The 113,169-nt window shown below is 45.4% G+C and overlaps 16 protein-coding genes and 1 long non-coding RNA gene across 28 annotated transcripts; 5 read left to right on the plus strand and 12 right to left on the minus strand.

The window, feature by feature from the left end:
• The first annotated feature begins 36,897 nt into the window (after nt 1-36,897).
• Nucleotides 36,898-38,949, plus strand: LOC9643454 (ribulose-1,5 bisphosphate carboxylase/oxygenase large subunit N-methyltransferase, chloroplastic). 2 transcript variants are annotated; one of them, XM_024668630.1, is made up of 12 exons: nt 36,898-37,199; nt 37,248-37,411; nt 37,463-37,546; nt 37,599-37,656; nt 37,705-37,758; nt 37,808-37,879; nt 37,931-38,011; nt 38,062-38,231; nt 38,292-38,394; nt 38,462-38,596; nt 38,652-38,741; nt 38,792-38,949. In XM_024668630.1, the coding sequence occupies exons 1-12, from the start codon at nt 36,924-36,926 to the stop codon at nt 38,876-38,878; spliced, it is 1,374 nt and encodes a 457-aa protein (XP_024524398.1). In that variant the 5' UTR covers nt 36,898-36,923; the 3' UTR covers nt 38,879-38,949. The 2 variants fall into 2 exon arrangements, with proteins under 2 accessions (XP_024524398.1, XP_024524397.1); XM_024668629.1 differs by having other exon boundaries at nt 37,599-37,758.
• Nucleotides 38,950-44,934: 5,985 nt separating this feature from the next.
• Nucleotides 44,935-46,898, plus strand: LOC9643455 (uncharacterized protein At2g02148). Its single transcript, XM_024668094.1, has 9 exons — nt 44,935-44,962; nt 45,048-45,379; nt 45,429-45,567; nt 45,624-45,968; nt 46,041-46,203; nt 46,262-46,376; nt 46,434-46,484; nt 46,538-46,687; nt 46,744-46,898. The coding sequence occupies exons 1-9, from the start codon at nt 44,935-44,937 to the stop codon at nt 46,846-46,848; spliced, it is 1,428 nt and encodes a 475-aa protein (XP_024523862.1). The 3' UTR covers nt 46,849-46,898.
• Nucleotides 46,899-46,906: 8 nt separating this feature from the next.
• Nucleotides 46,907-49,729, minus strand: LOC9643456 (putative E3 ubiquitin-protein ligase XBAT34). Of its 5 annotated transcripts, none has more exons than XM_024668364.1 (9): nt 49,356-49,729; nt 49,144-49,304; nt 48,959-49,073; nt 48,753-48,833; nt 48,416-48,683; nt 48,292-48,367; nt 48,133-48,235; nt 47,988-48,079; nt 46,907-47,925 (listed from the first exon to the last, which is right to left on the minus strand). In XM_024668364.1, exons 2-9 carry the CDS (start codon nt 49,243-49,245, stop codon nt 46,951-46,953), a joined length of 1,812 nt encoding a protein of 603 aa, XP_024524132.1. In that variant the 5' UTR covers nt 49,246-49,304; nt 49,356-49,729; the 3' UTR covers nt 46,907-46,950. The 5 variants fall into 5 exon arrangements, with proteins under 5 accessions (XP_024524132.1, XP_024524136.1, XP_024524135.1 ...); XM_024668368.1 differs by having other exon boundaries at nt 46,907-47,922; nt 48,416-48,507; nt 48,595-48,683; nt 49,144-49,727; XM_024668367.1 differs by having other exon boundaries at nt 48,416-48,507; nt 48,595-48,683; nt 49,144-49,727.
• Nucleotides 49,730-49,905: 176 nt separating this feature from the next.
• Nucleotides 49,906-52,927, minus strand: LOC9655174. The gene is made up of 10 exons (XM_002963599.2): nt 52,475-52,927; nt 52,386-52,423; nt 52,284-52,329; nt 51,699-52,202; nt 51,173-51,519; nt 50,900-51,111; nt 50,593-50,849; nt 50,354-50,532; nt 50,091-50,282; nt 49,906-50,009 (listed from the first exon to the last, which is right to left on the minus strand). The coding sequence occupies exons 1-9, from the start codon at nt 52,722-52,724 to the stop codon at nt 50,214-50,216; spliced, it is 1,902 nt and encodes a 633-aa protein (XP_002963645.2). The 5' UTR covers nt 52,725-52,927; the 3' UTR covers nt 49,906-50,009; nt 50,091-50,213.
• Nucleotides 52,928-53,209: 282 nt separating this feature from the next.
• LOC112344221 (keratin, type I cytoskeletal 9-like) lies at nt 53,210-55,092 on the minus strand. The gene is made up of 6 exons (XM_024668562.1): nt 54,943-55,092; nt 54,770-54,880; nt 54,544-54,711; nt 54,236-54,484; nt 53,448-54,067; nt 53,210-53,394 (listed from the first exon to the last, which is right to left on the minus strand). Exons 1-5 carry the CDS (start codon nt 54,985-54,987, stop codon nt 53,768-53,770), a joined length of 873 nt encoding a protein of 290 aa, XP_024524330.1. The 5' UTR covers nt 54,988-55,092; the 3' UTR covers nt 53,210-53,394; nt 53,448-53,767.
• Nucleotides 55,060-57,481, minus strand: LOC9655175 (carnosine N-methyltransferase). The gene is made up of 17 exons (XM_024668561.1): nt 57,360-57,481; nt 57,211-57,283; nt 57,110-57,153; nt 57,013-57,055; nt 56,730-56,957; nt 56,558-56,668; nt 56,458-56,502; nt 56,321-56,400; nt 56,204-56,268; nt 56,084-56,150; nt 55,920-56,033; nt 55,790-55,863; nt 55,616-55,713; nt 55,483-55,548; nt 55,358-55,426; nt 55,244-55,297; nt 55,060-55,159 (listed from the first exon to the last, which is right to left on the minus strand). The coding sequence occupies exons 1-17, from the start codon at nt 57,443-57,445 to the stop codon at nt 55,118-55,120; spliced, it is 1,359 nt and encodes a 452-aa protein (XP_024524329.1). The 5' UTR covers nt 57,446-57,481; the 3' UTR covers nt 55,060-55,117.
• Nucleotides 57,482-57,490: 9 nt separating this feature from the next.
• LOC9655176 (cleavage stimulation factor subunit 50) lies at nt 57,491-59,984 on the minus strand. The gene is made up of 15 exons (XM_002963601.2): nt 59,866-59,984; nt 59,725-59,808; nt 59,533-59,648; nt 59,414-59,486; nt 59,262-59,345; nt 59,104-59,184; nt 58,983-59,053; nt 58,882-58,933; nt 58,761-58,818; nt 58,612-58,712; nt 58,405-58,559; nt 58,241-58,349; nt 58,133-58,189; nt 57,928-58,079; nt 57,491-57,857 (listed from the first exon to the last, which is right to left on the minus strand). The coding sequence occupies exons 1-15, from the start codon at nt 59,965-59,967 to the stop codon at nt 57,854-57,856; spliced, it is 1,299 nt and encodes a 432-aa protein (XP_002963647.1). The 5' UTR covers nt 59,968-59,984; the 3' UTR covers nt 57,491-57,853.
• Nucleotides 59,985-60,000: 16 nt separating this feature from the next.
• Nucleotides 60,001-61,545, plus strand: LOC9655177. Of its 2 annotated transcripts, XR_002991627.1 has the most exons (4): nt 60,001-60,294; nt 60,651-60,729; nt 60,781-61,319; nt 61,371-61,545. XR_002991627.1 is itself a non-coding variant. In XM_002963200.2 (3 exons), the coding sequence occupies exons 1-3, from the start codon at nt 60,016-60,018 to the stop codon at nt 61,257-61,259; spliced, it is 837 nt and encodes a 278-aa protein (XP_002963246.2). In that variant the 5' UTR covers nt 60,001-60,015; the 3' UTR covers nt 61,260-61,545. The 2 variants fall into 2 exon arrangements, 1 of the variants encoding a protein (XP_002963246.2); XM_002963200.2 differs by having other exon boundaries at nt 60,781-61,545.
• LOC9643457 (nuclear speckle RNA-binding protein A) lies at nt 61,389-63,309 on the minus strand. 3 transcript variants are annotated; one of them, XM_002963602.2, is made up of 7 exons: nt 63,107-63,309; nt 62,861-63,033; nt 62,724-62,806; nt 62,386-62,665; nt 62,254-62,315; nt 62,101-62,182; nt 61,389-61,770 (listed from the first exon to the last, which is right to left on the minus strand). In XM_002963602.2, exons 2-7 carry the CDS (start codon nt 62,946-62,948, stop codon nt 61,607-61,609), a joined length of 759 nt encoding a protein of 252 aa, XP_002963648.2. In that variant the 5' UTR covers nt 62,949-63,033; nt 63,107-63,309; the 3' UTR covers nt 61,389-61,606. The 3 variants fall into 3 exon arrangements, with proteins under 3 accessions (XP_002963648.2, XP_024524332.1, XP_024524331.1); XM_024668564.1 differs by having other exon boundaries at nt 61,653-61,770; nt 62,101-62,204; XM_024668563.1 differs by lacking the exon at nt 61,389-61,770 and having other exon boundaries at nt 61,824-62,182; nt 63,107-63,265.
• A 138-nt stretch (nt 63,310-63,447) lies between these two features.
• LOC9655178 (ATP-dependent Clp protease proteolytic subunit 5, chloroplastic) lies at nt 63,448-65,162 on the minus strand. The gene is made up of 10 exons (XM_002963603.2): nt 65,085-65,162; nt 64,915-65,028; nt 64,739-64,862; nt 64,593-64,685; nt 64,494-64,539; nt 64,357-64,429; nt 64,222-64,256; nt 64,077-64,165; nt 63,807-64,016; nt 63,448-63,742 (listed from the first exon to the last, which is right to left on the minus strand). The coding sequence occupies exons 2-9, from the start codon at nt 64,989-64,991 to the stop codon at nt 63,813-63,815; spliced, it is 741 nt and encodes a 246-aa protein (XP_002963649.2). The 5' UTR covers nt 64,992-65,028; nt 65,085-65,162; the 3' UTR covers nt 63,448-63,742; nt 63,807-63,812.
• Nucleotides 65,163-65,191: 29 nt separating this feature from the next.
• Nucleotides 65,192-66,979, minus strand: LOC9655179 (scarecrow-like protein 31). The gene is made up of 2 exons (XM_002963604.2): nt 66,862-66,979; nt 65,192-66,793 (listed from the first exon to the last, which is right to left on the minus strand). Exon 2 carries the CDS (start codon nt 66,600-66,602, stop codon nt 65,274-65,276), a length of 1,329 nt encoding a protein of 442 aa, XP_002963650.1. The 5' UTR covers nt 66,603-66,793; nt 66,862-66,979; the 3' UTR covers nt 65,192-65,273.
• A 148-nt stretch (nt 66,980-67,127) lies between these two features.
• Nucleotides 67,128-68,576, minus strand: LOC9655180 (scarecrow-like protein 14). The gene has a single exon (XM_002963605.2). It carries the CDS (start codon nt 68,556-68,558, stop codon nt 67,272-67,274), a length of 1,287 nt encoding a protein of 428 aa, XP_002963651.1. The 5' UTR covers nt 68,559-68,576; the 3' UTR covers nt 67,128-67,271.
• Nucleotides 68,577-68,732: 156 nt separating this feature from the next.
• Nucleotides 68,733-71,237, minus strand: LOC9655181 (glycerol-3-phosphate 2-O-acyltransferase 6). Of its 4 annotated transcripts, none has more exons than XM_024668396.1 (4): nt 71,169-71,237; nt 71,058-71,101; nt 70,101-71,010; nt 68,733-70,030 (listed from the first exon to the last, which is right to left on the minus strand). In XM_024668396.1, the coding sequence occupies exons 3-4, from the start codon at nt 70,773-70,775 to the stop codon at nt 69,107-69,109; spliced, it is 1,599 nt and encodes a 532-aa protein (XP_024524164.1). In that variant the 5' UTR covers nt 70,776-71,010; nt 71,058-71,101; nt 71,169-71,237; the 3' UTR covers nt 68,733-69,106. The 4 variants fall into 4 exon arrangements, with proteins under 4 accessions (XP_024524164.1, XP_024524165.1, XP_024524163.1 ...); XM_024668397.1 differs by having other exon boundaries at nt 70,101-71,007; nt 71,058-71,118; nt 71,169-71,215; XM_024668395.1 differs by lacking the exons at nt 71,058-71,101; nt 71,169-71,237 and having other exon boundaries at nt 70,101-70,899; nt 70,959-71,001.
• On the minus strand, nt 71,117-72,267 carry LOC9655182 (DNA replication complex GINS protein PSF2). Its single transcript, XM_024668398.1, has 8 exons — nt 72,193-72,267; nt 72,066-72,140; nt 71,898-72,012; nt 71,727-71,826; nt 71,639-71,669; nt 71,494-71,586; nt 71,302-71,439; nt 71,117-71,237 (listed from the first exon to the last, which is right to left on the minus strand). The coding sequence occupies exons 1-8, from the start codon at nt 72,241-72,243 to the stop codon at nt 71,229-71,231; spliced, it is 612 nt and encodes a 203-aa protein (XP_024524166.1). The 5' UTR covers nt 72,244-72,267; the 3' UTR covers nt 71,117-71,228.
• A 73-nt stretch (nt 72,268-72,340) lies between these two features.
• LOC9655183 (pentatricopeptide repeat-containing protein At4g02750) lies at nt 72,341-74,404 on the minus strand. Its single transcript, XM_024668102.1, has one exon. The coding sequence runs from the start codon at nt 74,402-74,404 to the stop codon at nt 72,341-72,343; it is 2,064 nt and encodes a 687-aa protein (XP_024523870.1).
• A 2,049-nt stretch (nt 74,405-76,453) lies between these two features.
• LOC112344161 lies at nt 76,454-77,397 on the plus strand. Its single transcript, XM_024668435.1, has 2 exons — nt 76,454-76,626; nt 76,705-77,397. The coding sequence occupies exons 1-2, from the start codon at nt 76,576-76,578 to the stop codon at nt 77,377-77,379; spliced, it is 726 nt and encodes a 241-aa protein (XP_024524203.1). The 5' UTR covers nt 76,454-76,575; the 3' UTR covers nt 77,380-77,397.
• Nucleotides 77,398-94,909: 17,512 nt separating this feature from the next.
• On the plus strand, nt 94,910-95,380 carry LOC9655184. The gene is made up of 3 exons (XR_002991623.1): nt 94,910-94,982; nt 95,037-95,097; nt 95,164-95,380. It is a non-coding gene; the product is annotated as an uncharacterized LOC9655184 (long non-coding RNA).
• Nucleotides 95,381-113,169: the final 17,789 nt, after the last annotated feature.

Genomic DNA, 113,169 nt, shown 5'->3' on the forward strand with positions numbered 1-113,169 from the left:
AGTCCCTCAATATCGCTACATGATAGCTTACCGTGTCTGCCAAACACCCTCGCTATCATGCCCTTTGTGTTAGTCTCATTTCGGTCCCAAATGCTATTTATGGAAAGTGTCTAGATTTGCTCATTTGGCATATCTACGGAATGTAGAGATCGGCCTGAACACAATGGTGTTCGTCCCGTGTCCAAATTCACAATCTAGGGACATTCCATATTTAGTAAGTTTCGAGCTTGTCCCAGAGACTAACTCCTGATACTAAGGGAGGCTTGGGGTGAAAGCCCAAAGCGTGTGTTCCTCAAGGGGGGGGGGCTATGGGGGGTTCCAAATGTATAGTAGGGATAGTGGGTAGGTCGGGCATGGCCGACCAACCTGAGGCATAGTCTAGCTCCCGCTTGCGTGCCTGTCCTTGTTCTGCGTCCGGCTTGGGTCTAAGCCCAAGTTCCATTCCATGCTAGCTGGTGGAGTACCCATATCCTCACGTTAGGCCACCGGTATGCCGAAATAGCGCCAGACTCCGTTTGGCTCCGTTTTGCGTGCTGGTCTTGGCATTGGGATGCTAGTTGCTTCAGGACTGTTCCAAGTTGCTCCGGGCCCCTGTCCCTTCGCTCCTTGGGCTGTATGCTCGGGAGTTGCACCGTGGTTCGGTTCCATCACTCCTTGGCTCCATGCCTGGGAGTTTGGCACCGTTAGTTCGTTCAGTGGCCCAAGGCCCTGAACCTCGGGTTCCTATGGACACGTGGCATGGACACGTGGCATGTGACACGTGGCATCTGTCACGTGGCACAAAGAGGGTTTAGGTTCCGCTTCGTGGTGTTATCCTATGGTAAATCACCATAGGATAAAGGGTCAAAACCACGTGCGCTACATTTGGTATCAGAGAATGAGTCTCAGTGAGTACTATTCAATGAGATTGGGCAACTAGTCTTGTTGCATACGTAGAGATGAAAACGATGATCCGAGTGGGTACACGTTTTGGTGCAAAGACTTCACATTGGTTCTTTGGGATAGGTTTTGGTTACCTTTTTGTTCCATATTATGTGAGCTTGCTCTTGGGCTCATAGGGTGGACTGAGTTGTTCCATTACACGAGTTTGCGCTTGGGCTCGTGAGTGAGGCGCATTAGCAACTCGAGGTTACACTTTGAGTTGGCAGGATTAATGTTAGCCTATCGGTGGTTCCATGAGTTGTTCCATGTACCATGGGTGAAAATAAACTTTCCTTGGGTTTGCTATGAGTGGCAAATAGGCTGGTCCGTAGCTGTTTAGCACGGCACTAGTGGATCCTTCCTAGGCATGATTATAAGTGGATCAATCAAGACTATAAGGGATTAGTCTATTGGTTCAAATAGTCATGGCCGTGCTCTCTTATAAACTTTTCTTCGATTGAACTGAAGGCAGTGCGAAAGCAAGTTTGAGGTTTGGTCAAAGATGAGACCGAAAAGAGAGTCATCGGGGACGAAGGATCAAACACGTAAATCATTTTCTCTTCTTGGAGAGATGATTTGCAACGAGGTGTTAACTCATTGCTTGTGTTCACATCATGCAATCAAGAGTCCCTATCTTGACGCATGTTGGAGATGGTGGTCTTACAATGGTGAGTTGTGGGATGGATAGTGGTGAAATGCTAACCATTTTGTCTAAGCTTGCTATTGGAAGACTTGGGTTGCAATGCTCAATTCTTTTCCGGGGAACTTTGCTATTGCTCCTTGAGTAGTTTGGTGTTGGATTAGTGTTGAGTTTGGTCGGAAAGAGAGTGGCATGAGCTTGTCCGTGTTGTGAACAAAAGTTAGTGGTGTTGGGTGTCGTAAACCTCTATTGGTGGAGTGTGGCATTTATGTTGCATTTTGTCGAATCGAGTTGGCATTTGATACTCACATAAACGTTTGAAGTAATGACATAGGCATTGCTCATTGTGTTACTCAATTGATGATCAAGTCATTGTAATGCTTATATCATATCCATGTGATAAAGAGTAATGCGTTTACGAAGTTGCTTGGGTAAATGATGATCAACCCCAAAGTGGTTGATGGACAAGCTAGTCTACTTACACGAAGTAGCATTGTAGTAGCTTTGATTGGATTCTCTATAGTGGTCCATTATGCTAAGCTTAAGTTGGTACCTTGTTTCCTTAAGTTTGCCCACTAAGGTGTTGGAAAAGGGTTGTAGCATTCATTTGTTATAGCTTGTCGGTTGATCCGTTAGCACTTGGAGTAGATTGTTGGATGGAGAAGATGTGGAGTTGGGGCATTGACGTCACTAGCACTTGTGTTAGTGGAAGTGGCATTGTTATTTCAAGTGATGAGGAATTTTCCTTGGATCTTGATTTTTCCATGTCATTTTTCTTGTTAGTGTTTTGGCTTCACATTGGATCTTGAAGGTGATTGAAGAAGAGTGTTAGTGCAATATGGATATCCGAAGATGTGGTCTTCGTGATCAAGCCTTGGATGTTCATTTTGCACTTTGCGGATGTCAGTATTGGATGTCGATTATATGGGCAAAGATGTTCGATGCTTAAGCATGTTGTTGGATCATGAGAATTTGTGTTGAGGTGAGCCTATGTGAAGTTGTTGGTAGGAGGAAGTTGGTTGAGTTTTGAAAGTTTGCAATCCTGGACTGAGAGTCATTCTTTCTCTAGGATGGGAAATTTTCCACAAATTTTCTTAGACTTTTCCAATGGCTGATCTATTGATCATTTTGTCCGAAAACCATTCCGTTTTCGAAGGCCAATACAAACTAGTGAAGGGGTTAGAGTTGACTTCGGTTAACTTAGACCTTGATAGGTAGTTTGTATAATGCGGCCCGAAAGGGATGCTGACTTTTGGGGCTAAAACAATTGAGTTGGATAGAGTCTAGAGTTGATATAGAAAAGTGGCCGTTGCACTTTTCTCAGAAAGGTGACCCTTGTACCTTTCTTTTGTAGCGTGGTGCTTGGTGGCAGATTGCACCTTGCATTACGTTAGACTCTATGAGAGTAGTGAGCTCTCAGTGATCTTGACTTAGTCTTGGTGGCCCTGCACCTTGGCTGAGGATGGTGATGTCCAACCTAGTTGTTTAAGGTTGAGATGTTGGTACCTATACTATGGCTTTGTCTATAAGGAGGTTGTGTACCGATATGAGTCCATCTCATGGTCTTCACTTGAGTTTCGACTTAGTGTTGATCATGTGTAGCTAGCCTCTTCAAGGCATGCTCAGAGCTATTGACTAGACGTGTTGGTGAGCTTATTACGGTTGAGTTGGATTTGAATAGTCATTTAGTTTGTGCTTGTCTATAAACTTTTGTCTCGTACCTGGGGTATCACGTTCATATTGGGCAAGTATATAACTTAATGACAAGAGTTGGTGTTTGGGTCTTGTGAAGGCAAGTTGAGGAGTGGTTGTTAGTTGCTTTGCAACTAGTGATTACTTGTAGACTTCGTCAAGGACTTTTGACACTTGCTTTGCTCGATAATGATTTAGCGGTGATGGGCTTGCTTTACCAGATGGTGTTGCGGAGGATCGTGTCATTAGGCTGGCATGGGTTTTTCCATGTTGGCATATCAATTCCTTTGTCGATATCATTTGTTTACGTTTGGTCTATAGTGTTGGATTTCATTAAGTCTTGGATGTGGTGATTCACTCCTTGATGATGTGTTATCTGTCACTGAATTTTGCTGAAGGATTGGTCTCGGATACTAAGTATAGTATCTTCGACTTTGGTTAGCTTGGTTGCTGGAAAGCTCCGAGTGGTGATTCACTCTTGCTTTCTTCTAGCTTTGTCCTGATGTTGATGGCATTGAAGTGATGCCTTGTCATTGATATTGTTGATATTGAGACTTGAGTGAAATGAAATGTCTTTCCTTAGGATTGATATTGAGTTTCATTAGTCTTGATGAAAAGTGTTGATGATTTGGCTTTAGCTTTGTGTTGTTGGCATTCATGCATTTGCTAGTTAGCAACTGTGTTGACGTTCAAATGAACTGAGTGGCAAGTTTGAGTTAGTTGTGTTCTAAATGAGATTATTTAGTAGGGGTTGAGGTTTGAGCTTTTCCTTGAAAAGTGATTTAGTCATGGACTATGCTAACTCTACAAGTGGAAGAGTTAGTGATTGATGTTGGAATATTTTGAATCCTTATGGGATTTTAGTTGAAATATATCAATCATTGATGATTCTTCTTGTGCTTGTTACGATGTGAGCTACGTCTTGCTATAGATGGATTCATGGAGGATCGATTAGATGATCACTTGTTGAGCATAACTTCGTTATGCTTGGCTTTTGGATTGATGCAGACATGCTCTTCATTAGCTTTCGCATTATGAAGTTTAGCTTATGGATGTATTGAAGGGGATATTGTGGTTCTACCATGATTTCTTCTTTAGCATTGAAGTTAGTTCGTGCGAGACTTGTGATCATTGTTAGGCAAGACTTGGCTATAAGCTTCTTCAAACTTTTGGTCCTTTGAGTTTATTATGCTCATTGTTCCATTTGTTAGAAGTTGTTGGGGGGAAGGCATTTTTGGCTCTTTAGCTTCAATGTACAAGTTAGTATTTGCATTTAGCAATCATTGGTGATGATTGACTATCATCTAGGAAAGTTGATTATCCTTGTCGAAGGTTTTGCTTAATTATCGTTGATCTAAAAAGATTTGCCATTGTTCCGGATGGTGGATTCTTTCTTCAATGACGATTATGCATCTCTTTATTGATGGGATAATTGATGATCTTTCATGATGGTTAGTTGTTCTCTTTGATGGCTTATGGCTTTTTGCAATACCACATGTTCTTTGTGGTTTGCTCTGGATTGGTCTCTTGGGTTTGAGACATCAGTAGGATGTTGCTAACACTTGCTTGAGCAACTCTAGTTCCTTGGTATTGTTGATTGAGATCTATTCAGATTTGCTAGTGCAATAGTTGATATGAACAAGTGTTTGTTTGCTTTGCAACATTCATTTTGATCTGTTGATTATTGCTCGAGTTAGTTCTCATAGATTCGGATGTTATGGCCTTCGGGTGTAACATTCACGAGCATTGTGCTTGTTACTCAATAATACTTTGTGTTCTTTGAGTTGTGTTTTGTGAGTTGTTTGGCATACTATCTGCCATTTTCGATAGTTAAGTTTCATCATTGAGTTTCCTTGATGATCTACTTGCTATTGAATTTTGTTGGATGGTGATTCCTATGTTTACCAATTATGATGATCTTGGTGGTTCCTATCTACAATACTACTAGTTTATCGGATGATAACTTGCTTAGAATACTTTTGTGTTCTACTCTAAGATATAATCACTAGTAATTAAGCTTCTCAGATATCATTGTCTCTGACTTTGATATTGTCCATCCATTAATCTTTGAGTTTGGGCCAGTATAGGCAGACTGGCTTCGGCACTTCGTGTGCATTGTGAAATCTCTAGTCATGGGGTAGCTACTGTCGACTGGTCACATCACCCGCCTCTCTGTCGATGTTCCTTATTTTGTTGAAAGGGCGTGACCGTGTAAACAACTCTAACTGCCTGTTTACAGTAGTAGTCTATCTAAACCTTACCGACGGGTTTGGTTTCTTTGCTCAGGAGGGTTGGGGCCTCTGGCTTCTCTCTCTATGTCCCTGCGGGCAGGGCATATCACACTTTTGTAAGCTGGGTGACTTCCAGAGCAGCAGGGGTGGCTGACTCCGTTGGTCATTTCCTTGTCGGTGACGGCCAGAAGGTGTCTGAGCTAGTAGCGCATCCGCGTTAGACAAAGAGGTTGCCCCCTTAACTCATTTAAGTTGGTGCATTTCTCACATAGTGTGAGTACTGTGAACTTTTTCTGGAGTTGTTTCCTTAGACTCGAGTGTGCATCGACGAGGACGTCGATTTTCCCAAGGGGGGGAGAGTGTCGCGAATGTGACTTCGGGTATCGAAAGTTACCTGTCGGCCAGTCCTTACGGACACTCTTACCTTACTGCCACGACGGCAGGAGGTCGGTATTGCTGGACCCGTTATTAGTCTCCGCCTAAGCTAGTTGAGAAACTGGTCCTCGCGTGTGCACTTGACCAGATGGGCATAAGGATGGAATTCCTAAGTGCTATTAGTCAAGCATACTTGACTTGGTTAGAGAAACTCATTCGTTGACTTGCACTTGCTAGTGTTGGGAACCCCCGCGATATTGAGCTTGGTCCCTCAATATCGCTAAATGATAGCTTACCGTGTCTGCCAAACACCCTCGCTATCATGCCCTTTGTGTTAGTCTCATTTTGGTCCCAAATGCTATTTATGGAAAGTGTCAAGATTTGCTCATTTGGCATATCTATGGAATGTAGAGATCGGCCTGAACACAATGGTGTTCGTCCCATGTCCAAATTCGCAATCTAGGGACATTCCATATTTAGTAAGTTTCGAGCTTGTCCCAGAGACTAACTCCTGATACTAAGGGAGGCTTGGGGTGAAAGCCCAAAGCGTGTGTTCCTCAAGGGGGGGGGGGGATATGGGGGGTTCCAAATGTATAGTAGGGATAGTGGGTAGGTCGGGCATGGCCAACCAACCTGAGGCATAGTCTAGCTCCCGCTTGCGTGCCTGTCCTTGTTCTGCATCCGGCTTGGGTCTAAGCCCAAGTTCCATTCCATGCTAGCTGGTGGAGTACCCATATCCTCACGTTAGGCCACCGGTATGCCGAAATAGCGCCAGACTCCGTTTGGCTCCGTTTTGCGTGCTGGTCCTGGCATTGGGATGCTAGTTGCTTCAGGACTGTTCCAGGTTGCTCCGGGCCCCTGTCCCTTCGCTCCTTGGGCTGTATGCTCGGGAGTTGCACCGTGGTTCGGTTCCATCACTCCTTGGCTCCATGCCTGGGAGTTTGGCACCGTTCGTTCGTTCAGTGGCCCAAGGCCCTGAACCTCGGGTTCCTATGGACACGTGGCATCTGTCACGTGGCACAAAGAGGGTTTAGGTTCCGCTTCGTGGTGTTATCCTATGGTAAATCACCATAGGATAAAGGGTCAAAACCACGTGCGCTACAGCACTCTTGTTCATAAGCCCTTTCCCTTTATATTTGAACCCCCTATAGATCGTCTCTTGAGTTATTCTCTTTGGTTGTTTACAATAGTGTGGAAACATCGAATGTGCCAAGGTGTGATGCCTTGAGGTCAAGTTGGCAGGTTCATGAGAACCTCTTGTCAAAAGAATCTCAATGGAAATGAGAATGGCATAGCATAAATTGGAAGGCACATAAATAGGAACATTAATCCCAATGTGTAGGACGACAAGGTGAGCATACCCAAACTAAGGAACCACTCCCTAAGCTATTGGGTAATTTCATCCCTAAGAATACTTGTTAAGGGATGGTAGAAAGTGCAAAGCTATCTTTTTAGTCTAGAGAAGAATAATTAAAAGGAACGTGTGAGGCCAAAAGCAAGTAGTAAAGGAATAGAACTAAACTATAGGAATTGAAGGGCATAATCAAGGGTGGTATGTAAGTTGGGAGTGGAGAATTAAGTCGGTGCTCGAATGTTGTTATTAACAATTGTTATACTATAGAGAGTCTAAAATGTGGAATTATCCATATTAGACCATATGGCAATTAAAAAGCTTGCAAAAGGAAAGGCCTTAGCAAGTTAAGGGACAAAGTTCCTTCAAAATTTCTAAAGATAATTCTAAGTAACTTAGTACCTAGAAAGCCAAGTGTAAATGATTCATAGAACACACGAAATCAGAGTGGCACAATAGAAGCATGGTCTTGAAGTTTGCTATGAGGCAAAGGTATCAAGGTTGGGGAAGTAATTCCCGAGTGTTCAAAAGGATGGCTTTGAACGAAAGTCGATAGTCAAGGACTTTTATGCTTATATATGAAACCATATTATGTTAGTTGAATAACTTGCTAAACAAGATTAGCAAATCAATGGGAAAAAATACCCTATTTGAAGGGGCCAAGTGTGGAAGAGTCCATGTATAATCACAGACTTGTCAAGTGAAAGGACTTGGCAATACAAAGGAACTAAGTTCCTAAGTTATGATATATAGTGCGCTTTAAATATAAGTTGGTGCACTAGCGTGGGGAGTCACATCAGGCATTCTGGGTGATGTCGTTCATAAATGCATACATAGAATTTTGGTTTGAGTTCCAACCCTTTAGTGCTTGGGTTCGAGTCCCAACTCACTAGGGCGTGGTGATGGGTTGGAATATGAGGACACTTATTTTTTGGTGATCATGGATTCTCAGTAAAAAGACTGGTTTAGGCACGCACACTACTAAGTGAAGGATGCCCCAAAGTCATGTTACACAATTAGATTGCTTAGTGTGAAAGTTCAACATATCTAACTTGAACACTTTAGTGCAAGTGGCACTAAGGACATGGTGAATGAGATGGGGACACCTAATCTCAGTTATTATGGACCCTTGGTTGAAGGGGCTGGTTTAGGCGCACTGCCAAGTGTGGGGGATGCCCCTAGGGTCATAGTTAACAAGTTAAAGGTCTGGAAGACCTAGTACCTATTGGCAAATCTGTTTGTAAACAATTAAAGAGAACAACTTGAGAAATGATCCATAGGGTTCAAATATAGAGGGAAAGGGCCCATGAACAAGAGTGCACCCTCTTTTTTATTTGGTTAAGGGTCTTGGGATATTTAGGGTTAAGCGTCATTAGGTTTGAATAGTACTGAGCTGGGTAATCTCCCAGGAAGTCCAAACTCAGGAGCTTACATTTGGTATTAGAGTGGTTTCGAGTCCGACTTTATTGGTTGGCTAGGGGAATCACACCATATATTGATTGACATCTGGCTGGTCCAGTTTACTCCCACTGGGCTCTACCTAAGGGGTAGGGTGTCAAGAGATCTGCAGCTCTTACCTTCCGTTTACAAGGGTGTGAACTTGCAGGGAAGCGTGGTGGATTATAAGCAACCAAAGAGAACGACTTGAGAAATGATCCATGGAGTTCAAATATAAAGGGAAAGGGCCCATGAATAAGAGTGCACCCTCTTTTCCAATTGATTAAGGGTCTTGGGATATTTAGGGTTAAACGTCATAGGGTTTGAATAGTATTGGGTTGGGTGACCTCCCAGAAAGTCTAAACTCAAGAGCTTACACTATTAAGGTGTCAAAGTTAGATCACTAGGCGATCTTATGGCTAAACAAGGGTGAGGTTTTTGTAAAGTTAAGGAATAAGGTTCCTAATTCAAAGTGTTGATTTGAACTATTGATAACGGTGTGGCTTGGTCAAGATGACCAAATAGAAAGGACTCCTAAGGGAAATGAATTGTGACAATACAATGGTATTGTGAGTTCAAGAAAATAGTCTCCAAGGAAGGACCTATGGATGAGTCACAAGGTTGGTGGTGAAATTTACTAGGGGTGAACACTTTATAGACTTGGCAAAGTAGAGCATTTGCTATAGAATGGAAAAGATAAGTCGAGGAATGGAGGTAGTGATCCTATATTACTTGGTGCAATAATCAAAGGATAGGAGTAAAAGACTAGTGGCCAAAAAAGGGCAATAGGAGTCCAAATGACAAAGTTAGGCAAGGAACACTAATGTGTTGGATGCTAACGGATTGTGAGAAAGGTAATATATTTATAAAGATGGTATAAGTGACTAAATTTTCCATTTTATTTTAGTCACTTAACCACACCTCCAATCACTTGGAGGAGTCTCACTCACAACCTCCATAAGTCCTATTCCGGACTTGGGGACTTGCTAGCCCCAAGAATGGCATTTTTACTACTCAACCTTTACACTTTGTCCAAATGTTCCATGTGTCTGGTCCCATGACCGACACCTTAAGGTACCACTGACATATTAGCCCGTTATGCTCAGGCCATGCCCTTTCACCTTGGTCACACCGGTGGTCTAACCCCACTTGTATCACAATGCCGTCTCTTAAAGACTGAGCCATCTGACCATGAGTGATCATCCCAGATCCACTCCCCAACATCCTTAGGATGCCTGCAGACATGGGGAATAGCCTTCCCCAATATCCCCTTTCCAGTCCCTATCAAGTCCCTTTCTGTCCATGGCCATGTTCGCCAACATTACCTTTGGATCAAGGCTCACAAGCCTGACCACTAAGTCCCATGGTCCTTTGGGACTTCCTCACCACATGACTGTATCCTTGGTCACCACACCAGAGGACTGCTCCTCTTTCTTACCATAGTCTGGGACTTTGGGACAACATTTCAGAACACCATGGCCTTACGCAAGCCTCGTGGGTACTCTCCCCGCCTTCCATCTTTGGGTGCTCTAGCCATGGGCTTAGAGCGAGGTTCCGTTGAGCCATGCTAGGTATCCAAGTAGGTAGTGCCACCCATGCTTTGATTGGGAGTATCGACCATTCGATCTCCTGAGAGAACTAAAGCCGGCTCTTGAACACTTCACTAAGCTACCCTACTTGTCAGTCCATATTCACTCTAACCTTGGACTTCCTAGTGGTCATCCCATCACCCAACAGCTAAGTATAGCCTTCTTGGGCCAAACTGACCATTCCTAGCCAAATTGGCTCCATTAACCCCCACACTCTCCCTTTTGGAACCCCCTACAGTCCCCCCCTCGGGGGACGATTGCTTTAGGCTTTCACCCAACAGCTTGTATTAGTGTTTGGACTCGGACTCAGACTCGGACTCGGTCTCGGTCTTGGTCTCTGACTTGGACTCAGTCTTGGTCTTGGTCTCGGTCTCGGTTCCATCTGGGGTCCATCTTGGATTCCATCTCGGGTCCATCTTGGACTCCATCTTAGGTCCATTTCAAACTCCATCTCGAGTCCATCTCGGACTCCATCTTAGGTCCATCTCGGACACTTCCACATGTCATATGTTGGTCCCCTTGTGTCCCTTTTCTAGAGACTCACTTATTGCTCATTTTGTGCTTGTTCCTCGAGCACTTCGTTGGGAGTTTCACTCCCATTCTCGACTTTTCAAGTCAGAGCTTTTAGTCCAAATGTGTTATGCTCCTTTGGCTTTTGTTTTGGCCACTACCACATGGCACCCTTTCGGCTCCACTTTGGGGCTTAGGGATTTGTGTCTCACAACTCCACCATCCATAGATAAAGTTCGATGTCCTCATCGAATAATAAACTATTTTATGAAGTAATACCAATATGTATTACCCTTTCCATCCTTGGCACCTAGCCAATATTCATCAATGGTTTGACATTAAAGGCTCACCATGCCTTGTCCATCACTTAGGAGCATGGGCTCTCCAACTTAAAAAAACTCATTCGACCATTTGTGGTGGTTCTCTTCTTTTATTGGTTTAGTTCTCGCTAAATTTGTTAGAGACACCTTCTCTATCTCAATTCCACTACTCATTCTCGAGTAGTCTCAGTTCCCATTGATATAACCTTTGCATTTTGGAACTTTTAGTTTTGACTTCTCGGAATCAATTTCCTGGGTGTCTCCAACACCTTGCATTGCACATTTTGTGCAACTCCACTTCCCCATCCTAGGAAGTTCTCTACTCGAGAGCACCATCATCCTCTTTTTTATTTTGTGTCACCTTTAACACTAAGTTCTAGTTATCATAAGTGGTGCTAGGGTTGTCCACGGCTCTATCATTTGGCTACCTTACTGTTCCCTACTTTGGAGCTCTTACTTCGCCAAATTGGAGCACTTGGGAATCCATCATTGGACGCACACTTCCTTTCCCACAATCTGTTAGCATCTAACACATTAGTATTCCTTGGCTAACTTTGCCATTTGGATTCTTTCCAATGAATCCCATGGCCCAGACCTGGCCACTAGTCTTTTGCTCCTATCTGTTAATTGTTGCACCAAGCAATATAGGATCACTACCTCCATTCTCGAGGTATCATTTTGGTTCCATGGCAAAGGCTTTACTGGCTAAGTCCAGAGGGTCCTCACCCCTAGTACATCCTTTTAGCATTTTCTACTACGGGTTCCGTCCATGGCCCAACTTTGTAACCCTACTATGGGTCTTTCCTAGAGACTATTTTCTTGGACTCATTATACCATTGTTTCAGCACAATTAATTTCCCTTTAGGTGTCCTTCTCACTTGGTCATCTTGACCAAGCCACACTATTATCAATAGTTCAAATCAACACTTTGAATTAAAAATTATGTTCTTTAACGCAAACAAAAACCTTGTCTTTGTTTAGCCACAAGATCACCTAGTGATCTCATCTTGACCCTTAATAGGTCTACTAATAAAAACTAAGTCTTCCAGACCTTTTAAATTGTTGACTATGACCCTGGGGGCATCCCCCACACTTGGCAGTGCGCCCAAGTCAGCTCTTCCAGCCAAGGATCCATATCAACTGCGACTGGGTGTCCCCATCTTATTCACCACAACCTTGGTACTACTTTGCACCAAAGTGTTCAAGTTAGATATGCCGAGCTTTCATACTAGGCAATTTAACCGTGCATCACGACTTTGAAGCAACCCTGCTTGGTGGTGTGCCCAAACCAGTCTCCTCACTGAGAGTCCATGACTATCGAAAAATGAGTGTCTTTATATTCCAAACCATCACCACGCCCTAGTGATTTGGGACTCAAACCCAAGCACTAGAGGGTCGGGACTTGAACCCAACCTTTGTATATGCATTTATGGACGGCATCACATAGGATGTCTAGCGTGACTCCCCATGCCGGTGCACCAACTTATATTTAAAGCGTGCTACAAATCACAACTTAAGAACCTAGTTCCTTTGCACCGCCAAGTCCTCTCACTTGACAAGTTTGTGATCATGCATAGACTCCTCCATGCTTGGCCCTATGAGCCACCCCTTTTGAAGTTAGCACCTTCTATTAGGGGATTTATTCCCTTGACTTGCCAATCTCGCTTAGCAAGTCATTCGACCAATATAACATGGTTTCATGCATAAGCATGAAAGTCCTTGACCATCAACTTTTGTTCAAAGCCATCCCTTTGAACACTCGGGAACTACTTCCAGAACTTTGATAGCATTGCCTTATAGTAAGCTTCAAGACCATGCTTTTGCTGTGCCACTTTAATTTCATGCATTTTATGAATCATTTACACTTGGCTTTCTAGGTATTAAACTACCTAGAATTGTTTTTGGGAACTTTAAAGGAACTTTGTCCCTTAGCTTGCTAAGGCTTTCCCTTTCGCAAGCATTTTAATTGCCATATAGTCTAACATGGATAAATCCATGCTTTAGACTCTCCATGGCACCATGGTTGTTAGTAACAACATGCTCGAGCACCCACTTGATTCTCCACTCCCAACTGACATAACCATCCTTGGTTATGCTCTTCGATTCATATGGTTTAGTTCTATCCCTTTATTATTTGCTTTTGGCCTCATACATTTCCTTCGGTTATTCGCTTCCAGACTAAGAGGATAGCTTTGCACTTTTTACCATTCTTTAGCAAGTATTTTTAGAGATGAACCTACCTAATAGCCTAGAGAGTGGTTTCTCAATCCGGGTATGCTCACTTTATAATCCCACACACTGGGATTAACGTTGCTACTTATGGGCTTTTATATGCCCATCACTAACCTTGCCAAAATTCTATTTTTGGCTTTGTCTTATTTAGATAGATGATCTTCTCCCGTTTTTGCAACCTTGGACATTTGGATAGCACCTTCTATTCATCATTCGCTAGGGACTTAGTCCCTTGGGCCATATCTATTGCCCTTGCGACACTAAACACCACCTTTTAGTGTTCTAGAATGTTTGGGTGTCCCAATGATGGCTTCTTTGACAATAAGCATTCCCTTTTACGACATTAACTTATTATATCACAACATAAGGAATTTATCCCCCATAAGGGTATATTTAATTTCCATTAAGAAGTCTTGGGTAGCTACTTTCTACTAGTTTAACCAATTATTTTGCACTTTTTGCTTAGTTGCCTCATAATTGTCAAGTCCTACAACTCATTGCTAGTGCCTCCACACCTCCATCACTATCAAGGTCACCATACTCCAACCGCATGCCTTATAGCTTAATGCTTTATTTCGTTAAAGTGGGACTTTTCATTATCCCACTTATGGTGTGTGGCCACATGCCATTTTTATAACAACAATAAAAAATTGAAGTTTTAACTTTATAATTTATAAATTAAAAACTTTTCATATGATTTTGTGTTATAATATTGTGAAATATAAAAAAATAAATTAAAAAACTGATAGAAATATTAATAAATATTAATTAAGTACTAGGAAATGGCATGTGGACACATGCTAATTAATGTCCCACTTTACTGAATAAGTCCCACTTTAACGAAATAAAGCATCTTAGGTTATACCATTCCTATTTTCATTATGATTCTTTTGGGAAGGGGTTCTTGTGAACCTACTAACTTAACCTCAAGGTATCACACCTTGGCACATTCGGCCATTAATGAGATACCCACTGTTCTCATACTTGGATCTTATGATCCTCTTCATCCTTTATGGGGCACAACACACATTAGTCCAAATGCTTTTACCAATCCCTTAGGACCATTCCTTGACTCTACTTGAGTCATCTAACAGTTTTGGACTTTACTAATTCAATGACCCATAAGGTCCTATTTTTGAGGTGCTAGCTCACTAGAATACAACTTCGTGTATTCATGTCCTACTCATAAGGACCATCTTTGTAAGTGTTACTCCAACACTTGAGGGTCCAACAGAATCTCTAACAGAATAAAGGGAGAGAACCACCACAAGTGGTGTAATAAGCCTTTAAGTTAGGGAGATTATACTTCTTAAAGGATGGGTAAGGCATAGTAAGCTTTTGGTGTTGAACCATTGATAAATATTGGTTGGGTGCCAAGGATGAAAAATGGTAATCCAAGATAGGATTACTTTATCAAATGGTTTATCATTCCATAAGGACATTGAACTTTTTCTATGGGTGGTGGAGTTGTGAGACACAAAATCCCTAGGCCCCAAAGTGGAGTCCATGAAGGAGTTCAAGATGGATTCGAGATGGAGTTCGAGAAAAAGTCCAAGATAGACCCGAGATGGAGTTTGAGAAGGAGTCTAGGATGGAGTCTGAAATGGAGTCCAAGATGAACCTGATATGGAGTCTGAGATGGACCCAAGATGGAGTCCGAGATGGAGTTCGAGACAGAGTCTAAGATGAGTCTGAGACCGAGACTGAGACTGAGACAAAGTCTAAGTCTGAGTTCGAGTCCAAATACTAATACAGACTGTTGGGTGAAAACCCAAAGCAATCGTCCCCTCGAGGGGGTGGGGCTACAGGGGGTTCCAAAAGTATAACAGGGAGAGTGTAGGGGTTGGCCCCAGTGGAGCCAGTTTAGCCAGGAAAGGCTAGTGTGACATAGAAAGGCTATGCCCACGTGTTGGGTGATGATATATCCACTGAGGAGTCTAAGACTAAAGTGAATACAGACTGACAAATGGGGTAGTTTGGTGAAGTGTTCAAGAGCTAGCTCTAATCCCCTTGGGAGATCGAATGGTTGATGCTCCCAATCCAAGCGTGGGTGGCATTACCTAGTAAGTCCCAAGTCCGGAATAGAACTCATGGAGGTTGTGAGTGAGACTCCTTTAAGTGGTCGAAGATGTAGTTAAGTGACTAAAGTAAAATGGAAAATTTAGTTGTTTACATCTAAATACTAATCTACCTAGAATTGTTTTTGGGAATCTTGAAAGGACTCTATCCTTAAGCTTGCTAAGGCCTCTCCTTTTGCAAGCTTTATAATTGCCATATGGTCTAATATAGACAATTCCATACTTTAAACTTTCCATAGTATCACGGTTGCTAATAGCAATATGTTCGAGCACCTACTTGATTCTCCACTCCCAACTTGCATAACCACCATTGGTTATGCCTTGCAATTCCTATGGTTCATTTCTATCTCTTTACTACATGCTTTTCGGCATTATGCCTTCCCTTTAGTTATTCTTCTTTGGTTTAGGAGGGTAATTTTGCACTTTCTACCATGCCTTAACATGTATTCTTAAGGATGAACTTACTCAATAACTTAGGGAGTGGTTCTTCAATTTAGATATGCTCATCATGTAATCCCACACACCAGGATTAACATTGTTACACATAGGCCTCTTTATGCCCATTGCTAGCCATGCCAAAATCCCTTTTTGGTCTGTCCAATTCGGATAAATAGACTTCTCGTCTTCGCAACCTTAAACATTAGATAGCATCTCCTATCCATTATTCCCTTGGGCCTTACGTAATGCTAATTTGAAACACCACTCTCTAGTGTTTTAAAGTGTTTTGGTGTTTTAATGATGACTTTATTTGATAATGAGCATTTCCCTTTATGACATTGATTTAAGATATCTCAATATAAAAAATTTATCCCCCGGAAGGGTATACCTAACCTCTTTATACCAATAAAAAGTTTTGGGTAGTTAACTTCTACCAATCCAATAATTTATTTTGCACCTTTTATTTAGTTACCTCATAATTGTCAAGTGCTATAAGTCATTGTTAGTGCTTCCACACCTCTATCATTATTTAGGTCACTACACTCTAACCTCATGCCTTTCAACTTAGGCTATGCCATTCCCATTTTCATTAAGATTCTTTTGGCAAAGGGTTCTTATGAACCTACCAACTTGACCTCAATGCATTATACCTTGGCACATTTGGTGTCTCCACACCATCGGTTCCACGAGTTTACCTTTATAACACTTCCCATTTATGTTTAGGTCTTTGCTAAGACCAACATAATCGTTTCTCATGCCAACTATCAATTTGCACTACACTATAGTGTTTGCCTACAACTTTGAGCCAAAGTTGCTTTCTTCTGGGAACACCTTTCCTACAACTTTAATATGGCACCTTCTACCATTAATAAGACACATATTGTTCTCATACTTTGATCTTATAATCTTCCCTATCCCTCGTAGGGTACAACACACCTTTGTCTAAATGCTTCCGCCAATCTTCTAGGACCATTCCTTGGCTCTACTCGAGTCATCTAGCTTTTTTGGAAATTCGACGACTTGTAAAGTTCTAGCCTTTTAGATATTTTTTATATGTCAGTTCACTAGAATATATCTTCTTGTATTCATGTCCTACTTCCAAGGACCATCTTTGCAAGTGTTATTCCAACACATGGTTATTTTCTGTTCCTTGTGGGCTACCTTTGCCCCTTAGGACTATCCATCCATATAATAAAAATATTGACTCATCCTCTAAGTACATCCCCAACTCCTTGGGTTTGTTCTAGTATTTATAAAAGCTAACCCCAGCTACCATTTCAAAAACTCGTGTCCTCATCCGTATTTGATCTCCCACAATCACTAATTTTGGTCTCAAATTCATGAGCACTAACCTCAACTATATAAGGATAATCTTGTGACTCTTTTATTGTTTTGGAGTCTCTATCTTTCCTGTAATCCCAATTATAATTGTTTACCACAATTATATTAGTTAGTTCGCTAAGTCAAACACTCATCTGAATCACATCCTCAACTTTTTGAGGAAAACCTTATATTGTTTCTAAGATCCTGAAGTCGTTCCCAAATTGGCCCTTTGTTATCCACCACTTTGCCAGCATATTCACTTATAAACTAAGATGGAGAGTCATGCCCTTTTGACATGCTATTCCTCGAGGATAGGCCTACTTTTGGGACTTTCAATGCCAAGACAAGTGGTGATATATTTGACCACCAATAAAAGTCAAACTAAGGAATAGCTTCAATATTAAATTGTAAGTGACTAAATTTTCTATTTTAGTTTAGTCACTTAACCACACCTCCAACCACTTGGAAGAGTCTTACTCATAACCTCCATAAGTTTTATTCCAGACTTGGGGACTTGCTACCCTTGAGAATAGCATCCATACCACTCAACCATTACATTTGGTTCAAGTGCTCCACGTGTCCAAGCCCATGACCGACACCCAAAAGTACCATTGACATATCAGCCCGTTACACTAAAGTCATGCCCATTCACCTTTGTCATATTGGTGATCTAATACCACCTGCATCACAATCTTGTCTCTCAAAGACTGAGCCATCCGTCCATAAGTGATCATCGTTAGCATCCTCAAGATGCTTGTAGACATGGGGAACAGCCTTCCCCAATATCCCTTTTTTGGTCCCCACCAAGTCCTTTTCTGTCAATTGCCATGTTCGCACTGGGTCAAGACCCATAGGCCTGACTATTATGCCCCACTCACCTTTGGGAATTCTTGGAAGCCATAAATTTTTCCTTTCCAATTTGCTAGCTTACCTAGTTTATCCAACCCGGTCTTAGCCTTAATTAAGTTCCTTCACCAAGGTTCCCACCTATTGTACCAACTTCTACTTGGTTTTACTTGGTTTCAACTACTCACTGCATGAGCAATAGAGCATTAGCCATCCATCCACAGATTCCCAAATCTCTTGTAATCCCCCTCCCTGGGTTAGACTGGACTTAAGGTTCAACTACACTCCTTGTAGGCGCAAGTAGCCAAGCGCACCAAGCTACCAAATTTTTAACATCCCTTGGTAAAACAAGACTTGATCATGGAACCCTTTAAATCCTAAGCCTTGGGTGTAACACTCGCTTTAAGGCACCGAGGGGAAACACCATAGCATAACAGCTTGGTATAGGTACCTTTACTCCCCCACTTCCATCCCAAAGAGAAGGAGCCTATAAGCTCCTGAGTTTGGACTTCCTAAGAGGTCACCCAGCCCAGTACTATTCAAACCCAAGGACGCTTAACCCCAAATATCCCAAGACCCTTAACCGATTGGAAAAGGGGGTGCACTCTTGTTCATGGCCCTTTCCCTCTATATTTGAATCCCATGGATCGTCTCTCAAGTCGCTCCCTTTGGTTGCTTACAGAGCCCTTAGGAAAGGGCAAGGACTAGTGAGCCGCAAGGTACTCAAGTGGGGTACCATTCCATATGAGCCAGGAGCACCGCAATTGGTTTCTCTTTTAGGAGTGGGAGTTGCTCTTGAGCACTTCCTTGGGTGGCCCCTCCGGCACCACCCGAGTCCATGCTCACTCTCATCCAAGGCCCCTAAGACTAAGTACCTCAAGTTAATTTGGAAGCACCACTAGAGAGTTCCTTCGAGACTGGTTCCTCAACCTCACTCAACCTCACTATCCCTACTATACTTTTGGAACCCCCTGCAACCCCCCCCCCCCCCCCGGAGACACACGCTTTGGGCTTTCACCCCACGACCTGTATTAGTATTCGGACTCGGTCTCAAACTCGATCTCGGACTTGACCTCGGACTCTGTCTCGAACTCAATCCTGAACTCAATTTCGGACCCAATCTCATATCTCAGACTTGGTCTCGGACTCAATCTCGAACTCGGTCTCAGAATCAGTCTCAGACTCGATTTTGAACTCAGTTTTAGAGTCGCTCTCAGACTCAATCTTGGACTCAGTCTCATCTATTGAACTCTTTATCATTTTGGTCGTGCATTCGGGGATCCTTTAGCCTTCAACACCTCAGGGAGTTGTTCCTTACGCTTCCTTACCACATGACCGCATCCTTGATCACCACACAAAAGGATTGGTCCTCTTTCTTTCCTTAATCAAGGATTTCAGGGCAACATTTTGAAACATTGTAGCCCTGCAAAGCCTCATGGGTACTCTCCCCACCATCTACCTTTGGGTGCCCTAGCCAAGTGGCTAGAGCGACGTTTTGATGAGCCACACTAGGTATCCAAGTAGGTAGTGCCACCCACACTTGGACTGGGAGCATCAACCATTTGATCTTCTGGGGGAGCTAGAGTCAGCTCTTGAACACTTCACCAAGCTACCTCACTTGTCTGTCCGTATTCACTTTAGTGTTAGACTTCCCAATGGTTATATCATCACCCAACACATGGGTATAACCTTCCTGGGCCACATTGGCCTTTCCTGGCCAAATTAGTTCCACTAGAGTCCAACCCCTATACTCTCCCTACAACCCCCTGCCCCCTCCCCCCTCCCCCTGAGGATGATCACTTTGGGATTTCACCCAACAGCTTGTATTAGTATTCAGACTTGGACTCAGACTTGGTCTTGGTCTCAGACTCAAACTCAGTCTCAGTTCCATCTCAAACTCCATTTCGAACTCCATCTCGAGTCCATCTCAGACTTCATCTCAGACTCTATCTCATGTCCATCTTGGACTCCATCTCAAGTCCATCTTAGACTCCATCTCATATCCATCTCAGGCTCCATCTTGGACTCTGTCTTGGGTCCATCTCGGATTCCATCTTGTACTCCATTTCAAACTCCATCTTGGGTCCATCTCAGACTCCATCTCGACACTTCCATATGTCATGTGTTGGTCCTCTTGTGTCTTTATCTAGAGACTCATTTATTGCATGCTTCATGCCCATTCCTTGAGCACTTCATTGAGAGTTCCACTCCCGCTCTTGACTTTTCAAGTCAAAGCTTTTAGTCCAAACGTGTTACTCTCATTTGGCTTCCGCTTCAACCACTACCATACAAGTTCATGCATGAACTAGAGTGGAAAACCACATCCTCTTGACATGCTACTCCTTGAGGATAGGTCCAATCCTTGGACCTTCTGATGCCAATACAAATGGTGATTGTGATACATAAATCGCGAAGCCCCAAAAGTGGAGCCGAAAGGGTGCTTGTAAGCGACTAATTTTTCCATTCTACTTTAGTCACTTAACCACACCTCTGACCACTTGGAGGAGTCTCATTCACAACCTCCATAAGTCCAATTCAGGACTTGGGACTTGCTAGCCCCAAGAATGGCATCCATGCCACTCAACCCTTGCACCTGGTCCAAGTGCTCCACGTGTCCGATCCCATGACCGACACTCAAAGGTACCACCGACATAGCAGCCTGTTACGCTAAGGCCATGCCCAATCACCTTTGCCGCATTGGTAGTCCAATACCACTTGCAACACAGTCTTGTCTCTCCAAGACTGGGCCAACCATCCATGAGTGGTCATCCCAGATCCACTCCTTAGCATCCTTAGAATGCCCACCGACAAGGGGAATAGCCTTCCCCAATATCCCTTTTCTAGTCCCCACCAAGTCCCTTTCTGCCCACGGCCATGTTCACCAACACTACCACTGAATCGAGGCCCACCGGCCCGACCACTAAGTCCCACGGTCCTCTGGGACTTCCTCACCACACGACTGTGTCCTTGGTCACTACCCCAGAGGGCTACTCCTCTTCCTTTCCACAGTCTGGGCCTTTGGGACAACATTTCGGAACACCGTGGCCTTACGCGAGCCACCTGGGTACTCACCCCGCCTTTCGCCTTTAGGTGCTCTAGCCATGGGCTTAGAGCGAGGTTCCGTTAAGCCACGCCTGGTATCCAAGTAGGTAGTGCCACCCACACTTGGACTGAGAGCATCGGCTAGTCAATCTCCCGGGGGAACTAGAGCCGGCTCTTGAACACTTCACCAAGCTACCCCGCTTGTCGGTCTGTATTCACTCTAGTCTTGGACTTCCTAGTGGTCAGTTCATCACCCAACACTGGGTCTGGCCTTCCTGGGCCAAACGGCCTTTCCTGGCCAAACTAGCTCCACTGCAGTCCTCCCCCTTACTATACTTTTGGAGCTCACCAAACCCCCAGGGTTTGGGAGACGAACGCTTTGGGCTTTCACCCTCTCAGACTCGAACTCAGACTCGGACTCGGACTCGGACTCGGACTCGGACTCGAACTCGGACTCGGACTCGAACTCGAACTCGGACTCGGACTCGAACTCGGACTCGGACTCGGACTCGGACTCGGACTCGGACTCGGGCTCGGGCTCGGTCTCAGCCTTGGCCTCAGTCTCGGTCTCGGTCCCGGTCTCGGTCCCGGTCTCGGTCTCGACCTCGGACTCCATCTCGGGTCCTTCTCAGACTCCATCTCGGACTCCATCTCGGGCTCCGTCTCGGTCCATCTCGGACTCCATCTCGGACTCCATCTTGGTCCATCTCGGACTCCATCTCAGGTCCATCTCGGACTCCGTCTCGGTCCACCTCAGACTCCATCTCGGACTCCATCTCGGGTCCATCTCAGACTCCATCTCGGACTCCATCTCGGACTCCATCTCGGGTCCATCTCGGACTCCATCTCGGACTCCATCTCAGGTCCATCTCGGACTCCGTCTCGGTCCACCTCGGACTCCATATCAGACTCCATCTCAGACTCCACTTCGGACTCCATATCGGACTCCACTTCGGGTCCATCTCGGACTCCAACTAGGGTCCATCTCAGACTCCATCTCGGACACTTCCATGTGTCATGTGTTGGTCCTTTTTGGGTCTCTTTTTGGAGCCTTGCTTATTGCTCGCTTTGTGCTTGCTTCTTGAGCACTTTGTTGGGAGTTCCACTCCCGCTCTCAACCTTCCAAGTCAGAGCTTTTAGTCCAAACGTGTTACACTCGTTTGGGCTTTCGCTTCGGCCACTACCACGTGGCACCCTTTCCGGCTCCACTTTGGGGCCTAGGGATTTTGTGTCTCACAACTTCACCACCCATAGACGAAGTTCGATGTCCTCATCGAACGGTAAACCATTTTATAAAGTAACACCCGCATGTGTTACCATTTCCATCCTTGGCACCTAGCCAATATTTGTCAATGGTTTGACGTTGAAGGCTCACCATGCCTTCTCCATATTCGTCAATGGTTTGACACCAAAGGCTCACCATGCCTTGCCCATCCTCTAAGGAGGATAGTCTCTCCAACTTAGAGACTCACTTGACCACCTAGGGTGGGTTGCTCCTTTTTATTGGTTTAGTTCTCGCTAAATCTGTTAGAGACACCTTCTCTAACTCAATTCCACTATTCATTCTTGAGTAGTCACAGATTCCATTGATCTACCTTTGCACTTTGGAACGTTTACTTTTGACTTCTTGAAGTCAATTTCCTAGGTGTCTCCGACACCTTGCCTTGCACATTTTGTGCAACTCCACTTCCCCTCTTAGGAAGTTCTCTACTCGAGGGCACCCTCATCCTCTTTTCTATTTTTGTGCCACCATTGGCATTACGTTCCATTTATCATTATTTGTGCTAAGGCTGTCCACGGCCCTATCTTTTGGCTCCTTAGTTGCTCCCTCACTTGGAGCCTTTCCTTTGCCAAATTGGAGCACTTGGGAATCTGTCCTTGGAAGTCCACTTTTTTTTCCGCAATCCGTTAGTATCAAACACATTAGTGTTCCTTGGCTAACTTTGCCACTTCGATTCTTTCCAATGGATTCCACGGCCCTATCTTGGGCACTTGTTTTTTGCTCCTATCCTCGGATTATTGCACCAAGCAACATAGGATCATTACCTCCCTCCTGGAGGTATTCTTTTGGTTCCATAACAAAGGATCTGCTTTGCCCAGACTAGGGTGTTCACCCCTAGTAAGTCTCCCCAACTGTTCTAGGCTCTCTTCCTAGCTTAACCTTGTGACCCACCCATGGGCCTGTTTCTGGAGACTATTTTCTTGAACTCATAATACCATTGTATTGTAGTAGTTCATTTCCCTTAGGTGTCCTTCCCACTTAGTCACCTTGACCAAGCCACACCTTTATCAATAGTTCAAATCAACACTTTGAACTAGGAATCATATTCCTTAACCCAAACAAATACCTTGTCCTTGTTTAGCCATAAGATCATCTAGTGATCTCATCTTGACCCCTTAATAGGTCTACCAATAGGAATTAGGTCTTCCAGACCTTACTAAGTTGTTGACTATGACCCCGAGGGCATCCCCCACACTTGGCGGTGCTCCCAAGCTAGCCCTTTCGGCCAAGGATCCATAGCAACTGAGACTGGGTGTCCCCATCTCATTCACCACGTCCTTGGTGCCTTTTGCACCAAAGTGTTCAAGTTAGATATGCCGAGCTTTCACTCTAAACAATCTAACCGTGCATCACGACTCCGGGGCATCCCCCGCTTGGCGGTGTGCCCAAGCCAATCTCCTCATTGAGAGTCCATGACCACCGAAACATGACTGTCCTCATATTCCAATCCATCACCACGCCCTAGCGATTTGGGACTCAAACCCAAGCACTAGAGGGTCGGGACTCGAACCCAACCTCCGTATATACATTTACGGACGGCATCACCCTAGATGCCTGGCGTGACTCCCCACCCCGGTGCACCAACTTATACTTAAAGCGCGCTATAGATCACAGCTTAGGAACCTAGTTCCTCCACACTGCCAAGTCCTCTCACTTGACAAGTCTGTGATCATGCATGGACTCTTCCATGCTTGGCCCCGTGGCCCACCCCTTTTGAAGTTATCACCTTCAACTAGGGTATTTGTTCCCCTGACTTGCCAATCTCACTTGGCAAGTCTTCCGACCACTGTAACATGGTTCCTGCACAAGCGTGAAAGCCCTTGATCATCGACTTTCGTTCAAAGCCATCCCTTTGAACACTCGGGAACTATTTCCCTAACCTTGATAGCCTTGCCTCATGGCAAGCTTCAAGACCACGTTTCTGCTGCGCCACTCTGATTTCACGCTTTCCTTGAACCATTTACGCTTGGCCTTTCTAGGTACTAAGCTACCTAGAATCATCTTTGGGAATCTTGAAGGAACTCTGTCCCTTAGCTTGCTAAGGCTTCCCTTTTCGCAAGCTTTCTAGTTGCCATATAGTCTAATATGGACTATTCCATATTTTAGACTCTCCATGGCATCACGGTTGCTAGCAACAACACCCTCGAGCCCCCACTTGATTCTCCATTCCCAATTGGCATAACCACCCTTGGTTATGCCCTTCAATTCCTTTGGTTTGGTTCTATCCCTTTACTACTTGTTTTTGGCTTCACACCTTTCCTTCGGTCATTCTCCTCCAGACTAGGAGGATAGCTTTGCACTTTCTATCATGCCTTAGCAAGTATTCTTAGGGATGAACCTACCCAATATCTTAGGGAGTGGTTTCTCAATCCAGGTATGCTCACCTTATAATCCCCACACATCGGGATTAATGTTGTTGTTTATGGGCATTTACATGCCCATCACTAGCCTTGCCAAAATTCAATCTTTGGCTTTGTCCAATTTGGGTAGACAGTCTTCTCCCGTCTCCGCAACCTTGAACATTTGGATAGCACCTTCTATCCATCATTCGCTAAGGACTTAGTCCCTTGGGCCTTATCTATTGCCCTCACGACATCAAACACCACCTCCCGGTGTTCTAGAGTGTTTTGGTGTCCTAAATGATGGCCTATTTGACAATGAGCATTCCCTTTTATGACATTGACTTACTATATCGCAACATAAGCAATTTATCCCTCGTAAAGGTATATCTAACTTCTTTATGCCATTAAGAAGTCTTGGGTAGCTACCTTCTACTAGTTTGACCAATTATCTTGCACCTTTTGCTTAGTTGCCTCATAGTTGTCAAGTCCTACAACTCATTGTTGGTGCTTCCACACCTTCATCATTGTTTTGGTCACCACACTCTACCACATACCTTCCAGCTTAGGCTATGCCATCCCCATTTCCGTTGGGATTCCCTTTTGGCAAGGGGTTCTTATAAACCCATTAACATAACCTCAAGGTATCACACCTTGGCACATTTGGTGTCTCCACACCATTGGCCCCACGAGCCTATCCTTATAACACTACTTATTAGTGTCTAGGTCTTTGCCAAGACCAATATAGTTGTGCCTTATGCTAACTATTCGTTAGCACCGCACCATAATGTTTGTCCCTAACTCTGGGCCAAAGTTGCTTTCTTCTGGGAACATCTTTCCCACAACTTTAGTATGGCACATTCTGCCATCAATGAGATATCTTCTGTTCTCATACTTGGATCTTATGATCCTCCCCATACCTCATGGGGCAGCATACACCTTAGTCTAAATGCTTCAACCAATCCCTTAGGACCATTCCTTGACCCTACTTGAGTCATCCAGCATTTTTGGACTTCGCTAAACCAACGACCCATAAGGTCCTATTTTTGAGGTGCCAGCTCACTCGAATACAACTTCATGTATTCATGTCCTACTCATAAGGACCATCTTGCAAGTGTTACTCCAACACTTCATTATTTCCTGTTCTCTATGGGCTGCCTTTTGCCCCTTAGGACTATCCATCCCCATGATGAGAATGCTGTCTCATTCTTTGAGCACACCCCCAACTCCTTAGGTTCGTTCCAGCATTTATAAAAGGTAGCCCCAGCTACCATTTCGAGGGCTCGCCTTCATCCATACTTGACTTCTCATGGTCATCAATTCCGGTCTTAAATTCATGAGCACCAGCCTCAACTATGTGCGGATTATCTTGTGACTCCTTTATTATTTTGGAGTCTGCATCTTTCCTGTGATCCCAACTATAGTTGTTTACCACAACTATATCAGCCAGTTTGCTAAGTCAAACACTCATCTGGATCACATCCTCAACTCTCTGAGGAAACCCTTATATTGTTCCCAAGATCCCAAAGTCGTTCCCTTATTGGCCCCTTTTCTATCCACCACATCACGCCCAAGTTCACTCATGAACTTGAGTGGAGAGCCATGTCCTCTCGACATGCTACTCCTCCAGAATAGGCCCACTCCTAGGACCTTTCGATGCCAATATCAATGGTGATATACTTGAGCACTAATAAAAGTTGGACTAAGGAACAACTCCGATACCAAGTTGTAAGCGACTAATTTTTCCATTCTACTTTAGTCACTTAACCACACCTCCGACCACTTGGAGGAGTCTCATTCACAACCTCCATAAGTCCAATTCAGGACTTGGGACTTGCTAGCCCTAAGAATGGCATCCATGCCACTCAACCCTTGCACCTGGTCCAAGTGCTCCACATGTCCGATCCCATGACCGACACTCAAAGGTACCACCGACATAGTAGCCTGTTACGCTAAGGCCATGCCCAATCACCTTTGCCGCATTGGTAGTCCAATACCACTTGCAACACAGTCTTGTCTCTCCAAGACTGGGCCAACCATCCATGAGTGGTCATCCCAGATCCACTCCTTAGCATCCTTAGAATGCCCACCGACAAGGGGAATAGCCTTCCCCAATATCCCTTTTCTGGTCCCCACCAAGTCCCTTTCTGCCCACGGCCGTGTTCACCAACACTACCACTGAATCGAGGCCCACCGGCCCGACCACTAAGTCCCATGGTCCTCTGGGACTTCCTCACCACATGACTGTGTCCTTGGTCACTACCCCAGAGGACTGCTCCTCTTCCTTTCCACAGTCTGGGCCTTTGGGACAACATTTCGGAACACCATGGCCTTACGCGAGCCACCTGGGTACTCTCCCTGCCTTTTGCCTTTAGGTGCTCTAGCCATGGGCTTAGAGCAAGGTTCTGTTGAGCCACGCCTGGTATCCAAGTAGGTAGTGCCACCCACACTTGGACTGGGAGCATCGGCCAGTCGATCTCCTGGGGGAACTAGAGCCGGCTCTTGAACACTTCACCAAGCTACCTCGTTTGTCGGTCTGTATTCACTCTAGTCTTGGACTTCCTAGTGGTCAGTTCATTGTCAAGACCCCTGACAAGATCAAGATTGGAAAATGCAAAAAGACAAAGAGAAAAACTAGTGGAAACAAAGAAAAGGCCTTAGACTGGTGTTGATTCAGATTGTGGAGAAATGGAACAAGGCTAACCTATATATACTATAGGTTGATGAAGCTCCACCACTCTTGGATCGAGGACGGCCTAAATATAGCTGAGGTCGAGGAGGCGCCACATCATCATCAAGAATGTGGCTCGAGGCTCAGGAATTGGGAAGTGTCTCGAGAGTCAGGAATAGGAAAGTGTCTCGAGAGTCAGGAATAGGGAAGTGTCTCGAGAGTCAGGAATGTGGTCTGCAGGTCAGGAATCCGGCGAGAGTCAGGAATGTGGCAAGAATTGGGGGATTCCTGACAGCACCCCCTCCTCAAGAACGAGTGGAACGAGGATGTGAATGAGAACGAAGAGGAGGATGAGATGAGCGGCGAGGGATGGGAGATGGAGAAAAAGAATGAGGACTAGGACGAGAAGGATAGCAGCGGTGGAAGTCCTGAACAAGGTCAGGAGAATGAAGCAGGTTGTCTGCAGGTTCCCAAGTGCGTTCCTCAGGTCCATAACCCTTCCAGTCCAACAGATAGTAGAGTTTAGACCGTGAAATCTTGGAATCAAGGATGTCCTGAACCTCGTACTCAGACCCATCCTCGAGCTGCACTAGTGGAGGCAGAGGAATGACCCGATTTGGAATAGGACTGGGAATATAAAGCTCAAGGAGAGAGGAGTGAAAAACGGGGTGAATTTGATATGAGGAGGGAAGTGCAAGGCGATAAGTGACAGGATTAATGATGGCAGTGATAGGGAAAGGACCAAGGCGTTTGAAATCGAGTTTTGGACAGGGCCTGGTGGTGGAGATATTTCGCCTGAGGAGCCAGACTTTATCCCCGATATTGTAAGGGGGACAGTCCTGACGATGGACATTGGCAAATGTTTTGTGAGATTCCTGAGCACGATGGAGGTGGAAGGAGATGGAGTTGTGGATTTCCTGGAGGTTGGAGATAAATGCCTCAGAGCGGGGATTTGAACGAGAGGATTCAGATGGAGAAGGAAGTGAGAGATTGAATCGGTGATTTCGGCCAGAGTTCGCAAAGAAGGGGGAAACTCGAAGAGAGGAGTGAACAGAGTTGTTATAGGAGAACTCAGCAAGGGGAAGGATATCGAACCAGTTATCCTGATAATAGTTGATGAAGCACCTCAAGAATTGTTCCAACGTCTGAATTGTTCGCTCGGACTGCCCATCAGTTTGAGGATGATATGCCGAAGAGAGGTTGACCTTCACTCCAAGCAGCTGCAAAAACTGTTGCCAGAAATGAGAGATGAACTGAGGCCCCCGATCCGAAACCACATCTGTAGGAATCCCATGAAGTCGGAAAATTTCCCTGAATACCAGTTTTGCCATGTCCTCGCCCGAAAACTCCTTGGTACATGGCAAGAAGTGCGCCATCTTTGTGAAGCGATCCACCACGACTAAAATGCTGTTGAAGCCTCCAGAACTCGGAAGATCACTCAAGAAATCCATGGAGATGGATTCCCAAGGACCTGAAGGGACCGAAAGGGAACGAAGCAAACCTGAAGGAAGGTGGCGAGGTACCTTATTCCGGGCACAAGTGTCACAGGAGGTAACAAAAGCTTTGATGTAGTCGTCCATGTGAGGCCACCAAAAGTCCTGTGCAACTAGCTCATAGGTTTTCGCAATGCCGAAGTGACCAGCAGTCGGGCTATCGTGGCACGCCATCAGGACCAACCTTCGAGCATCACCTTCAGGAACGTAAAGCTGCTCCCCATGGTACAATAAGCCATCTAAGAACTCAAACTCGTCAAATCCCCGGCAGTCGGGAGTCACTGGGTGTCCAGCCTGAAGATGGGGGAAAATGTCGCTAGCGAGATCATCGGATTGAAGATCGTTTCTGATTGCATCCATCAAGGAGGAGTCCTGAGGGGCCAGGGAAATTGCCATAACTTGAAGCCGATCAGGACCAAGGATAACTTGATCCTATTGATCGAAGGCAGGATTACCAGGCCTGAGACTGAGATAGGAGCGCCTTGAAAGAGCATCAGGAAGGCCTTGAAACTTTCCAGGTCTGTACTTGATAACAAAGTCAAACCAACTCAGGAATTGTGCCCACCTTGCTTGACGACGGCTTAAAACTCGGGAAGTGGCAAAGTACTCGAGATTTTTGTGATCCGTCCAGACTGTTGTTTGATGGCTCGCCCCCTCCAAGAAACGGTGCCATTCTCCAAAGGAATCCACGATGGCAAGGAGCTCCTTGTCGTGGATTTCGTAATTGATCTCCGCAGGCTGGAATTTCCGAAAATGGAAAGCGACTGGATGAAGTTCGTGATCCGCTCCGAGTTGAGACAGCACAGCACCAATGGCAAAGTCGGAGGCGTCAGCCTCGATGAAGAAAGGTTGTGAGGAATCAGCATGGATCAAGACAGGAGCAGAACTGAAGGCCGCCTTGAGTGTGTCAAAGGCCTGCTGGGCAACAGCAGACCAAGAGAAGGGAACATCCTTGCGAGTGAGATGTGTGAGAGGAAGGACAATGTCAGAGTAGTGATCAATGAATTTGTGGTAGAAGTTGGCGAAGCCAAGGAAAACCTGAACGTCCGACATTGATTGTGGAGGCTCCCATTCGAGAATAGTCTTGACTTTGGCAGGATCCATCGTGATACCCTCAGGAGTGACAATGTACCCAAGGAACTCCATAGACTGCTGATCAAAGGAACATTTCTCAAGCTTCGCGTATAGGCCATGTTCTCGCAGCTTCGCTAGCACCTTGCGAACATGTTCGTCATGCTCCTCCTGAGTTTTTGAGTAGATGAGGATGTCATCGAGATAGACGATCACCATCTGATCAAGAAACTCCCGAAAGACGTCGTTCGCCATGTGTTGGAAAACTGCTGGAGCATTTGTCAAGCCAAATGGCATGACAGTGTACTCGAAGTGGCCATAGCGGGTTCGGAACGCAGTCTTCCATTCATCACCAGGCCATATCCGGATCAGGTTGTATGCTCCACGGAGGTCGATCTTGGTGAAGAAGCGGGCACCGCCGAGGCGTTCCAACAGGTCCGAGATCAGGGGCAGCGGATAACGGTTTTGAACAGTCACCTTGTTCAAACCTCGGTAGTCGATGACTAGCCGCAAGCTCCCATCCTTCTTCTTGACAAAGAAGACAGGCGCTCCAGCCGGGGACTGTGAATGCTGAATGTAGCCCGAGGCAAGGTTCTCATCCACGTACTCTTTGAGGGCCTTAAGCTCGGACGGGGATAACCCATAGATAGGCCCCCACGGAGGTGACGCTCCTTCCTGTAAATCAATGGGACAATCATAAGGCCGATGAACAGGCAGTACACTAGCTTTTTTCTTATCAAACACATCCCCAAAATCATGATACTTCTCAGGAAGACTGATAGGAGAAACATGCAAAGCAAAAAGAAAAAGAGGTTCTTCATTAAGGAGTTCTTTCATAGTGATTGTGGAGATAGGAGGAGGCGTACGACTAAATGGAATGATGAGACGAGGATACGGTCTAGTGTAAGATGGAAGAGAGGAAAAAGAAGAGGGTGAAAACTTTATAGAGTCAGGAACAAAACCCCGATTTGAGTTTAGGGAACTTTTCCTAATTCGGACTCGATGAACAGCAGGGGAAGCCGTGGGAGAGATGAGCTGTAATTCCTTCCAACAGATCTGAGGCTGATGTAGTTGGAACCAAGGAAGACCAAGCACCACAGAGGAGGACTTGCTGTTGATGATGTTGAAGGTGATATCGGTGACGGTGGACCCGATGTGTACTCGAACGGGCAACGTTTCCCTAAGTCCAGAAGATGGAGACACAAAATGCCCGCCGATGCCTTCAACCCTCAAATCCCGTATGGTAGGAGAAAGAGGAACATGATGTCGGGCAGCAAAGTCCGTGTCCATGAAGCAGGAAGTTGCACCCGAGTCCAGTAATGCTAGAGCCTTGAGTCCTGATTGTCCGGTGAAAGAAAGGAGACATGGGACGCGGAAGTTGCGGGAATTGGTGGTGGCTTTGATGAAAGGTGGTGAGGAGCTTGATAAAGAAGAAAAGTGATTTTTATTCGGGGAGTCCAAACAGACAGCTCCTACTCTGTTTGGACAGGGTCATTTCCCGACTGCGCCTCCTCGACCTCAGCTATATTTAGGCCGTCCTCGATCCAAGAGTTGTGGAGCTTCATCAACCTATAATATATATAGGTTAGCCTTGTTCCATTTCTCCACAATCTGAATCAACGCCAGTCTAAGGCCTTTTCTTTGTTTCCACTAGCTTTTCTCTTTGTCTTTTTGCATTTTCCAATCTTGATCTTGTCAGACTAGCTTTTCTCTTTGTCTTTTTGCATTTTCCAATCTTGATCTTGTCAGGGGTCTTGACAGTTTGATTCAGATTGTGGAGAAATGGAACAAGGCTAACCTATATATACTATAGGTTGATGAAGCTCCACCACTCTTGGATCGAGGACGGCCTAAATATAGCTGAGGTCGAGGAGGCACCACATCATCATCAGGAATGTGGCTCGAGGCTCAGGAATCGGGAAGTGCCTAGAGAGTCAGGAATAGGAAAGTGTCTCGAGAGTCAGGAATAGGGAAGTGTCTCGAGAGTCAGGAATGTGGTCTGCAGGTCAGGAATCCGGCGAGAGTCAGGAATGTGGCAAGAATTGGGGGATTCCTGACATTCATCACCCAACACTGGGTCTGGCCTTCCTGGGCCAAACTGGCCTTTCCTGGCCAAACTGGCTCCACTGCAGTCCTCCCCCTTACTATACTTTTGGAGCTCACCAAACCCCCCAGGGTCTGGGAGACGAACGCTTTGGGCTTTCACCCTCGTAGACTCGAACTCGGACTCGGACTCAGACTCGGACTCGGGCTCGGGCTCGGTCTCAGCCTTGGCCTCGGTCTCGGTCTCGGTCCCGGTCTCGGTCCCGGTCTCGGTCTCGGTCTCGGTCTCAGTCCCGGTCTCGGTCTCGACCTCGGACTCCATCTCGGGTCCTTCTCGGACTCCATCTCGGGTCCATCTCAGACTCCATCTCGGGTCCATCTCGGGCTCCATCTCGGTCCATCTCGGACTCCATCTCGGACTCTGTCTCGGTCCATCTCGGACTCCATCTCGGGTCCATCTCGGACTCCGTCTCAATCCACCTCGGACTCCATCTCGGACTCCATCTCGGGTCCATCTCGGACTCCATCTCGGGTCCATCTCGGACTCCATCTCGGGTCCATCTCGGACTCCGTCTCGGTCCACCTCGGACTCCATCTTGGACTCTGTCTCGGTCCATCTCGGACTCCATCTCAGGTCCATCTCGGACTCCGTCTCAGTCCACCTCGGACTCCATCTCGGACTCCATCTCGGGTCCATCTCGGACTCCATCTCGGGTCCATCTCGGACTCCATCTCGGGTCCATCTCGGACTCCATCTCGGGTCCATCTCGGACTCCGTCTCGGTCCACCTCGGACTCCATCTCGGACTCCATCTCGGGTCCATCTCGGACTCCATCTCGGGTCCATCTCGGACTCCGTCTCGGTCCACCTCGGACTACACTTCGGGTCCATCTCGGACTCCATATCGGACTCTATCTCAGACTCCACTTCGGACTCCATATCGGACTCCACTTCGGGTCCATCTCGGACTCCAACTAGGGTCCGTCTCGGACTCCATCTCGGACACTTCCAGTGTCATGTGTTGGTTCTTTTTGGGTCCCTTTTTGGAGCCTTGCTTATTGCTCGCATCGTGCTCGCTCCTTGAGCACTTTGTTAGGAGTTCCACTCCCGCTCTCGACCTTCTAAGTTAGAGCTTTTAGTCCAAACGTGTTACACTCGTTTGGGCTTTCGCTTCGGCCACTACCACGTGGCACCCTTTCCGGCTCTACTTTGGGGCCTAGGGATTTTGTGTCTCACAGTGCCATGATGCAATATGGGGGATAGAAAGTGGTTAGTAAGGGAACGATTTTGGGATCTTGGGAATAGTATAAAGTTTTCCTCAGGGATTCTAGGATTTTATCTAGATGAGTGTTTGACTTAGTAAATTGGCTAATGTAGTTGTGGTAAAAAACTATAGTTGGGATCACAGAAAAGATAGAGACTCCAAAATAATAAAAGAGTCACAAGATTATTTTCATATAGTTAAGGTTGGTCCTCATGAATTTGAGACTAGAATTAATGACCGTGGGAGGTCAAATATGGATGACAACACGAGTCCTTGAAATGGTAGTCGGGGTTACCTTTTATAAATGTTAGAACAACCCAAAGAGTTGGGGGTGTACTTAGAGGATGAGTCAATGTTCTTATCATATGGATAGATAGTCCTAAGGAGCAAAAGTAACCCATCTGGAACAAAAAATAATCAAGTGTTGGAGTAACACTTGCAAAGATGGTCCTTATGAGTAGGACATGAATACAAAAAGTTGTATTCCAGCGAGATGGCACCTCAAAAATAGGACTTTACAAGTCATCAAATTAACAAAGTCCAAAAAGTAGGATAACTCAAGTGAAGTCAAGAAATGGTCCTAAGGGATTGGGAGAAGCATTTGGATTGAGGTGTGTTGTACCCCACGAAGGATGGGGAAGATCATAAGATCTAAGTATGAGAGTAGTGGGTATCCCATTTGATGGCAGAATATGCTATACTAAAGTCGTATGAAAGGTGTTTTTGGAAGAAAGCAACTTTGGCACAGAGTTGTGTGTGAACACCATGGTGTAATGCTAATTGATAGTTGGTATGAGAAACGACTATTTTGGTTTTAGCAAATATCTAGACACAAGTGGAAAGTGTTGTAAAGGTAAACTCGTGGAACCGATGGTGTGGAGACACAAAATGTGCCAAGATGTAATGCTTTGAGGTCAAGTTAATAGGTTCATGAGAACCTTTTGCCAAAGGAATCTCAATGGAAATGAGAATGCCATATCCTAAGCTATAAGACATATAGTTAGAGTGTGGTGACCCAAATAATGATGGAAGTGTGGAAGCACTAACAATAAATTGTAAGATTTAACAAATATGAGGTAACTAAGCAAAAGATGCAACCTAATTGATTGAATTGGTAAAAATTAACTACTCAAGACTTCTTTTTTTGATAAAGAGGTTAAATATACTCAGGATAAATTGTTTATGTTACAATATAGTAAGTCAAAATTGAAAAAGGAAATGCTCATTGTCAAAAAAGGATATCAGTGGGATATCTAAACACTCTAAAACACCAAAAAGTGGTATTTAGTATTATGAGGGCATTAGATAAAGCCTAAAGGACTAAATCCCTAGCAAATAATAGATAGAAAGTGTTATCTAACACCCATAGTTGTGGAAACGGGAGAAGTCTGTATACCTGAATTGGACAAAGTCAAAAGAGATTTTGGCAAGGCTAAGGACAGACATATGAAAATTCATAAATAGCAACATTAATCCTAGTGTGCAGGATTACAAGGTGAGCATATTTAAATTGAGGAACCACTCCCTAAACTATTGGGTAGATTCATCCTTAAAACTACTTGCTAAAGCATGGTAGAAAGTGCAAAATTATCTTCTTATTCTAGAAAAGAATAACGAAAGGAAACGTGTGGGGCCAAAAGCAAAAAGTATAAAAGATAAGATTGAACCATAGAAAGTAAAAAACATAGCCAAGAGTGGTTATATAAATTGGAAGTGGGGAATTAAGTGGGTGCTCGAAAGTGTTGCTACTAGCAATTGTAAAGTCATGAAGAGTGTAAAGTATGAAATTATCCATGTTAGATTATATGGCAATTAAAAGGCTTACAAAAGGAGAGGCCTTAGTAAGATAAGGGATAGAGTCCTTTCAAGGTTCCCAAACACAACTCTAGGTAGGTTAGTATTTAAAAATACAATTGTAAATAGTTTATAAAATGTACAAAATTAAAGTGGCACAGCAGAAATGTGATTTTGAAGCTTGCCATAAGACAAAGCTATTAAGATTGGGGAAGTAATTCCCGAGTGTTCAAAAAAATGGTTTTTAATGAAAATCAATGGTTAAGGACCTTTACGCTTATGGCCAAATATGTGAAGGACGTTTAACCCTAAGTATCTCAAGACCCTTAACTAATTAAAAAAAAGGGTGCACTCTTATTTATAGGCCTTTTCCTTTTATATTTAAACCTCATAAGTTGTTCTCTTTAGTTGTTTACATCATGGTGTTTCGAAATGTTGTCCCAAAGTCCCAGATTGTGAAAAGGAAGAAGAGCAATCCTCTTGTATAGTGATCAAGAATGTGATTATGTAGCAAAGAAGTCTTAAAGGTTGATGAGATATAGTGGTTGAGCCTTTGGACCTTGACCCAATAGCACTATCAGGGAACACAGTTGAGGATAGAGAGGAACTTAATGGGGACTGAAAAAAAGAGATGCTGAGGAAGGTTATTCTTTATGTCTTTAAACATCCTAAAGATATTAAGGAGTGGTTTTGGGATGATTACTAATAAATAGATGGCTTAGTTTTTGAGAGACGAGACTATAGTATAAATGGTCTAAGATCTTTGGACCCATAAATGCCATTTGTGAGGCTAGCATATCCCCAAGTCAGAAATAAAACTTATGGAGTTAGTGAGTGAAATTCCTTTAAGTGGTTATAAATGTGGTTAAATGGCTAAAGTAGAATGGAAAATTTAATCGCTTACATTATCATAGTTTATATTTTTTTAAACTTCAGAATAATGGTAATATTGTATTATACACAAAAACAAATAAAGCAATATGATCTATTAATAAATATTGTTATAATTGTTTTTATTTACTTATCTTAAATAAAAATTTTAATTTAGTATTTTATATAATAATAATAGAAAATTCTGGTGGTGTATAGTTATAGTTACTAATATTATATATATAAACTAATATTAAAACATTTTAATAAATTTTTTTAATATTGAATTTATTAATAAATTAATTTTTTACCTAGCAAAAAGTAGTGAAAGATGGTGGAATATGACTAACATAAAAAAGTTTTACATTATTGAGAAAGAATTGAGTCGTATTGGCTAAATCATTATATATAATATTAAGTGCAAAATGAAATATAAGTTTTTTACATGTAAGTCAACTTGTTTAAGTGGCTATCCAACTGAGGATATGATCATGGATTATTGAATTGTAAAGAACAATTTTAATATAGTCTAAATTATACTTGATTTATAATATGTAATGTTTTTATATAAATAATATTTAATAAAATAAACTTATTCAAAGAAATAAATGATTATTTTTAGATTTATAAACTTTGATATAAATCATTTTTTAAAATTTAAATTATCATATTCTTTTACTTTTTTTATTTTTTATCATATAAAAATAGTAAGTCTAAATGTCAAAGTGGTTGAATATATGATTATATAAAACATGAATTTATAAAATTATTAAATGCCACATTTAAATAAAATATGGATTTTTTTACTTTTAAAGATTCAATTTAAGCATTTACTTTGCATATTACCTTTAAAATATTAATTTAGTCTGACATTTTAACATGTATTATATTTAAATAATATTTTATATATAAATCTTATACCTTTAAATTATTATTTTATCCAGGTTTCTAATGTATTGCAAATCTGAATTTGGAAATTAAAAGCTATGAACTATATATCAATTATAGGGATTTCATTATACCTAAAACCCTTGTCAACGTGGTTTGATATTGGGCGTTCGATAGTTCTCAATGGCGCTCTTGTATCCAGCCAGAGCGCCCGTTCTTCACCGCCCTAGGCTCGCTTGCCGGGCGTCCTCCGTGCCCTGGGGCTGCGACACCGATTCCAGTGCCTTAGATTCAGGGATTGCGCTCCAGCAATGGCTATCGCAGGCTGGATTGCCAATCCAGAAGGTGGAGCTCAAGAATGTAGGCGCCGGAGGGCGAGGTCTCGTCTCCAAGCGCATGCTTTACAAGGGCGATCGCTTGCTCTTTCTTCCGGCAACGCTGGCCATAACCACGGAATCGGTAGGCAAGATTTATTGGGATATTTTTCCATGAATGGATTTCGTGTAGGAATGGGCGTGCGCTGAGGCTGGAAAAGTGATAAGAGCGAAGGATTTGCCGGAATGGCCGTTTCTCGCGTGTTACCTCATCTCTGAGGCGTCACTGGGAAAGAGCTCCCCATGGTATCCATACATTGCGGCTTTGCCGCGGCGTCCGGGCTCAATCTTACTATGGTATGTCGAATTTTTGTGATTGATAAAAAACCTTTGGCTAGCTTAAACCAGGACAGCTTTGGATGTTGAGACTCACTTGTCCGCGACCTCTATCAAGGATCGAGCGCTTCAGTGCGTACGTGAAGTCGAAGACACGTAAGATCTTCCTTCTTTTCTGCTTCTTTGTGTTTTACTTTGCTTCTTGTAGGTTCAATGATCTGAATAAGCAAGTTTTCATGAAGAACAGGGAGGAGTTTCCTCCCGAGGTAGCTATCAACTCGATTTATATATTGGCATCTTTGCTGTTGAATCAGGTCTTCAACTTGAAGTCTTTCAAATGGGCTTTTGGAATTCTATTTTCTCGTCTTGTAAGTAGTAAGAGAATCGAGAGAAAGTTCTCATCGGATGTTCATACAGGTTCGTTTGCCATCGCTCGGGCAAAAGCTTGCACTTATTCCTTTTGGAGATATGCTCAACCATGACACTGAGGTCTTTGGTCGAGACATTTATCAGTTTATTTGAATCAGGGTCTGCAAGCAGGTTACGACTTTCTTGGACTTCGATTCAGGCTCAAAGTCTATAACTTGCACATTGGATCGTGGTTATGAAAGCAACAGAGAGGTAAACGACTATTCTATCCGTCCAATGCCTTGATTGCGATACTTTGGCAGGTTTTTATCTCTTATGGAAAGAGGTCGAACGGCGAGCTGCTTGTAGCTTATGGCTTTGTTCCTTCCGGGAAAAACTCAGAAGATAGTGTAAGCATCACCCTTGGTTTGGATCCAGCAGATGAAATGTACGAGGCAAAATTGGGAACACTCAAGGAGCATGGCCTCTCTCCGTATCCTTGAAAACTCGCTAAGCCTTTCTTGGTATGCCCTTGACAATATACTGGCAAAAGGCAACAAAGTTATCCGATCAAACTCAAGGGCTGGCCAGTACAACTCACCGCCTTTGCTCGCCTAATAACAAGTCCTCCTTCCCAGCTCCACCGATACTCAGAGGTACACGTTTTTATGTTAATTCCATTTTCACTCGAATTTTTCAACCATGTTGAAAACCAAATCACAGCTCGCGTCTGCAGCAACCGAGGAACAAGGAAGGAGAATGCAGCCGGTATTCACGACTGAAGAACAAATGAAAGCTTACGAGCTGATCCTCTCAGCTTGCAAGCAAGCCATCGCAGCCAGCAAAAACTACTTGGAGGTAGAGCAAGGAATTGTTTTGTTTCGACTAATGTTTCAATTTTTATTTCTTGCAGAGCAAGGAAGTTCCAAGGCATGGTTCCCTCCCCAAGCTCGCCAGCGCCTTGTGCGAGAGCGAGCTCAAGATTTTATACCGGAACGAATATGTAAGTCAAACCAACGCTGCAAGATTATATCAAGCTAACGAATTTTATAGATCTTGAGAAGCGAGCTACGTAACCTCCGTTCTGGCAAAAACAGCGGCCTGCTCGGCAAAGTTGGCAGTATGTTCTTTAGAGACTAACGGGCATATAATTGTTCTCTTTCAAACTAGCATCATTGTTATAAATTAAATAAAAAATCCCATTTTCGTTAGGAAAAATCGCTAATGTATTATAATTAACATATAATTAATAACTTTAATTTTTTTAGCATTTATTAGCATTTTTGCTGAAATATTTATTATGAAACTGGAAATTTAATGTTATAACTAAAGAAGTAGCAAGAAATATAATATTAACCATTTCAAAGGAAATTAATAGAATACCAACTTCTTTTAGGTAAATGTTTCACAGAGATATTTTATCAAATCAATTCAAATAACAATATTGGATTTATAATTTATGTTTTGAATAAAATTGAATACATTTGTCACATAATAATTAAAGGTGAAATAATGTCAGGATTTTTTTTAAGAAACTCATTATCTGAAATCTTAATTACAACAAATAGATGATTGCGCATGCCTACATTATATATTTACATATGTGCAGAGTTATAGTCATGGGATATGCCATGTACACTTTAGATTGCACTCAAGACTAATGCCATATCATCTCAAACATTATAATGTTACAATAAATCTAATGATGGTTTTATTTATCTCATTCTTGTATCTTTAAGTGTAAATTTATGATCTCTTAATTAAAATCATCTCTCTCCTCCTTTGCACATGTTCTATTCACCTTTCATTTCATGTGGTTATACTTTGTTTCTCGTAGTTTAGAAGTGTATTTCGATTGTAGTATGCACTAATGTAAGCATAGTACTTTGATAATGGTTCTTATTTCTCATAGCTTGTTTGCAATATGACACCTTAATCCAGGTAGTAATTAATTGTTATAGAGGTGAGCTTGATTGATTGAAGCATGAAGGTGAGCACAAAGCCTTTTTTTAGATGTTTGGAGTGGTTTTCCATGAGCAAGTGAATTCTGTTGTAGCTGTAGTAAACCATTAGTTCCATTGATTTCTCACATTTCTAATTATGTGTATATATTTTATAAATTATAGTGATTTATTACCTTTCGGTGTGTTAGATTGTTGTGCTTGGGATTAATGTGTAAAGTGCTTTCCATTACCTTCACCAATGAGAATGCCTGGCAATAATAACTTCAACTTACAACATTTAAAAGATGCTCAAAATCCAATTGATTTAAAAAATTTGATGTGGACAAATTTTATATAACACAAAAATTCACATACATGGCATTGGTTCAATCGATCAATCACTCCTTCTTGAATTGGACTTTGAATGCATATATGGCAAATGTGAATGCATATGTGGCAAAAGAAAATGCATGCCCATGCATAAAAGAAAAAGTTGTATTAAAAAAATATTATTTTGTGAGTTATACATGTGATGTGTTTTTATTTCATATATTTTATAAGCTTCTAAGGCCACCCACCTTAGGTATACCTCCCTTCATAGGAGGTGTACCTCCCACCAAAATGTGTCATCAAAAATTTCTTTGAGAATATTTTATGGCCTGTGGGATTTAAGGCTGGAACACCTTAAGGGTTAGGGTTTGATTATTGTTTGTTTCATTGGTATTAGAGCATAGAATTCTTATTTTAAAATAGCTTTTGTAAATCTTGTAATAAATCTTGCAAATCACATAATAGGTAATGATGAAATGGTTTGTTTTTATAAAAATATAAACTATAATCAGAAACTATAATCTTTAAAATTATAATCAGAAAATAGATATAGATTCATATAACTCCAAAAATCAACAAATTCATGACAAGCTAAATATTAGATGTGATAATTTTATATATAGCTTAATAAATAATTATATCAGCATGTGATATCAATATTTATTGTCAAAAAAAAACTTAGTCTCTTGAAATAAAAATTCACATTTTTATTTATATTTCACTTTAATAAAATATGCAGAAAATAAACTTTTATAGATCAATAAAAAAATATTAAAAAATCTATAATTTTTTTAAAAAATTACAAGATGGGAATTTAGTTTTATATTCTTATGATGAAAATGATTTACAGCATTCAAATACTTACTGTAATAATAAAAAATGCCATGAAAATTTATAGTTGTTATTGCAAAATGATTATAACTTAGTTTTTTTACAAATAAAATAAAATTAAAATATTAAGTTATCAATTGAATGTGTATGGGCTTCAAAAACATTCTCTTAAGTATAGTTCAAAAAACCGATGTAAAATCCATTTGTATTTGCAGGGTATTATTAAAATAATTATTGTGTGTTGCATTGCAGCTGGTTTTCAGCTATATATTATTTATTATATATAATTTATTACTTTTTCTAGCTATTATTACTTTTACATTCCTTAAAATATCTTTAATTTTTTATATTGTGCAATATTTGGTTGTCCTTCTTTATTTTCTAAATTGTATTACTATTTTTCACTATTATTATAATTTAATATTTATATTTTATATAATTTGTGTTTTATAATTATTTTTAAAATTTAATTATTTAATTTTTATGTTTTTTATTTTACTTCTAGTGACATAACAATTTTTTTATGAACTCACTCTTTATATATTTTCTTAAACAAAGAAAATCAATAATATATAAACATAAGTTGTATTCCAGAAAATATAGGTAAAAAATATACAGATTATGAAATATAAATTTTTCTTAATAATTGGAAAAGAAGGTCCTTCCAGGAGTTTGTGGAAGAATGTTTCCCTTGTGTGAAAAAAGTACTTGTTGTTTTTCCTAGCATTTATTGATAATCTCTTAGAACACTTGTTTCTATATTAGTTTTTCTCATATAGCCATGAATTCCAAACACTAGTCTTGATGCTTTATGTCAAAGGCTTTTTGTCTGGGTGTAGCTGCCATTCAATGTATTATGTCATCTTAGTCAGTCCTCCAGCGAGATTGAGTTTTGAGGTAGATTGATGAATGTTGAATAGCAAGGGTTAGTCTCTAGAAAGCTTTTGTTGGATCTACTGGTATGAATACCCTAAGATCTGCTAGCTAGTGATCTAGAAGTCAGTGGTACCATTATTGAAACATGGGAAAATAACAAGAAGAGAAAATTGATTGCACCATACTACTTATATAATTACTTTTCCATATTTAAATAATAGATATAATTATTCTAAATAGATATCAACTACTAGATGATAAAATAAACTAGAATATACTTGCAGATATTTAGAAAAACCAATAAAGCATAAATATATTTATGATGAGTGTTACTTCTAGAAATATTTATGCTGAACCCTATGAAGGTAATGAATTAAGATAGTCAAGGAGATTAAAGAAAACCAAATATCAGAATAATGGAATATAGTGTGGATAAATCAAAAGAGGTAAGTACATATATGTGTAGAAAGGGGTTAATGAAATAATCTAAGTGTTCCTTTATATATCTAGCATATTTGTAACTGCTATCGTAACCATTCACTAGAAGCCTACACCTGACTTGCACACAAGTCTTCTTACATTGTGTGCCTAAAATTTGTTATAGGTAAAAGCAGTAGGAAAAAATTCTAATTTTCACTCTAATAGTTCCAAGCTCTCCTCATGCCTTGTGCTTACGATGTCATTCTTGAGGTCACCAACATCTCTCTTGAGGAACACCATTGAGATGTTGCTGTGATAAATCATTTTTGCTAGAGGTGTATTGCTCTATATGCAAACAATTTGACAAAGTTTCATCCCGGTGATATAGTTTCTTTCACATATGAAAATTCCTACCATGGTAAGGAAGCTACTTTCAAATCTATAAACTAGCTTGCATTTGAGGTCTTACTACTTTTGAAACCTCTCTATCCTTTTTGGTTTTATTTTTTTGTTCTTCTAATGTTGTTGTGTTTCTTTTTCAAAGGCTCGTGATGATGGTGTGTTTTTATGTCCATTGGTAATTTGATGATCATTGTATAGTCTATTGCTTGATGTTAAAAGAATAATTCTAAAATTGCATTTGATGAATGTTTGCTATCTTTGCTTACTTGTCTTGTACATGGCTCTTTGAGAAATCTTGTATTTATGAGTGGTTTTGAGTGCTTTTAGATTTTCTTCTTACATCCAATCTTTAGAATTAATACATGAGATTTGTAAATTGATATCATATAAATGATGATAGTTTTTACTCTATATTTTATGGTGAATTATTATAAAATAAATATAAAGCGGAATCTAACTTTTGGATATATGTGCTAAGGGCAACGAAGTAAAACTTGAGTTTCAGAGCTTTGGGCCATTGAATGAAAGGAAAGAATCAAACTTTTGAGAATATAGCTAAAAAATAAAAGAACAAGAGTATAAAGCAATATCAAAATAGTTTTAAAGCATCCAAAATCCCAATGCCTAAACTAATAAATAAAATAAAGCTAAATGGAATTTAACATTATTTCAGCATACCACCCACCTAACAGATACTCCACTAACTTGGGCTTAGACTTAACGCAAAGTTAAACAAGGATAAACTAGCCTAACAAGGAAATGTCTCTAGTGGTTACTTATGCCCAAGCTTCCTATTATCTTTACAATACATTTAGACCCCCTATAGCCTCTTAAATATAAAAGTTTGATTTAGGCTTTCATCCCAGTTCTAGGAATTAGTCTCTAGGATAAATTTGAAAACTTATTAAATATGGAATAGTGTTTGATTGTGAATATTGTGATGAGGACAATCTCTATATTTTGTAGATATACTTAACTAGTAGATCTAAACACATTCCATAAATAGCTAATGAGACCAATATATAAGATATAATATTTAGTGGACACAGTAAATTATTATATAGCGATATTAAAAGACTAATACTCAATACATAAAGGCTTTTGTCATTAGCCAGTGCAAGACATAACAAAACGAAAACTCTTTATCGAGCTATATATGATTAGCTAATAAAATATATAAATTCCATTCTTATGCTCATCTGATCTAAGTACACTTGAAATGATTAATTAATTCCACTACCACAAGAGGGACTAATAAAAGGTTTACCATTTCATGTTTTATAGAACATTTATTGCCACTTTTAGAAATACCAATCAAACTAAAAAGATCCTACATGCTTTGTTTTGAGACATGAATGTTTTATATTTTTGACATGTAAATTTAGATTATAATTATTTCATAAATAAATTTGCATTTTTATAGAAATTTTGATAGTATGAGAAGTGTTTGAATGATTTTATAAAATTTGTAAAATTAAATTCTCTTTTTCTTGTAATCTTAATACAACAAAAAACTATATATGACATCCAGTTGCATACATATATAGTATTATCTTAGTTTATTTAATAATTAGTCTATTAATCCTTAAATTAAATTTAGATATTTAACATTATTTTTGTTGATTTTCTCAGTCATAATGATTTAATACCTGGTTGTTATTTTTTTCATTCTTTTCAATTTTGATAGTTTTTAGAAAACTTTATTTTACATAATAAATACCTCAAGAATGATTTTTAATGCTATAAATAAAGAAATAGCAAAACTATAAAATATATCATTAACAAATCTAAATACTGATGTTAAATATAGCATTTTATTTGGATATTTTTGAGTTTATTTGTCATATAAACTAATGAAAAGTTATATGGATGTATAAAAGTTTTCCAAAATCATACTATGAAATACTAAATCCAGTTACCTCATAAATTATTATAAAACTAGCTATTTTATTATTTACTATTTTATCACAATATAAATCAGATAATATAAATGAAGTTAGCAACTCTAATTTTAAGTAATTATTTGATGTTTTAGTTGAAGATAAAATTGCATTTATTGCACATATTACTAAGTTACAATCAGTATCTTAAAGTTAATATGATTTTTATTAATAGATACTTGAAGCTTTTGCAGCTTAGTGCTTGATATTGTTTGATATATACAGTATATAGGTAGATTTAATCTTTTTGAAATCTTAAAATAAAAGAATTTTGTTAAATTGTTAAATAAAGATTAGTTATTTTTAGTTTGCTAATATTAAAATGCCATGATCCCATTTCTTTTAATTATCTGGGTTAAAGATAATTTGACTCACATTACCTTTAGACGTTAAAAGTTTAATTGTTGTATGACCTAGAAATTTAGGGCTTTTCATTTGGTTCGTGGTCTGGGCTATGGCTATGGTGGTTCGGCTTCCCGATGGCGCGCTCTCTCGTTTTCAAATCCTCCGTCGGCCATGGTGAGATCAGCTGCGAGCTAGCTAGCTGTCGCGTGGTGTGTGCGTGAGAGCAAGAGATAGAGTGTGATTTCTTTCCAAGCTTCACTAGATCGCAGGACAAGAAGCTGGCTAATCTTCCCCCCAATCTCTCCCAACACGCGCCCGCGCACGACCCTTACTCTCTGCCCTTCCGCTGCTGGCCCGGGAATGTGAGAGCCCACTACAACTTAAACGCCGCCAACGCCCTCGTCGTGGGAACGACTTTGCACGACCTCAACACCGTCGAGGCAAGAACTCCCGCCGCCGCCGATGTGGAAAGCATTGGCAATGCCGACGAGGGTGATGGAGGCGGCGACGCTGCCGCCGATAGCCTGGACAACGAGGAGGAATCTCCATCTGAGGTTAGCTTTCTAGCTTTTGTAGTTCTTTGCTCATTTTCTCATCGACCAGGATTGCGTAGCACAAGAGTACGAGAATCTGCAACCGGTGGATGGAGTGGACGCGGTGGACGGAGTGGACGCAGAGCAGCAAATCAATCTCGAGAACGATGAGAACTCGACTCCTGCGTTTGGTGTTCTAACCTACAGTGGTCAGTGTTGATGTTTTACGTAGTTCCTTACTGTTTTTTCTTCTCCCTCGCTACAGACGTAGTCCCCATTGAAGCGGCCAGGGCTCGTTTCGTGCAGCTGATAATCGATCGCTTTATCCAGCCCCGTTCATATCCCGTGTCCGATTCCCCCGAAGGGAACTATAGCAATCCAAACTCGAAGGAGAAAGAGAGCAAACGCAAGCCGAGTGAGGTGCACTACGAGGGCGACCCCAGGTACCTCCTGCCTTTGACGTTCGTCGCCAACTTGTACGAGACGCTCATCTCGGAGATCGATGCGAGGCTGCACACCGTCGAGGGTGTCCACGAGAAGACGATGGGAGTTGCCCTTGAGGCCTCTGGAGGGCTATATAGAAAGCTGGTGAAAAAGTTTCCAAAGTCCGGTTGGTATTTCTTTCTTTCCTCTCTCACTTTCTCTGCTCACGATTCTTTGCATTCTCTTGTGTCCACTGCAGGCCATCCGGTGTCTTTCAAGAGACGGGAGATGGCATCCGCGTTAGAAGCCAAAACAAAGTTCCCTCAGCTCGTTAGAGGAGACGAAAAGCGTGTAAGGTTCGTCGTTGTTCACGGCCTGGAGCTGATTGAGCGTCCGGAGATGCCACAAGAGGATGCTGAGTGGTACCCCTTTAGTTTTCTCAAAACTTGCTAGAAAACCATGACTCTCTCTCGCTTCCAGGTTTAAGAGACTCACTGGAAGACAAGAAGCCGCAGTTACCGGAAGCGACTACAACTTCTATTCGGCCAGAGTTAAACACCGCCGGCTTACTGTTCGTGATCCACCACCCGTGCCAGTAAGCTTATAGCTGCCTTTGAGAGGTGTCTTTGAAAACTAACTGGTGGTTTGCTAGCAGCAGTATCAGGCCGGGGAGTCTCCCAGTGTCATAACACCACACTCTCCGGTATTGAAAGCTTTTCTTCCAATTTTCTCCATGATCATCTAACAAACTCACAGACTCGTGATCACCAGCAGATCCAGATGCAGCAGTCCCGTGTTCGTCACCAGGTGCAGCAGCCATCACAAACACACACCCCGCGCACTCCTCCCCATGTATCACGCGATATACAGTCTGGGATTCATCCTGGAATGACCGTGATGGTTCCGGTCAGTTCCGTCGTTTCTTCTTGCTTCCTCACCATCTGGTTTACTCGTTTTTTTAGCCTCCGAGCCCCGCAAAATTCTGCGACCAGTGTGGAGCTCCCTTCTTGAGGGAAACATCCAGGTTCTGCACAGATTGTGGGAACAAGCGACATGGTGTGCCATGAAAACTCTGTACGTAATACACAGCCTTCTTTCCTTGTGATTGTTGTGTATCTTTGATTCTTTCCTTGTGATTGTCTTTTATTCTAACAAGATGATTGTTAACTTTACACGGTGAAGACCTTGACAACCTGTTGGATGGAAGTCCTACACACAGGACATCCCCAAGTTTTCTCCTTGATCTCCATCAAGCAATTCATGCAGCCGGCGAGGTGGCCGCAAGGGATGCACACGCCTCTCGCGGGTGCGTCCCAGCAAACCACGCACTGCCCGCTCGCTTTCTCATCGCCAGTTCCTCCTGTTCCTGCTCTTGCCACTACCTTTTGATGCTCCGGATTCACTGCCTTTTTCTTGATGCCAAACAGCGAGAATCCAGACGGAGAAGCACCCTGCCGAGCCTCGGATTGGGCCGTAAGTTGGCGAGGACTGCAAACTGGAGGTGGTGGCGGCGGCGGTGGACCGGAGGGCACGAAGATCTCCACGGGGACGTTGGAGCACCCAGGTGGTGCTGCTGGAGCCGAGAGATCTTTCACTGGAACGTTTCGGACTGGTGGCTTTGTCGCCACGGGCCTCGTTTGCCAGAAGCTCTCAACTCTAGTCCGCTGCTCGTAAGGTGGCGGTGGTGGCGATGGCGATTGCTGGAGCGGAAGTGATGTCGCTCGACTCGGCCCGGCCTCCGGAGACCCCCAGCACGAGCTGTTGCTGGTGCTGTTGCTGTTGTCCGAGTCCAGTGACCATCTGTTCCTGCTCAGCGGCCCCCGTCGCTTGGCCGCCTTTGGAGGACTACTCAAAGATGGCCAGCACTCGTCGACGACGCTGGATGATGTTGGCGAGAGAATCAGGCCCTCCGCGTTGGCGGACTGTATCGAGGCGTTGATAGCCATTGCCAGTGCTACGTCTTCTGGGATCTCTGTTTTGCTGTGAGGTGGAGAGGATACCTTGCGTACTGGCGGGCACACGACTACCTGCTGTGGAGGAGGGGCAGTGACCGTCCGTGGTGGTGCCGGTCCGGCAATCGTAATTGGCGGACCCCGTGACCGCGTCGGAGAAACGGACTCTTGGGGACTTGAAGTAGCACTCTGCTAGAAAAAAAAAAGAAAAGAAAAATGTGAGCACAGTTAAAAGGAGACAGCCTTGACTATACCTGTTGGTATGGTATGCCTTTACAGGCCCTGTGAAACTTCTCCAACTGTGGTTTGCGGCCTTCAAATTCTGACAGAAACTTGAACCTCGTTTCTGCCCGGCACACACATGCTGCGTTACTTAAACAAGCGAGGCTGGTCACTTACTTGACGATCTGTCTGTAAGAATCATCACGGGATCCGCAAGGCTGAAGTTGGGTTCCTCGATCTGGACTTTCGACAAAGCAATTATTATCCTCGGTAGCGACACCTAAACAAAAGCACAAGCTGGTTGGTGTTTTAGTCCAGCTACTACAAAAGAAAAACCTTTGGTGACTGGTAAATAACAAGCTCGTATCTCGGAAGCCTTCTAGCTTGCGCTGACGGCATCACAACAGCCCATCTGCAGACAAGAAACATCAGTTCAGTTCAACATGAAGTTAACGCTTACACTTTTCTGGTCACCCATTGAGGTGCTAACGCTTCAAGAAATCCAGGGCCGGATATCTCTCTCAACACTCCACTGAAAAGGCACATCCTGTCCTGGAGATAACGTTTGAGATGAGAAACCAGCACATCACATCCAAAACATTGTTCTTCTTTTTTCTTTTGCTCTCTGTTTACACGCACCTCAATGATTCGTACGACCGAGACATGGCCTCGGCTACGTGCCATATCAAGAGGTGTCTGGCCATCGTCATTCACAGCCAATGGATCAGCTGCACACACAAGAGACAATCGCTACTTAGAATGAAAGTACTCGAGCTTATACCAAAAGTTTAGCTAACCTCCACGAGACAAAAGCAAGATCACGGTTTTGTCCAGCCCTCGCTTGGCCGCATGATGCAATGGAAATCCACCGTGAGAGCCTACAAAACACACGACGATCGTGAGTAAAACAACAAGGAGTAAACTACAATCCAATTGCCAGCCAGATCTCGTAACGAACAAAGTTGCCAACTGAAAAACCATAGAACAAAAGCACTAAAGTTACCTGGTCTGAAAGCTTTGATGCTGGCACCCAGATTCAACAAAGTTATGACCATGTCGAAGAGCTCGCTTCTGGTGCAAGCCAGGATGAGAGGCGTCCGACCATCCTTATCGGTCCACTGCGTAGAAACCACAGAAAGAATTAGCAAAGAAGAAAGGAAATCCGATAGAAGGAAAAGCTTTGCTTACCTCCAAAGATGTTCCATCTCGCCGGAGAGTCTTCACAGCAGTGTGATTTGCATGCTGGACCGCTTGATAGAGTTGCTCTTCCTTAGACTGGCCTCCACCCATTCTCTCTCCCTTTCTACTTCGTCGCTACAACCAGCTTGCCATCTCTCTCGCAAACATCGCTAAGAGTGGAAAAAAATAAAAAAAAACTACAAGAAAACGCTCTTTCCCACCAACGCTAGACCGAATCATCTGCCTCGCGCCATCGATTCCTCCCAAACCCGGCCACATTCCCTCGAAATACCTCCCCCACCGCCGCGACGCGCCCCTCCCGCGCCCCAATTCGCGAAATTCCCATGGCCGCCGCACCGGATCCCTCAAATCCACACCGCATTGCCGCGATGATCAAATGCGCCGCTCCCTGCCATGGATCTGGCGCCCGGACTCGCCATGGCGAGAGGAGATCTCACGCTACCGGTCCCCTAAACGCGACAAGCGTTCTCATTAAACAGTCCACTGCCTCGTCCTCCATAGCCTTCTCTCTTCTCTCTTCCCTGTCTCTACCGGACCTCCAGCGAAGCCTTGCGCCGAGCCTAGTCACGCACGCCGAACCTCTTCCTCTTCCCAAACTGCTAGCCACGCTAGCACTTTCCGCCACGGTGGCCGGTGCTCCTGCGCACTAGTCACTACCCGACACGTGGTCGCGTTGTAGGTTATGACTGTCAGTTACTTCCTTATTACCTCCCTAGCCGATCTGGGCCGTTGAGCAGCCGACGCACACGATACGTACACGTTTACTCCCGTTTTTATTACTGGGAAAAAAAATTTCTCTCCATCTCTTTTATCAAACGCTACACTGTAGTGATGTATGTCCCAACGAAGAACTCCTGGAAAAAACGAGATCGTCAAGACTTCCATTCATGGAGAGCATTGACAAGCTAGAAAAAATAAGATTAAAGGGCACTTACTTGGCCAGTTTTTTCAATGCCGCATTGGAAAGAGGTGGTCGATCATCGCAGCTCAGCGCATTGCATTTGGCACAGTCCAGCCTATTAATGTTGGGGACTTTAAAAATCTGTCTCTCCTTTTATCTACTGTACACTGGCTCTGTCGTCTTGTCTATGACGATATAGCTTCGCTATCGTCTTTCGTTCGCAGTCCTGTGGATGAGGGAAGCAAACAATAAAGAAAAAGTTTAGAAAACAAGGATCCGATGAGTGAAGTTACGTACCTTGAACATCGCAAATCGGAAGCGAGTGCCAATGTTTGTGCGAACCAACTTCATGTAAGTATACGCGAAGCTTAGCTGATCTCTCGGGGTGAAACGGTCTACCTCGTTGAACCACAGGCAGGAAAAAAGGTTGGACATTGGCGTGTGTGAACGAACGATTATCGAGCCCTCTGGAACGTCTGGAGAGAAGAAAAAAGTCAATGAGTACGCTGGTTGTAGCTGATCAGTATATGTCTTACTGCTTGGTAGGAGGCGCTTGGGATCTGAAGCATTGAATCTCGTGAGGCCGTCCTGTTGATAGAATAGAAACTGCTCGTCGATGAAGGAGTGATTGAACTTGTTGAGCCTCTTGTTCTGCTGTACTTCGTCCCAGACACAGTGACGATCATAGTGGTTTGAGATTGTATACTCGTGATTTCCACGCCAGAGAAAGTATTCCAGAATAGACAACGGATTGACCTGTAGCCTCAGCTTGCTGTCCAGCCAAATGGAATATCTGAAACAAAAGGAAGCTGCATCACCGCAGGAAAAAGAAGTGTTTCATACCTCGCGAATGGAAATAGGCGATGCGAAAGAAGCTTGGGAATTTTTCCAACCCGACGAAAATCTGCATACGGCAGATTTGAAACTAGTACTACCCGCCAGATGCCAACGAATCCGTTCTCATCAGGAACTTGACCTTCTTCAAGCATCACATCCAGGCTTAATTGATCCACGAACAAAACAAAACATACTTCTTTCTTCAACGGGCTAGAGACCTGGAAACAGAAAGAAAACTCAGTTCATGGAGCGAGAGGTTTAGGAAACAAACTTACATACCTTTCGTTTTCTAGGCGAATGGAGCTTATCAGATTTGCCAAAGATGCAGGATGATACGGCAACCCGACAACCCGCCAAGTACTCTGTATCCTTATCACTGAGGTCAAAACCAGCGCTCTCGGATGGATCGGGCCCTCGGACGAAACCACAGTGTATAGTCTTGTTCGCCACACGGAACGAGTCCTCCCTTTCTTCTAAGGTTTGATGACCGGCAAATCTTGGTGTCCAAGAGCTCTCGTTAAGCGGCATTTCTTCCTTCGAAACATACTTCAGATCGAAGCGAGCGAATTTTGAGCTGTTGTCTGGTTCATGGACGTTGCTCAAGTTTGCAAAGTTTATCTCGCATGCTGGAATACACCCAAACGAAGCAGGTGAGAATCATAAATCTCGGAAACGCACGCAAAGTCTAGCTAAGTCCTGCAGCAGTCACCTTCTCCCTTGACTTTACAAACGCTCATGTACCTCATCACTAAGCAACGTAAACCCAACCCAGTTCCTCCGCTCTTCTAAGGAATTAGAAACGTACCTCCTCGGTGCTTTCGGGGTGGCCTTAAATGCTTCTGTTCTGATGTTACGGTTTCTTGAACTGCTGGCATACTTTTCCCTGCCCTCCTTACGACCATTGCCTCACTTTCTTCGTATTCATCTTCCATGTCGTCAAAATCCCTATCAGCCTCTGTTGCATTCGATTCTCGAAGGAGATCGTCCTCGTACTGCTTCTCGTATTTCCTAAGCTCTTTCCGCCCTCTTTCATACGATAAACCCGGAACTTTCGAAAAGCTGTCCTCCGCAGCCGACCCGGAACTGTTACTTGAAAGAATCTTGTCATTAAGCTCGGCCTGATTTTCCTGCACTTGGTTCCGCTGCAGCTCCTTTTGAAGCCTCGCATACTCTTCCTCAAAGCTCCCTTCTATATCCCTGTTCCTGTCATCGGTATCCCAGTCCCTGGAGTCCCTGTCGCCTTCTCGACCACGAATAGCCTGACCAAAGTGTAACCCGGGCTCGACTTTCCGTGTTTGTCCTCTAGTTACTGATCAACCAAGACACCAAACACGAAAGACTCTTAAGACCTTTCATTCCTAAATCAAACCGGAGGCTCAAGAATGCTTACCTCGATGGTGCTTGAGACCGTGCTTCCGGATCTCTTCAAAGGTATCCTAAAAGCCACAAGGGAGCAAATAAGAAACTAGAAAACAACAGACAGGAAGCATACCGGGTGATTGAAAAAATCGTCCTTAGTCCCCAAGTCCCCTACAAAGAAATCGCTAAATGTCGCCACACAAAGACTAGAACTCCACTTACCAGGAACAACGACCAAAGCCCGCCCGATGAAATCACTCCCCAGCAGCGTGAATCCCACCACTCCCAGCAAAATCGCCAAGTAGAGACCCGCGGAGCACTGCCTGCCCTTGCGTGGCGCCTTCTTTACCCGGCCCCTGCTACCATTGCTTTCCACATCACTGTCGTGGCCCCGGGCCGACGATCTGGCAGGCGCATTGGACTTGTGATCCCCGTTCACCATCGGGGCGCCGCTGCCTTGGCGAAAAGCCATGCATCACAGCCGCGATCCGGCCCCTGATCTTCGGATTCTACTCCTCCATCGCCGCCGCCGCCGGAGATCCAAGGCGGATGCGAGGGGGGAGGGAGAGCGGCGCGCGCGTTCACCTGGAGAAGATCCACATCGCGTCCGCGAGGAGAGCGCTTCCAAAAACCCTACTCGCTCGCTCTCTCGTCTCCTCTCTCGACCAATTAAATTGGTGCTTGGGTTAAAAATATAAAATAAGATTTCACCGCGGTGGAAAGAATTATATCCAGTTAGTTTTTATCCTTTGCTGCGTTATGAAGACAAGAGAACGATCAAACAGAACTCTTGAAGAACTTCCTCGTTGTAGTTTCAGACTTTAGCAGTGGCGAGATCATTTAAAACAAGCTTGGAGCTAGCAGCGAACTTCTCCAACGAAAAATCTTTGCGATTTTTCGCAACGAACCCCAAAGATCTTTGCTGGAACTGTGTGATCAAACATGACACTGATCGAGCGCCAACGAAAAAACCCCAAAGATCTTTGCTGGAACTGTGTGATCAAACATGACACTGATCGAGATTTCTCTGGTTTCCGCTTCAGCATTTAACGAAGCCTCTGGATGATCTGAAAAGCTTTACGAGCACAGACTGGCGAACCTGAATGAGAGTGGCCTTTTGCGAGTGATGATCATAGCAGCAGCTGCACAAGGCAAAGGATTAGCTTTACGAGAGAAAAGAGAGAAGAAACTTTACCTTTTCATCGGATTGTCAGCAGCTGCGATCAAAACGAATTAAAATAAGCCAGACTTTCACATGGTTAGCCAGTGCTACACAGCTAATAAACAGCACAAAAAAAAAATAAAAATAAAAATTGCCACAGGAAGAACTGCAAAGCTTAAGAACAAGGAAAGCGCTCAATAAGAGAGTTAGCTTGCAAAGCACAAACGAAAGATACAGAAGCATGGAAAACCAAAGAAGAACAGCAGGAAAACTATCTGCCAATCGCAGACCCAAAACTGACCAAGTAGCAGCACAATTGTAATGTACACGGTGGTCGAGACTCTCCCAAGCTTTCACCGCCCTCCGCCAAAGTTGTCATATCCTTGATTCCTGTAGTCGCTGTAGCCACCACCGCCACCACCGCCTCCTCCTCCTCCATAGCCACCACTTCCGTAGCTTCGACCACCATAGCCTCCGCTGGCCTGCGGACATTGACGAGCAATGTGCCCCTCCTCGTTGCAGTTGTAGCATTTGGCGCCCCCTCCGCCGCCGCTGCGACCACCAAAACCTCCGCCATAGCTCGAGCCGCCGCCACCACCAGCACCAGAACCACCACGGACATTGTTGGGACACTCGCGAGAGAAATGACCAACCTGGAGAGTAACAAAACCATCAAAACATGTCAAAGAAAGAAACCAAACATTTTTCTTTTCTGGAAAACAAAGCACAAGCACAGCAGAAACCAAACAAAAGACTGAATAAACAATCCAGGCTTGGAAAAGTCAATGAAAACAAACAAGGCCAGAAAGACGAGAACTTACCTCTCCACACGAGTAGCATTGAGATTGGCTGCTCCTCCCTTTCGAGCCGCCCCATGCATCACCATACGCGCTGGCTCCTCCTCGATCACTTTCACGCGGTCGTCCTCTACTGAAGCTTCCATACTCTTGAGTCTCCGCGTAAGGCTGCTGCTCGCGGCCACGACCACCCCTGCTGAAGTTCCCATACTCCGGGTTCTCGAGAGGTTCTTCTCTCCTTCTCGGGGCAGAAGACCTCACATTCACGTTTTGCTGCATCAAAGAATGAGAACCGAAAGAGAGAAGAAAAAATCAAAACTCAAAAACGTCACCTCAAAACTCGCTAGCAGCTCGTCGAGCTTCTTCTCTTTAAGAGCGATGTCCTCTTGGATCTCTTTCACCTTCAAAGGATCCACAGCCTTCTCCAGATCGCCTCGAGCATAGGCGAGCTCCGCCTCGGCGGCCTTCTTCTCTTCATACTGCGCCTCCGTGAGTTTAGCCTGGAAGAATAAACACAAAAGGAAAGGCGATCTTCAAGCCGAAAACTTTTTAACATACATTGGGCTTCCAGTCGCGCTGTGCCTGCTCCTTCAAGATCTCGGTCTCTTTCTTCCCCAGGCGCTCGGCAATCACTTGCTCTCGCGGCCGCGCGGCTCCAAACGGATTTGGCTGACAAAAGGAGGCGGATCAATCGGCGCGAAAGAGAGAGAGAGACGCGAGAGGAGGATTACCTTAGAAGACCTAAGCGGCGCCTCTGATTTCTCTCCCTGGCTCATAGTTGCGCGATCGAGATACCCTGATCCCGGAAGAAAACCCCAGCTTCTATAAACCCTAGTCAAACGCCGTGCTTCAAGTAAATATTCTAAAAAACGCGATACTTATGCTGACAAGATAGAAAAATGGATGTCAGCGTTTGATCATCGTCCAGAACGACGAGTAGTACAAATGCTGGAGAAAAAAAACCAAGTAAGAAAAAAACCTCAAGCGATAACCAAAATCACTCTTTTGATTGAGGAATTGAATGAAACCCACCTGACTCATCGAAGTTGGGCACGAAGTGTATGTATTTTGCACTGTGGATTCCTTCTGCTCGAGAAAAAAAGAGGACATGGATCAAATCGATGAGAAAGCACTGGAGACTTTTACCTTGAGCTCGAATCCATAGCTAAAAGCTACTTTTTTCACGTCCTCCAAGCTCAGCTCTATGGAGATTTCCTAGAAAACGAGGAAGATTGCTGATAGAAGAAACGAAAAAATTATAGAGGGCTTACGTCGTGGGAGGAGAATTCGTGAGCATCAGCGAAGTGGTAGAGAAGGGGCCCCAGATTGATCCACACCTGGCACGAAAAAAACTCCACTAACTTCTTAGATATCAAGAAGAAAAACATAAACATCGATGCTTACACCACCGGGCTTGAGAACTTTGTGAATCACTTCTATGTAGTCCACGACGTTGTGCGCCGTGTCGATGAAGAAGCAAGTCACGACAGCATCCCAGGCACCTGTAAAACACAAAAAACGAAAAACTTTGAGAAAGAAACGATTGTTTTTGGTTTTTTCCTTGAAAGCAAGGCTAACCTGTTTGGCTCTCGTGGCCATAAACCTCCAGAAAATCACCGGCACACATCGAAAAGCCTTCAGTAATTCCTGCACTGTTATCTGGATATCCATGAGCTGAACTGTAAGATCGCTGCTGGAACTAGAAAACCTTCCAGGGTGAACATCAGGAAAGCGTACAGATTGGAGCTGATCCTTGTCCGAAATTTTGTTGCAGTTGCTGTGTATCCACGGGTGCATCTCAAATTCGTCCGGCTCGACAGTCCTGCATTGCACACTTTTAATCTTCGCTCTACAGAAAATGAAATCGCTTACTGGTTAAGGATAAAACTCGAGCAAATGAGCACGTAATATGAAAACTCATTCCCTTGGCACATGAACCCTGAAAAACACCTTGTAGAAACCATCAAACCTTGATAGTATAGATTAGATTACCTAGTCGTGATATCTCCAAGGCTAGTCGTCCCAGTCCCGCTCCAGGAACTAAGCAGCTTGGTCTCCTGCGAGATTTTCAAGAGTGAATCAAGAGATTTTGTGAGTAAACAAACGTACGCCTCGGGATCAATATTTGGAAACCATGACTGAAGCTCTTGTAGCAGCGGCGAATAGCACTTGTCACGCTCACCAGCTCCCTGTGAAGAAAACTAATCAGGAAAAGAAGAACACTAGATAAACTCGAAAACCTCTACCTCTTTTGTCCAGTCTCTTACAATGTTTCGAAGAACGCAACGGACCTACACAAGTACAGAGGATAGTTGCAAGAATGAGAAACTCCAAAGGCCCACGAACCTTATCAACATCTGACGGTCTGACGTGCAAGTGTTGGTCGGTATTGTCCTCAAAATGAAAACCACCGGTTGAATTTGGCATTTCTCGAGATCCGAAATGGAAGTCATCCATCTTAAGAACATAAAAGCAAACTCTCCAGAACTTGAACAAAAGAAGAAAAAAAAAAGCATACCTCGTACGAGCCTTGCACCTCGACTGCAGACTTTGTTCCCTCGTTTTCAACTGCTAGTCTCTTGTTACTAACGCTCGTTTCGCTACGACAATCTTTCCAACCGTTTGCATTCTCGTGGTCTTTCTTGTGATTTTTGCAACCAGCAGTCGTAACGTCCTCATTCCCAGCATCGGAAACATGCTCAAACTGTTGTTCGTCGTCGCTCATTTCGAAAGGAGGCTCAAAGTACTGCGAGAGGAAAAAGCTTCTTTCATCACAATAAGAGAAGAAATAAAACGAGTACCCGAAGCATTGTGGATATGAGATGGAAATTCCTTGAAATACACCTGATAGATAGAAAGATGGAACACAAATCGTTTTTTTCTCAACAAGAAGAGTACCTCCTCACTTCGGCATATTTCTTTGGCAGATGACTTAGAAGCTCCTACAAAAGGAAAAGCGAAGAAGAAGAAACTCAATGGCTCTCTCCAAATTCCCAAACCTTTTGCCTTGACGGTAATCGCGAGTACGATCGCTCCCATCGTCTCACATCATCCTCTGCGGAGCTCGCATAGCTGGAATCATCCAAAGCCAAAAATCGGAGAAGGAAGAATCAATGCCGGTTTTGGGAGGAAGAGATCCTCGACTCACTTGAGATAGGTGGCAATGACTCTCCGGAGCGCCTTCATCTCCAACGCCCCGTCGATCTTGTCCGGCTCCACACTCTCCCGCTCCATGCCGCTCGCGATAAATAGGGTTTTATACAAACGCCACTGAGAGGATAAAGAAAACTCGTGGAGTATTTAAATCGTTGCCTTAACGAGAATTTATAGGAGATTCTTTCGTATTTGTCTTCCTTCTCAAAACGTTACTAACTTGGAAGCACTGGAGCCGAGTGTTCGTCACAACGCTGAGAAGCACCGAAAGGGAAAAGGACTGTGGCAAGAAGCATTCCAGTTTCCACTGCGCTTGAGTTAGATTGTCGGAGTATCAAGCTTCGCACCTGGTTGATAGCAAGATCTACTTGCGGTGGAAATCGAATGCTTCTCGGAGATGATCCGGAATGTCGCAAACTCCATGCAGGAAAAAGCTGAAGTAGGAGATTGTTTGTCGGTGTTGTCGAGAGATTTTGCACGAGAAGATCTTCACCTGTAATGGAGTTGTCGGGGAAAGCATTTTGTGAGTGAAGTGTCTAACATCAGTGCAGTAGCAAGCTTACCTCGCTGTTTGCCAGAATCTCACGGTACGATCACTTCCACATGTTACAAAGCAAGCTTCACTTGGAGAATGCTCGATACAGCGAAGGGCACCGGCGTGATTCGAATTGAGCCGACTCATGAGGTCACCAGTAAGAGCATCCCACACGACAACCTGAAAAGATAAACGTGGTGAGCATGAATGTTTATGGAGCTCATCTAGAATACCTCGCCTTTCGGTTCGTCGCTGGACAAAACGAATTCTTCGTTGTGAGTGAAGACCGCCTGAAAGCAGCACAATGATCATGAAAGTCCAGAGGGACCACTTCGAAAAACCTGGCATCTCGTCTGAGAGTGTTGGCTGCCAATGTAACGCTTGACTTGCCTACCGCTGCCTACATCCCACAGTACTACTGCAAGGTCTTTGCCGCACGAAAGCACGTATCTGCAACACAAACCATCGAAAAGCTTAGGGACCAGCAGCAGTAGTCTATCACGACCTTTGATCTCTTGTAAAAACGGCGCTTGTGGCTTCAGCTGAAACATGAGCACCTTGAATCGCCCTGACACACCGAGCAGTTTTTCCATCCCAGAAGCGAACACCGCCATCTTTGCTTGCTGTAACATAAAGGCCTCCGCTCTCCGAGAATCTTACCTGCGGTTGAACTAGTCCATCAATCTCACAAAATATTAAGCATAATTCGCACCTGGTTTATAGCACTACCAACATGCTTCTCTTGAAGGGAGGCTGATACATAGCACTGAAGCGTGTTTGAGTCATAGAGATGAGGTATTGGATGGTCCGTTCCTGGCAAAAACATTAGCGTGAATTTATAACTTCCCATCGAATGCTTACCAGCAAGCAAAAAATCCCCGCATGGATGAAAGCAAACTGACCGCACGTTGTGTGTGTCCTGAAAAGCAAAGCCAAAGCGTTAGACCTCGATCATTTCAAAGTTTCACAAAAACCAGCATACTTGAATCGCTTTGACGGCTCGGCGAGCAGAAGTTTTTGCGAAATCAAAAAACCTGTAGTCATCTTACATCAGAGAAGTTTCAAAAGGCTAATTCGCTTTACTTGATAGTGCGGTCCTTAGCACCAGAAACAAGAATATGAGCTTGAGGATGGAAGTCTAGATCGTTAATAGGCTGCGTCGAAAGCCTCAAGTAAGCAAGAACAAAATCGAAAGAAGACTTGCATGTATATGATCGAAAAACGTCCTGATGGCCGGTCTGATCGATCCTACATCTGGGAGCATCATTTGCTGTATCTTTTCAACCTTCCAAAACAAGAAAAACAAAGGAAGATATCGGCCGAAAGAAGAAGAAAGGTGAACACTAGAAAGACTAAACATACTTCAAACAGCTTGATTGATGCGTCGGCTCCTCCTGTTGCGACGAGCCGGCCATCCGGGCTGAATCGAGCACACCGTGCGGCATTCTGAAACAAAGAAAAGAGAAAACGTTAGCGTGAAAACTTACTTTCACGTGAACAAAGTAGTGCGCTACCTTATGCTCCGATATTTGCTGGGAGACAAGCTTTGGGAAGAACTTGGACGCGCGTTTGCCTGTTTGTAACGAGCTGCCAAAGAGTAGCACAATGCTAGATCGAAAAAGAGAGAAAGTACTTGAAATCGGTGAGTCTCGATGGTAGGACTGGAAGAGGGCCATATCCGATAGAACTCGTCCCAGCGTCGATGGAAGCTGACCCCCTCGCTGGAGCGCTACTCTCGACGGCAAGTCCCTGCTTACAGAGTAAAAAACGTTAGAAGAATTCGCGAGAATCGTCTGAAAGAATGGAAGGTAGAAGAATTGGCGACCTTCTGGACAAGCTCCAGCAATTTGTTTGGAGGAAGCTCGATGTTAAGAGGGATCATGGTCGCATTTGCGACCGCAGTGGCTGCCTGGAACGAAGAATCATGGAGAATTTCCAGGCGCTCGCAAGGACGAGGATCGATTACCTGGTTGAGATTATTGTCCCGGAGATACGAGACAATGAGCGCCATCACATGCCGCTGGAGGAGCCCCTCCTGGAGAAGCCGCGATTGATCTACTATACCCATTGCAAAGCTCAAGAACCCTAAAAGGGTTTAAAAGAAAGGAGGAGAAGCATGGCCAAGGACGATGGGGGGAAGCAGGCTAAGGGTCGCAAGCGCCGCGGCCCGGCTCCCTCCACGGCAAGGAATCTCCGATCGTGCACGAGCAGCGCCAAGGTGACATTGTCGGATGGCGAAGCCAAAGCCCCGGGATCGCGCGAGGATATGGTGGTGAGCTTGGAAGAGATCGAGAATGTGGTTGTGGCTGTGAGCGAGGACGGTACTGCGCCCATCACTCCTCCTACTCCCGCTCCACAGGAAGAGGAGGAAAGCCTCGACGACAACTGGAAAGAGGTTCGTGACGATTCTTTTGTTTGGTCTATTCGCTTGGATCGTGCTAGGATTTTTTCTCCTTCTTTGCTTCTACTCTCCTGGTTCGAGTGCTATGATCTTTGGTTTGCTCGTTTTGATGGATCGTGCTACATTTGCGAAGAAGTTTTTTCTTCGTTTGAGTGCTATGATCTTTGATCTATTCTTTCTCTTGTTTCTGGTTCTACCTTCCTCTGTGCTTGTGTGATCTATTCCGTGTTTCTTCGTTCTGCTAGAGTTTCTTCCATGTCCTTTATCACAGTTTCTTCTTCTACTTCTTTCTTTCTCTTTTGTGTAGAAGCCATAGCCATCGTGGTTTATATCCACTTTCTTTTTCACAGGTTACGAGGGCCGTATGCTACGAAATGGACGCCGACTTCTCTCACGGTGACGGGCTTCCGGAGATGGAGACCATCGAAGGTAATGGTTTGTTTCCTTCATTTTCATCCAACCAACGAAGGACTTTCACAGCGCCTCCAAAGGAGCCGATCACTGTCCCGGACGATCTCGACGAGGGGCTCAAGCTGCTGGTGAGCAAGAACAGGATGAGGAAGACCGAGGTATTCAAGCTCAAGCTCGCAATATACCAGCTCTACTCGAAAGTGGGAATTCTGGAAGCAGCCAACGCGGCAGAAGTGACACAGAGAGAGGAGCTCGACAAGTCCAAGGAACACGCGAGCAAGCTCCAGGAGGAGCTTAACAAGGCCGTGGAGGAGCTCAAGAGGGCGAAGGAAGACAACACCGGGCTCAAAGCTCGGGTGGAGGAGCTGACTCGCGCCATCGACGCGGATCAGGACGAGGAGAAGGCGAGGAAAGCCGAGAAGCTCGAGAAGGAGATCGAGAGCCTCAAGTCGCAGATCAAGCAAAAGAATGGAGTCATCGCGCTGCTGCGAAACAGCTACGGCGATCCACGAGCCAGTCTTGCCGCGAGGCAGTTTATGACACCATAGCTGCGAAGTAGCCCAAGTTAAGCATGGCACCATAGCTGCGAAGCAACCATAGCATACCAAGTAAGCTCTAGTGAAGATCTCTGTGTAGCTAACTCTTCGTCCTCTATACAGCCATAGTAACTTAGCAGCAGCAAGAAGGAAAAGAAAGGAGAAAGTTTTGGAAAGCTCTCTCACTCTCTTGACTACTTTTATTCGTTCGTGTTCCACACGAAGATCTCGAAGAGGGTGTGGAGAAAAGCGAGAAAAAGCTCAAGGTGGTGGTGACAAAACAAAGGAGGTTCTCGTCTCTCTCTCTCTCTCTCTCTCTCTTCAATCTCTCAATCTCTTTCCTTCTCTAGAGAGAATTTTTAACGGCGTCGATCTCTGCGATTGTTGTTGGTGTTGCTGGTAAACTGTGCTCGGTCTCGGACTCTAAGCGGGGATCGAGATCGCGGAGCACCTCTCGGGCCGTATCGAGCAAACGTAAGTCGCAAAACGTACGAATCGGGATCATTCTCATCAAACTTATAACCTGCAAGGCCCGCGCACGGTTTTTAAGTTCTGGGAAAGCTCTCAAGGTTGGTTCTTTAGACCATGATCGTTCCTTTCCTCTGTTTACTCATTCTCATTCTTTTCTCTTTCTCTTCTTTTTTAACGTTTCGTTTAGGAAAAGTTCGAAGAATGCCAAGCCAGTCCCTTGGCAAAATGATAGTACAAGCTGGAAAAGTGTGAGTTTCCCAGGGGCTACAACTCCCAGGCCCGTCCCAGGGACTTAAAGAAACACCAGCAGGGAGGAGCATGATCATGGTGACCCAAAGCAGGAAGCAAAACGTAAAAGGAAAGAAGAACGCGAGCACTCTACCTTGCAAGGCTTCCAAGGCCGTGGCCGCGCACTTGGCATCCATGAACTCCACGAAGCACAAGACCAGCTTCTCCCCGGTTGTCTGCGCAGCACAAGACGAAAATCTTTCGATAAAACCTTTGACGAAACTTTCGAGAACAAGGAAGATCTTACTCTCTTTGCGTCCTTGTGAACAAGCCGGACTTCTTTGAAACCGATGAATGGCCGGAAGATATCTGAGACAACTCCCAGTCAAGGCCACAAAACCATATGAGAGAAATCGAGAAACGATCACTGAAAGGATACGTGCTGCCTCTCTGCGCGTACAGTCCGATGGCAATCCATCCACGAAAAGAGTGGAGGATGCGTCGTGAGGGAGGCCATCGCTGGTGTTGATGCTCAAGTTGGATCGAGCTCCGGTTAAGCAGGCAACGTCGTATCCCATCATCTGGGAAGTTTGCGTGATCAGCGACGAATCATCCAGCGCTGATAGCCCGGCCCCGAGAGCGCTCAAACTGGCAGCACCACTCACACCGAGCCCGACTCCAGACAATCCCAAGTCCGAGGAAAGTCCCGCAAAAGAAAGCTGCCGAAAAAACACGAAAGCTGTGTGTTTTGTTTTCTCCACATTGTGAAAGATCTACCCCGTTGCGCAAGAGATCCGAGGATGTTGTGAGTTGATCGCCTTCGCGGCCTCCCCAGCCACCTCGATCATCGTAAGTTCTCTCTGAGTGAAAGAAGAAGTTAACAAAGAAAGAGAAAGAACCAAAACAAATTTTACCGTAGTCTCGTCGGGGTCTCTTTGGCGAGGGCGATGGAGTCCTCCTGTCAGCAGTAGCGTAATTCCATCTAGCCCCAAAGTCAGCCATCCCTAGAGCAATGCCAATCAATCCCTCGCTTCTCTCGCTCTCTCTCGCGCGCGCGCTATGGATGAATCCGGGGTCCTCCAAATTCCTGGAGCATTCGGCAAGAAGATCACAAATTACTCTACCAGAGACCTCTGGATCGCAGAATTGGATGCTCTTACCATGGATCTGCAGCGCCACACCCCGATTGCGTCGCGTACAGCTCTCCCCTGTTTTCTCTCTTTTTTTTTTCCCTTTCAGATATATGGGGTTAGGGCAAACCAGACATATAAAAGATCTGATGTGGCTATTCCGTTGGAGAATCAATCTTGGCCGTCCATCACATCCTATAAAAACTTAGAAAGATAGAAAAGAGGGCTTGCTATGGCGCTTCTCTTCCACGCTCCAGCGTTGTGTTCTTCGCTTCTCTTCCACGCGCCAACGTTGTGTTCTTCAATTCATCCCTTCACCAAAGCAACGAGAATAAGAATTCCAATGCAAATCTACACAACAAAGAATTCTAGAATGCTAAGAAATCCATCTATTGTGGCAGGAGCTACCAACAAGCCAGAATCCACAGAAGAAAAAGAAGACCAAGCAATCTCACCAGTAGGCCTAGAGAAATCCCTGGCCAAACTATTCCGAAGTAAGCTCTGGATCGCCGTGCTCTCGCTCTTTCTCACGGCCTTCATAGCCGGCTACCTTTACTTCTTTATCACGGGGAATGGAGCTGACGAAGTTCCCATCATGAAGTACCAGTACTACCAGTACACCAAATCAATCACGAAGTAGAATAAGCTCCGCTCGTTATTTCGTTCCTAGAAGAGAACTTCGTTGGTTTAGAAAGAACAGCAAGAGAAAAGAATGAAGAAATGCAATTACCTCTCCTCAAGCTGCTGCCGGAGCTGGAAGTGGTGATAGCGCTTTCAGTGGATTGGAAATGACGCCGTCAATGAGGCCATACTCTTGAGCTTCCTTGGGACTCATGAAGAAATCCCGGTCGGTGTCTTGAATTATCCTCTCCAGTGGCTGCCCGGTGTGATAAGATAGATAGCTGTTCAAGTTCGCTTTGTGATGCAAGATTTCATTGGCCTGTCGTCATTTTGAATGTCAGTTACTCCATCCATGAATGCGAACTCATCGCTTGTGTACCTGGATCTCAATGTCGGACTGCTGTCCTTGAGCGCCACCGAGCGGCTGGTGAATCATGATCCTAGAATTTGGTAAACTATAACGCTTTCCTGGAGTTTCAAAATGGCAGACGTGAGAAAAAAAAATCATTAAGTGTGTAGAGTACCTTTTGTGCCTGCACTAAGAAGAAAAGCACCCATACTACAAAACCATGAAAGAGATGAAATGTGTTTAGAAAACTAGTCACATAGGACTGAGAAATGTGTTTAGAAAACTAGTCACATAGGACTGAGAAGCAAACCTTGCAGCGAGACCAACACATACAGTACTCACGTCCGGACGAATGTGCCTCATGGTGTCAAACACGGCCATTCCTGAGCAGAAAGAAAATAAATTGTTAGCTGACAACTCGATAGGGAAAAAAAAAAAAAACCATACCAGCGGTAACGGAACCTCCAGGTGAATTTACATACATGACAATATCCTACAAAAACCAATCGAGCTTTAACCATCTTCTACATGTTATAACCCACAAACCTTCTTTGGATCCGCAGCATCCAGATAGAGAAGCTGCGCAACAATGAGATTTGCCATATCATCGTCAACAGCTCCACCGCATCGAATTATCCGCTGAAAGTATCAAGCAAGGAAAATTTACAAAACAGATCAAACGACAAACTTACGTGCTGGAAGAGCTGAGTGATAACACTCTGAAAGCGCTCTTGTAGCATGGGAGGTGGACCTTGGCCTTGCCCAGCAGCGTAAGCACCTCCCAGATATGCCGAGGGCGGCACCTCCAAATCTCTCCTGCGAAGAGAAAGAAAATTAAAAAAATCTCTCAATCGCTCCAGTAGAGTACCTAATCGACCACAATCCATCATGAATCGTTGCATCCGGGGACCAAAACCGCTCGCTAGAGAAACTACTCTGCTGCATTTTCGACGCCCTAGCTGTGCACGACAGCTGCTTCGATCTAAACCACGAGCAGCCAAAGCATGAGCAATCCAGCATAGAGCAATGCGCGCTTACCTGCCCCGAAACCGCACGGGAAGAGCGGCGCTACCTCTGTCATGTCGCCAGCTGCCGCTCCGTTGCTGCTCGCATTGCAGGATCAGTAAGATAAGTACCAAGGCATGAGCAATCTAGCCGCGCTACCGCTGCCATGCCGCCAGCTGCCGTTACATTGCTGCTGGCATCTCCGGTGAGCTTTAGTCAAATTCAACAAGTCCAGTTGCTAATAGCGATGAGGACCTGCCGATTCCTCCGCAAGAGGATCCAATTCCCGCTGCGCCCCACGCTATACTCTCTCGCATTCGAGTACGTCGCCAGCATTTTCTTCGCTCCAGCATAGACATGGCGCTTGATCTCGTAGCCCTCGAAACCGGCCCCGCGCATCAGCTCCTGCCACTGCTTGTATCCCTCGGGCCTCTCCACGCGCTCCTCGCCCTCGCACGCCAACGTGTTGAGCAGCTCCAGCCCGCGGAGCTGCTCCAGGAACCTCCTCTCGCCCGCAAATCGCGACTCCGCCAGCGACGCGGCGATGGCTTCAAACATGCCGGCGTAGAACTCGAAGGCCTCTCGCGCGCGCGCCACCAGCGATGGCGAGTTGAATCCCACCGGAGGAAAGGCGGCGTTGAGAAAGAGCTTGGGCTCCATCGCGTGGATGTTCCTCAGGAACCTCCTCTTTGGATCGTCCGAGAGCTCGCGCAGCTTGTGGAATGAAGTCACGATCAGGACGTCGTCCGGCTGGATCATGAGCTGCGATGGTCCGATCGAATCCCAGTCGGCAGTCACCACCGAGTGGAACTCGAATGGAACGCCGAGGCTGCTGGCGTAGCGGCCGAGCTTGGCGCCCACATCCTCCCTGGGATATAAGAGAGAGTTGCTTGGTCGATCCACTGCGGTGACGCGAAAGTGTGGCGGGCCGCCGGATCTCTCGGAGAAATCCTTGATCAGGCACAGCCACCGATAGCCCGGACCGATTCCAAAATCGACTACGTGCACGCGAGCCGCCGACGATGTCTCGTCCAGGATCGTCTGGTTCGTGAAGAAGATTGGCAGCCCAAAGCCCGGGGAGGTCTCCGCGACTGTGGCGAACAACTGGAGGATCTCGTCGATGGGTCGCTTGGATTTGATGAGGCCATTGTAGAGCAGGCTCCCGGTGCCAGTGCTTCGAGCCACGAGCGCCTCGGAGAAGTAGAAGGCTAGGCGCTCCACCGTGGTTCCTGTGGGAGAGGACTTGTCTCTCAGCTCGCTGACGAGCTCGTAGGCTTGGGTGGTGGCATTCGCGGCGATGGCTTCGCAGCACTTGACGATCGATGCTTTGAGATATCTCATGAGCTTGGCTTCCTCAGCCGCGACCAGATCGTCCGTTTGTTGATCGAGGACCAGATTGTCAGTTTGCTGATCGATTTGATGGTCACCGGCATCGTCTAGCTCTATGAAGGAGTCAAAGAGGGATTGCGCGTACCCGTGATCCTGATTGTTAGAGTTGTCCGCCACAGGTTGGGACTCGCTCCAGTTGGATTGCAGACCATCGCCTTCCATCTAGACAGATCACCGTACTTATTGACGGTACTTATAGCGCTACAAATGAAGGATCATTTGCTTCTCAGTTCCTTCCTCACAGAATAGTTTGAGGATTCCATGATGCTCGTGATCAGCAAATCAGAACAGAACTTGTGGTCCACAGTTGGAATCTTCGGGATTGCTCCAGGTTGCCCAGAGGTTTATCAAAGCTGTGGATGACTCGCAACTTAGAAATCCACCATGGCTTACTTCGTCTCAATGGACAAACAGGACTTACTCAAGCGAGCCGCTTCCACGGAGACACCACCCCAACTTTAGGAAAATTTCCTTGAGAGCGACCATTTCGAAAAGATCCTACTCGCAGCGTTACGTGTGCATCTAAGACCTTGTCTTTGGACTCCCATCTATGAAAGCAAAAGAGAGAGAACTCACTTTCTCGCTTATGGCCTGTTGAATGACCAAAGCGTTGGAGGAAATGCTCAACACGGCAGTCTCTTTCCGTTGACCGGCCAAATGAAAGAGACGAAATTGACAAAAATTCCATGCTTCAATTTGGTACTGGAAATTCGTAATTGAAGGATCAGTAAGATAAGTACCAAAGCATGAGCAATCTAGCCGCGCTACCGCTGCCATGCCGCCAGCTGCCGTTACATTGCTGCTGGCATCTCCGGTGAGCTTTAGTCAAATTCAACAAGTCCAGTTGCTAATAGCGATGAGGACCTGCCGATTCCTCCGCAAGAGGATCCAATTCCCGCTGCGCCCCACGCTATACTCTCTCGCATTCGAGTACGTCGCCAGCATTTTCTTCGCTCCAGCATAGACATGGCGCTTGATCTCGTAGCCCTCGAAACCGGCCCCGCGCATCAGCTCCTGCCACTGCTTGTATCCCTCGGGCCTCTCCACGCGCTCCTCGCCCTCGCACGCCAACGTGTTGAGCAGCTCCAGCCCGCGGAGCTGCTCCAGGAACCTCCTCTCGCCCGCAAATCGCGACTCCGCCAGCGACGCGGCGATGGCTTCAAACACGCCCGCGTGGAAGTCGAAGGCCTCTCGCGCGCGCGCCACCAGCGATGGCGAGTTGAATCCCACCGGAGGAAAGGCGGCGTTGAGAAAGAGCTTGGGCTCCATCGCGTGGATGTTCCTCAGGAACCTCCTCTTTGGATCGTCCGAGAGCTCGCGCAGCTTGTGGAATGAAGTCACGATCAGGACGTCGTCCGGCTGGATCATCAGCTGCGAGGATTGGATCGAATCCCATTCGGCGGTCACGACCGAGTGGAACTCGAATGGAACGCCGACGCTGCTGGCGAATCTCTCGAGCTTGCCACCCACATCTTCCCTGGGGAAAAAGAGGGAGTTGCTCGGTCGATCTACCGCGGTGACACGAAAGTGTGGCGGGCCGCCGGATCTCTCGGAGAAATCCTTGATCAGGCACAGCCACCGATAGCCCGGGCCGATTCCAAAATCGACTACGTGCACGCGGGCCGCCGACGATGTCTCGTCCAGGATCGTCTGGTTCGTGAAGAAGATTGGCAGCCCAAAGCCCGGGGAGGTCTGCGAGACTGTGGAGAAGATCTGGAGGGTCTCGTCGATGGTTCGCCTGGATTTGAAGGTATTATAGAGCAGCCTCCCGGTGCCAGTGATTCGAGCTACGAGTGCCTCGGAGAAGTAGAAGGCTAGGCGTTCCACCGTGGTTCCTGTGGGAGAGGACTTGTCTCTCAGCTCGCTGACGAGCGCGTAGGCTTGGGTGGTGGCATTCGCGGCGATGGCTTCGCAGCACTTGACGATCGATGCTTTGAGATCTGTCATGGGTGGCATCTCGGTCACATTGTCGGTTTGTTGATGATCGATACCGGCATCGCCTAGCTCTAGGAAGGAATCAAAGAGAGATTGTGCGTACCCGTGATCGCGATCGTGATTGTTAGAGCTGTCCGCCAGTTGGGAGCTCCAGGAATTGGAATCCAGACCATCGCCTTCCATGATGATATATATACTCGTTCTTCATGGACAGCAAAGAAAGAACTAAGAGTTTGATCCTCGAAGCTTCGCTATAAGTAAGTTGATTTTGTTCCTCAGATTGAGTCAACCTTGAACGCTCGTGAGAACTTTTGGTCCACTTTCGGATTATCACGAATGGATCCACCACCAGCAAGCTGACACGAAACTTTCGGGAAAACCATTTCAAAGCAAAGATCATTGCTCATGGAGTGTGTAACAATTGGCTATACATCTAATCTGTCCTTGTTGCCCATTTGTCGTTGAAAGGTACCATGGACATCAGTCTACAAACGATGTTTCCCATGCTGGATCTCAGTTCCAACGCAGCCTATAGTTCGAGAAGCACAGAGAAACACGGCACCTCTGCTTCGCAGGAAAGAGACGAGATGCCAAAACGATTCGCAGTCTAACACTTGTGGAAACCAATCAGAAGTACTGCTCAGATTCTCGCATGGATCATTCTTCTCAAGTGACAAGGCACACGTCACTACCACGTCAGATCCACGTCGGTAGGAGAGCTTCTCTATTCTTTAGCTCCCCATCTTGCTCCTCAGCCGCTTCATGGACCGCCGCAAGCTCTTTTGCTTGTTGGCGACACCGCCCTCGTTCCCGGCCAGCATCAGGTACTTATCCTTCCTCGTCAAGTTCGTGCACTGGAATCCCAGCTTGTCGGCGATCCTCCTCTGGATCAAGTTCGCAACGTCGTGAGCCGAGTTCCCGGCCGCGCAAGTCATCTCCCACGGCAGCTGATCCAGGAACCACATCTCGTACTCGGGCCGGGGATTCATCAGGAAGTAGAGCGGGTCGAGCGCCTTCCAGCCGCGAGCGGTGGTGCCGTAGAAGAGCTGGACGCGGGCGTCCATGGCTACCGGGACGATCGCGTCGGACAGCTCCGCGAAGAGAGAGCTGAATCGCAGCAAGTATGGCTCGCGGCACGTCGTCCCCTCGGGACACACCACCAGATCCTTGCACTCGTCCAAGAGGATGTTGTGCATGCGCCGCGCGTCCTGGCTCCGGCAGCGTGTGAGCCGGACCGTTTTGATCGGGGCCAGCACCTCGGACACCCGGCTGATGCTGTACGTCACGGCCGACACCCTGCGCTGCACGCCGCCCGAGAGGAACACCGGGTCCAGCAGCGTGCGGTGCGAGCAGACGAAGAGCGTGCCGCCACCTTTGTTGGTACTGCTGGTGGTGGGCGGTGCGCCGTTGACGCGGATGCGGACGCCGAGCAAGGCGCAGACGAGGACGACGATGCGGGTGTCGTTGATGAGGAGCGGCACCGAGCCGCGGAGGAATGCGAGGGGGATGCCGACTGGCGACCAGAGGAGGAGCGTGAGAGCTTTTGCTGGAGTCGGGCGGCACGCGATTCTACCGTCGTGGAATATGAGCGGCTTTGGGTACTCGTCCCGCGGTACCGCCGGGGCATTGGAGCTGTTTAGAACGACGAAGGCTTCCTGGGAGAAAAAAAACAAAGTGTCTGTTAGCAAGAGCAAGCCAATGAACACGAAAAGAAAAAAAACTGACCTTGCACAGTGCCATGTATGGAAAATCCGTGCTCTTGCAGCCCAATGCCAGGTCCGGTAGTCTGTCTCGCAGGTACTTCCGCACAGCAAAGGCCTTGTTTCCCCCTTCTAGAACTCCCGGGCTCTGGAGAAATCCCGTGCAAAAGCCGCCTCGAGCAACGTGAACTTCGGTCCCCAGCACCACGTCCACTCCCAGGTAGTGCTTGAGGAAATGCTCCACCATCACTCTAGGCGACGCCGTGATCACGTACTTGGTGCCGCAAGCCGTGAAGACCCGAAAGGCGTGGAGGTGCATATCTTCCAGGTAGAACTTCGGGAGCACGGCCACCGCAACTCGCTCGATCACCGACACCTTGATGCCGATGAAGGAGATGAAAGTCATTATCTGAATCGCTGTCGCTTGGGATGCTAGAAGCCATATTGCCGGATACGCGAAGAGAAGAATAGCTGCTCGGAGGACGCTTCCGGCCTCGAAGGCCACCAGGAGGAAATACGGGAAATAGCTGGCTGACCTGAGGAGAGTGCCTTCCAAATCTGAAACCACCAAGTCGTCACTCCTGTCAAGGAAGTCGCAGCTCTCGACTGGCTCGAATGGAACAGGAGTTTGCCTGACGTTCTTGAGAAACTCCCACAGCTTCACCACCATAGATGCTTTCTTCTTCTTCTTCTCACCCATGGCTCCTCGGCTGTTGTCCTTCGTCCACCCAGAGGAGAGAGCAAGAAGCACATGAGGCAGCCTACGGCCAGAGTGGTAGCTTCTCCGCCAGCATTAATGTAGCAGGTCTGCAGTGAATGCGTACCTGCGTAAAAGTCGTCAAGTGTAATTCAACAAACCTCAAGTGAAAACCACAAAGAAAACCTCATCACTGGCTGCGGTTTGCATTTGTTTCGGGGATTAGACAACGTAACTTCTGTACCAAACATGCGTCAGAAAGAAAACGTTGCTTTGGATACTTACCGTTTACACGGCCGAAAGTTAAAGAGGAAAATAGCCTGATCAAGCTGAGTACAAAAAGCTTCTTAAGAAATCGACACAAAGATTTAGTTCACTTCATCTAGTTTGCCACACCTGTGCAAGGATCCAAAAACTCCTTTTTGGATTTTAGCACAAACCAGAAAGAAACCACGACTAAATCCGCTGCATTCACGAAGATCGAGTGGTGAGACAAGAAAAAAGATTCCGATAACATCGACTAACTCACTCTTATGACAGTTGGCTGGGAAAACCTATCGTCGGAATGCCTATGGTACTCGTCGCTTCCATGCTTGAAAAGAGCCTGGAGCGTCCGCACTGTGAATGGCCGGATGATGTTCACCTCCATAGCCGAGAGGTTTGTAAGCTGCAAAAAAGAGGCCGTCATAGCTGTTGAGTGTGTGTGCTTCACGAAGCTCACCTTCACAGCAAATGTTTTGTTGGAGAGCTTCTCGAGTCCAGCCTCAATCTTATGGAACCTCACATTGCGTATGTCTTCAATCAATGACCTCACCTGAAAGAATAATCAGACTTAGGGAACAAGCAGCAAATCTTCGAGCTCGTACCAAGTAACAGTCGGGTATATCATCTTGCGCACTAGAACGATCAAAAACATATATCAGCCACCATCAGGAAGAAAGAAATGGAGCTTACTGATCAAACAACAATCTAGATATCTCAATGTAGTGAAATGGTAGAGGTCGGAATTCCTGTGGCTGTTGACGCTCTTCCTCCAGCACTTCCGTGAGCCTCTCTGTTCACCTTTGTTAAGAACACACAGCGAAAGAAAACTCTTCGATAGATCGAAAGAATCGATCAAAGTACCTACGGTCATCCACTCCGGAGCCTGGATCCGGCATTTCCCTCGCTTCTTGAGAGCAATTGCGAGCCACAAAGGCACTATAGCAGAGATTTGCGGGCGAAAGGGACCAAAATCTCCCTGGACGGCACAAGAATGAGAAGAAATGGCAATGCTGGTAGCAAAACACTCACGGAAATCAAATGCAAGGGATCCATTCTCAAGCTGGGAATGATGCCGATCGTCTCGTCCTCCGCGAGAAACTCCACCTGGAGCGCAGCGAGATTGAATCGCGATGGAGCCGGAAAGATTGCTACAGACCTCCGCCGCGGAGAATGTGGCCGGAGGCGCATAGTTGGATTGTCCCGCCATAAACCCTATCAAGATTTTAGGGTTCCCTAGCTACATTTCTTTGAGGATCTTCGCAAGAGCGATCGAAATCCATCGACCGGCGATCGCGATCGCGATTCTAGGCGCGGATCACTTCCAGGTCTCGCGATTCTTGACCAGCATTCCCGTTGCTGAGAGAGGTGTAGAGATTCGCGAGCAAGAGGTAGAGCGCCGATCCTCGATCAAGATCCATCTCGAGCAGCTGTTTGGCGATCCGTCCGCCACGCTCGGTATCGCCGTGTAAGCTGCAAGCTCCAAGAACGGCAGTCCACGACACCTCGTCCCCCTCGAACGGCATCTCGTTCGCTAGATCTTCCATCCGGTCCAGCTGCCCCGAGCGCCCCAGGAGATCCACCAGGCAGCGATAGTGCTCCACGACGGGATCGATGGAATTGTCGCCAATCATCCGGAGGAAGTAGCAGCGCGCGTCTTCCAGAAGGCCGCCATGGCTGCAAGCCGCCAGCACCGTGGAGAAGGTGAGCCAGTTCGGCTGCTCTCCCTGGAGATCCATGCGGTTAAACATCTCGGCCGCCAGGGATCGCTCGCCGCTCTGGGCATAGGCGACGATGATGTTCGTCCAGGAGACCACGTTTGGCAGTGGGAGGTTGTTGAAGAGAGCTCGAGCTTGATCCAGGCGGCCACACTTTCCAAACATGCTCACCAGCGCTGTGCCAACGAAGGTGTCTCGATCGAGGCCTCGAGCAGCAGCGCCTTCGAAGATGGTTTTTCCTTCGGCCAGAGCGGTGGAGCTAGCGCAGGCCTCGAGAGCGCTCATCAAGGTGATCCTGTCCGGCTCGATCCCTTCGAGGTCCATGAGCTTGAAGTACGCTAGCGCTTGCTTGGAGTGCCCGGCTCGAGCATGCCCGGAGATGAGAGCGGTCCACGAGGTAGCGTCTTTCACCGGCATTTCTTCGTGGAGTTTGGTTGCCAACTCGATGTTTCCTTTGATAGCGTAGGCGAGAACCATGGTGCTCCACGCGAGATAGTCTCTCGCAGGCATCAGAGCAAAGAGGTTCTCGGCGGAGGTGATGTGGCCGTTGTTCAAGTAGGCGGCCAGCATTGTCGTCCACGAGACAACGTCGTGATCCACCATCTCGTCGAAGACGAGCTTGGCTTGGCGAGTCCGGCCCTCCTGCGCGTACGCGTTCACCATGCTCGTCCCGGCGATGCTGTTCTTCTCGGTGATCATGTCGTAGACCAGCTTCGCGTCGTCCAAGCTCCCGCACTTTGTGAACATGTTGACGAAGCCGTTGCCGACGAGAACATCCAGCGTTTCATCGCTCTGGGTGACGCACTGGAAGAGAGCTCGGCCCTCCGCCGGGTCTCCGATGCTCGAGCACGCCTCAGCAACGCAGGTGAAGGTGATCTTGTTCGGCCGAGTCCCGTCGAGCTTTAGCAGCCGGAAAAGATGGAGGGCGGCTGCGAACTCCCCGTTCCCGACGTACGCAGTGATCATGGCGTTCCACGACTCGACTGTCCTCTCCGTCATCCGATCGAAGACCGACTTCGCCTCTGGAAGCTGCCGGTTTTGCGAGTAGGCTGTGAGAATATTGTTCCAGCAGATGGAGGTCAGCTCCTCGCTCGGGATGGAATCAAACATCTCCTTCGCCTCGGCCAAGTTCCCGCTCTGGGCGTATGCGGTGAGCAAGATGTTCCTCGAGAACACGTCCTTGACAGGTAAGCTGTCAAACAGGCATTTTGCTTCGCTCACGCATTGCTTCTGGGCGTAACAGGAGATCATTGTGTTCCAAGTCACCGCGCTCTTCTCCGGAAGCTTGTCAAACACCATCCTAGCCTCCTCCAGATGCCCATTCCGGGAAGAAGCAACGATGAGAAAATTCCAAGTGTATGGATTCCTCTCGGGCATCCGCTCAAAGGCAAGCTTGGCCTCCTGGATCCCGCCGAGGTTGCCATACATCTGGATGAGCACGTTTGTGAGGTACCTGTGCCCGTCAAATCCAGCTTCGGCGAGCTGGCCGTGAACTCTCCGGACTTCGTGTAAGTGGCGGCATTTGCGTATGAGCGCCGCATACCTGTTCTCAACCTCCCTTTGGCCTTCTGCGGAATCAACGCTGTGGGTGGTCGAACAAGCCAAGGAAGAAAACGAGCGATCTTTCCAGACCCTGAATCGCAACGAGCGCATACAACCCTCTATAATACTTGATCTACTAGAACTTAGATTTCCTCCTTTTTTGCACCTTTGAAGTAACAGATTTGTGCGGATAAAACACCATGTTTGTGGTTGAGGTCCACTTTATTGCTATTCCAGGTACTATTTTCTTTCTTGCATGTTGCGAAATTCCTTCTGGGTTTATGTAAGATGCCATAGCAGCTGCTGAGGAACAAGGCTCCTGGGACAATCTTGCCTTGCTGGTCGTTGCCAAGGTATGGATTCAGTGATATGCAACCTACCGACTCCATCCCAAAGAAGGTTTTGCAGGCTGCCATGAGTTGCTGAGGAAAGTTGTGCCATTCTACCTTCATCTTCATTGGGAACTTTAATTATAAAATGCTACATTGTTTAAGGTACAGTTTTTCTAAAAGATTGTTAAAAAAAATTATAGAAGTTTTTCTAGTTTATTTTTGAGTTACTTTGTTATAATTTAATTTATGCTGCTTAATTATTAAATTTATTACACCTCAATCTACTAGTTAATTCTCAAATTTTATTTTTTGTGAGTGTATGGAATATGGAAAGAGAATACAAGAAATGTGTATATCAATTAACCCAAAAACCCTAGTTTATATACAAGAGCGAATGGACTGAATTGAAACCAATCTGACGATTACTAAAATCCTACTATACTAATATTAGTATATAGCATTATAGCTGTATACTTAAATTTTATATCATCCCCTCCTCTTGAAATAATAGAAGGCCATTAGGGTTCTTTTGTGGATGAGCTGGGATTTGAAAGAATATTAAGAAGAGACATTGATAGATCTGTAAGTGGTGTCAATTGTTTATGATCCCTTTATATAAAACATTTTAATTGTTGCACATGCACAATTTTTGGAGGATCAATTTACTGAATGTCATGTTAAACTTTATAAACTTGCGGTCTAACTTGCCGCAACACCTAATATGGACTTTTCCACAGAGCAATGTAGATAAACTATATACTATAAGATGGGGAAAATGGATTAACACCAAGTTATCCATTTTATACTCTATAGGTAAACGATGATGGGAGTTGTAGTATCATTGTTGTCCCATTTGTACATGGCCTAAATGTTTAGCAAACTTTACTTGGACAATTGAAAAAATACTTGTCAAATATTGATCCCATAACCTAGCATTGGCAGTCTGTGGCAATTGCGAAGGTGAACCCAACTCCATTGGCAGCATTGGATTATAACCATATAGGAGTTTATATAGTGAAGCACTTTTAAAAAAAGTATTAAAAGAGAAATATGATATATAAATTTATATATAGGATTTTTATAAGCAATCACATATGAATATATCAATAAGAAACATAAAAATATAATGTTATTAAACATTTAATCTTTACTTTGATTTTAATGTGATTGGGATACCTGTCTCCAACTATAAATGGTATAGCTATTTTTAGGGAAATCTTAATAATGCAATTGAAAAACTACTAACCACTGTAAAATAAAAATATATACAAATAATAATTTTAGAAATTAATAAGTATATTTTGTTTAAGAATTTTAAATGTTATCAATAAATATAGATAATGAAGACTAATAATGTTAGATGTATTTATCTAGTTTAATACAATTAAAGTTTCTATATTATTATAAGAAAGTTTTGTTAAATTTGATAACATTCTTTGATACCATCATACTAAGAGATACATGTTAGGATATATTAGAAATACTTGGCATCATCATATTAGAAAAATCCCCTCCTAAGATGCCCCTTAGGCTCTGGCCTTTTCTCTTGAGCATTTGCAATGAGCTGCAAGCAATTAACATTTCTAAATATTTAGTGAGTAGTATATAGTTTTATATATTGTATTGGTACAAGGATCACGAGCCGAATATTCTTTGTGAACCAAGTCCGGTTACGCGTTCGATTCCTGCGGGTGTCTCTTTCTGGGGTTCAATTTCTCTCTCTTGTTCTTGTTCGGGGTGGTTGAGGATCGCCGGAGGTGAGAATGTGAAGCTCTTTGATGCCACCAGGGTTGCGCTGGTGGAATCACGCGAGTAAGATCTGCCTGTATTGCACGACGATATGTCGTTGTTTTCAGAGATCGTCAAGCTTCTAGGATCTGTGCGGTAGGCGTCCTCGAGACGTTTCGTTTAGCTCAAAGTCGTGGAGAGATCATTGTTGGAATCTGGGCCATGCAAAGCTCCAGGGATGATCACGCAAAGACGAGCACCTCCTTCGATCAGGTAAAGCTTTCCTCCCTTTGTTCCTGGTCACGTAGTGAGCTTTTGCCATGGTACCTCATAGAGTTTTTGTTCTCAAAGGTATGTTTGAGTCGCTCGCTTCCTTCATTGACACGTGGCCGAGGAAGGCAGGTGGTCTTTCCAGGAATAAATAGAGCTGGAAAGCGAGCTCGAGCAACCTCTCGAGGGCGAGAGGTAAGTATGAGGTCGCTACAACTTGAGGCCCTGCCACGACTCGAGGGCCACAAAGAACCTCTGCCAACCGAAGTAGACCCCCTCTATGATGAGAGCAGTCAGGTCCCTGGGCTTGTGGTCATCCTTGCGAGCACTCTCGAAGCACTTGAGGTAGACATCCCGGTCTACAAACTCGTGCTGGCGGCCAGCGCCAGCAGCAAACAAGACATTGGGGAACACAGCCACGCTGCGAAGCAAGTAGCAGGCCAGCATCATCCTCCCGCATCGCCCATTCCCATCCACAAACGCATGGATGCACTCAAACTTGTAGAAGAAGTCCGAGGCCAGCACCAGGAGCTGCTCCACCGTCTTGCAGCTCCTTGTCGTTGCCTCCTCCTCAAAGAGCCGCTCCACATCCGCATTAGTCTTGCTCACCAACTTGGACAACTTGGGCCGGATTGCCCAGGCATCCGCGTAGAAGTGCTGCCTTCTGCTGCTCGTGATTGTCATTGCAACCTCACTGCCGGAATGAAACAAGCCTGCGATCTCTGGCCTGCTCGGCTCCATAAGAAGCTCGTGTGACTGCCTGAGCTTGTAGTTGTTGACATTGGGAGCCTCCTCGGCCTTCTCCTCCTGGAGCCACCATGTGTTGAATGCTCGGGACAGGCAGCAGACTTGTTCCAATCTCTTGTCTGGAGCCACCACTTCGTGGAGATGCTCCAGGGTGTGGAGTGTTTGGTCCCGGGTATCAAAGCCTTCCAGCTCCAGCTTGTTCACCTGGAAGAGGAAGTCGGCCATAGCGCTGCCCGTACACGTCTAGGGCCTGGAACCTCTTCACGTACCCACAAATGGCGTCCACCATGCTGCTCGTCGCCGGGGCGCCGTCGCCATCGCACCTCCAGAAGGGCCTCTCCGCGTATCGCCCCATCTATATGCCCTACCCTCAACCCAGAAGGGCCCCTTTTTATACAGCCAAGGTTTGAAAAGGGGTACATTTGAATTTCCCGGGCTTTGACATGCGGCACGCGATAATTGGCTGTTGGCGCAAGCTCATTCTCCAGCGCTTGGCGAGGCGACGGCGTGAGCACGATGGTGATGGCGCTAGCGGGGTGAACGATTAATCTAGCGCCAGCGCAGGGTAGGCGCTTCGGTCAATCACAACGAAATTTCATAGTTTCTTGCTCTAGATCGCTCCCTGTTAGCTGGATCAGGCCGACTCAGCATCAGCGATTGATTTCTCCTCTCGCCCCGGGTGTGTAGCGCTCAGCTTCCTTTTCTTGCTGCAAAGCTAGGATCCAAGAGCAACTCGCGGCTTGTGTAGGTATGGAGATTGATATTGCCATATTTCCAACGATTCCATGAAATGCACCTTCCTAGGGTCACAGGACTTGGGAATTTCTCTCAGCTGGTATCATGGATGGGCGGTGTGCGGCTCTGAATCTCATCCGAAGTGCTGGTATGCATTTCGATCTCTCAACCTTGTATAGTGTTTGTTTATATTGCAGTGAGGAAACTGACGGGAAAAGCTGGCAAGGAGAAGGAGCTAGAACCACTGCTTACACCGTCCAACCATGCAGCCTTCTGGTATGTCTTATGTCGCAGCTCTCTCCACGTACTTATCTAATCCACTCTAGGTTTGAGGCCTTTTGGGACACCCAAGCTATCAAAGTTGCTACGTCCCATGGCTTGGATGATCCTGCTTGATCCGCAGGGCTCTTGAGAGGTCTTGCCGTCATCAGGTCCTGCCCGGAGAGCTCACCCATCACGACCTTGCAGCTGTTACAATTGCACAAAGCTCTATAGTTGACACCTGTCTTGGCATTCCACAGTTATGGTGCCATGTCCTCCGCTGGAAAGAGTTACTCACATCCCCGAGACATCCAGGTCAAGATGCGGAAGTTCCTGGACCGTCTCAACGCAAGCATCGCGGAGCACAGCAAGAGCAAGCTGAGCATCGCCAAATGGGCCTCCATGGTCGCAAGGATCATCATCAACTTCAAGAAGATCCATCTGTTTGAAGATGGTAATGGGCGTATTGGACGCTTGCTTGCGCTACACCTGTTGCGTCGCATTTCAGCTTTCCCAACCGCCTTCTTCACTGCAGCTGTAGCGCACCTAAATTTGGAGCCAAACTCCAAGCCCGTTGCACTACGAAACGAGGGTGCGGTACAATCCCACAAGCACTAGCTCCCCATATCTAGCATCTGCACGCAAAATGGTGTTAGATAGAGCTTGGCACAATTTTGGCATACCGGTGGCATAATGCAAGGAGGAGGGTACCCCACCGACTAGAGCAACGTGGAGCTTGGGCTTAGACCCAAGCCCGACGCAGAACAAAGAGTGACACAACCCAGTGGGAGCCAAACTAATGTCTCAGATGGTCAAACATGCATTCCAACCACTATCTCTACTACACATTTGGAACCCCCCACAGAATCCCTGCAGAGCTAGGATCCAAGAGCAACTTGCGGCTTGTGTAGGTATGGAGATTGATATTGCCATATTTCCAACGATTCCATGAAATGCACCTTCCTAGGGTCACAGGACTTGGGAATTTCTCTCAGCTGGTATCATGGATGGGCGGTGTGCGGCTCTGAATCTCATCTGAAGTGCTAGTATGCATTTCGATCTCTCAACCTTGTATAGTGTTTGTTTATATTGCAGTGAGGAAACTGACGGGAAAAGCTGGCAAGGAGAAGGAGCCAGAACCACTGCTTACACCATCCAACCACGCAGCCTTCTGGTATGTCTTATGTCGCAGCTCTCTCCACATACTTATCTAATCCACTCCAAGTTTGAGGCCTTTTGGGACACCCAAGCTATCAAAGTTGCTACGTCCTATGGCTTGGATGATCCTGCTTGATCCGCAGGGCTCTTGAGAGGTCTTGCCGTCATTAGGTCCTGGCCAGAGAGCTCACCCATCACGACCTTGCAGCTTTTACAACTGCATGAAGCTCTACAGATGACACCCGTCCTGGCATTCCACAGTTTTGGTGCCATGTCCTCCGCTGGAAAGAGTTACTCACATCCCCGAGACATCCAGGTCAAGATGCGAAAGTTCCTAGACCGTCTCAAAGAGCACAGCAAGAGCAAGCTGAGCATCGCCAAATGGGCCTCCATAGTTGCAAGGCTCATCATCAACTTCAAAAAGATCCATCCGTTTGAAGATGGTAATGGGCGTGTTGGATGCCTGCTTGCGCTGCACCTGTTGCATCGCATTTCAGCTTTCCAAGCGGTCTTCTTCACTGCAGCTGTAGCGCACCTGAATTTGGAGATGAACTCCAAGCCCGTTACACTATGAAACAAGGGTCCGGTACAATCCCACAGCCCCCCGCGCCACCCCCCCCCCCCCGAGGAACACATGCTTTGGGCTTTCACCCCAATCTTCCCTTAGTACTAGAAGTTAGTCTCTTTTGAAACTTACTAATATGGAATGGCGGTAGATTGCGAATTTGGACACGGAACGGACACCATTGTGTTCGGGCCAATCTCTACATTCTGTAGATATGCCAAATGAGCTAATCTAAACACTTTCCATAAATAGCATTTGGGACCGAAATGAGACCAACACAAAAGGCGTGATAGCGAGGGTGTTTGGCAAACACGGTAAGCTATCATCCAGTGACATTGAGGGACTAGTCTCAATACGCGAGGGTTCTTGCCAAGCCAGTGCAATACAGAGCAAAAGAGAACTAAGAGCCAGGCCGAGAATGCTCAGCTAGAAACACATAGGAGTTCCTACCTTATGTTCATTTGACTAAGTACAGATGCTAAGCCCAGTAAACTAACACTTGGACACGAGGGGCTATTAAAGGGAACCAGCAATACCGACCTCTTGCCGTCATGGCAGTAAGGAAAGAGTGCCCGTAACAACTAGCCGACAAGTATCTTTCGATACCCAAAGTCACATTTGCGACACTCTCCCCCCCTTGGGGAAGATCGACGTCCTCATCGATGCATACCCGAGTCTAGCCAACCGTCAAGGAAACAACTCCGAAAGTTAACGAAAAGCACATTATGTGGGAAACACACCGACTTAAATGAGTTATGGAATGACCTCTCCTCTACATCCAAAGACGTTATGACTCAGACACCCTCCGGCCATCACTGACAAGGAAATGACTAACAGAGTTAGCCCCCCTTGCTGCTCCGAATACCACTTGGCTTACAAAGGAATGATACATCCCTGCCCGCAGGGGCATAGGGAAAAGGCTAGAGGCTCAACTACCCCTGAGCAAGAAATCAACCCCATCGGGAAGATTTAGACAACTATTATAAATTGGCAGATTAAGTTGTTTACACGACTATGCCCCTTTGCAAAAGTGAGTCATCGAGAGAGAGGTGGGGACTTGTGATCAGTCTATAATAGTTATCCCCATAGTTATGGATTGGACCCATGCACCGAAGTGCCAAAGTCAGCCTACCAAAACTGACCCAAGTACTATCGAACGAGAGAAACGACACTTTGATTTATAGAAATATATTCTTTATTGATTTGCAAGATTTATTACAAGATTTTTACAAAAACTAATCTTTATTACTATTCTTATGCTCCATGACAAGCTTATGAGCATGGGTAAGATTACTAAAAGGTTCCCAAGTTGATTCATCCACTTAACTAGATATTCCTTCGCACAAGCTCGTCTCCGAAACCGAGAAGCCAAGATAGACTCAGCTTCATACTCAGATTCACCATCCATGATCACTGGCGGAGGACGCATGTCCGTAGAGCGTTCCACAGAAGCATAATATGGTGCTAGTAAACTGATATGAAACACATCATGTAGCTGAGATAACTCACCTGGAAGATCCAACTTATAGGATACATCATCAATGTGTTTTAACACCCAATAGGGTCCAACATATCTCGATAAGAGCTTCCGAGACAAAGAACCCTTAATGTTCAAGTTCCGGGAAGATAACCACACCTGATCTCCCACTTGATAGGATACATCCCGATGATGCTGATCCTTATCACGTTGATACCTATCCTAAGCTTTGCCCATCGCCTTAGTAGCTCTAGACCAACCTTGGCGTAGCTGCTCTGCATAAGTCTCAATAGCCGAGACCAACACTTCAGTCATTGATTTCAGTACAACAATCTGTTGAGGCACTCCGTGAGCATTTCCTTGCAACATCTCCCATGGAGAACAACCAATAGTGCTGTGAAATGTGTTGTTATAACAAATTTCTGCTGTATCCAAATGCTCAACCCAATCGCGTTGGTTCGCCGCAACATAGTACCGCAAATAATTCTCAACTTGAGCATTCACGCATTCGGTCTACCCATCACTTTGAGGATGATAAGCCGTACTAAATTTCAATATGGTACCAAATAGCTGGAACAATGTGCCCTAAAACTTCCCCGTAAACCTTGAATCTCTATCCGAGATCATCTCTTCAGGAAGACCATGAACCCGCACTACTTCATGGAAAAAGAGATTTGTTGCTTGTTTCGCATTTATTGTTCCCACAGTTGGAATGAAGTGTGCAATCTTTGATAACAAATCCACAACCACCATCAAAGTATCATAACCCTTAGACTTCGGCAAGCAAGTGACGAAATCAAGTGTCACACCCTGAAATGGCCATGCCGGTGCTGGAATGCACTGCAACTTTCCAACTTGCTTCTCAGTTTTGCACTTACATTGCTGGCATATAGGGCAGAAACGGACATAATCCACTTCATCACCTTCCATACCAGACCAGAAAAATCCCTTTTTCAATGAAGCCAAAGTCTTTCGCTTCCCACCATGTCCCGCTACTGGAACATCATGATGTTCCCGCAGAAACAACTGCTACAGATCCTTAGAGGGAAGATACAATCTTTCTTGCTTATAGAATATAAGCCCATCCTGAACTGAGAAGTGAAGCTTCGCATTAGTGCGACTAGCAACTTTTGCTACTTCGCTACCAAGGCCCTACTTCAACAACCCTACATAGCATAAGAACCAGTCCGAACTGATTACTAATATTGCTTCCATTGTGTAGACCAGCTATTCCATGTGAGGTAATTAATCATCCACCTATACCGCAGTCCCATGGTGGATACACCAAAGCCTTGTTTCAACAACCTTGCACGGCATAAGAACCAGTCCGAACTGATTGCTGATATTGCTTCTATTGTATAGACCATCTATTCCATGTGAGGCAATTAATCATCCATCCGTACCACAGTCCCACAGTGGATACCTTCGTCTATGGATACACCACACAAGAGGAAGGACATACGCATGAATGCCCAATATGTACAATTTCAAATTTAGGGGTAGGAATATACCTTGCTCAAGGGTATATTATATTTTTAAGTAGCCACTAATCAATGGGAATTGAACCCGTGCCATTTGCTCTGATACTAACTGTAGTGCACCTTATCTCTCTCCCCTTAAGCTAACTAGAAAAGGGGCAATTGCTTGATGAGAAAACCCTTAATGGCTATTTTATCCCCATTTATCCCCTTCCACGGTGACAATATTTTCAAATCCCATCCCATGATCATATGCACTACAGTAGCTAAACACAGATCCCGGGACAGGTTCATCACTGTCAGGAATCCCCCAATTCTTGCCACATTCCTGACTCTCGCCGGATTCCTGACCTGCAGACCACATTCCTGACTCTCGAGACACTTCTCTATTCCTGACTCTCGAGACACTTCCCTATTCCTGACTCTCGAGACACTTCCCGATTCCTGAGTCTCGAGCCACATTCCTGATGATGATGTGGCGCCTCCTCGACCTCAGCTGTATTTAGGCTGTCCTCGATCCAAGAGTGGTGGAGCTTCATCAACCTATAGTATATATAGGTTAGCCTTGTTCCATTTCTCCACAATCTGAATCAACACCAGTCTAAGGCCTCTTCTTTGTTTTCACTAGCTTTTTCTCTTTGTCTTTAGCATTTTCCAGTCTTGATCTTGTTGGGGGTCTTGACAGTTTGATTCAGATTGTGTTTTTTGCTTTTCTTTTAGCTTGTTTTGATTATTTGATTGCCTTTGTCTTTTCCCCCCTTTCTTTTCTTTCTTCTTGCCAATGGAGTCTCCAAGCCATCCTGATTTCTTTGCCGAAGTCCTTGCAAAAATCCAGTCTGAGAATACCGAGCTGAAGGCGACCCTTCTTCGCATGCAGCAGGAGCTTGCTTCACTTTCGGCTCAAGGATCCAGCAAAGTTCCTGAACCGAAGGTGAGTTTCCCGGCGAAATTTTCAGGCAAGCGTTCGGAGCTTCGTGGATTTTTGAATCAAATGGAGCTGATCTTTGCACTTCAACATCGGCGGTACCCCACTCCCGAGTCTCAAATCGGCGCGATTGGGACGTTGCTCGAGGGTGCAGCTTTGTCATGGTTTTCTCCTCTTCTGGAGAAGAGCATGAAAGGGGTCGTGGTTCCGGAGCTGATGGATCTTCAATTGTTCAAAGAGAAGCTCGAAGCATGTTTTGGCGAGACGGATCGGGTTCGGGCTGCTACCACAAAGATGAGACGTCTCTCTTAGGGGTCTCGTCCTGCCTCAATCTACGCTGCAGAGTTCCAACTCCTTGCCTTGGACACTCAGTGGGATGAGCGGGCCCTGATTGACCAATTTCGTTTCGGCCTCAACAACGGTGTCAAGGATTTGTTGCTCACCATGGAGGATCCCAAGGACCTGTCGGACGCCATCAACAAAGCTGTTCGATGTGACAATCGTCTCTTTGAACGTCGTCAGGAAAGTCGCCGCGCCGCTGTTTTTCCGTCCCAGACTCAGGAATCCCAGCTTGAGTCTTCGGGGCATAGTCCTGAACCTACTGCTCCGGTCCCGATGGATATTTCTGGTACTCCCCGACTCATTAGAGGGAAGTTGAGTCCTGCTGAGAGGCAACGTCGAATATCTCATAATCTTTGCCTCTACTGTGCTGATCCTAATCACAAAGCAGCTATGTGTCCCAGGAAGCCTCCCCGATTGCTCGAGTTCACTCTGCCTCAAAGTCCACCACTGTTGCAGTCGGGAAACGACCCTGTCCAAACAGAGTAGGAGCTGTCTGTTTGGACTCCCCAAATAAAAATCACTTTTCTTCCTTATCAAGCTCCTCACCACCTTTCATCAAAGCCACCACCAATTCCCGCAACTTCCGCGTTCCATGTCTCCTTTCTTTCACCGGACAATCAGGACTCAAGGCTTTGGCGCTACTGGACTCGGGTGCAACTTCCTGCTTCATGGACACGGACTTTGCTGCCCGACATCACGTTCCTCTTTCTCCTACCATACGGGATCTGAGGGTTGAAGGCATCGGCGGGCATTTTGTGTCTCCATCTTCTGGACTTAGGGAAACGTTGCCCGTTCGAGTACACATCGGGTCCACCGTCACCGATATCGCCTTCAACATCATCAACAGCAAGTCTTCCTCTGTGGTGCTCGGTCTTCCTTGGTTCCAACTACATCAGCCTCAGATTTGTTGGAAGGACTTACAGCTCATCTCTCCCACATCACCATCTCCCACGGCTTCCCCTGGTGTTCATCGAGTCCGAATCAGGAAAAGTTCCCTAAACTCAAGTCGGGGTTCTGTTCCTGACTCTACGCAGTTTTCATCCTCTTCTTTTTTCTCTCTTCCATATTACACTGGACAGTATCCTCGTCTCATCATTCCATTTAGTCGTACTCCTCCTCCTATCTCCACAATCACTATGAAAGAACTCCTTCATGAAGAACCTCTTTTTCTTTTTGCTTTGCATGTTTCTCCTGTCAGTCTTCCTGAGAAGTATCATGATTTTGGGGATGTGTTTGACAAGAAAAAAGCTAGTGTACTGCCTGTTCATCGGCCTTATGATTGTCCCATTGATTTACAGGAAGGAGCGTCACCTCCGTGGGGGCCTATCTACGGGTTATCCCCGTCCGAGCTTAAGGCCCTCAAAGAGTACGTGGATGAGAACCTTGCCTCGGGCTACATTCAGCATTCGCAGTCCCCGGCTGGAGCGCCTGTCTTCTTTGTCAAGAAGAAGGATGGGAGCTTGCGGCTAGTCATCGACTACCGAGGTTTGAACAAGGTGACTGTTCGGAACCGTTATCCACTGCCCCTGATCTCGGACCTGTTGGAACGCCTCGGCGGTGCCCGCTTCTTCACCAAGATCGACCTCCGTGGAGCATACAACCTGATCCGGATCCGGCCTGGTGATGAATGGAAGACTGCGTTCCGAACCCGCTATGGCCACTTCGAGTACACTGTCATGCCATTTGGCTTGACAAATGCTCCAGCGGTTTTCCAACACATGGCGAACGACGTTTTTCGGGAGTTTCTTGATCAGATGGTGATCGTCTACCTCGATGACATCCTCATCTACTCAAAAACTCAGGAGGAGCATGACGAACATGTTCGCAAGGTGCTAGCGAAGCTGCGAGAACACGGCCTATACGCGAAGCTTGAGAAATGTTCCTTTGATCAGCAGTCTGTGGAGTTCCTTGGGTACATTGTCACTCCTGAGGGTATCACGATGGATCCTGCAAAAGTCAAGACTATTCTCGAATGGGAGCCTCCACAATCAATGTCAGACGTTCAGGTTTTCCTTGGCTTCGCCAACTTCTACCACAAATTCATTGATCACTACTCTGACATTGTCCTTCCTCTCACACATCTCACTCGCAAGGATGTTCCCTTCTCTTGGTCTGCTGCTGCCCAGCAGGCTTTCGACACACTCAAGGCGGCATTCAGTTCTGCTCCTGTCTTGATCCATGCTGATTCCTCACAACCTTTCTTCATCGAGGCTGACGCCTCCGACTTTGCCATTGGTGCTGTGCTATCTCAACTCGGAGCGGATCATGAACTTCATCCGGTCGCTTTCCATTCTCGGAAATTCCAGCCTGCGGAGATCAATTACGAAATCCACGACAAGGAGCTTCTTGCCATCGTGGATTCCTTTGGAGAGTGGCGCCGTTTCTTGGAGGGGGCAAGCCATCAAACAACAGTCTTGACGGATCACAAAAATCTCGAGTACTTTGCCACTTCCCGAGTTTTAAGCCGTCGTCAAGCAAGGTGGGCACAATTCCTGAGTCGGTTTGACTTTGTTATCAAGTACAGACCTGGAAAGTTTCAAGGCCTTCCTGATGCTCTTTCAAGGCGCTCCTATCTCAGTCTCAGGCCTGGTAATCCTGCCTTCGATCAACAGGATCAAGTTATCCTCGGTCCTGATCGGCTTCAAGTTATGGCAATTTCCCTGGCCCCTCAGGACTCCTCCTTGATGGATGCAATCAGAAACGATCTTCAATCCGATGATCTTGCTAGCGACATTTTTCCCCATCTTCAGGCTGGACACCCAGTGACTCCCGACTGCCGGCGATTTGACGAGTTCGAGTTCTTAGATGGCTTATTGTACCGTGGGGAGCAGCTTTACGTTCCTGAAGGTGATGCTCGAAGGTTGATCCTGATGGCGTGCCACGATAGCCCGACTGCTGGTCACTTCGGCATTGCGAAAACCTATGAGCTAGTTGCACGGGACTTTTGGTGGCCTCACATGGACGACTACATCAAAGCTTTTGTTACCTCCTGTGACACTTGTGCCCGGAATAAGGTACCTCGCCACCTTCCTTCAGGTTTGCTTCGTTCCCTTCCGGTCCCTTCAGGTCCTTGGGAATCCATCTCCATGGATTTCTTGAGTGATCTTCCGAGTTCTGGAGGCTTCAACAGCATTTTAGTCGTGGTGGATCGCTTCACAAAGATGGCGCACTTCTTGCCATGTACCAAGGAGTTTTCGGGCGAGGACATGGCAAAACTGGTATTCAGGGAAATTTTCCGACTTCATGGGATTCCTACAGATGTGGTTTCGGATCGGGGGCCTCAGTTCATCTCTCATTTCTGGCAACGGTTTTTGCAGTTGCTTGGAGTGAAGGCCAACCTCTCTTCGGCATATCATCCTCAAACTGATGGGCAGTCCGAGCGAACGATTCAGACATTGGAACAATTCTTGAGGTGCTTCATCAACTATCATCAGGATAACTGGTTTGATATCCTTCCCCTTGCTGAGTTCTCCTATAACAACTCTGTTCACTCCTCTCTTCGAGTTTCCCCCTTCTTTGCGAACTCTGGCCGAAATCCCCGATTCAATCTCTCACTTCCTTCTCCATCTGAATCCTCTCGTTCAAATCCCCGCTCTGAATCATTTCTCTCCAACCTTCAGGAAATCCACAACTCCATCTCCTTCCACCTCCATCGTGCTCAGGAATCTCATAAAACATTTGCCAATGTCCATCGTCAGGATTGTCCCCCTTACAATATCGGGGATAAAGTCTGGCTCCTCAGGCGAAATATCTCCACCACCAGGCCCTGTCCAAAACTCGATTTCAAACGCCTTGGTCCTTTCCCTATCACTGCCATCATTAATCCTGTCACTTATCGCCTTGCACTTCCCTCCTCATATCAAATTCACCCCGTTTTTCACTCCTCTCTCCTTGAGCCTTATATTCCCAGTCCTATTCCAAATCGGGTCATTCCTCCGCCTCCACCAGTGCAGCTCGAGGATGGGTCTGAGTACGAGGTTCAGGACATCCTTGATTCCAAGATTTCACGATCTAAACTCTACTATCTGGTGGACTGGAAGGGTTACGGACCTGAGGAACGCACTTGGGAACCTGCGGACAACCTGATTCATTCTCCTGACCTTGTTCAGGACTTCCACCGCCGCTATCCTTCTCGTCCCAGTCCTCATTCTTTTTCTCCATCTCCCATCCCTCGCCGCTCATCTCATCCTCCTCTTCGTTCTCGTTCACATCCTCGTTCCACTCGTTCTTGAGGAGGGGGTGTTGTCAGGAATCCCCCAATTCTTGCCACATTCCTGACTCTCGCCGGATTCCTGACCTGCAGACCACATTCCTGACTCTCGAGACACTTCTCTATTCCTGACTCTCGAGACACTTCCCTATTCCTGACTCTCGAGACACTTCCCGATTCCTGAGTCTCGAGCCACATTCCTGATGATGATGTGGCGCCTCCTCGACCTCAGCTGTATTTAGGCTGTCCTCGATCCAAGAGTGGTGGAGCTTCATCAACCTATAGTATATATAGGTTAGCCTTGTTCCATTTCTCCACAATCTGAATCAACACCAGTCTAAGGCCTTTTCTTTGTTTTCACTAGCTTTTTCTCTTTGTCTTTAGCATTTTCCAGTCTTGATCTTGTTGGGGGTCTTGACAATCACTACTTTCAAGGAGGATGACGAAGATGAGCTAGCGAAGATTCTACTTGGCAGCCTCCAAGGAACAGACGCTGCATGGAAAGGGTTCCTTAAATCGAAGCTCTAGTGATCTTGAACAGGAAGACATGGGAAAGTTTCTCACAGGTTTCTAGCATGTTTGCCTATTTTTTCTTTTCTTTTCTACTTCTTTACATGACTACGCTAGAACTTCTGCATTGTCCAATAAAACACTATGAACCAAGACAACTCAAAAACTTTCCTTGAGCACAACTATCCATGGCATGCTCCAGTGAAAACTAGCAATGGATGCTTTCATGAGGACAGATCCCCTTCGTTTACAGCTTTGCTATAAGATGGGGCTTACCTGACTTACGTGTCATGCATGAATATTTGCTGGACGAGCTCGTCTATGGAATCGCTCTCGTCTTTTTGCTGCCTGTCTGACAGTGGCTTACCAGCCTTGCCTTGCTCACCACTATCTCCGGAAATCCAAGTCTAAACAGGCCGCAGGTGATACATCTCAAACTTGGCTCCCTGCTCTTGAGGTTAGCCTTTATTGACTTACTAATGTTCGATCTACCTTTGCTCCAAGCCACAATGGGGTGCCTTGTTCTCACGTCAGACCATCCAACATAGATAGAAAAGTCCTACCATGCTCATCTCATGGCCATCTTGGAAACCTGGAAGTTGGCTCGGGCTTTTGGAGCCACCACGGAAGCTGTAAACTCTGGGTTGGGCTCAGAGCTACATAAGCGTTGGTGACCAGCACCAACACTTAGCACATGGTAAGCAGCACCAACCTTTTTGCTTGGAAACCACAGGCACAAACCCCAGTGGTGATGATTGTCTGGACTGGAATTGCCCTCCTTTCAATCAAGTAGTATTCCATCATGTAGAGAAGGGGGTAGTCATGGCTTATATCAATTGTTTTGTCCCTGAAGAAAAGACATAGAGTCAATGATTGATAGGCATGGATTTCTTGGCAAGGAGCTCTAATATTGTCTCTTATAGCATAGTGTGATGGTATCAAAGAATGTTATCAAATTTAACAAAACTTTCTTAGACAGAAAATTAATAATATAGAAAATTTAATTGTATTAAACTATAATTTTTAAATTAACATCCAGTGAAACTGAGACTCATATACTCATATGTTAAATGTAAAAGCCAATACTTATTTCAAATTCTTTTAAGGCTTGTTAATCTTAACCAGTAGATTGGCATATGCTTAGTTCCTAGCATTTGACATTATGAAACCAGCTTATTCATTTAAATATATAAGCACTAACAAGAATTTAAAAAATTAATATTAAATATAAATTCTTTAATAGTTTATTTAAAATACTTTTTAAAAATTTAGTGTCCAACATCTACCATTATTTAATAATATTATTAATAAATCACGATTCAAAGCCAAGTTGTAAGAACATGAAACATTCCTAGATCATATAGTTGTTGTTATAGCTAAAACTTAGAGCATACAAAATCTAAGAATTTTAAATTTTATAACTAAAAGAATAAGTTATAATTAGAAAAAAATTTATAAAAATAAAATATGACCCATAATTAATATCAAAGAAATGTTTAACAAAATTAAAGACATTTGACACTCATAGCATACGTTAAAGATTTATTTATTTATAAGTAAGTTGATACACCACATTATAATCGTAATTTGTAATGGACTTATCAAAGATATATACCAATCACCTCAAATGAAACAAAATAAAAACACACTAATTTTTTTAATGTTCTATGTTAAATATCTTAATATAAAAATTATAAAACATAAATAAACAACTTATATTGCAATTACTATAAAAAATAAAATTTAGTTTTCTTATAAATCTATTTTAACATATGTCTTTTATAGCATAATGTGATAGTATCAAAGAATGTTATCGAATTTTAAAAAACAATATTAGATAAGAATAATAATATAGAGCAATTTATTGTATTAAGGCAATTATAATTAGTTCTCAGCTGTTAGATCTTAAGCATATGCCTGTAGATCGAATTTTAGTTGTTCGAGTTGTCTTACTAAAATTTTTATAGGATGATTGTTGTGATAATTAATTTCAGCTTAGCGCATAGGAAAGTTTGAAACTTCTTATATGATTGTATTTTTCCGGGTTAGGGTTTATAGGCGCCCGTCAAGAGCCAGGCCCTTGAAACGGTGTTGGTGAAAGTTGAAAATCCAATGCTCTTAATTACTAATAGTTCTAACTAAATTCGTTTTCTGTGTACAGGGAGCTCGTCTACTTAAGGAGAAAGAAGCCAAAGCATATTTGTACCAAGAGGAAGCTGCACTAGAACAAGCAGAAGCTTCACACATACCCTACAAAACATTAAGAAGGTAAACAGTCACAATCTGGACTTCGGTTCTTTGAAAAACAAGCTCTTGCAAAGTACGATCTTCAAACAGGACTCTCTTTTCTTTTCTCTACAAACGGCTTCACAAATATCAACTCATAGGCAAGTTGGACGTCCCTGATGCTCCTCACGGTTCCACACCCATCATCTTTGCCAAGACTTTGTCATACTTGTTGGCCCTCTCCAAGCACAAGTTCACATATGCAATTCTGAAAGCTGAAGGTCAAATATTGGCGGGCACTGCATGAAAAGAAAAAGATGAATGAAGACATGAAAAGAGAAGAACTTACTTGGCTTGCAGTGTCTGTTCGACAAGTTCTGCCTGACTTCAGGACGAGCACAAGCTGCAGCCTTGGCAATTGCTTCCCACGTCTCGCTGGGGTTGAACTCGCTGATTAAGGCACATCGCTGTGCCGACAGGCGAAGCCGTTCCACCTCACACTCTGTTCGCTTGTGAGGCCCTTCATTGAACACGAACGCTCTCTCGGTCCGGCCAGTATCTGCGACATCGTAAGGAGCCTAAGGAGGTGCTTCTGTGTCGAGATGAAAACCTTTTTGACTTTCGTCCGAGCTTGAGCTGTCGCTCCCCGATGCGTTACTGTCCTCGTTCAAGATGGCTTCACCTTCCTCCAAGGCATCGTTCGCCCCGGAAAGGACAATGACAAAGCCCTTCTGCTCCAGTTCATCTTCATCACTATCTGCAACGGACGAGGAATTGTACTCTGCATCAGTTGGCGTGGTGAATTTTTCAACCTGACGAATCAATTCCAAATGCCTGGGTCGGAAGTTAAGCTCTGTCGATCTGCACGGGTCAAGGTAACCTGGGGATTGCGAGCAGGGATGAAAGAACTCACCTCTCGAAATCCGCCATGGATGTGCTGATCAGGTGAAGGCAGGCATCGAGCGCATCCGGGTTCATCTTCCCGCCCTTGAACCTGTTGAAGGCGAGCTGAGAAACAGCCGCCTGGTGGCGGTGGATGTTCAGGAACGGCTCCACAGCCTGGAGCACCCCAAAGTTGAACTCGCTCGGCGGAAAACGAAAGGGATCGGTCACGCCCCACACATGCGCCATCTTCAATTTCTTAGGGTTTGTGTGAGAGACAAACTATAAAACATAACTAACATTAAGTAGACATGAAAAGTTAGCAAACTATACAAAACACTTTGATCCTGCTTGTCGATTCTTCATCACTATTATATAACTTGCATAGATATAAGCTTCCAGCATTTTACGGATAAATTCTTTCTGGGTAACAAGGATAAGATATTCTTTGTCACTAATTACTGAAGATTGCGATAGAACAAATGTTGGCGAGCAGGATATAGGGACGCCTCAAGAACAAACTCAGCAGCTCTCGCGGATCTAGCGCGATCGTTTTGGAGCCAACACGCGCCAAGGACGCCGATGAATTGGGGATGAACTCCTCGGCCTCCCGGATCGCGCCAGAAGATCGACGATGCACTCGTAGTGATCCCTTCCCGGATCGATGCCATAATCCACCGCCATGGACTGGAAGTGCTCGCATCCCTCCTCCAGCCGCCCGCCGTGGCTACTGCTCACGATCAAGGCCCCGAAAGTGATCTCCCCCGCCTTGACGCCCTGCTGCTGCACACCGCCTCGCTGGAGAGCCCCTTGGATTCGACATAGCCGGATATCATTGCGTTCCAAGAGGCTGCACCATGCAATCAAACACGCGCAGGGGATCGCCACTCGTGGCAATTGCCGAGATCGTCGTCGTCCAAGTGATCACAGCCATCTCGTCGAAGATCTTCCAGGCTTTCTCCATTCACGGCATTTGCGTGGAGCATCGCGTTCCGGGCCACGGCGTCTTTGGGCGGCATATTCCAGAAGAGGTGGCGCGCCTCTGCCAGCCGTCTGATCATCTGGGAGTAGAAAGTGATCATGACCGTCACCGTGGAGCATTGCGTTCCGGAATGCGGTCGAGCAGCATGGCCGCCATCTGCAGATGCCCGTTTTGGGCAAATGCCAATGCCATGATGTTCCAGGGGAAAAGATACCTCTGGGTATGGTGGGCGAAGCATTCGTTGGCCTCCTGGACGCTGCCGCACTTGCCGTACATGTCGATGACGAGATTTTGGAGGAAAGTGCTGGAGTGCAGAAGATCGTCATGCATGAGTCGCTGGTGGATCCAGCGTCCTTGGGAAACATTCCTGGTGCCAGCGACGTTCTTGAGCTGCGCAGTCGGCCCTTAACGGGCAGGCACACGCCAGTTAAGTTGATTTTGAGATTAATTGGCCTAAACAGTTGGTTCTCGCAGCAAAGAGCAGCCACGCGTCAAACTCCAGGACTTGAAAGTTGGACGCAAGCTCTTGTCCGAGGGGAGATGCTCAAGAAGGTAATGTTTTTTTCCTTGGGTCATTTTCTCAGACTTACGAAAACTTCTGAAAAGAGTTACGAACGTATCGAGCTCAAGAAGAAGATCCTCACGGAATACGATTTTCCAGAAACCGGTCCACGACCCCGAGTACCTGAGCCCAGAGTTCATGACTGCCTTGAAGGAGAGAAACTGCATCGACGATTTTCTCCATCGGCAAGAGAGGAGTTTGCAGGGACATATACTCTCACTGAATCAACCACGAGACGCTCCTGGCCTACTGTGAACCCTATCCGCTGCGAAAGCTTCGTCCCATGGCCGAGAAAGTGGCGAGAATGGGGGTTTTCGCCGTCACCGAGGAAACCGGGGCAGGAATTTCAGCCATGGTTACCAGCCACCCTCGCGGATTGAAAATATGCGCAACAAGGGAAAGGTGCGTCGTATTTTTTCTTTCTTGCAAACTTTTCTTATCTTCCATGTTCTGATTGCTCTAAGCTTTGTGCAGGCGCTAAAGAAGGCGCTCTTGCTCAAGTCCCTGCAGCATCTCTAGCGCAATGTGCGCGAGCTCACGGAAAGGATTCACAAGCATCGCTTGCGAGCTGTCTACTCTGAGAAGCAGAGGAAGGCGACTATAGAGGCCGGAGAGAGAGAGAGAGAGGATTTAAACGAACTTTCCTTGGTGAGTCCGGCCCTCCTGCGCGTACGCGTTCACCATGCTCGTCCCGGCGATGCTGTTCTTCTCCGCGATCCTGTCGTAGACCGTTGACGAAGCCGTTGCCGACGAGAACATCCAGCGTTTCATCGCTCTGGATGACGCACTGGAAGAGAGCTCGGCCCTCCGCCGCGTCTCCAAAGCACGCCTCGGCAGCGCAGGTGAAGGTGATCTTGTTGGGCCAGGTGCCGTCGAGCCTGAGCAGCCGGAAGACATGGAGGGCGGCGCGTTCCCGACGTACGCAGTGATCATGGCGTTCCACGACTCGAATGTCCTCTCTGTCATCCGGTCGAAAACCGACTTCGCCTCTGGAAGCTGCAGGTTTTGTGAGTAGGCCGTGAGGATGTTGTTCCAGCAGATGAAAGTGACTCGGGATGGAATCAAACATCTCCTTCGCCTCGGCCAAGTTCCTGCTCTGGGCGTATGCCGTGAGCAAGATGTTCCTCGAGAACACGTCCTTGACAGGTAAACTACATTTTTCTTCGCTCACGCATTGCTTCTGGGCGTACAGGAGATCATCGTGTTTCAAGTCACCGCGCTCTTCTCCGGAAGAGTTCCAAGTGTATGGATTCCTCTCGGCAAGCTTGGCCTCTTGGATCCCGCCGCTTTCGATCGCAGGTATTTGTCTAGCTTGCTCGTGTCTTCTTCCACAAGTTTTCTCTCTTTTTCCAGGAGGCCCAGAAGCTCTGGTATCACGATGAGGACGTTTGTGAGGTAACTCTCCGGACTTCGTGTAAGTGGCGGCATTTGCGTATGAGCGCCGCATATCTGTTCTCAACCTTTCTTTGGGCTTCTGCAGCAGAATCAACGCTGTGGACGGTCGAAGAAGAAAACGATCTTTCCAGACCCTGACTCGCAGTGAGCACATACAACCCTCTATATCTTTTCTTGCGTTTAAGGTACACTTACTAAGATCAACTAGAACTTAGATTTCCGAGGTCCTAGCAAATCTATCATAGTACAGGTCCACAGAACACCATGTTTCCATTGATGTTTGTAATAAAGATGTTGAGGCACTTCGTTGGTATTCCAGCTACCATCTTCTTCTGCTCAGGAACTTCCTGTAACAATCTTCCCTTGCTTGTCGTTGCCAAGGTATGGATCCAGCGATATGCAACCCGATGAATCTGTCCCAGGGAAGGTTTTGCAGGCTGCCATGAGTTGCTGGGGAAAATTGTGCCATTCTATCTTGGTGCATGTTGCGCTAAATCCGCCTCATTGATGAAGAATCACGCTTGAGTGGTTCGCTCCCTGCTGCTTTAGCACTTGATGTCCGCCAAGCATGTGGCTTGTTGCTACCAGGAATCACTTTTAGTTGCTGCAAACAAAAAAATAGGAGTCTCGCGTTGGGATGAAAAGTGGATGAAAAGTGTAGAAAACTAGCAAGACTATTAGTGCCATGCGCACTGCTCGATCACAGAGAAAATTTGCTGCAGTTCAGCATTCTTTGCATAACTGCATAAAGACTAGTAATAGACAATGTTTGAATGTGTCGAAGCTTTCAATATACTTTTAACATTGGACATGGAGCTTTTTGTTTGATAGTTGTTTAGCAAAATATTGCAAGTTTATTGTCCTCTGCAGGTTTCAGTGATGATAGATAGTGGTTCAAATACGTATTATAAACTCATCTCAAACTTCATTCCATACTTAGTTGGCTTTAAAATATTGAATTATGATGTTTGCGTTTTAAAGGCAAAACAGCTAGAATTCCATGTATAAGGATATTCATCAATTGAAGGGTTGTGATTTTCTGAAATTAGGGTAAGGCTCTGTCTACAGTTATTGTTTAAAGTTGAATTAAGTGACACACTTTCACCTCAACTTTATTCTACGAGTAAGTTTGTCCCAAACGGATAATTTTTATAGCCAAGTTTAAGAGTTTTAAAAGTGGATTTAAAAGCTATTGTCCCAATCTTCAAATAGTTTAAGGTGAGAATCTTTTTGCTACAATCAACTTTAAATCCATTAAATCCTCTCCCAAAATTTATTGCTTGGGAAACAAAACCAAATATATTAGTGTCATTCCATCTTTAATGCTTAGTGGATTATCTCGAGAACTCCACAAACAAGAAGTTTGGGCTTTTTAGAAGATTTTATAAGAGCCAGTTTACATGTGTTCAACTCTTGGAGTAAACTTCCCTCCTAGAGTAAACTTTACTTCAAATTATATATGTTTATATCATCTTTAAATTTCAGCTATGCAAAACATTAATATAATATGACTTGTCATAACCAATTAGGGAATAACTCTTGGTGTGGCCAAGATCAACAAGAGAAAGCTCCTCATGGTTAGATTGTAAATTATCATTACACTTATGGAAGTAAGTGCAACTCTAGTTGCTTTCTTTCTAGGAGAAGAGTAGAGAATATGATGCAAAGGTCTAGCTTTTTCACGCTCTATTGTGAGATATTCTCCATGTTCTTGTTCTTGAAAATCTTGCTCTAGCACTCTTTGCAACTCATATGATCAATATAAGAAAATTAGTGAGACAGAAACTAGGAGATTTCTCTATCAAGCCTAAATCTCTTTATTGGTGGTACCAAATGGAAATAGAGGTTTTGAAAATTGGTCTTATGCAATTCCAAGAAGTGTTTTACATTTTTATAAGGACTTTGATATACTTTTGTGACTTATTAGGAGATGATTTAAAGACTTCACCTCCAACCAATCTTAATAATATTCCAATAAAGGCTTATTCCAATATTTAAGTAGATTCTAGTTTCTTTGAAGAGGTTGGTGATATGTGATTATTGACAAACTATTGGAGATAGTTTTGGGAAGGCATCATCTATTGTTTGAAGAAGTTCTCTATTACTTTGATCTACTGTTGCGAATGTTATAAAAAATGAAGGATCAATTACAAAAATCATTTTCTCCTCTTCGAGGGATGATTTAGCAATGAAGGGTGACTCATTGCTCATGTTTATATCATGCAATTAAAGTTTCTATTTTGATGTATATTGATTATGATGGTCTTATAAGTGGTAAGTTGTGAGATGGAAAGCAGTGAAGTGTTAAACCATTTTACTTAGACTTGCTATTAAAGACTTGGGTTATAATGCTTAATTCTTTTTTAGAGAACTTTGTTATTGCACCTTAAGTAGTTTGGTATTAAATTAATTTTGAATTTGGACGGAAATAGAGTGACATGAGCTTGTCTACATTGTGAATGAAGTTAGTAGTGTTAAGTGTCATAAATCACTATCGATGGGGTGTGGCATTTATATTGCATTTTGTTGAATTGAGTTGGCACTTGATACTTATATAAACCTTTATACTAGTGATATAAATGTTATTTATGGTGTTGCTCGATTAATGATCAAATCATTGTGATTTTTATATCATTTCCTAATGATCATGAGTAATGTGTTTACAAAGTTGTTTAGTTAAACAATGATCAACCCCAAAGTGGTTAATGATGAAATAAGTCTACTTACATGTAATAGCAGTGAAGTAGTTTTGGTTAAGTTCTCGATGATAATCCATTATGCTAAGCTTAAATTGGTGCTTTAGTTTCCTTGAGAGTTTGCCCATTGAATGTTGAAAAAGGTTATAGGATTCATTTGTTATAGCTTGTTAGTAAATTTATTGGCACTTAGAGTAAATTATTGAATGGTGAAAGTGTGTAGTTGAGATATTGATATTGCTAGCACTTAGTGTTAGTGGAAGTGGCATTATTATGTCAAGTGAAGAGGAGTTTTCCTTAAAGCTTGATTTTTATATTATTTTTTTGTTAGTGTTTTAGCTTTATACTGGATTTTAAAGATGATTAAAGAAGAATGTTAGTGCAAAACAAATATTTGAAGATATGGTCTTTGTGATTGACTTTTGGGTATTAATTTGCATTTTACGGATGTTGCTGTTAGATATTGAAAATATGGGCATGATGTTCAATGTTTAAACATACTATTAAGTTCTAAGAATTTATATTGATGGAAACTTATGTGAAGTTATAGGTAGGAGGAAGTTGATTAAGTTTTGAGAGTTTGTATTCCTAAACTGAGAGTTATTCTTTCTTGAAAATGAAAAATTTCCACAAATTTTTATAAGCTTTTCCAAAGGCCAATCTATTAATCATTTTGTTCGAAAACAATTCTGTTTTTGAAAGCCATTATAAACCAATAAAGGGGTTAGAGTTGATTTATATTAGCTTAAACTTTAGTAAGTAGTTTGTATAATGCAATCTGAAAATGATGCTAATTTTTGGGGCTAATGCAATTGAGTTGGATATAATCTGGAGTTGGTATAGAAAAGTGGTTGTTGCTTTTCTAGAAAGATGGCCCTTCTTTTGTTGCGTTATGCTTGGTGGCAAGTTGTATATATAAGTTTATCTCATAGTCTTCACTTTAGATTCAACTGAATGTTGATTATGCATAGCTAGCCTTTTCAAAGCATGCTTGGTTAGATGTGTTGGTGAACTTATTGTGGTTTAATTGGATTTGAGAGATCATTTAGTCCATGCTTGTCTATGTTTTTATATGTTGTATCTGGGGTATTATTTTCATGTTGGACAAATATATGACTTGATGACATGAGTTTAGTGTTTGGGTCTTGTTGTCGCGAATGTGACTTTGGGTATCGAAAGTTACATGTCAACCAATCCTTATGGACTCTCTTTCCTTACAGCCACGATGGCAGAAGGTCGGTATTGCTGGACCCTTTGTCAGCCCCTCTTGTTCAAGTGTTAGTAAACTAGACTTTGCATCTGTACTTGGCCGAATGAGCATAAGAACGGAATTCCTAAGTGTCCATTCAGCCAAGCATATTTGGCCTGGCTTTTTAGTTCTCTTTTGCTCTATCTTGCACTGGCTTGACAAGAACCCTCACATATTAAGATTAGTCCCTCAATATTGCTGGATGATAGCTTACCGTGTCTGCCAAACACCCTCACTATCATGCCCTTTATATTAGTCTCATTCCGGTCCCAAATGTTATTTATGAAAAGTGTCTAAATTTGCTCATTTGGCATATCTATGGAATGTAGAGATTGGCCTAAACACTATAGTGTTCATCCTGTGTCCAAATTCGCATTCTAGCACCATTCCATATTTAGTAAGTTTCAAGCTTGTCCCAGAGACTAACTCCTGATACTAAGGGCGGGTTGGGGTGAAAGCCCAAAGTGTTGTAAGCCATAAATTTTTCCTTTCCGATTTGCCAGCTTACCTCGTCTATCCAACCAACACTGCCTTGGCTTGTGCTAAGTTCCCTCGCTAAGGTTTTCGCCTATGGTACCAGCTCCTACTTGGTTCTACTTAGTTTCAGCTACTCACTACATGAGCAACGGAGTGTTAGCCATCCATCTACAGTATCCCAAATCTCTCCCAATCCCCCTCCCCAAGTTAGACTAGACTTAAGGTTCGGCTACACTCTCCGCAGGCACAAGCAGCTAAGCACACCAAGCCTCCAGGTTCCTAACACCCCTTGGTACCACAAGGCTTGATCATGGGACCCTCTAAATCCCAAGCCTTGGGTGCAGCACTTGCTTCGGGACGTCGGGGTGAAACACCGTGGCCTAACGGCCCGGTATGGGTACCTCTACCCCCCCACTTCCATCCCGAAGGGAAGGCCCAAGCCCCTAGGAAGGGCGAGGACCAATGAGCCACAAGGTACTCAAGTGGGGCACCACTCCACATGAGCCAGGAGCACCGCAGTTGGTTTCCCTTTCGGGAGTGGGAGCTGCTCTTGAGCACTTCCCTGGGTGGCCCCTCCGGCACCACCCAAGCCCATGCTCACTCCCACCCAAGGCCCCTCGGCCCCAGTCTCAACCTCAAGTCAGTTTGGAAGCACCACTGGAGAGTTCTTTCAACACTGGTTCCTGGACCTCACTATCCCTACTATACTTTTGGAACCCCCTGGAGGGCCCCCCCCCCCCCCCCCCCTAGGAGACGCACGCTTTGGGCTTTCACCCCTTGACCCGTATTAGTACTCGAACTTAGTCTTTGGCTCGATCTCGGACTCGATCTCGGATCCGACTTCGGATTCGGTTTCGGACTAGATCTCGGACTCGATCTCGGACCCGATCTCGGACCTAACCTTGGACTTGATCTCGGACTCGGTCTCGGACCCGATTTCGGATCTCGGACTCCGTCTCAAGCTCGGTCTTGAACTCGGTCTCGAACTCAGTCTCCGAGTCGGTCTTGGACTCGATTTCGAACTCTATCTCGAACTCAGTCTTAGAGTCGGTCTTGGACTCGATGTTAGACTTGGTCTCATTCGATGAACTCTTTATCATTTTGGTCAAACTTTTCGGGGCTCCTTTAGCCTAGGACATCTCGGCGAGTTGGTTCCTTACAACTCCACCACCCATAGAAGAAGTTCGATGCCCACATCGAACGTCTCTTTTTTATCCTACGACTTGTTGACCATGTCTCCAGGGGCATCCCCCCATTTAGCGGTGTGCCTAAGTTAGCCTCCCTGGCCAAGAGCCCATGACAACCGAATATAGGTGTCCCTATACTCCTCACCTCACCACGCCCTAGTATGGGGTCGGGACTTGAACCCAGCCTTGCTTTACTAGGGGGTTGGGACTCGAACCCAACCTCTGTAGAATACGTCTACGGATTCGACATCCCCGCGGGGAGTCAGGCACAGTGCCCTACGCCTGGTCGACCTAGCTAACCCATGCTAATTAGCTTACCTTCGGCGCGCCTTCGGGTCCCAACATATGCCACTTGCTCAACTTTGCAAATTGATATTTTAATTGAACTTTGCATAAGTACATAGAGTTTTGCCTTGCAGAAATTCCTCCACTAGATCTCGCGCGTTCGCTAGGTTCTCCTCCGGTTCCCATATTGCCTCGCAGTGTGGAAATCCTTTCCACTTCACATGGAACTCTCTCACCTCGCGTCCTTATCGCTTGCTCTTGCGCGTATTGAGGATGGCCTCGACTTCGTATTCCTCTTCCCCTTGGATAACCTCAGGTAAAGGTCTTACTTGGTCCTTGCGAAGTGGATCCTCAAAGTACGGCTTGAGTAAGTTCACATGGAACACTGGGTGTATCTTCCCCATCTCTCGAGGAAGTCGGAGTCGGTAAGCCACTTTACCGATTCGTGCCTCAATCTTGTAAGGCCCCGCGAACCTGCTTAAGGAACTCAAGATCAATTCATTTGCAGGAATACATGCATTTTTACCTTTGGGTCAACTTTCGGCTGATCCCACTTGGTAGCCTGAGGTTCTTGGTGTTCAGCCACACCTTCTCCCCAGCTTGGAACTCCACGTCCCGGCGCTTCTGGTTCGCGTACTTGGTTTGCCTTTGTTGAGCCCGTTCCAAGGAATCCCTCACTAGATTCCAAATGTTGAGTCTTTTCGCCGTGAATGCCTCCACCGCAGGTAGCTCTCCATGATACTCGGCCACGCCGAGTTCCACAGGACCTTCAATTAGCGCGGTGACTTTGTGTCCAGACTGAGTCCATCTGGTTGTATAATAAATCTCATTGTCAAGGTGAACAAGCCGAATCTGAAGCTAAAGAAGAGCGATGGCATGCACGCACACACTATTTGTTTGTTCATTGAGCGTGTGGTGAGCTTTCCAAGATGAACGTCATTCCTATTAGCCAGACATATAACTTAATGGTGAGAACATTTAGATATTATTCAATGTTATCTTTTTCTAATGAATCTAATTGTGAAGGTGTAGCAAGAGGCATTGCTAGTCTAGAGAAGTCATTTAACTCATTTGACCCTTAGTGTATTTTCATGAAACTAAATAACATTCATATTATTAAGGAATTTCTCTAGTACCTTTTTCTTACGACATAGAGGCTTGCATTTCTTTCAAAGGTGATTTAGTAAAAGGCCTGAGGGCACATGCCATTCTATTTCTCAGACCGGTATTAAGATATAATAGTGTAAAGGGCCACATGCCATCATGCCTCCTCTGATTTAGATTCGGATTGTTCACCTTGAAATAAAATACATTAGAAACTTAGTAAAGGAATATTAATGAATCTCACTTTGAACCCGGGTTATGAATGCTCTTGCTGCATCTCTTGCATGGTCTGGCAAGGTGATGGTGGCACTCTGCTTCCGCATCCAACCATGCACAACATTATCCACCGATATGCTCATACTGGGATCCCTTGGATTCAGCACCCATCTCTTTTCTAGGCAATCCTTCGTATATCCGAAACTTGGCTTGAACCACTCCACAGTTACATTGAAGGAGTTAGTTTCCGCGTCCTCCTCTGCATCAGTGATGCAGCGCCCCACCCATATCATTTGTTTTTTATTACTGGGTTTGACAAGCACGACCATTCCTTTGCAAACCTGTACTGGATTGAATGCTGAATCCGGCTTCTTGTTCCTCGGCCCACAATAGTGATCCTCAACATCATTATCTGTCACTGCATTTCCAGAGGACATTGTTCCACTACTATTTGGTGCTCTGGGTTCTAGCCAAAAGGACTCTTCCAATTCTTCATATACAACCGGCCCATTTTGGATAGCAGATATAATCTTCTCCCAGTATTCGAGCAAAGGCTTGCACCTCTTAAAATAGGATTCTCCACCAAACACCAACCCCCTCTTCCAGAAGGCAATATGCTGTCTAATCCCGGCAACTATACTTTCCTGGTCTTTGAGTCCATCCGGGTGCATCGGCTGTGGGGAACCTTGAGGAATCATAGGTTCCCCAGTTATGGGATCTCTCTTGAAGAGTTTAATGCCGTCCACTGGCAGCCACACTGTGTCCCATTCTCTCATCTTGTACCTCATCACTGGAGCACCGTCACGCATGCTGAAATGAAACTGAAGAGGCTTGGAGTAAGCTCTATTTCGTTAAAGTGGGAATTGTCATTATCCCACTTGTAAAATAAGGTTTCCAAACCTTTATATAGTATATAAATATAACAAAATTCAACTGCATTGAGGCACATGCCATTTTATTTTAAACAAGGAAATGTCTACTCAATCACTTCTCCTCCCCCTGCCACTGCTTCACCTCTCTCTTCTCCTTGTCATCGTCGTCCAATTTCTTTCCATCCTTTTAATATTGGCTCAATTGCTCCGAGTCTAGGTGGAGCCCAAGTCCCCATTCAATCTTTACTTTCCCCTTATTAATAAAACAACTTCGTAGACTTCCAATAACATGCTGTAACACTTCTAGTATAATGCAAATCCTCTCAAAGAATTGTCTTTTAATATTAATACAATGGCATGGAACCCCATGCCATAATAAGTTACATTTTTAAATAAATACATGCCATCTCAGACTGTTATTTTTTGCCTCCAACGCCTATACAATAATCTTGGAATTTCATCACTCTCCACACTATCAGGATTTAAACCCAATAGTAATGCCATCTCTTCTCTAATACGTCCACACTCATGTTCAGTGGTCGAAGAACCCATCCGGTTGAGCAGATTATGGAGATGCGGATAGTGCTTGGCTAGACAATATACATGCCATAAATGATGACTGGTGTCTGTCCGATCAAATGGCTTCTGATATACCGTTCCATCTGCCATTTGGTTGATTTCTGCAGCCACCTCCTGGACTGGCCGGTTCTCTATCACCATCGCTCCAAGCCGTTTTGCAAGGTCCCCCAGAACATACGGTTTCTTCTCCCTAGTTTCCATACTGCAAGAGATGGGGTGCACTGCATATGTGTGCGTGTTCGCTGCAGTTTTAATCGGCGAGTCATCGATGATGAGGATTTCACTTGAGCTAGCAGTCCGGTTCATCACTACAGCCTCTGGCTTGACGAAGATGGGCTTGCTACCCCTCACATGGACCATAGTCAAGCAATCCTCCTGCGTTAGGAGAAAGTCAAATGGTAATATTACTCGCGTCTGATCGTGCATCATCTGTAGCAACGTTAATGCATTGTGGCGCATCATGGATGTCCAAACTCCCAATTGCAAATTGAACCCGGCCCTCTGTTTTAAGTGTCGCATGGTCATTATTAGATCCTGCAGTTTCTCCCGTGTGATTAATGTGAATCTGTCTCTTTTGACCAACTTGCGACCGAAGGCTTTGGAGGGTGCAATGACATTCGAGGACGAGCCACGCTCATGGGAGAAAAGGACACCGTTCAGATCAAAAACGATACAGTACCTTCGCCGTGACTCTGAAATGAAATGCGTCAGCATAAAAAATGGTACAAGTCAATTTTACCATCTACAATATTAGCGAATGTTGCTCCCGATGGTCGTTGAGAGGGTTTTGGTCGAGGAAACGTGAAGGGCGGAAATACTCTCCTCTGCAATGTGGGGTCAATCGCATCCGATGGCGTGTGGGCACATGCCATTTCAGCTGTAGACTCTGGTACAACTGGCTCAACAGTGGCATGGGGTGGTTCCGATGGCGTGTGATCACACGCCATTTCAGCTGGTGCCTCCGTTGGCAAAGTGGACATGACCGAACAGGCAGTAGGGGCGGTGTAGGGAGGTTCCAACGGCGCGTAGTCAGACGATTGGGCATACGTTGAGTCCGTTGGAAATGAGGATACGACCGGCTCGGCGGCTGGGGCGGCCTCATGTGGGTCCAATGGCGCCTGGTCACCGTCAGTTGGATACGTGGACAAGATTGACGCAGTGGTATGGGCAGCATCAAGTGGAGCGTGGTCAGCTTGCTTGGCATTGATATGGATAGTAGCCTCCACCAGCTCTGATGACTCTTGCAGCCAAGTAGAGTCCACTGGCGGATCCATATGCATGTCCAAATATCTCCCTTCGATTGAGATGGTATCCTCCCGTGCTACTAAAAACAAACTCATTAGCACATTGAATCGACTATACTGTATTTACCATCAACTGCTATTGAGGAACTAGGACCGATATCACTTGAGCGCACTGCTGATTCTGAAGGATTGGACATACGTTTCGACCCTTGCTTGGCACTATCCTTCCTCAACACTAAAGGCTAGAGTTTGTAAATTCAACTGAATAATCTCTACTTACCATTTACTCTGCGACCTACATGGACAATTTTAGAAATGGTAAAAGGTTAGGAATGAATGTATTATTATTTACCTGATGGTTTGTCTTGTATGACCTTCCTCCGCCGCTCTTTGGCCACCTCAGGCTGGCCATCGTCGTCATCATCGTCGTCGTCGTTATTGTGATCGTCACCATTGTGAGGACCATCCAAGTCCTCTTCGTCCTCCTCTTCTTCGTCCTCCTCTTCTTTGTCCTCCTCTTCGTCCTTCTGCTCTTCCTGCTCATTATCTTTCTCTGGCTCCTCATCCCCCTCCTGCATTTCTTCCATAGGCTGCTCAGGCTGGATGGCTTGTTCTTCCAGGACCATCTTGGGAAAATCATCTGGCCGAGTCTCCATCTCAAAATATAAGACATCCATAGCTTGTTTTAGTGCGTGACCTAGGACCGTATCCTCACCCGACTGTCTTAACATGGTTTCTGCACGTTCTTGCACCCTTCGAAGACGACGAGATGAGAAAAACGTGGCCCTGCCTTGAAAAGCTTCCCTCATCCATTGTACCTCTCCATTGAGATTGGGGAAGGGGAGTCCGCCATAGGAATCTGAGTCATGAGGTGGTGACTGCCTGCTTTCACTCAGCCCTTGATCTGCAATGAATGGCATGAGCACACACGCCATAACCGCAAGGCATTACCTATCATCTTTTCGTTGCCCTTCTTCCTTTTCGAATCAAACGCCTCTGATCTCGACGACTGTCCAACGTGCTTTCGCTTTTTATGACCACTGTCAGTTTGAGCTTGGCTGGTGCTTGCCTGTTTTGCCTTTGAAGAAGTTTCTCCTGCAAGGAATGGCATGAGACCACACGCCATTGCAAATATAATTTGTACCTCCTTTTTTCCTATTGCTTTTCTGTTTGTCCTTCTTCGATGCGCCACCAGTGCGCTTTTCAGTCCTCGTGTCTGAATATTCACAACGATCTATAATCAAAATGGCGTGAGGCCTCACGTGACCTTACCTTGTGCAGGTTGTGAGCTCGGCCCAACATGGGTATCTTCAACAGTAGCTGTTAACGCCGTTTCAGCATCTGGGGGTGGCCACGCTCCTGCATACAGAGCTTGTGAGATAACATTTAAACTTAAAGTGCGTACTCACCAGGTTCGCAGAGAAGATACTGTTTTTCTTTGGCAACTGTAATTATATGCTCCATTGAAGTCACCTCTTCAATGGAGTTTGTCACTGCAACACATAGGACACCCTTGAGTAGTGCGGCTCGAAAGAATAGTCTGCCGCAGTTGTACTCGACAATGCATTTGCCCTTGGAGTCGGAAGCAGGTGACCCACCCGCTATTGCGTTGAAGACCCAGCTGAGCATTTCCCATGCTGCACCTGGAGCTTTCTTTGGATTCGAAAGCTCCATAGCCGTCTTCAGTTCCTCAGGCACAGGTAAATTGACCTCCCTCAGATCAATTCGATTGGCCTTGTCGAACGAAGCTGGGAAGTCACTCCAGTCCCACTCTGCTGCAGGACCAATAACAAGGGCGAGTGTGAAGATGCGGACATTCGTCGGTATCTTCTTCTTAGCCATTATCCCATGGATCTCCCGCATCTCCTTGCCTTTCAACCGAGCCTTCACCTCGTTCAAGGCCTTCCAGAACTTGTGATAGGATTCGGAGTCGTAGATCATATAGTGGACTGAAGATTCCACCTCCGCAAGTCCCACCATTAAGTCAATGATGGAGCTGACTTCGTCTGCATGAGTGATCTCCTCGTTTGTGAAGTCCATCACACAAAAGATGTTCTTGACTTGCTCTTCTCCGCGGGAAACGATGCTCCTCCACCTTTGATCCTCATCCGAATTCAAGTATACCCGGTAAGGTTCTCGATAGGCCTCTGCTGCGGGGTCGAGCTGTTTCTGAAGCCGGCGATCGACATCAATCTTAATGAAATTTGGATACTGATCCAACTTCTCAGCTTTACTTTTCGTGGCATCCCGCAGCAGATCGATGAACTTGGGGGCCCCCTTCACGTACTCGTCGATGTCTTCATTTGACAACTCCAGCGCTTCCATCATCTCTTGCGTGGTGTCGATTCTCACCCTCTCCACGGCCACTTGCTCGAAGATCCAATCCTTCAATAGCGCACGAGCTCTCAGAGTCGTGCACAAGTCCTCGTATGTCACAATATGGCCGGGAGTCATTTTGGTCTTGTTGAAGACAACCTCACCACGTAGAAGAGCATTAGCCACTGTCAGAAGGTCGTCGTCGTCTAGAGACCGCGAGAAACGCAAGGCGTTGAGCTTCAAATCATTGGGCTTCCGGCCGTCCTCCACACCCATTGACTTTGGCAACTCCCCGTCATGGTACCTCCTCAGCACATCTACCCATTTGTCAAAAACAACTTTTGTCGCGAGTAGAATGTTATGGATGCTGAGTGTGTCATTGACCCCCAGTGTTTTCGAGAGAAGACTCGAGAATTCCTGCAATGGAAATGGCGTGAGGCCACATGCTATGCCACATACAACGAGGCTTACCTGCCAGGCGCTAGTTGCTAGTGCACGTCCTTGTCCTGGTTTTTGTGGCTTCTTCAGTTGAACCCAGAGCTTCCGTGTTCGTGCCAATGTCTCGTGTAGACCCGATTTGTAGCACGTTTCTTGCTTGACATTCTGCGCGTGGGAGATGTATATGATAGATCGGAGGGGCGAGTTGCCTTTTATCAGGCGGACAACTCTTGTCTTGAAGACTTTCTTCACCTCCTCGCCCACCATAATATCCACAACTATCTCTTGCATCGCCAAGCTAGAATGCTGCCCGGAGACGGCATAGAACCGGATGTTCTGATCGTCCAACACCTTCCTATTGATCAAGTCTGGAAACCTCATCTCGCCCTTCATTTTTTGGTAGTAGGGGATCACGTCTGCGATGTCGGGTGTTACTGGACTTGCCAGCATCTTCTGCTTCAATTTCTCCACCCACTCATCAGATACTAGCCTGTGGTTGTATTTGCTTTGGATGTCGATACGGCTCACGTCGATTGTATATACTTTGTTGGAATAGTAACAAGTACTATTATCTGCGATGATTTTTGCTGCCTCTTCTTGCTCTTTCTGCTCTTTGCGGCTCTTCTTTTTGGTGGGTGTAGTGTTCGAACCCGAGGCAATGGCATCACTAAGTAGCTTCTTTTTTGGAGCAGGAGAGTCGGACGTCGGCTTGAGCTTGACCACCCTTTTCTGCTTCAAGGTAGTTTCCAGATCGACCCCCTTCCCCTTTGCTTCGCGAACTGGAGTCACTCTCAACGGCTCAATGTTGGAATATAGTTTTTGAACATCGCCGTAGGTGAGGTCCGTGGATTCCATGTGATCTTCATAGACCCGCAGCGTCTTTGAAATTGTGGGCCTCCTGGACAACCTCTCCCTAGCTCCCTCTAGGAATTCCTCATAGCCGCTGCCCCCCTCCGGGAAGCCGCTAGGATGTGCAAGGTGGATCTTGAAGGCAGACGCTGTCTCTACCACAAGTGCCAGTCCATATTCTTGCATGGAACTGCATGGAGTGTCTGTCACTTGGATAAGGATCCCCATGCATTCTTTTCTCCCAGCATCTGTGTTGTACAGCCTCAGATCCTCGCCTTCCATCCCGAAAGTCCAACTGGTGAGCTCCTCCCCCTTCTCTGCATCCACATTGACAGTGGCTGGAAGAAGAACGCAATTCCTCGCCTGTTCAGAAATGCACAACAATTAGAGCTGACAGATGAAAAGCTAGTAGCTGGAAATAACGTGAGGCCACACGCCATTCACCACTGCATCAGATGTCTTGAGGCTGCATCCTAAGATGGCGTGAGGCTACACGCCATCTGTAACCGGACTGCACTCGAGAGCCCAATCGGTGCATGCCAATGTTGCTACTGAATGGCATGTGGCCTCATGCCATTTTCTACTTGGCCTAAAAGACTTACCATTTGAAGCCGAATGGAGGCGTGACAACCGGACTCGCTGGCGAATGTGCACTGTGTGTGCAGCGGATCGTAGCAGCAAGGCTACTCTGCCACTTACAGTTGGAGAGTGGCGCTGAAATCTCCCGGGACGCCAAGTGGGCTGCGTGTGGGTGGCGGAGTGGGCGGCGGAGTTGGCGGCGAAGTTACAAACTGGGTGTGTCTTGAAGTGGACGCCGATGCACACGAGCGCGATGCGAGCGCGAGTGTGATGCAAGCGCGAGTGGACGCCGATGCACACGAGAAACCTGTAGAGAAGTGGGAGCGCAAGTGGGAGCGCGATGCGAGCGCGAGTGGGAGCGCGATGCGAGCGCGAGTGGGAGCGCGATGCGAGCGCGAGTGGGAGCGCGATGCGAGCGCGAGTGTGCGAGCGCGAGTACGAAGCAAAATGCAAAACCTAACCTCACACGCGCGAAATGTCACGACGGTTGGTAATCCCGTCACGTCATCATTTCTCGGACTTGGGCACTACCATTAATTTCTAGATCGGCACGCGCATGCGTGAAATCCAAAAGAAATCCGCAACGTCATCATTCCTCGGACTGCATGCACGCGAAATCCAAAAGAAAGATCATGATTGGGATATCATTTAATACCCTCGCTATATTTATACCATGCATGATTGGATATTCCAAAGCATCTTGTATTTCCAAAAATGCCAGATGTTCAGCTAAATAAATTGTCAGAGGATGATGTTCAAGCATATGGGCTCATGCAATTTTGATCCCAAAAAATGCACCAAAAAATGCTCGGCGTCATCTGGCGTTATCTCTTGAATGGCGTGGGGCCGCATGCCATTTTCAGGAGCACATAGGAGTATATTCCTAGAATATTCTGACACGCGCGAGATTGTTTTGAGTTTCCTGGAGATCCAACTGTTAGATCGCAACCATATTTTACAGAATGGTATACAATGTCCTTCTTGATGACCCTGCAAAGAAGCATCTCGATCGGACACCACATGAGACCACACGAGCCTTACAATGTTTCAGGGGCATTTGCCATAGATCCGACCGTTATTTTGCTCCAAGATTCTACAGTTTGGTGTGCATTGACCTTTCCATCGACACTGCAAAGGGACATCACAATCAGATGCGGGATCACAAGAAACCAACTTCACTAACTCTGGTTTCACCAAGATCTACGTAAGGAGTTATGAAATGAAAGGACCCTCTCTATTGAAATGTGTTTATGGTCCTAGGGGCATTGTGACATATCCAAGGATTTTGCATCAAGTTCTGTATTTGCATGTTTATCAAGCTACTGAATTGCTAAACCCTAAACCCTAAACCCTAAACATGTGGCAAATGCTGCGTGAAGAAAGATGCCCTTTCTGGGCAAATGCTGTAAGAGGCAGATGCCGAGCAAATGTATCTCAGGCTAGTGAAGGGGACAAACGAAAGCTAGCAACCAAAGGAATGTAAGCAACCAAAGGAATGTAAGTAGGGCATGTGTTTGTAAGTTTAAAAATGCCTCAACCACTTAAATTTCCAAGTAAATAAAGCTGTTTCTATTTTTGGTACAGGTAAACTTTATAGCGTGTGGGCTCATGCAATTTTGAACCCAAAAATGCACCAAAAAATGCTCGACTAGCATTATTCTTTGAATGGCGTGTGGCCTTATATTGCCATAAATGACACAGCATAATTATTCCTTTACACGGCGAATAATCTTGGAGCACATAAGAGTATATTCCTAGAATATTCTGACACGCGCGAGATTGTTTTGAGTTTGCTGGAGATCCAACCGTTAGATCGCAACCATATTTTACAGAATGGTATACAATGTCCTTCTTGATGACCCTGCAAAGAAGCATCTCGATCGGACACCACATGAGACCACACGAGCCTTACAATGTTTCAGGGGCATTTGCCATAGATCCGACCGTTATTTTGCTCCAAGATTCTACAGTTTGGTGTGCATTGACCTTTCCATCGACACTGCAAAGGGACATCACAATCAGATGCGGGATCACAAGAAACCAACTTCACTAACTTTGGTTTCACCAAGATCTACGTAAGGAGTTATGAAATGAAAGGACCCTCTCTATTGAAATGTGTTTATGGTCCTAGGGGCATTGTGACATATTAAAGGATTTTGCATCAAGTTCTGTATTTGCATGTTTATCAAGCTACTGAATTGCTAAACCCTAAACCCTAAACCCTAACCCTAAACATGTGGCAAATGCTGCGTGAAGAAAGATGCCCTTTCTGGGCAAATGCTGTAAGAGGCAGATTCCGAGCAGATGTATCTCAGGCCAGCGAAGGGGACAAACGAAAGCTAGCTATAAACATGACGGGATGCAAATAGATTACTAGGCTGGTCCTGCGAAAATCAAAAACCATAATTGAAAACATTGAAAATGCAAAAAGAAAGGTTTATAATATTTTTGAATTTTAAGCAACCAAATGAATGTAAGTAGGGCATGTGTTTGTAAGTTTAAAAATGCCTCAACCACTTAAATTCCCAAGTAAATAAAGCTGTTTCTATTTTTGGTACAGGTAAACTTTATAGTGTGTGGGCTCATGCAATTTTGAACCCAAAAATGCACCAAAAAATGCTCGACTAGCATTATTCTTTGAATGGCGTGTGGCCTTATATTGCCATAAATGGACGTACACACACAGCATAATTATTCCTTTACATGGCGAATAATCTTGGCGCGGATCGCTGACGTGGCATAGCAAAGTTCGAATCACTGACATGGCACAGCTGGATCGAGGCAAGGACATGATGTGACAAAGTTCAACCTCCGACAGCAAAGTCTAGAAGCTACTCAGTTTGAAATTTGTCAGAGGAATCATAAGATCTGGTTTGTCAGAGGATTTGATGTGACGTTCAAGCGTGTGTTATTTTTGAATTCTCGAACTCATTCCTAGGTCTATCATTTTTGTGCGCCGTGTTCTTGGTTCCGCTGAGCGTAGTGAGCGCTGCTTGTGTAAGCGGCGTTGTGAGCTGTGGTTTATGCGTCTACAAGCGGTTGTGGCATTGCGAGCGCCATTGCAAGCGGCAGTTTATGCGAGTGGCAGTTTGTGCGAGCGGCGCTACGAGCAGTTGCGGTGTTGCGAGCGGCGCTACGAGTAGTTGCGGTGTTGCGAGCGGCACTGTCTTTGGTGTGGCTACCGCTTCCTCTTGATATTCGGCACTTGTGCTTCCTGGTATGTTCACCATGGAATGGTTTAGGACCACATTTAGAAATGGCATGAGGCCACATGCCATCTTGGGCCCTTGCAATTTCATGGCTAGCGTATTGTCATGTATGTTTTTACTTGCCTGCAGCTGTGTGTGAGGCAATCTTCAAGAGGTTTGTCGAGACATGTAGCGAGCAGCAACCACATAAAACCTGCCTCTTGGAAGATGGAACACGAGACACCCAACGAGTTCTCCCTTCCATGTATACCAAGGGGGCCATATTGGAAGATGTGAATCGGGAACTCTAGAGTAATGGCTACAGGAAGCTGAGCCAATCTAGATTTAGTAGATTGTGGAGCAACAGGTTTACATTTTGAATGGTGGGAAGAGAGTTGCAAAAGGGACCCTTGTGTCTATGGATCGGAACTTTGTTATACATTGTCAAAGGCTTGGGGAAGGCAATGCTGCTGTATCAGTAGAGACTGTCTTCGATGGGAATGTGGTCGCTATTGAACGAGGAGAGATGGTCGTCGGGGTAAATGTTGTTGTTGCCTTGAAAAATCTTCAGAAGAAAGCAGATGTTGGGGACAGTGCAAGTGCGACGCATGTTCCCTCCGTGGATCTTAAGAACCGTGCTACATGGATTCAGGCAAAAGTGTTTCTAAACAACCCCGAGGGGGAGGTGGTAGCTGAGGGCTTAGCCACAGTTGTCGATCCAAGAGATGCGGTTGCTAATCAAGAATTGGGCTGGGATGATATTGGAGTTGCGATTTTAAAGGTTGTTGACACAGAAAAAAACAGTCTGACTA

The sequence above is a fragment of the Selaginella moellendorffii genome, unplaced genomic scaffold (genome assembly GCF_000143415.4).
Source record: "Selaginella moellendorffii unplaced genomic scaffold, v1.0 SELMOscaffold_3, whole genome shotgun sequence".
Classification (NCBI taxonomy): Eukaryota; Viridiplantae; Streptophyta; class Lycopodiopsida; order Selaginellales; family Selaginellaceae; genus Selaginella; species Selaginella moellendorffii.

Bases quoted from the DNA above. Each gene is read 5' to 3' on its own strand.
- LOC9643454 (XM_024668629.1), top strand. From the start codon at position 36,924: ATGGCGCTCTTGTATCCAGCCAGAGCGCCCGTTCTTCACCGCCCTAGG. The intron at 37,200-37,247 runs GTAGGCAAGATT...GATTTCGTGTAG, and splicing joins TGGCCATAACCACGGAATCG to GAATGGGCGTGCGCTGAGGC. The intron at 38,597-38,651 runs GTAGAGCAAGGA...TATTTCTTGCAG, and splicing joins CCAGCAAAAACTACTTGGAG to AGCAAGGAAGTTCCAAGGCA.
- LOC9643455 (XM_024668094.1), top strand. From the start codon at position 44,935: ATGGCTATGGTGGTTCGGCTTCCCGATG. The intron at 45,568-45,623 runs GTCAGTGTTGAT...CCCTCGCTACAG, and splicing joins TGGTGTTCTAACCTACAGTG to ACGTAGTCCCCATTGAAGCG. The intron at 46,485-46,537 runs GTATTGAAAGCT...ACAAACTCACAG, and splicing joins TCATAACACCACACTCTCCG to ACTCGTGATCACCAGCAGAT.
- LOC9643456 (XM_024668364.1), bottom strand. From the start codon at position 49,245: ATGGGTGGAGGCCAGTCTAAGGAAGAGCAACTCTATCAAGCGGTCCAG. The intron at 48,834-48,958 runs GTAACTTTAGTG...TGTGTTTTGTAG, and splicing joins CATCAAAGCTTTCAGACCAG to GCTCTCACGGTGGATTTCCA. The intron at 48,684-48,752 runs GTTAGCTAAACT...TTGTGTGTGCAG, and splicing joins CTTGCTTTTGTCTCGTGGAG to CTGATCCATTGGCTGTGAAT.
- LOC9655174 (XM_002963599.2), bottom strand. From the start codon at position 52,724: ATGGCTTTTCGCCAAGGCAGCGGCGCCCCGATGGTGAACGGGGATCAC. The intron at 52,330-52,385 runs GTATGCTTCCTG...TGTGGCTTTTAG, and splicing joins ACGATTTTTTCAATCACCCG to GATACCTTTGAAGAGATCCG. The intron at 52,203-52,283 runs GTAAGCATTCTT...TTGGTTGATCAG, and splicing joins CGGTCTCAAGCACCATCGAG to TAACTAGAGGACAAACACGG.
- LOC112344221 (XM_024668562.1), bottom strand. From the start codon at position 54,987: ATGAGCCAGGGAGAGAAATCAGAGGCGCCGCTTAGGTCTTCTAAG. The intron at 54,712-54,769 runs GTATGTTAAAAA...TTATTCTTCCAG, and splicing joins AGCGCGACTGGAAGCCCAAT to GCTAAACTCACGGAGGCGCA. The intron at 54,485-54,543 runs GTGACGTTTTTG...TCTTTGATGCAG, and splicing joins AGCTGCTAGCGAGTTTTGAG to CAAAACGTGAATGTGAGGTC.
- LOC9655175 (XM_024668561.1), bottom strand. From the start codon at position 57,445: ATGGAGCGGGAGAGTGTGGAGCCGGACAAGATCGACGGGGCGTTGGAG. The intron at 55,864-55,919 runs GTTTTCTAGTTC...TCCAGATAACAG, and splicing joins CCTGATGTTCACCCTGGAAG to TGCAGGAATTACTGAAGGCT. The intron at 55,160-55,243 runs GTGGGTTTCATT...TTTTTTCTCCAG, and splicing joins GCCCAACTTCGATGAGTCAG to CATTTGTACTACTCGTCGTT.
- LOC9655176 (XM_002963601.2), bottom strand. From the start codon at position 59,967: ATGGGTATAGTAGATCAATCGCGGCTTCTCCAGGAGGGGCTCCTCCAG. The intron at 59,054-59,103 runs GCAAGTCTTCTT...CTTTCGACGCAG, and splicing joins CGTTTTTCGATCATATACAT to CCTATTAACGATCTAGACTT. The intron at 58,560-58,611 runs GTGCGAATTATG...GTTCAACCGCAG, and splicing joins TTGGTAGTGCTATAAACCAG to GTAAGATTCTCGGAGAGCGG.
- LOC9655177 (XM_002963200.2), top strand. From the start codon at position 60,016: ATGGCCAAGGACGATGGGGGGAAGCAGGCTAAGGGTCGCAAGCGCCGC. The intron at 60,295-60,650 runs GTTCGTGACGAT...TCTTTTTCACAG, and splicing joins TCGACGACAACTGGAAAGAG to GTTACGAGGGCCGTATGCTA. The intron at 60,730-60,780 runs GTAATGGTTTGT...GGACTTTCACAG, and splicing joins GGAGATGGAGACCATCGAAG to CGCCTCCAAAGGAGCCGATC.
- LOC9643457 (XM_024668563.1), bottom strand. From the start codon at position 62,948: ATGGCTGACTTTGGGGCTAGATGGAATTACGCTACTGCTGACAGGAGG. The intron at 62,807-62,860 runs GTAAAATTTGTT...TCTTTCACTCAG, and splicing joins GAGACCCCGACGAGACTACG to AGAGAACTTACGATGATCGA. The intron at 62,183-62,253 runs GTAAGATCTTCC...TGTGCTGCGCAG, and splicing joins TTCACAAGGACGCAAAGAGA to ACAACCGGGGAGAAGCTGGT.
- LOC9655178 (XM_002963603.2), bottom strand. From the start codon at position 64,991: ATGCAGCAGAGTAGTTTCTCTAGCGAGCGGTTTTGGTCCCCGGATGCA. The intron at 64,686-64,738 runs GTAAGTTTGTCG...TGATACTTTCAG, and splicing joins TCACTCAGCTCTTCCAGCAC to CGGATAATTCGATGCGGTGG. The intron at 64,430-64,493 runs GTATGGTTTTTT...CTTTCTGCTCAG, and splicing joins TGGAGGTTCCGTTACCGCTG to GAATGGCCGTGTTTGACACC.
- LOC9655179 (XM_002963604.2), bottom strand. From the start codon at position 66,602: ATGGAAGGCGATGGTCTGCAATCCAACTGGAGCGAGTCCCAACCTGTG.
- LOC9655180 (XM_002963605.2), bottom strand. From the start codon at position 68,558: ATGGAAGGCGATGGTCTGGATTCCAATTCCTGGAGCTCCCAACTGGCG.
- LOC9655181 (XM_024668396.1), bottom strand. From the start codon at position 70,775: ATGGGTGAGAAGAAGAAGAAGAAAGCATCTATGGTGGTGAAGCTGTGG. The intron at 70,031-70,100 runs GTCAGTTTTTTT...TTTTTCTCCCAG, and splicing joins CATACATGGCACTGTGCAAG to GAAGCCTTCGTCGTTCTAAA.
- LOC9655182 (XM_024668398.1), bottom strand. From the start codon at position 72,243: ATGGCGGGACAATCCAACTATGCGCCTCCGGCCACATTCTCCGCGGCG. The intron at 71,827-71,897 runs GTACTTTGATCG...AAAGGTGAACAG, and splicing joins TCCGGAGTGGATGACCGTAG to AGAGGCTCACGGAAGTGCTG. The intron at 71,587-71,638 runs GTACGAGCTCGA...TTATTCTTTCAG, and splicing joins ATATACCCGACTGTTACTTG to GTGAGGTCATTGATTGAAGA.
- LOC9655183 (XM_024668102.1), bottom strand. From the start codon at position 74,404: ATGCGCTCGTTGCGATTCAGGGTCTGGAAAGATCGCTCGTTTTCTTCC.
- LOC112344161 (XM_024668435.1), top strand. From the start codon at position 76,576: ATGCAAAGCTCCAGGGATGATCACGCAAAGACGAGCACCTCCTTCGAT. The intron at 76,627-76,704 runs GTAAAGCTTTCC...TTGTTCTCAAAG, and splicing joins CGAGCACCTCCTTCGATCAG to GTATGTTTGAGTCGCTCGCT.